The sequence below is a fragment of the Zophobas morio genome, unplaced genomic scaffold (genome assembly GCF_036711695.1).
Source record: "Zophobas morio isolate AGI-343-1 ecotype UQ-CSIRO unplaced genomic scaffold, CSIRO_AGI_Zmor_V1 ptg000006l, whole genome shotgun sequence".
NCBI classification, from domain to species: domain Eukaryota; kingdom Metazoa; phylum Arthropoda; class Insecta; order Coleoptera; family Tenebrionidae; genus Zophobas; species Zophobas morio.
This window is the reverse complement of record NW_026972111.1, coordinates 10,638,052-10,743,886: the sequence shown is the minus strand read 5'-3', so window position 1 is coordinate 10,743,886 and position 105,835 is coordinate 10,638,052. Positions and strand designations below refer to the sequence as shown.

Here is a 105,835-nt window from a genome sequence, read left to right as displayed (position 1 = left end):
TCATGAAATTCACTTAGTCAGGAAAACACCTTGTCGTTTAATTACGAATAGGTTTCTGGATGCATATACGTAAGTGTTACGTTATAATACTTCTAAATTCTTCACACAAGATTGCTAATAGTTCATTAACGGCAGTTAAATTAACAAAATTCATTATATCGCGAACTGGCGGGGGGTTAAAATAATGTCTTCCTTTCGACAGATAGCATCCTTATTAGCGTCGTTATCATCATTACATCATTGAGGTATTTCCTCGCAACGTTAGAAATTGATTACATCACCGAGGTATTTCCTCTCAACGTTAAAGACTGATTACATCACCGAGGCATTTCCTCGCAACGTTAAAGTTTGTTTACATCACCGAAACCTATTCTCCCGCATCGTGGAAAATTACATCACCGAGACGCTTTTTCCTCGCAACGCTGACTGGATATTTTTTTGTTTATTTATTATGTGTTTTGTTGGGGTAACCAATTCACGATAAACTCTCAAAGTTAATTATTTTAGGTAACCAGTCACTTGGATCATGGCATAATGGAACATAATATAAATTCTTTGTTTGAGTCGTTAATGAAGTGTGGCAAATATTAATGTCATGTAATTTTGTTAGCTTTGCAATTTTGTTTATCTCACAATTTTAACTTCAGTTATTGTCTTTATTGTATAATTTAAATTGAACGCCAACTTTAATGCTCTACAGTTTTAACCTCACGTAATATTTTATCTGCATAAGTTTATTTCACACCAAATCTTTGTTTTTATAAATCTTTGCTAGTTATTATTTATTGTTTAATATTTCACAAAATTGTATGGCGAATTTAACTGTTGTTTATTGCTCTTTTTGAAACTTTAATACTTGTTCAGTTGTCATTAATATCAGAGTCATAGAAAGTGAACATTTAAATTGGAATTGAGGTAAATAACACCGAAATACGTGGCAGAAGCGGAGGGCGCGGTTCCTAGTGCCACCTACACAAAAGATGCAGGTTAGAATAGAGTCAGGGGAATGGCATGGATGCCGTGACGCTGTCAGCTTATTTATAGCTGTGATTTCCAACCACGACTTTGCGAGCGTAACGGTACCCTAGCGCGGTACGTCTCTTCATTAAACGGGGTGCTAGGCGGTAGGCTTGCGATAGATAGAATCACCGTTGTTGACTGCCATAATTTTAAATTTGCCACACGTCTGTAATAACTTGTGTATTTGCATCCAGTTACTTTAATTCAGACTTTGCTTTGTTTTTATTAAATTTGTGACATTCAAATATTGTCTTTGCCATTTCTATAGAAAAAAGTTGTAATATTTGTCAGTACTCAAATTTAAGTTGGCTACAATAAATCTTTTAATCAAGCGCCAAATTTGATTGCTGGATTTCCCCTTTAGATGGCAATACCACAGGCAATACTGATACATTGCTTTAGGAATGATTTTGGTAGCAGTAGACTTGGCGTCTTCACTTCAGGAACCCATTTTATTCTTGATACAACATTTTGTTTTGAATTTTGTCCCAAAACATTCATGACGCACATTAATGTCAATTTCTGATAAATTTTATTACACCAAAATTAAATTAATAATGTGTTTTTTCATATTTCTGTGAATTTTCTCAAATAACTTTTTGAATAAAACAATAAATAATAAAATTGTCATAAAAGAACAGTTTTTTTTTTACTTAAACAACTACAGAAAACAACGATAAAATTTTAACCAATAAACAAAGCACTTAAACCAATCTTGATTGAACACGATAATAAAACCGTGAAATCACAAATTTGTTATATTTATACAACAAATTTTCAAAGTGACGACCACCGTTTCTCATACATGCTTCCCCGCATGTCGAATTAAAGATGTCTATCTTCTGTTAATTTATAATTTGTGCAGACACATCTCTAACACTATTGGTAGGAGTTTGGTAGACTAACAGTTTCATGTGACCCTACAAAATAAATCACAAGGATTGAGATCGAGGGAACGAGGTACCCATAATACTGGTCCATTATGCATAGGCTTCGGATCTTAGGTTTTTTTGTCTTTTTATATCTACTTCAGGCATTGCAGCGAAATTTATATATTTATCCGAATTTAAAAAATTCTGTTTATTTAACGCCCATTATTATTACCTAAAATGCCTAAAATACCGTTAGAGACCTAAAATGTTAATTAAACGACCTAATTGTAAATTTTAAAAAGCTTAAAATAGGATTCCACGACCAACGAAGCGGACATGCTTGCACAATAGAGATTTTCGGTGAATGCATTGCTTTGGCTGGCAGATTGTTTAAAAATGGGTTGTAAACAACGCTCTTGAGTTTAATGGTACGGGTTGGCGTCGTCAACTGACAACGCTGGCCTGCATTTCACTTAGATTATATCCGGAAGGAGGTGAATCTCTGAAAAAGCATTTTATCTTAGAAGTTTATTCTTAGTGATACTGATTGTCTTTGCGTGTTAGTGAGTGTGCTGGGGCCGGTTTTGATTTTTGTACATACAGTAAAGAATCCTCAAAATGCCTAAGGTAAAATCATCCATGAAAGATAAAATCAAATTATGGTTAGGGAATAATTTGGCCACTAATTTTCAATTTCCTTCTTGAACCAAAGACAATGAGTTATTCTGCAAAGTGTGTGGAAAAGTTGTAAGTAAACATTTAAACTACTGAAGCTTCAATTATGTTCACATTTTTGTTTCCTAGTTTAAGTGCGAAAAAAATTCACACTTTGAACAACACTGCAGTGGCGATGCACATAAAAAGAACGAGCATAAATCCAGTAAACAGACTTTATTGAACATTAGTTCCGACAATGATTTTACGCAATTTTGCACCGATTTATGTAGGGCATTTACCGCAGCAAATATTCCATGGAATAAAGTTAGTTGTCCTGAGTTTAAAAATTGTATACATAAATATACAGGAAGGCATTTAGTCTCAGAAAGCACTCTGAGAAAAAATTATTTACCAAAAGATTGCGATATGGTGAGCACTAGAATTTTTATTTAAAAACTTTTTAACATAAATTTTATAATTTACAGGTAATTAAACAAATTAGAAATTCTATTGGCAATAATAATATATGGATTAGCGTCGATGAGACGACGGACTAACAGGAAGATACATAGCCCATTTATTAATTGGAAAGTTATCTTCTGAAGAAGCTGGCCGTCCATTTCTACTAGCTTTGAAGCAGCTTGATAAAACTAATAGCAACACAATCTCGAGATTTATAAACGAATCCTTGGGTGTGCTATTGATAATTTTAAGCATTGAAATTATTATAATTTATTTAATTGTTAATTTGTAGCTTTATTGTGGGCAAAAGGAACTGAACACAAGAAAGTTAAATGGTTTGTCTCCGATGGTGCTTCATACATGATCAAAACTGGTACTAATTCGAAGGTGTTTTATGAAAATATAACACACTTAACATGTATGGCACATGGATTACATTTAGTGTCTGAAACAATTAGACTGAATTATCCAGATGTCAATGGGATAATTAGCAATGTTAAGAAAATATTTTTAAAAGCGCTAATAAGAGTAGAGTTTTATAAAAACAGTTTACCAAATACACCTCTCCCACCTGAACCTGTATTAACCAGGTGGGGCACTTGGATTCAAGCAGTATTGTTTTATGCTGAACACTTTGATGTTTTAAAACAAGTCAGTAAATATATAATGGTTTTTTTACTATCATTCTTATATTGAATATTTTTAGGTTGTAATGTCATTTGAAGCCACAGATGCACAAAGCATTAAAAAAGCTCAAAAATTCCTGAATAAAGTAAACGTTAAAAATGAACTCTTGTACATTAAAACTCACTTTAAAATTATTATTGCTGATGCAATAGAACAATTAGAAAATATAGGTTTCAAATTAAACCAAAGTATGGAAATAGTAGAAAAAGTGTATACATCTTTAAAAAACACACCAGGAAAGGTGAGGGAAATGGCGTTCCAAAAATTATGTTCTCTATTAAAAAAGAATCCAGGATACGATTTTATATGTTCAGTAAATAAGGTAATTTGCGGTAATGGAAATGCTACCAACAATACATACATAAATGAAAAGGTAGATTGTTCAGTATTTAATTTTGCACCCATCACTTCTTGTGATGTAGAACGCACGTTTTTAAAACTTAAACGTGTTTTAAGGGATCAAAGGTGTAAATTTACAATCGAAAATTTAGAGAAATATATAGTTTGCTTTTGTAACTCATTTTAAATACCTGAATTAATATTTTATTTTTTGTTAACTGCGACTTGCTTTAATTTGATCACCATTTTTTTGCGATAACTTAGAATTAGTGGACGTAACTATAGATCGTTTATTTATTTAATCATTTTTTTGTTTGTTACACAAAATATTTGTTTCTATAATGTTTTTTTTAAATAGATATTTTTTTAGTGTATGCTTTTTCGTTGAGCAAATATTTTTCCTCCAGATTTTAACCTAAACTAAGATTTTTATAACCTAATTCGTCAATTTTGGGACCTAAAAATGTCTCCTTTTATTCATTTTTTAACGACCCAAAATCCGAAGCCTACTCACTATTCAGTAACAACAGTAATTCATTAACTAATTTCTTGACAAATATTGTGCTAAACTCGTTTTAGAATTTAACTCACTGCTGGGTTAATCTTCTCTTTGTGGGGTATAATAATCCCAGCAGGTTAGGTAAACGATTCGTAGAGAAAAACAAAACAATATTTTTGAGTATTTGGGTTGAAAGTAATTGCAAAGACTAATTGTAAAAGTGCCTCAATTACTCAAAAAAAGCGATTACTCATTATTTGGATAGGAATTGAATAACAGTAATGAATTACTTGTAATTGAATTACTTCCAACCACTGATTTCTTATTATTATAGTCTCTTATACTATAAATTATTAAAAATATATAAAAATGTGAACCTATTGTGGGTGTATGATTTAATTTGACAAAATAATTGTGTATGCAGAAAATCGTGGGAATGAAAGTACCGGAAACGTTCGATTTGTTTTAATAAACTGAAAATACGTTAATTATTTATATCGAATAAATTTTGGATTTTGTGCATTTTTACATACATCAAGAAGGGAAGACGTTTCGATGACATTCAAAACTCGTGGCAGACGCTTTTAAATTTGAAAAAAACTCGTTACGCAAATAAAAATTCTTTCAAAATTTTGTGTAGCAATTTTATTGAAATAAAATAGAAAAGTGAACAAAACCAAAATCACCAAGATCATGGTTACGGGAGGGATGACTCTGATCAGTAGAGAGCGGATTTATAAGCACAAAACAAATTAAGAATAAGCGCTTAAATAAGCACAACATTTTCAATAAAAAAGTTTTATTTTAAGCAAAAATGCATTAAATAAGCATAACACTTTCATTAAAAAAGTTTTATTTTAAGCAAAAAAGCATTAAAAACATAATCATATTACAAATCAAAGAACACTTCTTAGAACTTTGGATAAAATATTATTACAATAATCCTAGACTTTATATTTTACACACGTATTTCAGTTTTCTTTAAAACAATTTATGATTGTAATATGTTCCAAGTTATCCACTGTAAAATTTTTTCGCCGATCATTTACAATGTGTTTAAAATTGGAGAATGTGCGTTCAACATCCACACTTGTTGTTGTTGGCGCAAATTTGAATTTTGCAACTAATCTTGAATCTAACTCAAAATTTTCCACCTTCTGGCCTTGTAAAACACGAGCAACGTCGGAAAGAACATCGAAACCTGCATTTTTATTTAACACTTCGTCAAGTTTTTGAGATACTCTAGTACCAATATCACCCCTTACTGCGTTTGCTTGTTGTTTAAATTCTTTCACTAAGTTTATGGCATCTACCAACAACATGTTGGGTTTTTCTAACTTTTCTATTACCTCACATACGAATTGATAATTGCTTCTTAGAAAAGCTAGATCTTGTCGCAAATCTTTGTTTTCCAAAATATTTATGCAATATTTAATCGATTGAGAAGAATCTTCGCTAAACTCCGTAACTACTTCCTCAAATTCTTTGATATATTTGTAATAATAAAACGTGGCCTGTAACCATGTTCCCCACCTCGTTATAATCGGCTCTGGGGACAATGGTATGTTTGGAAATTTTTCCTTAAAATGTTGCACTTTTAGTGGGGCTTTAACAAAAATCTTTTTACCATTTGCCACTAATTTATTAACAGTAGGAAACTGCAAATGTATTCCTTCAGCCACTCTGTTTAAACCGTGGGCAATGCAAGTAGAGTGAATTAAATTGGGGTACAATATTTTTAGATTATTCCCTGCTTTCAACATATAACGAGCTGCATCCGAGATCATCAATAAAATTTTATTCGCCGGTACGGCATTTGGCAAAAATAGTGACGTAAGACTGTCATTTACAAATCTGGTAATCGTATTGTCATTTGTTTTATCTAACATTTTCAAACTTACTACATACCCTCGACTAGGGAAATTTTCATTTAAGATTCCAAAAATTAAACTTTCCACGTAACTTTCACAACTATCGGTTGTTTCATCGACAGCGAACCATAAATAATTACCTATCTCCAATGCGATGTTTAATTTCGTTGTAAACTTGCTGAAACACTGGGCCTACATAATTTTTTCGGAGAGTACTTTCAACCGGAATATGTCGATTGCAGTGTTTTTCAACGAATTCTTGAACAGCGCCTTTCTCCAATTTTTTTAAAGGTATATCGGACTGGATCATCATTTTACATAAATCGAAATTAAACTGAAAGTGCTCATCTTTTGTGGAAGTAGATGCAACAGATTCACGTATGGTCTGCTGTTTAATTTTAGAAACTTCAAACATTTTCTTCCTTTCTACATGAAGAGTCGTTCTGACATGTTGCGTCACGTTATATTTTTTATCACTTTGAATCTAAAATAACGTACATATACAGGATTAACAAAGGAAAATAGATAAAAAAAAATTAGTGGGCTTACGTTTTTCATACAAGCTCTGCAGAATATTTTGTTGTTTTCTAATTTTAATTCTGGAAAAACTCTTATCCACTCATCCGGCGTCGATTTTACTTTCGGCATTCTTTTAAAATATCAGTAATATTACCAAAAAGAACTCAACATGTAACAAGGGAGAAGCACGTATAACACTGAACTACGACAGATGCGATAGACTGATGGTTGTGAAATAAACGGTTCATTTACTTAAAAGTTTCCATTAGAAAAATTTTAAGGTAGGTAGTTGGGTAGAATAATCCTTTTTTCTAGAAAATCTTCAACGGTCTTGCCGCAAAATGCCGAAAAAGAACATCTGGTTAAAAGCTTTAATTCATTATCAACGGAAGTAAGGATTTAAAGTCATAAAATCTATGGAGTATTTTTCCAATCCTATAATAAAATTTTATTACCCAAACGACGGGAACCTATTCACAGAAAGGGTCTTGAGTAAGTCTACTTCAATGGTCAAGTTCAGGTACAATGCATACGATACGATACGGCTATATAACAAGTATTTGTCATCCCGACAAGGCCGGTATTTGAACAAAATGTGCATTAAAACTCATATTCGTCGAAAAAAGCATTAAATAAGCATATAAGTTTTAATATGCATAAAATTGAAAAAAAAAGCAAATAAGCATTAAAAAAATGTGTCAAATGACTCCAAATTGTATCATAGTTACAGATATAAAAAAGTTTTGAAGTGCTTACATTTTTCACAAAAAGCATTAAACCTAAAAATCCGCTCTCTATTGATCAGTTTTCAGTATAACGTTCTAGTGCGAGATTTACGAGCTCAACATATATTCATCCTTACGGTGCAAGGCTGTTACATAATTGACCGTATCATCCATCACTTGTCTCGTGACCTGCCAGCCCGGAAGATCAACTCGTTTCACGGAGAAGTGGCTATTCCAGGTGAAACAAAATAAAAAGTTTTGTGAGACAAACTTGAGCTAAAATCACCCTGCTAACGTTGCCGCAATTGACCGATGGACTTCAATTGATTCATTTAATCCATTTTTTATTCAAAAGTTCTAAAATTCATTAAGCTGTACTCCTGAAGTTCTGATCGTTAAATCAATTATTGAAACTGCAAAGCTAAGAAATTTGTTATGCTATACTGTATCAAGATCTTGAAACAACAAGGAATTTACATACGGTGTTGAATTATGCATGAATTCAAGTTACTGGTTACGCCAGCAAGTTTATGTAGTGAACCAATTACTTATAAAGTACGTGCGAAAATAAACGCAACAGACAAATATGAAAATGCGGTTCTGGTGCGCATTTCAGCATTAACATCTCCAAATTCAGCTGGTCGAAAAAAAAACATGCACAAATTAGATCCACATCTTTCCAGTTCACGAGATTATTAATATAACAGATGAAATTTTCAAGGTTCTTTGAAAATGGAACAACGTTTAAAATTAAAAATTACCATAAATGAACTATTATTAACAATCTCGAGTGAGTAGTTATGAAATGTGATATAACGTAATAATTTAAACAAAAACATCCAGAAACTTTAACAAACAAAAACTTAAAGCCTGTGTAACTGGATGTCTTTCTCACGGGCTTTATACAAACATTTATAGGAGTATCGTCAAAAAAATTGTTTTGGAATCACGAACAGTTAAGACTCGTAACATGAAGTGTGGATCGATAAACAATAAAAGAAAGTTAACACGTTTTACACATTTCACTATAAATCCATTAATTAGCCGTGTTACGTGTTACATTAAATTATAATGTAATCATTTTTGTTTAAATAATTGTCTCTTTTTGAAATTATAAACTAAATTTAACTTACCCCTATTTTCACCACATGTTTACGCTAGCAGTGTTACCTACTCAAGAAGACCTAACTCGAGTGACTCTAATTTTCTATCAACCTTATAAATATTCTTAAAAGATTCATGATTATTTTCCGCTTCAATAAAATTCCTTTTTTACCTCCCGAACGTAGGTCTCCCTTTTCCGTCCGCCTGTCTGTCTGTCTGTCCGCCGTCCGTGTGAATTTTTGTTAGACAGATAATCTCCGAAACTACCAGGCCGATTGTTGTAAAATTTTAAATCTGTGATGTGAAAAATATGTAGGTAGATAGTAAAACGCTAAATGGGTTTTAAATTGTATAAAACAACATTAGTCCTACACCTGTAGTTGATGAATCCGTGTTGAATTTTTACCGGAAACATCCACGTTTTTGGAGAAAAAGTCAAAATTATGTAACATTTTGCAATATACTTATGAAACCACCTGCTTTGAAATCTTGTAGACGTTTTAAAAATTTTCGTAAGCATGGTAAGTTTTTAATTGAAATATATTTGTTTATAAACTTGGAGGGTTTGGACTTTGGCTCAAAATTTTTCCAAATAAATCTTACCTAAAGTTGAGTTGAGAGCGTAAGCTAAAGAATTATTGTAACCTATGTAATAAAAATCGATATAGATGCGGACAGACGGCAGATTTTTTCGTACTCTAGGGGTCATGCAACGTCGAGATAACATGAAAGTAGCAAGTCGCCCGATGAACTCGATTACAATAGTTCTTTAGCTTACGCTCGGGAGGTAAAAGTAAGTGGGATGTCGTAGACAAAAAAAAGATCAAAAGTTATTTCGACGTAACTTCCCTCGCCCTTGAAGTACAGCCCAAAAAATCCCGGTTTTTCGAAAAATTAAAACAAAATCTTGCGATTTTTGTTTTCTGATAACCTCTACAAAATAAAAATAAGTATAGCGTAAATCACACTTCCGCAGTTTTTTTGACTTGAATTAATTAATTCATCAAATTTTCGTTTTTTCGTTTCTTCAGTTTTTTGATTTTCAATTTTCCAATTTTCGAATTTTTCAAATTTTAGACTTTGCAATTTTTCGATTTTTTTTTTCGCTTCGGTTTTTTATTTTTTCGCTTATTCGATTTTTTTAATTTTTTGTTTATAATTTTTTTGTTTCTTCAATTTTTAGATTTTACAAATTTTCGATTCTATATCTTCAGTTTTCATTTCTACCCAATTTTCAATTTCCAATTCTTAGTTTCGGCTTTTATTTTCTTCATTTTTACAATTGTTCGATGTTCAGATTCTATAATTTTTGGTTTTTTCAATTTCGATTTTTTCAGTTTTTCATTTCTTCAGTTTTAAGACATGCAATTCTTCGAGTTTTCACTTTAAAATTTTTCAGTTTTTCGATTTTCCAACTTTTCATATATTTCAATTTTTTAATTTGCTGTGGGTATCGTTGGTGATTTAAAAGTGACGGTACGGTTTTGAGATTTTATTTCGTTGTTTACTGTCCGAGGGTGCCAGGGAGAAGAAGGAAGGGTGTTTAAAATGGTACACAGGTAAGCTCGGATTTGAAGAGGTGGAAGTAGGTAAAGAAGGGTTTAGAAAGTTCCAGAAGCGAAAAGAGAAAGTATGAAGAAGTGTAGGGCAGGTAAACGAAGGATAGGAAATATTTACATTTATACAAATATTACGAATGCCCTCAGGTAGAACACCTGATTTTGTGGGAACGGTTGTTCCTACATTGCAATTTCAAAATCTAAAAATTGAGAAATTTTACATTGGAAAAAAGACATTTTCTAAAATTTTTTAATGTTTCGATTTTTCATTGTTTCATTTGTTTCATTTTTCGATTGACAGTTTCTCGTTTTGGTTTTTTATTTCCTTTATTTTTTCAATTTTTCGATTTTTTAATGTTCTATAAAATCAAATCAAATTGAAAAAACTGAAAATTGAAAAATGGAACAAATGAAAAATTGAAAAATTAAAATAAGTCTTTTTTTCATTGAAAATTATTCAATTTTTAGATTTTTCAGTTTTTCGATTTTTCGACTTTTCGTTTATTTAATTTTAGTTTGAAATTTTTGTAGTTTCGAAAAAGTGCAAAATTGAAAAAACGAAATTTTGTAAAATCGAATTATATACGTATTGAAAATTAAAGATCGGAAAATCGGATAAATGAGAAATCGAAAAACTTCAAAATTGAATAATTTAAAAATTGGAAAACCGAAAAATTGAAAATTTGAATAAACGAAAAATTGTGATATAAAATCGAGAAAATGAAAATTAAAAAATCGGGAAAATGAAAAATAAAAAATCAAGAACTTGAAAAATTGAGGAAACGAAAAATTAAAAAAAAATCTTTTCTCAATGTGAAATTTCTCAATTTTTCGATTTTTCAATGTTTAGATTTTTTATTGTTCGTTTCTCAATTATAGATTTTTCAATTTTTCGATTTTTCGACTTTCATTTCTTCAATTTTTTATTGGAAATTTTTGTAGCTTTCAATTTGAGTAGGTTATAATTTAAAAATTTTTTCAATTTTTCGATTTTCCAATTTCAGATTTAACCCATTTTTCGATTATTGGATTTTAAAACTTTTTCATGTGTTTCATTTATGAAATGAATATGAAAAAACGAAAAAGTATAAAGTAGAAGCTTTGAAAAATCTAAAAATTGGAAATCAAGAATTTAAAAAATTAAAGAAACAAAAATTAAAAAATCGAAAGATTAAAAAATGAGAGAAACTTAAAAATCGAAAAAGTGCAAAATCGAAAAAACGAAATTTTGTAAAATCGAAATATATATACGTATTGAAAATTAAAGATCGGAAAATCGGATAAATGAGAAATCGAAAAACTTCAAAATTGAATAATTTAAAAATTGGAAAACCGAAAAATTGAAAATTTGAAAATTTGAATAAACGAAAAATTCTGATATAAAATCGAGAAAATGAAAATTAAAAAATCGGGAAAATGAAAAATAAAAAATCAAGAACTTGAAAAATTGAGGAACCGAAAAATAAAAAAATAAAAAAAATCTTTTCTCAATGTGAAATTTCTCAATTTTTCGATTTTTCAATGTTTAGATTTTTTTATTGTTCGTTTCTCAATTATAGATTTTTCAATTTTTCGATTTTTCGACTTTAATTTCTTCAATTTTTTATTGGAAATTTTTGTAGTTTTCATTTTGAATATGTTATAATTTTAAAAATTTTTCAATTTTTCGATTTCCCAGTTTCAGAGTTATTCCATTTTTCGATTATTGGATTTTAAAACTTTTTCATGTATTCCATTTATGAAATGAATATGAAAAAACGAAAAAGCATAAAGTAGAAGCTTTGAAAAATCTAAAAATTGGAAATCAAGAATTTAAAAAATTAAAGAAACAAAAATTAAAAAATCGAAAGATTAAAAAATGAGAGAAACTTAAAAATCGAAAAAGTGCAAAATCGAAAAAACGAAATTTTGTAAAATCGAAATATATATGTATTGAAAATTAAAGATCGGAAAATCGGATAAATGAGAAATCGAAAAACTTCAAAATTGAATAATTTAAAAATTGGAAAACCGAAAAATTGAAAATTTGAAAATTTGAATAAACGAAAAATTGTGATATAAAATCGAGAAAATGAAAATTAAAAAATCAGGAAAATGAAAAATAAAAAATCAAGAACTTGAAAAATTGAGAAAACGAAAAATTAAAAAAAAATCTTTTCTCAATGTGAAATTTCTCAATTTTTCGATTTTTCAATATTTAGATTTTTTATTGTTCGTTTCTCAATTATAGATTTTTCAAATTTTCGATTTTTCGACTTTCATTTCTTCAATTTTTTATTGGAAATTTTTGTAGCTTTCAATTTGAGTATGTTACAATTTTAAAATTTTTTCAATTTTTCGATTTTCCAATTTCAGATTTAACCCATTTTTCGATTATTGGGTTTTAAAACTTTTTCATGTATTCCATTTATGAAATGAATATGAAAAAACGAAAAAGTATAAAGTAGAAGCTTTGAAAAATCTAAAAATTGGAAATCAAGAATTTAAAAAATTAAAGGAACAAAAATTAAAAAATCGAAAGATTAAAAAATGAGAGAAACTTAAAAATCGAAAAAGTGCAAAATCGAAAAAACGAAATTTTGTGAAATCGAAATATATACGTATTGAAAATTAAAGATCGGAAAATCGGATAAATGAGAAATCGAAAAACTTCAAAATTGAATAATTTAAAAATTGGAAAACCGAAAAATTGAAAATTTGAAAATTTGAATAAACGAAAAATTGTGATATGAAATCGAGAAAATGAAAATTAAAAAATCGGGAAAATGAAAAATAAAAAATCAAGAACTTGAAAAATTGAGGAAACGAAAAATTAAAAAAAAAATCTTTTCTCAATGTGAAATTTCTCAATTTTTCGATTTTTCAATGTTTAGATTTTTTTATTGTTCGTTTCTCAATTATAGATTTTTCAATTTTTCGATTTTTCGACTTTCATTTCTTCAATTTTTTATTGGAAATTTTTGTAACTTTCAATTTGAGTATGTTATAATTTAAAAAATTTTTCAATTTTTCGATTTTCCAATTTCAGATTTAACCCATTTTTCGATTATTGGGTTTTAAAACTTTTTCATGTGTTCCATTTATGAAATGAATATGAAAAAACGAAAAAGTATAAAGTAGAAGCTTTGAAAAATCTAAAAATTGGAAATCAAGAATTTAAAAAATTAAAGAAACAAAAATTAAAAAATCGAAAGATTAAAAACTGAAAGAAACTTAAAAATCGAAAAAACGAAATTTTGTAAAATCGAAATATATACGTATTGAAAATTAAAGATCGGAGAATCGGATAAATGAGAAATCGAAAAACTTCAAAATTGAATAATTTAAAAATTGGAAAACCGAAAAATTGAAAATTTGAAAATTTGAATAAACGAAAAATTGTGATATAAAATCGAGAAAATGAAAATTAAAAAATCGGGAAAATGAAAAATAAAAAATCAAGAACTTGAAAAATTGAGGAAACGAAAAATTAAAAAAAAAATCTTTTCTCAATGTGAAATTTCTCAATTTTTCGATTTTTCAGTGTTTAGATTTTTTTATTGTTCGTTTCTCAATTACAGATTTTTCAATTTTTCGATTTTTCGACTTTCATTTCTTCAATTTTTTATTGGAAATTTTTGTAGCTTTCAATTTGAGTATGTTATAATTTAAAAAATTTTCAATTTTTCGATTTTCCAATTTCAGATTTAACCCATTTTTCGATTATTGGGTTTTAAAACTTTTTCATGTGTTCCATTTATGAAATGAATATGAAAAAACGAAAAAGTATAAAGTAGAAGCTTTGAAAAATCTAAAAATTGGAAATCAAGAATTTAAAAAATTAAAGAAACAAAAATTAAAAAATCGAAAGATTAAAAACTGGGAGAAACTTAAAAATCTAAAAAGTGCAAAATCGAAAAAACGAAATTTTGTAAAATCGAAATATATACGTATTGAAAATTAAAGATCGGAAAATCGGATAAATGAGAAATCGAAAAACTTCAAAATTGAATAATTTAAAAATTGGAAAACCGAAAAATTGAAAATTTGAATAAACGAAAAATTGTGATATGAAATCGAGAAAATGAAAATTAAAAAATCGGGAAAATGAAAAATAAAAAATCAAGAACTTGAAAAATTGAGGAAACGAAAAATTAAAAAAAAATCTTTTCTCAATGTGAAATTTCTCAATTTTTCGATTTTTCAATGTTTAGATTTTTTTATTGTTCGTTTCTCTATTATAGATTTTTCAATTTTTCGATTTTTCGACTTTCATTTCTTCAATTTTTAATTGGAAATTTTTGTAGCTTTCAATTTGAGTATGTTATAATTTAAAAATTTTTTCAATTTTTCGATTTTCCAATTTCAGATTTAACCCATTTTTCGATTATTGGGTTTTAAAACTTTTTCATGTGTTCCATTTATGAAATGAATATGAAAAAACGAAAAAGTATAAAGTAGAAGCTTTGAAAAATCTAAAAATTGGAAATAAAGAATTTAAAAAATTAAAGAAACAAAAATTAAAAAATCGAAAGATTAAAAACTGAGAGAAACTTAAAAATCGAAAAAATGCAAAATCGAAAAAACGAAATTTTGTAAAATCGAAACATATACGTATTGAAAATTAAAGATCGGAAAATCGGATAAATGAGAAATCGAAAAACTTCAAAATTGAATAGTTTAAAAATTGGAAAACCGAAAAATTGGAAATTTGAAAATTTGAATAAACGAAAAATTGTGATATGAAATCGAGAAAATGAAAATTAAAAAATCGGGAAAATGAAAAATAAAAAATCAAGAACTTGAAAAATTGAGGAAACGAAAAATAAAAAAAAAATCTTTTCTCAATGTGAAATTTCTCAATTTTTCGATTTTTCAATGTTTAGATTTTTTTATTGTTTGTTTCTCAATTATAGATTTTTCAATTTTTCGATTTTTCGACTTTCATTTCTTCAATTTTTTATTGGAAATTTTTGTAGCTTTCAATTTGAGTATGTTATAATTTAAAAAATTTTCAATTTTTCGATTTTCCAATTTCAGATTTAACCCATTTTTCGATTATTGGGTTTTAAAACTTTTTCATGTGTTCCATTTATGAAATGAATATGAAAAAACGAAAAAGCATAAAGTAGAAGCTTTGAAAAATCTAAAAATTGGAAATCAAGAATTTAAAAAATTAAAGAAACAAAAATTAAAAAATCGAAAGATTAAAAAATGAGAGAAACTTAAAAATCGAAAAAGTGCAAAATCGAAAAAACGAAATTTTGTAAAATCGAAATATATATGTATTGAAAATTAAAGATCGGAAAATCGGATAAATGAGAAATCGAAAAACTTCAAAATTGAATAATTTAAAAATTGGAAAACCGAAAAATTGAAAATTTGAAAATTTGAATAAACGAAAAATTGTGATATAAAATCGAGAAAATGAAAATTAAAAAATCAGGAAAATGAAAAATAAAAAATCAAGAACTTGAAAAATTGAGAAAACGAAAAATTAAAAAAAAATCTTTTCTCAATGTGAAATTTCTCAATTTTTCGATTTTTCAATATTTAGATTTTTTATTGTTCGTTTCTCAATTATAGATTTTTCAAATTTTCGATTTTTCGACTTTCATTTCTTCAATTTTTTATTGGAAATTTTTGTAGCTTTCAATTTGAGTATGTTACAATTTTAAAATTTTTTCAATTTTTCGATTTTCCAATTTCAGATTTAACCCATTTTTCGATTATTGGGTTTTAAAACTTTTTCATGTATTCCATTTATGAAATGAATATGAAAAAACGAAAAAGTATAAAGTAGAAGCTTTGAAAAATCTAAAAATTGGAAATCAAGAATTTAAAAAATTAAAGGAACAAAAATTAAAAAATCGAAAGATTAAAAAATGAGAGAAACTTAAAAATCGAAAAAGTGCAAAATCGGAAAAACGAAATTTTGTGAAATCGAAATATATACGTATTGAAAATTAAAGATCGGAAAATCGGATAAATGAGAAATCGAAAAACTTCAAAATTGAATAATTTAAAAATTGGAAAACCGAAAAATTGAAAATTTGAAAATTTGAATAAACGAAAAATTGTGATATGAAATCGAGAAAATGAAAATTAAAAAATCAAGAACTTGAAAAATTGAGGAAACGAAAAATTAAAAAAAAAATCTTTTCTCAATGTGAAATTTCTCAATTTTTCGATTTTTCAATGTTTAGATTTTTTTATTGTTCGTTTCTCAATTATAGATTTTTCAATTTTTCGATTTTTCGACTTTCATTTCTTCAATTTTTTATTGGAAATTTTTGTAACTTTCAATTTGAGTATGTTATAATTTAAAAAATTTTTCAATTTTTCGATTTTCCAATTTCAGATTTAACCCATTTTTCGATTATTGGGTTTTAAAACTTTTTCATGTGTTCCATTTATGAAATGAATATGAAAAAACGAAAAAGTATAAAGTAGAAGCTTTGAAAAATCTAAAAATTGGAAATCAAGAATTTAAAAAATTAAAGAAACAAAAATTAAAAAATCGAAAGATTAAAAACTGAAAGAAACTTAAAAATCGAAAAAACGAAATTTTGTAAAATCGAAATATATACGTATTGAAAATTAAAGATCGGAAAATCGGATAAATGAGAAATCGAAAAACTTCAAAATTGAATAATTTAAAAATTGGAAAACCGAAAAATTGAAAATTTGAAAATTTGAATAAACGAAAAATTGTGATATAAAATCGAGAAAATGAAAATTAAAAAATCGGGAAAATGAAAAATAAAAAATCAAGAACTTGAAAAATTGAGGAAACGAAAAATTAAAAAAAAAATCTTTTCTCAATGTGAAATTTCTCAATTTTTCGATTTTTCAGTGTTTAGATTTTTTTATTGTTCGTTTCTCAATTACAGATTTTTCAATTTTTCGATTTTTCGACTTTCATTTCTTCAATTTTTTATTGGAAATTTTTGTAGCTTTCAATTTGAGTATGTTATAATTTAAAAAATTTTCAATTTTTCGATTTTCCAATTTCAGATTTAACCCATTTTTCGATTATTGGGTTTTAAAACTTTTTCATGTGTTCCATTTATGAAATGAATATGAAAAAACGAAAAAGTATAAAGTAGAAGCTTTGAAAAATCTAAAAATTGGAAATCAAGAATTTAAAAAATTAAAGAAACAAAAATTAAAAAATCGAAAGATTAAAAACTGGGAGAAACTTAAAAATCTAAAAAGTGCAAAATCGAAAAAACGAAATTTTGTAAAATCGAAATATATACGTATTGAAAATTAAAGATCGGAAAATCGGATAAATGAGAAATCGAAAAACTTCAAAATTGAATAATTTAAAAATTGGAAAACCGAAAAATTGAAAATTTGAATAAACGAAAAATTGTGATATGAAATCGAGAAAATGAAAATTAAAAAATCGGGAAAATGAAAAATAAAAAATCAAGAACTTGAAAATTTGAGGAAACGAAAAATTAAAAAAAAATCTTTTCTCAATGTGAAATTTCTCAATTTTTCGATTTTTCAATGTTTAGATTTTTTTATTGTTTGTTTCTCAATTATAGATTTTTCAATTTTTCGATTTTTCGACTTTCATTTCTTCAATTTTTTATTGGAAATTTTTGTAGCTTTCAATTTGAGTATGTTATAATTTAAAAAATTTTCAATTTTTCGATTTTCCAATTTCAGATTTAACCCATTTTTCGATTATTGGGTTTTAAAACTTTTTCATGTGTTCCATTTATGAAATGAATATGAAAAAACGAAAAAGTATAAAGTAGAAGCTTTGAAAAATCTAAAAATTGGAAATCAAGAATTTAAAAAATTAAAGAAACAAAAATTAAAAAATCGAAAGATTAAAAACTGAAAGAAACTTAAAAATCGAAAAAGTGCAAAATCGAAAAAACGAAATTTTGTAAAATCGAAATATATACGTATTGAAAATTAAAGATGGGAAAATCGGATAAATGAGAAATCGAAAAACTTCAAAATTGAATAATTTAAAAATTGGAAAACCGAAAAATTGAAAATTTGAAAATTTGAATAAACGAAAAATTGTGATATAAAATCGAGAAAATGAAAATTAAAAAATCGGGAAAATGAAAAATAAAAATCAAGAACTTGAAAAATTGAGGAAATGAAAAATTAAAAAATTTTAAAAAATCTTTTCTCAATGTGAAATTTCTCAATTTTTCGATTTTTCAATGTTTAGAGTTTTTTATTGTTCGTTTCTCAATTATAGATTTTTCAATTTTTCGATTTTTCGACTTTCATTTCTTCAATTTTTTATTGGAAATTTTTTGTAGTTTTCATTTTGAATAAGTTATAATTTTAAAAATCTTTCAATTTTTCGATTTTCCAGTTTCAGAGTTATTCCATTTTTCGATTATTGGATTTTAAAACTTTTTCATGTGTTCGATTTTTCAATTTTTGATCTATTACTGTTACAGCTTTTCAACTTTACAGTTTTGACGATGTTATAATTTTTCGATTTTAGAATTTTTGGCTATACGAATTTTTTTCCCGATTTTTAGTTTTTCAGTACTTTAATTTGCAATTTTTCGATTTTGCATACTTTCGTTTTTAAATTTTTCGATTTTCCAACTTCGCGAATAAAAAATATGGAAAAATTGCAAAATTGTAAAATTGAACAAACGAAAAAGTATAAAATGGAAACGTTGTTTTGAGAATTAAAAATCGGAAAATCGGATAATCGAGAAATTCAAAAACTTCAAAATTGAATATTTTAAAAATAGGAAAACCGAGAAATTGAGACTGAGAAACTGAAAAATCCAAAAATGAAAAATTGTGATACCGAGAAATTGCAACGTTGAAAAATTGCAAATCGAAAAATTGAAAAATTTGGAAAGTTAAAGTTGGAAAAATAATAAATTATGAAACCGAAATATTGAAAAATGGAAAATTAAAGAAAATGATAATTTATAAAATTTGACTTTGCGTATTTTATTTTTTTTATGATACTCCTGTAAATAAAAATAAAGTTATGTATATGTCACGTGTCACGTTAAAATAAATGTAACGAAGCGTGTCACGTGTTTGTTTCAGGTGAGTTTTTCGGGAAAATGGAGTGAGTCAAATTGAACACGGATTCATAAAGCACATATAAAGGAGTATCTCATTGTATAAAGTTGAAATAATATCTACACGATGTTTCTGATACACATAAAATTTAACAACAATCGGTCCAGTGGTTTCGGATATATATATATATATATATATATAAAAATAAGTTTTGTACTTCAGAGGCGAGAGAAGTTCTATCGAAATAAACAATCTTGTAAGATTAATACCTGTTTGTGCGATTTATACTAAAATTAATATGAACTGACTCACTTTTAGAAATAAAGAGAAAACGATGTTTAAAACCAATGTGTGACTTTTATTTTACACCATAAAATTCAACATTTAATCACAACTAGATTGCTGCTTCTAAGAATTAAAGCTTGCAAAAGTAATAAATACTTTGTTTTAAAAAATGCAGATTAATTTATAACACGCCTACTATAACCTTCAGCCGGCATACTGCTGCAGAATTTTATTCCATTCCTTCGGATAATTCTTTTGTACGAAAGCAAGCACCTTCTTAATCTGACTCATTTCTTGAGGACTGCATTGGGGACAAGAACCTCGTAAAACCAAAGGAGCCAGACCTAAAATGTTTCCAGCATTAAAACAACACTCTAAAAGATTTGTGTGATTTCAAGGAGTCAAATTAAAGTCGCTTTCTAGTGAAAGCTATAAGTGACATCATTTTATACTGGCTGCAATTAATGTTGTAATGTCGTAGGTTTAATACAAATGCGTGACCTTAACTAACTGTAACTAAGTACTACAACACAAAAATTCAGTAATAAAAACTTACTTTTTAGCCTCCGTCCCACAGGATCACATGGTGCCTCACCGAGAGCACACTTAAGTTGTCTCAACAAATATCTCTTATCATTTAAAGTAGCTTGAATTTGATCGTCTGATATTGGTGTTCTTGTGGTAGGATCTAAAGCAGCATTTACGACGGCCACTATTAAACCGACAAGTAAACAAATCTACAAATTTTAAATTATGAAGCTTAAACTTAAAGAATTCAGTTTACTTACTTGTAAGAAGGAATACATGTTGAATGGGCAGTAAACAGTAAGAGACTGCGAGTGGAAGTCTATAAACATGCAGCACGAAAATTAGCCTCGATATTTGTCCTTATCAACTTATATATACATGGAGCGGGCTCGAGTTTGATGGCGTTCTCGATTGTTTTTGCTGTTTTCATTACTTTCACTGCCAGGAATTACCAAAATTAAAATCTTGACTAAGGTAAGGAGCTGCAGTCTGAAAAACACTTTCGTTTTAGATGATTCAGTGGGAGTTTTATTCGTTGTTTATGTTGATGAGGTGTGAACTTGTTTAAACTCCGGGTTAACTTTATTCGAAAAGTAAAAACATTTGAGAGTTTAAAGTACAAAGGATTTTACGACTTCAAATTTAGCACGGGAGATTTGCTTAACTCCGTGTGGTGACTCATTACACTTTCGAAACTATTATACCTACTGATTTCCCAATATTGTAGAGAATTTTGTTTCAAACCTTTATTTTCTACGTGTAAAATTCTGAATTTCGATTGCGCTAATAATAAATCTAGAAGTGTAGACTCTTAATTAATACTGTACGTCTTTAAGATTTATTCGTTAAAATTTTAAAATGACGTCTTCAATGTTTTATTGGGAAAGGATAAATTGATAAATTTTGATTAACGATTACTATGCACATCTACGATAAACGTAAAAATTTTGCAAGATTTCAGAACACGAAAGAAATATGTCTCCCGTTTCCATCTGTCTGTCTGCTGTCTGCCTGGATTTTTATTAGACAGATAATATCTGGAACTACTAGACTGATCGTTGTCAAATTTTATGTGTGTATTATGTTTATCGTGTAGATGGTAAAACGTTAATTAAAATTTGGCTAACTATCCCCATCAACAATAGAATGACGTCAACTCGAAATTTACACTAGAAAATATTATTTAAATTTTACATTAGACATCGAGATTATTTTGGAAAAAACGAAAATTGCAAAATTTTTGGAATTTTTCGATTCTTTAATTTCTCGATTTGTTTAAATTTTCGATTTCTCGATTTCTCTTTTTTCCGCCAATGTGAGTTTTACAATTTTTCAACTTTTAGATTTTTCGATTTCTCTATTTGATAATTTCTTAATGTTTCTATTTTGGGATTTTTCAGTTTTCGATTCTACAGTTTTTCGATTTATCGATTGATCAAATTTTTGATGTTTATTTTACTTCCCGAGCGTAAGCAAAGGAAGTATTGTAATCGAGTCCGTCGGCCGACTCTCTACTTTTACGTTTTCTCGATCTTTCATGACCCCTAGAAGACGAAGAAATAGGTCTCCCATTTCCGTCTGTCTGTCCGTCTGTCCGTCTGTCCGTCCGTCTGTCCGTCTGTCCGTCTGTCCGTCTGTCCGTCTGTCTGCCGTCCCGGATTTTTATTAGACAGATAATCTCCGAAAGTACTGGACCGATTGTTGTGAAATTTTGTAGTTATATTAGGAATATCATGTAGATGGTAAAACACTAACCAAAATTTGTCTAATCATCCCCACCACTAATGCGATGACGTCATTTCAAAATTGTACATAGTAAATGGATTTTAAATTGTATAAAATAACATAGTCCTACACATGTAGTTTACGACTCCGAGTTGAGTTTTTACCCGAAACGTCCAGTTTTTTGAAAAAAAAAAAATCAAAATTATAAAACACCATTTTGCAATTTAATTTTGAATCTGCTAATCCGAATGCTTTGAAATGTTGGAGATGTTTTAAGGCTATAAAGAGCATCATAAATTTTTAGTCAAAATATATTTGCTTATCCCCTCCAAAAACTTGATGACGTCAGCTCAAAAGTTTGCCGAATAAATCCGATCTAAAATGTACAAAATATGATGAGTCTGTACTTGTGATATATCACTCCATTCATATTTTTTGGATTTGCATATACAGGGTGACTCAAAAAAATTAATGAATGCGTAAATTTATTTTACTGATTTACTCAGGAACTACAAAACCGAATGCTTTGAAATCTTGAAGGTGTTTTAAAGTTATCATAAGCATGGTAAGTTTTTGATCAAAATGTATTTGCTCATCCCCTCTAAAAAATGTATGACGTCACCACAAAATTTTGCCGATTAAATCCTATCTAAAATGTACAAAATATGATGAGTCTTTTCTTGTGATTTATCATTCCATTCATAATTTTTGGATTTGCATATACAGGGTGACCAAAAAAAATTAATGAATGGGTAAATGTATTTTATTGATTTAATCAGGAACTCCACAACCGAATGTTTTGAAATCTTGCAAATGTTTTAAGGTTATAAAGAGCATAATAAATTTTTAGTCAAAATATATTTGGTTATCTTCTACAAAAAACTGATGACGTCAGCTCAAAAGTTTGCCGAATAAATCCTATCTAGAATATACAAAATATGATGAGTCTGTACTTGTAATTTATCATTCCATTCATATTTTTTGAATTTGCATATACCGGGTGATTAAAAAAAAATAATGAAATCTACGGCGAAAAAAAACATAATAGACATGCAGTCGTCACGTTTCCGACAGCGCGGGAAGTACTGTCTAAACTCTTTGGACCAATTTTTTATGTATTAATTTCTTTCTTTTTGATTTTTCAATTTTTCGTTTTGTAAATTTATATTTTTTGACTTTTCGGCTTTTGATTTTGCGATTTCCCAAACTTTTAATTTTTCGATTTCTCGATCTTTTAATTTTTCAATTAGTCGATGTTTCGATTTCTCGGTTTTTCGATTTTTTGACTTTTTGATTTTCCAATGTTCTTATGTTTCGATTTTTCAATTTTTAGTTTTTTTAATTTTTCGTTTTTTTGATGTTTCGATATTTTTTCAATTTATCGATTGATCAATTTTTCAATATTTGAGTTTTGGGATTTTTAAATTATTAGATTCAGTTTATACTTTATTTTTTTTATGTTTTAAATTTTCGATTTTTGGAGTTCGAGATTTCTCCCTTTTTTGATTTTTCAGTTTTTCAATTTTTCACTTTTTTGATTTTTCGTTTTGTAAATGTAAATTTTTCGATTTCGGGTTATTCCGATTTCTCGAAGATTTGGTTTTCCGATGTCTCGATGTTTCAATTTTCCAATTTTTTAATGAGTCGATTTTTCAATTTCTTGTCTTTTCAGTTTTTCGTTTTTTTTTAATTTTACATTTTTAGATTTTACGATTTTTTAATTTTTTAATATTTCGGTTCTACGATTTTTCTAATTTTCTATTTCAACTTCATATTTTTCAATATTTAAAATTTTTCAGTTTTTCGATTTTTCAAGTTTTCGATTTCTCAGGTTATCGATACTTCAAATTTTGTAAATTGTTCTTGTTCATTTGTTGATTTTTTCTATTTTTCGATATTTTAATTTTAGAGTTTTCGGTTTGGCGATTTGTCGACTTCTCGATTTCTCCCTTTTAATGATTCGATTTTTCCTTGGTCTTTTGATGTTTGAAATTCTCTGTTTCAGTTTTGTCGATGTTTGGATTTTTCCGTTTTTTCATTTTTTAAAATTTTTTATTTCGAAATTTTCCGCTTTTCCATTTTTCGATTTTTTTTTTGATATTTGAATTTTTTTAATTTCGAATTCTCGATTTTTTAATTTTTCCACTTTTCGACTTTTCGATTTTTCTATTTTAGAATTTTCGATTTTTCGACTTCTACATTTCAAGAATTGGATTTTTCGATTTCTCGATAATCCCTATTTTCAAATTTTTTGTTCGGTTTTTCAATTTTTCAGTTTTCGAGTTTTCGGTGTTCTAATTTCTCGGGTTTTCGTTTTTCAGAATATTTGATTAATCGGTTTATCGATTTTTTTTATTTTTAGATTTATCGATTGATCAATTTTTCGATATTTGAGTTTTAGGACTTTTCATTTTTTGGTTTTCCGGTTTCTCGATTCTCAATTTTCTGATTTTTCCGGTTTTTGGTTTCTTAATTTTTAGATTTTTTGACTTTTTGATTTCACGATTTTTCAATTTTTCAATGTTTCAGTTTTGTGATTTTTCAGTTTTCGATTCTTCAATTTTTTGATATTGTAATTATTTTATTTCTTAAATTTTAATTTTTTGGACTTCTCGATTTCTCGCTTTTTGATTTTTCGTTTACGCGATTTTTTTTTGTTTTCCACATTTACATATTTCGACTTCTCGAACTTTTCGGCTTTTCTATTTTTTTTTGATTTTCCAATTTTTTGGTATTGCGAATTTTTAATTTTTCGTTTTATCGATTGATCAGTTTTTTGATCTTTCGATATTTGATTTTTCGATATCTAGATATTTCAATTTTCTAATTCGATATTTTGATTTCTCGTTTTTTGATTTTTCAGTTTTTCAGTTTTTTTACTTTTTTGATTTTTCGTTTTGTAAATCTAAATTTTTCAATTTTGGGTTATTCCGATTTCTCGAAGACTTGATTTTCCGATATCTCGATCTTTCAATTTTCCAATTTTTTGATGGTTCGGTTTTTGAATTTTTTAACTTTTCAGTTTTTTATTTCTTCAATTTTTCGATTTTTTTTAATGTTACATTTTTCGATTTTTTATTTTTTTAATATTTCGACTCTACGGTTTTTCGAATTTTCCATTTCGACTTCTCGGTTTTTCAATGTTTAAAATTTTTCAGTTTTTCAATTTTTCAAGTTTTCGATTTCTCAGCTTTTCAACACTTCAAATTTTGGAATTTGTTCTTGTTCATTTGTTGATTTTTCTATTTTTCGATATTTTAATTTTAGAGTTTTCGGTTTGTCGATTTCTCGACTTGTCGACTTTCGTTTTCTCGATTTCTCCCTTTTAATGTTTCGATTTTTCCTTAGTCTTTTGATGTTTGGAATTCTCTATCTTTCAGTTTTTCAACGTTTGGATTTTTCGGTTTTTTGATTTTTCCACTTTTCGATTTTTCGAAATCAATTTTCAATTTTTTTATTTTTCAGTTTTTCGATTTTTTGGTTTTCGAGTTTTCGGTTTTCCAATTTCTCGAATTTTCGTTTTTTCGAATATTTGATTAATCGATTAATCGATTTATCGATTTTTTAATTTTTAGATTTAACGATTGATCAATTTTTTAATATTTAAATTTTTTTATTTGTTAAATTTTAGATTTTTCAATTTTTCGATTTCTAGTTTTTTGATTTTTCAGTTTTTCAATTTTCAATTTTTCGTTTTGTAAATTTAGATTTTTCGATTTTGGGTTATTTCGATTTCTCAAACCATTGATTTTTCAATTTTCCAATTATTCGATCTTTCGATTTTCCGGTTTTGCGATGCTTCGACTTTTCGGTTTTTCGATTTTTTGATTTTCCAATTTGTTGATAATTCGATTTCTCAATTTTTCGATTTCCCCATTTAAGTTTTGAAATTTTTCAATTTCTTGATTTTTCTGTTTTTCATTTCTTCAATTTTTTAATGTTTTTATTTTTTTATTTCTTAAATTTTAACTTTGTGGATTTCCCGATTTCTGGTTTTTCTGATTTTTCAGTTTATCGATTTTTCAATTTTTCGTTTTGTAAATTCACATTTTTCGATTTTGGGTTATTTCGATTTGTCGAACTTTTGATTTTCCTTTCGATCTTTCAATTTTCTAATTATTTGATGTTTTAGTTTCTCAGTTTTTCGACTTTTCGGCTTTTCGATTTTTTGATTTTCCAATTTTTTGATGATTCGATTTCTCAATTTTTCGATTTCCCCAATTTTCTACATTTAAGTTTTGAAATTTTTCAATGTCTTGATTTTTCTGTTTTTCATTTCTTCAGATTTTCGATTTTTCAATATTTCGATTTTTGTTGTTTTGATTTTTCAGTTTTTCCGTTTATTTTTTTTAAATTATACATTTTTCGTTTCTACAATTTTTCGAATTTTCCATTTCTCGACTTTTCGGTTTTTCAGTGTTTAAAATTTTTCAGTTTTTCAATTTGTCAAGTTTTCGATTTCTCAGCTTCTCAATATTTCAAATTTTGGAATTTATTCATTTCTTGAATTTTCTATTTTTCTATTTATCCACAGAATTTTCCATTTTTCGATATTCGAATTTTTAATTTTTTTCCTTTTTGATTACTTGATTTTTCAATTTTTCCACTCTTCAGTTTTTCGACTTCAATTTTTTAACTTTCGATTTAAAATTTTTTTATTTATTCTTCAATTTTTCGATTTTTCAATTTTCGATTTTTTAATTTTTGATTTTTCTTCCCGATTCAAGCTAAGGAAATATTGTAAACGGGTCCATCGGGCGACTGGTTACTTTCATATTTTCTCGATGGGTCATAACCTTTAGAGTACCAAAAAATACGTCTCCGGTTTCAACATTCATATTTTTACTTTCTGTGTAAGGTAAGGTTGTATTGTAATAGGGTCGATCGGACGAATGACCACTTTTAAGTTTTTTTGATGTTTCATGGCCTCTAGAGTACGAAAAAAATGGTGTACCGTTTACGTTAGTCTGATTGTCGTTTGTGTCGATTTTTATTAGACAGATAATCTTCGAAACTACTGGACCAGTTGTCATCACAAAATTTTGTATTGGGAAAACTCATTTTAAACCACGGCACAGCACGCTTCCTTATAGAGATGTTAGTGAAAAAAACAGGTTTGTTTTAATTATTGTAAAACAGCTTTTTTTTTGTTTCAAAACACGAAACGTGTTTTTGTTTTAATAGTGTTTTTTTTTAATTATCCTTTTCAGATGTTTGATGTGACTGGATGTTAGTTTTTGCTAGAAAGAGTAGAAATTTTGAAATTTTAATGCAGTATACAAATAATCAAATTTACATTATTTTTTTTATAAAATTCTTTAATGAATAATTTTGCTAGTTTAAGTTATCATAGCATGTTGGAAGTTTCCGTTGTCGGCCAAGTAGTTCAAATCTAAACCCAAAGTTGACATAACCGCAAATTTTAAATTTTTGAGATTGTTAAGGAAACCTTGATTCATACTATTAAATAACAAATACTTTATAGTTTGCGTAAAAAAATATAAAAACTTATTTAATTAAAACTGCTAAAACAAAAACACATTTTAAAACAAAAAACTCGCAAACGTTTTTTTAACATCTATAAGTCTTCCCTTTACTTTATCGGTACATACATATCTTTATTTTAACTTATAAGAATTATATTAAAAAAAAAGAAATTCTCAAAAAGCATACATTATTCCGTCCTCCGAACTTCTGTACTTCATGGGCGAGGGAAGTTCTGTCGACCAATTTTTTTGAAGTGGTTTTTGCTTGATACCACCTTTTAGTATTCAGTTAGTATTCTAATGAAATGAAAAGTCCACAATTTTACTATTATAGAATTCCATATCGATACTGGAGTAGAAATTTCTTTCAAAAGTAGAATCAACACATCCCCGGCTCCCCTAACACTTGTCCACTTCGCAGTTGGCAGTGTGGTTGGTAGTGTTGACAGGTGGTTGACAGATGACAGTGACAGTATCATGTTTGTGAACCAAAATGTTTATGGTGTTTATACGAAAATATACACATATTTATAAAACAGTATATAAAAAATTTACATAAAATACTGCCCCATTAAAATAAGTCCACAAAAATGAGTCTAAATTCACTAATCAACTCGGCCGTCAATGCCAATTCAGTGACAAAAACCCTAACCCAAAAAGTGCGTCAATTTAGGTTAGGTCACCACAGAAATCTTCACTTTGCCACCCAATGCAGCAACAAACCCGTACTAAAAGACACAAACCCTTCCGAAACCACCTCCGAACCCAACGCAAAACCTCCAGAACGCGATAAATTCCGCAACAGATTGCTAAACGGACCTAACCTCAAAGATTTCTTCAAGAACGAAAATCTCAAAAACCAGGAGAACATACCCGAAGAGGAAGTCGTGCCTTATTTGCAAAACACAAATAGGTCCTTATCAAGCGAAAAATCCCCATCCACTAACCCTATCATTCCAGATATGGACAAAAACGCAAAGTGTACTTTGAAGTCTATGGTTGCCAGATGAACGTCAGCGACACGGAAATAATTTGGTCAATTCTGCAAAAACACAACTACGTGAGGACCGAAAACTTGATGGAAGCCAACGTTGTGTTGATTGTAACGTGCGCAATAAGAGAAGGAGCTGAGTCGAAAATATGGGGTCGCTTGGATTACTTGAAGGGGGTCAACAAGACGAAGTCGTTATTCAGTTCTAAGTTTAAAATCGGGATTTTGGGGTGCATGGCCGAACGTCTTAAACATAAAGTGTTGGAGAAGGATCACTCAGTTGATGTGGTGGCAGGCCCTGATAGTTATCGAGATTTGCCTAGATTGCTAGCGCTTACGGAAAACAGTCAGAAGTCGGTTAATGTTTTATTGTCGTTGGATGAAACCTACGCTGATATCATGCCAGTGAGATTAAATGAAAATTCAGTGTCGGCTTTTGTGTATGTCTTGTAATTTTTTATTCGAACTATGTAACTGAAAAAAAAAATTGTAGGTCCATTATGCGTGGGTGTGATAATATGTGCACTTACTGCATAGTTCCATGGACTCGTGGTAGGGAACGCTCACGCCCTATTGACTCAATTTTAAAAGAAATAGAATTATTATCTCAACAGGGGGTCAAAGAAGTAACGCTTTTGGGACAGAATGTGAACAGTTATAGAGACTTGTCAAATTCAAGCGATTTTTATTTGAGTAGTAATCCAACGAAACTAGCTAAAGGGTTTAAAACAGTCTATAAGTCGAAAATTGGTGGTCGGCGTTTCGCCGATCTTTTGGAAAGAGTGGCAGATGTGGACCCAGAAATGAGAATTAGGTTTACCTCCCCACACCCTAAAGACTTCCCTGATGACGTGCTACATATCATTAAATCACGACCCAATATTTGTAAAAATTTACACATGCCAGCACAGTCGGGGAATTCTAATGTTTTAGAAAGAATGAGGCGAGGTTACACAAGAGAAACCTATTTAGAATTAGTAAACCATATTAGATATTTACTGCCAGAAGTTAGCTTAAGTTCAGATTTTATCTGCGGTTTTTGCGGAGAAACTGAAGAGGAGTTTGAAGACACAATTTCTTTGATGAAAATTGTGAAGTAGGTTTGTACTAGACTAGTTTGAGGGATAAAATAAAAAAAAAACTTCCAGGTATAACACTGCCTACTTATTTCCGTATAGTATGAGGGAAAAAACGGCTGCTCATCGACGATATACTGATGATGTTCCACCAGAAGTAAAGCAGAAACGTCTGGAACGAATGATACAGACATACAGAACGCACACAGAAACACTAAACAAGGCTCAAATTGGACGTTTGCAATTAATATTAATTGAGGGTTATAGTAAAAGGTCGAAAAGTCAGTTGGCTGGCAGAAATGATCAAAATATTAAAGTAGGGTTTTTGTATTTTTTTTTTGTGATGTTTGCGATATGTCATTTTAGGTTATAGTTCCTGCAGGGGAAGTCCCGCAGAAGGATGGCAATAACAACAAACTGTTAGAACCTGGTGACTACGTGGTGGTACAAATTAATGCAGCCAATTCTCAAGTTTTAAAAGGAATCCCTTTATACTGCACAACACTGACTGAATACTACATAGAATCTCCAATCGAATTTTCCGACGACGCGTGTGGTTACTACAACATGATGTAAATAATAGAAATGGTTCAATAAACTAGACAAAAACATTTTATTAATTTTAAAAAATCACTCATTACATTGTATACATACGATTAACAATTTTTGGCATTAACAAGTCTTTCTAACGGGAAGCTTCATCCACAATACTATTCATTATTAAACAAATAATACAAAAAATAAATAATGATTTAAGTCTACTCTGGAAGTACGAGACCCTGTAAAATGCATAACGAAATAAATAAATGTAAATGCGTTTTTCGAATGACTAGAAAATAAAAATCACTATTTGTGTAACAAGCTGTTACTTAAGTGCTCTTAGAGTTGCCAAAAGCTGGTCTAGTTCCACTTTGTATCCAATTAATTGCTTTTGTCTGTCGGCACACTGTTCACAGCTGCGGTTGGTGACGTTTTTTTGTGCTAAGCCGTGCACGATAGCTCTTAATCTGATTTCACGTTCTTCGTATCGTTTCTCTAAAAATGCAATCTAAAAAGTAAGGTCAATTAAGGGTAACTAAAAAGAACGTAAAAAATACAATGTGTATAATCAACTAAGTTTTTTCGTTGAAATAATTTAAACAAGTTTGAGAATTACTATATATTTTTTTCTGACTAATTAAATCGAGTTCAAGTACAAGCTGTTAGGGTTTTGACAAATTTCAACATACCCTACAGAGTGATGATAAAATATAAAATTTAATAAACTTCAAGGGAAAATTGTGAACACCTGCCGCATATTTTACACTCTACCCTCGCAATGTTAAAGATTGATTACATCATCGAGGCTTGTCCTCGCAACGCCAAAAATTGATTACATCATCGAGGCTTGTCCTCACAACGCTATAGATTGATTATGTACTTCATCGAGGCATGTCCTCGCAACGCTAAAATATACATCATCGAGGTATTCCCTCGCAACAATAAAATTACATCAACGAGACGCTTTTTCCTCGCAACGATGATTGGAGGTTTTTGTGTCTGTTTATTATGTGTTTTGTTGGGGTAACCAGTTGGCGGTATTCTAAACTCTCAAAGTAAATTGTTTTTTTTTTAAGTAACCAATCACTTGGATCATGATATAATTTAACATAATGTAAAATCTTTGTTTGAATGGTTGATAAAGTGTGGCAAGTATTAATTTCATGTAAATTCTGCAATTTTTACCTCATACAATATTTCTCAATCTCACAGTGTTAACCTCAGTAAATTTTCTTTGTTGTATAATTTTAATTGTATGTAAATTTCAATGCTTTGCAGTTTTAACCTCACATAATATTTTTATTTGCACAAGTTTATTTCACACCAGATCTTTTGTTTCATAAATCTTTGCTAAGTTTTGTTTTGTAAATATTTTGTTTGATGAATGTTTCCATCGTATAAATTATTTGACGTCCAATTTTAATCTCACGTAAGAATTATTTGTTGTTTGAAATTTCACAAGATTGTATGGCGAATTTAAATGTTAAGTATTTATTGCTTTAATAACAGAGTTATAAAGAATTGAACATTTAAAATAGAATTGAGGTTAAATAACACAGAAAACGCGGCAGAAGCGAAGTGCGATTCCTAGTCGAGCTGGCGAGACCTTATCGCGTCGCCTGCACAAAGGGTACAGGTTTGGATACATTCAAGGGCGGTTGCGATGTTGTAGTGCTCTCGACTTGGCCCAATAGTTGAGACCTAACTGCGGATCTGCGATCGTAATGGCCTAGTTTCGGACGGCATGTTCGTCCTAGAGATGTGTAATGTGCTGTGCGGGTAGGCTTGAGATAGATAGAATCACCGTCGTGGGGGGAGAACAGCCCCGACCGGTAGCCCCAAACTCTGCTTGTGGTAGAACGCCCCAGAGGTACTTTTGTTGTGCTCCTGTTAACTGTCGTAACTTAAAAATCTGCCGCCGCACGCCCGTAATAACTTGTGTATTTGCATCCAGTTACTTTAATTTAGATTTTGCTTTGTTTTTATTAAATTTGTGATATTCAAATATTTGCATTGCTTCCAAACATATGTATACGACTTTGTGTTTGTTCGTTTTTCATATGTGTATGTCTGTCAATTCGCGAGTGTCTTTTCTTTCATATTTTTAAGGTGTTTCATTTGAAATGTAATATGTCCGTGAATATACGATAGGGGTTTTTGGATTAATGCAAGGGAGCAAATCCGTGTCGCCTTCACTCGCAGAGTCTTTCCTCCTGAGAGGCGTGCCATTTTAGCCCCTCCCAAAAATTTTGTCTATTATTTCTTGCGCTCTCTACTCGCACGCAGTGTATGCTCACTTGTATGAAAGAACGTCTTCCCGCCATGTTAAAAAAAAAACAAACACACAACGTAGGTTCCCATTTTGTTAGACGATCCCAGTCAGGCCAAATTTTGAATTTTTCGCGGGCCTTTCAAACTTTTTCATGGTCAATTTAAAGGCGGGAAGTTTGGGTTATCACAATGTTGAAATTCAAGCTGTGAGAAAGTAGTTCGGTTCGTAAGAAAATAATAATACAAACATAAAATACGGTTTCTACTTGGAAACCACGACGATATTAATTTAACTAATAATAATTTTCAAGGTCTTTTCTCTCAAAATGAATCGTTTTTTTTTAAATCTCGAGTGACTGTTTATGTAGTGTGTTCTCAGGTTATCACAGACTCCTAATAATGTAAATAAATCCATCCAAAACTGTGGACATCATTGTTATAAACTTAAACCGGAATAAGTGGGTTTTCTGTCACGTGCTTTATTTGGAGATATATATGGTTGTTAAATTGTATTAGAAGCATGAACAGTTAAAAAACTTAATATGAACTGTGAATTTACAATGAAATAAAAAATTACACATGTTGATAGAATAGTCAAAGTTTTATATATTTCAGATTAGAAAAAATCATTAATTCACTGGTTTTACACTAATTATACTAGTTGAGCGAGACTGTAGTGTCGAATGCGATTCATTTTTATTGAAACAATTGTTGTTTTATGAAATTACAAAGTTCTACGTTAAAATACATGTTTACACTTAAATAATATTCGGTCGTGGGTTCGATGCCGAACTTGGCTTGGCCCTTTCTTTTTTTTGCACTGGCACTGACCACTTTTCTTTTGTGCTGTGACTAGTATTATTCATGTTGATGACGTCATTACAAATTTTTTATTGGTGAAATTAAGAACGAGTCAGCTATCCCATTTTATTCGAAAATGTGAGAATACGCACGTCTATACAGGGTGTCTCAGAAATAAGTACATTAATTTTAACCAGTAACAGAACTCGTGAAACGGAACAACTTTTTTATTTAGCATTTTTTCGAAAACTCAAGTCGAATTTCGAATTTTCCCACCCATATATTCACGAACCGTCTATGTTCACCTTAAATAATAACTTAAATAATAGCAACACTACAACAATGAAGAAGGTACCCTAGCAACCGTTTTGACACTGACAATCATTTTTATGTCAATGTTTTTATTAAACGTTGTCTCTTTAAAGTTTGTTTGGCACAGATTTCTAATTTATAGACGAAATGTGTTGAAATGGCTTTGTTTTCAAATCTTGAATGCACCGATATCGTTTTAACGTACGGTGAAGCTCGGGAAAACGGCACTCGCACCCAACGAATTTTTTCAGAAAACCTCCCAAATCGTCTGCCAAATGTGGGCAGTTTTAAGAACGTTGCAGCATTTTGGAGAGAACGGATCTTTTAAACCTGCACCTCAAGATCGGGGTAAGTTACGTAGTAATAGAATTGCTAATATTAAAGAGGCTGTTTTGAAGAGTGTCGAAGCTCGACCGGGCACTAGCACGTATCACTGTCTAGTGTGATGTATCGGAGAGTAGTATTTGGAGGATACTCAGAGAACAAATGTACCCCTTTCAGGACTAGAAATTTCAGTTATTGAAACTAACAGACTTACCACGTAGGCAAAACTTTTGTGAGTGGGTTAATAGAAAAATAAACGAACAAGCAAATTTTGTATCTCTTGTACCATCAACTGATGAGGTCGGTTACACGAGGGAAGGTGTTCAACACCCATATTTGGGCCGATGAAATTCCGTACGCCATTAGGGAGCAGGATTTTCAATTTCTCTCTAAATGTTTGTCACATTGACAAGATTAGGAAAATACGTATCCTAGTAACTGTTTTTGACCATAAATTATTAATTATAATAATTATTAGTGTCCATGGGTGACTGAGGATCCATGGGCGGGTAACCTTAATTGGGGTATAACTTTAACAATTTTTAACTTGATCATTAAAAAGTTCTTGACAAAACTCTACTAAGAAAAGTTGTTGAGTTCAATGCGCTCTATAACTGATTAAAATTAATGTACTTATTTCTGAGACACCCTGTATAATAATGATCAAATAAGAATTATAATGTTCAGAACATGTTGTTCGATTGTGGTTTAATTAGTAATTTTAGTCATGTATTTTGAGAAGACAAATTCATTCAAATCGAGCTAATTTCTACGTGACATACTTTCGATGTATAAAACATACATAAACACTTGAGCTTCATATTGCTATTATCTAGTGCTGAAGGACATTTTATGCCGTTAGTTTTGTGTTTTAAATATATTTTACATTGTCCGTACGGCGCAGGAACTGCGGTTATCACAAAACGAAAATCGTAAAATGAAGTTTTATATATTTTTTTAAACAGCTGGATTTGTCGGATTATACTAACTTATCTTTATTTAATTACGATCAAATAAGAACATTTTATTCCATTGTGGTTTAATTAATAATTTTAGTCCTCTGTTTTGAGGAGACAACACAAATTCCTACGTGACATTCTTTCGATGTATAAACATAAACAATCGAAGTTAAGCATGTACACTGATAATAATCATTCTTTTCCGTTGGTTATTTGCGCCTCCGCGGCACAGGGGATTCGAGGTGTCATTTACACCACTGGTTTTTAATGTATAAAGGTTATCAGAAAACAACAGATTTTTATAATTTTCAAAGAAGCGGAATTTGTTGGACTGTACTTCAAGAGCGAGAGAAGTTCTGTCGAAGTAACCTTGGACCAATTTTTTTAGATTCCTGTAGTTTGTTTTCGTCAATTCATTTTTTTCGAGAAATTAAAAAATTTGATTTGCAAATTTAATTTAACCTGCATGCAACGCTAGGTATCAAGTTAGTTTTCCATAAAAAACGTGTGATGACGTCATCAACTTTTTGGCAAAACCACATATTAATTTGCACATTTTAGATAAGATTTATTCCGCAAAAGGGGGGGGGGGGAGGGGTGTAAACATAAATTTCGATTAAGTTTGCAATATTTTAGAACATTCGTTTTGTTAGTTTTTAAGGTAAATTGAAAAATGTTATATTTTTTTTTTGAAAAATTTAGATTTAGGATAAAAAAATTATACCGCACTCATAAACCACAAGTATAGAAGCATTGTCTTTATTACTACCTGTTTATTTTGTTTAAAATTGATGTAGCGTGTGATAGCTTTCGTTTGATTGAAAAAGGGTTTTAGTTATAAAATTGTAATTTTGACATTTATGTTTTCTAAAACGTCAATTCTCTGTCAATACGTCTGATGTAGTAAGTATCTAGTTCTATGCTGATGGATTTGTTCGTCTTTACAGATTATGAATATTTATTGTATTGTTACGTTTGGCGGGCAATTTATTCCTTAATAACTCGTACTTACACGATTAACTATTACAACGATTATGTACAAACTATTTTCGGCGCAATTGGGCTCTTCTTAATATTCGCTGGACTCGTGGTTCAACTGACGGTGGCCTCTATTTAAACCTATGCGTGCCTCTCGATGGATGCAGAACGCCGCATCGAGAGTTTTCTAGGCCCGCAATCGAGACTTCCTTTGTGGAGCCGCGTCGACACCGTCAGCAATGATGACTCACCCATCAATGCCGTGCGTACGTCCAGAAAACTCTCGACGGCCATAGGCGTCGTACGGGCGCGGCGTATGGGTTTATTTCGTAACAGTATTTCGCTCAATGCCCAGGAGTCAGAACTCAAGTTTATGCCGAAAAATGAAACTCGAGGCGAACGCAAAGAAAATTTAAGGAACAAATATAAGGAAAAAAATACTTTATTCACTATCAGTATTAATAAATACTCTAAGAACTATCGTGACTGTTAAAATATCTGAGTGTTTTGGACAGTCAGCGGCTCCTAAATCTGATTGTAAATAATAATCTGAACCAGAGTGAGATTCTTGCAGGTTTATTATGAAGGGGGAAATATAGGTAATTGGAAAATTGCAAATTAATTCTTTCACTAAGTGTTATTGTTAAGTACGTAACAAATTGTTAAACAGCACATTTGGGGTCTCTTGAGGACTCAACTAGACAAACAAAGTCATAAAAACTCTTTGATTCCTTTCGGTGAACGGATGAACCAGCGTCACTAGCACCCCCCAATCCCTGCGCCATGGGAACGCAAATTTCAATTATTATTTTATCATCATTAAATATCGCCGAGCGCATTCTCTATTCTCAAGAAAATAGGGGGGACTCATTCTTAATTTGATCAATAAACAATTTTGTGATGATGTGATTAACATAGATAATACTAGTAACAAGACAAAAAATACAAAAATGTAAAAATTGTTTTGATTTGAATGAGTTTGTCGCCTCAAAACAGGGGACTAAAATTATTGATGTAGTCACAATCGAACAGGATGTTCTGAATATTATTATTATAATTTTTATTAAATAAAGATGGGCGTATTCTCACGTTTTCGAAAAAGTGGGGTAATTTTATCAGAAAAAAAGTTGCTATGACCTCATAAATATAGATAATACACAATGCGAGAGAAAAAAAGAAAAGAAAAACGAAAGGCCAAGTTTGAAGTCGAACGCGTGATGTCCGGTCCGTATTTCTCACACTAAACCACTAGACCACCATAGGGATGTTTTACTCCAATTGTGACCTACTATTGTACATGTTTTGATAGTCGTTCTCATTAGCAGACCCATTTATAACGTATGCACTAATCAGGAAGCAATTAAAAATCGAAATTTACCGTTGTACCAATAAATCTGCTTTTTAATGCCACTTTTACTATTTCTCACAGAAATTGCTTTGTTCCAGGCCGAACTCCAGCAGACTAGTATTCTTCTTAATCAAACCAAAGCCGCACTAAGTGCCAAATCGTTATGTACGCCCGAGATAAACGTAGAACTCGAAAAAGTACTGGAAGAATTGAAAGATTCCAAAGAAGTGAACACAGTCTTACAGATGCAACTTGACACAATAAATAAAACGCATTGCCTTTTAAAAAACTCATACGATGATCTCTTAGCTTCTAATAAAAACCTAGAACGTAGAGTAGTAGAATTAGGCACTTCATTGAGCAAGTACAAAACCGAGGTTGTTAATCTACAAAATCAAAAAGACAAACTCTTAGAAAACGAAATTAACTTAAACAAGTTATTAGAAATCGAAAAACTGCAAGCCAAGAGTCTGAAACTGCAAAACGAGAAAGACGCCAAATGCATCCAAGACTTGAACAGACAGATCAAAGAGATGGAACGGATAATAGCTAGAAAGCACCCAGATTCCGTTTCCGCGTTGATAGTAGCAGCGAAGAATGACGCTACAGAATCGAACATGACAGCGAGGAAGATCCTAGAAGATAGAATAAAAATCCTGGAAGAAGAAGCCTCGAATTGTGACACACAATCCTCTAGGATCTTCCTCGACATTCAAGAAAAGTTCAATCAAATGAAACTCAAGTACGAGAGTCATATTGAAGATCTTGAGTTACACGTAACCGACTTGAAGACTCAGCTAAAGAGAAAGATCGATATTTTTGATGTTTACACCCGAACTATGAACGACGAAACGAAGATACCTCAGAAAGACACGATAACCGTTGCTACGCAAACCGATCAACAAAAACCTGCTAAACGTGCCGAGGTTAAAGAAGACGCTCATTTATTGGCTACGATAAGAGGCTTGCAGGCGGATTTGACCAATAAGGGGAAAGAGGAAAACATCAAATCCGATCCAAAAAAGTTGTGGTCGTATGTACAAACAAAAAGGAATAAATCACGTATCCCGAATAGAATAAAAAATTCACTAAACGAAGTATTTGATGGTTCTGCAGCTGTTGTTAATGCTTTTTGTGATTATTTCTCCAGCGTTTATGCTGACTCCAATTTTGATTATAAGGCTTCAGCAACTGATTTTGATTCCAATTTTGTAAATATTACCTCTTTCTCAGAAAAAGATATCTGCGATTCAATAAAAAAAACTGAAAGCAAAAGTTACAGCTGGTACCGACCAAATACCTGCATTTGTTATTAAAGACTGTCGATCAGTTTTTGTCAAGCCACTCTTCATTCTCTTCAATTTGATATTAAAAAAATGCTTATTTCCAGATATATGGAAACAAGCTCGAATATGCCCTGTTTTGAAAAAAGGAGATTCTTCAATTCTAGAAAATTATAGGCCTATTTCTATCTTATCTAACTTTTCAAAAATATTCGAATCAATTCTTTACAAATATATTTACAGCTCCATCAAATATAAAATAACTGACACACAACATGGCTTTATGCAAAATAGAATACTAATTTAGCGTGTTTTAGCCAGTTTCTCCATGAGAGTCTGGATTCTAATACTCAAGTCGATGTGATTTACACCGATTTTGCTAAGGCGTTTGACCGCATCGATCATTATGTTTTATTACACAAACTGCATTTATTTGGATTTAGTGATTCCTTAATTGAATTACTCAAATCATATTTAATCAATCGTGCTCAATCAGTAGAATATAAAAATGTTCATTCTAAATACATAATACTTAAGTCAGGAGTCCCGCAAGGTTCTAACTTGGGTCCTCTGTTGTTTCTCATATTTATTAATGATTTACCTGCAGTTATCAAATCTCAAAAACTTCTTTTCGGGGATGACTTAAAAATTTTTCGGCAAATAAATAACATAGAAGATTCTATTATCTTACAAAATGATTTAATCTCTCTTTATAATTGGTGTAGAGCTAACCTGCTGCATCTAAATATCAACAAGTGCTTGATTATGACCTTTACTAGAAAAACTAACTATATTCTATACACCTATAAGATTAATAATGTCGCACTCACTCGGAAGGAATTGGTGAAAGACCTAGGCGTCCTCTTCGATAAAGAACTGAGTTTCTCTGACATTGATACTGTAGTAAAGTCAGCTTTTCAAATGTTAGGCTTTATATATAGGAACTGTAAACATTTTGGCAGTACAGAATGTGTAAAAATTTTATATACTGCATTCGTTAGATCAAAACTCGAATATGGTTCACTAATTTGGTATCCGATCTATGACGTCCATATTAACCGCATTGAATCAGTACAAAGACACTTCCTGAAGTATTTATTTTTTAAACATAACGAGTTTTATCCACCACGTGGCTATAGTCAAACATTACTTTTGCGTGAATTTAAGTGTTTATCCCTGGAAAATCGACGTGCAATACAAACAATTAAATTTTTATATGATCTACTACATAATTTTATTGACTGTCCAATACTGCTAACGAAAGTGAACATTAATGTTACTAGGCTTAGTGCAAGGCATCTACAAACCTTTTATTTAAACAAACCAAGAACCAACATGCTCAAAAAATCCCCAATTAACATATTATGTAGTAACACAAATTTGTACTGCAGCAATTTCGATGTGTTTTTCGATAGTTTTAGTAGTATTAAACGGCTTCTGTGCAATAACTTCGGTAGCTGACTTATTAAAGTTCTATTATTATTCTATATGTTATAGTTACATTCTATCTAAATTTTAATTGTATAGCATAAAATAAGTAATACCAAGCCTAATTTAAGATAAGTTTACTGCTTGTTCTATCGAATATTTATATCTTTATGTCTGTTGTTTATTCTGTTATTTATGTGTACTTTTATTTACTTAATTTAAATTGTGCCATTTAGTAACATCTAATTTTAGTCTAAAATATTTCTCTATATTTAGCATGTTTATTAACTTTTTCCTGTATTTGGGTTAATCCTGTTGGAAAATAAACTATTATTATTATTATAAAAGAAATTGTGGTAACCGTACAAGAAGTACATAGGTATCAAACAACGCAGAACCAACTAGGTTTCAGATTTTTTTTTTATAAAAAGTTTTTTTCTAGTAAGCGATATCGTGCTTTATCGACTCAATTAACAACCATTTTTTAATTTTTATAAATATAAATATGATATATTTCATCATCACTCCGTATATTAAATTATAAAAATAATCACTTTTTTATCTTAGTTGATTATACATCAGGAAGCGGTTAAAACTACCACTTACCTTTTTTTGTAAGGCATCGATTTCTCTATCGTCACTCTGTCCCCTTGCCTGTTTCTTAGTACCCATCTGCCCCAGCTGCTCGTTCAAATGGTCCCTTTCAACCGTGACGATAACCAACTCCTCTTTAGCAGAACTCAGCTGATTTTGCAGAGTCGACAACGAAACTTGCTGCAACTCGAGCTGCTCTCTAAGAGGGGTAACATTAGCAACGTAGGCAGCAATTTCACGTTCGTGTGCTTCTTGTAAAGCACTCAACTAAAAACAAACAACAAAAACTCTCCTGTCTTAACCAACAAACACCTCCAACTCACATCGTGTAATCTTTTATTTTTCAAAGTTTGATAATCCTCCTCGATTCGACACAGCTGCTGTTTCATTTTATCTCGATCCGATCTCAAAAACTTCAATTCTTCTTCGTCGACGGGAGTTTTCACCTGCGCAGCCAATTTTTCTGGATAACTCCGGAACTCTTTTCTCTCGTTCAAACTCCTCAAGCTCCCTTCACGCTCCTTCTGCAGCTTCCTGTTGGTCTTCTTCAATTCATCTAACTCTCGCTGCAACTTCGAAACCACTTTCTCCTTATTGGTCAAATCCGCCTGCAAACCTCTTATCGTAGCCAATAAATGAGCGTCTTCTTTAACCTCGGTACGTTTAGCAGGTTTTTGTTGATCGGTTTGCGTAGCAACGGTTATCGTATCTTTCTGAGGTATCTTCGTTTCGTCGTTCATAGTTTGGGTGTAAACATCAAAAGTGTCGATCTTTCTCTTTAGCTGAGTCTTCAAGTCGGTTACGTGTAACTCAAGATCTTCAATATGACTCTCGTACTTGAGTTTCATTTGGTTGAACTTTTCTTGAATGTCGAGGAAGATCCTAGAGGATTGTGTGTCACGATTCGAGGCTTCTTCTTCCAGGATCTTTATTCTATCTTCTAGGATCTTCCTCGCTGTCATGTTTGATTCTGTAGCGTCGTTCTTCGCTGCTACTATCAACGCGGAAACGGAATCTGGGTGCTTCCTGGCTATTATCCGTTCCATTTCTTTGATCTGTCTGTTCAAGTCTTGGATGCATTTGGCGTCTTTCTCGTTTTGGAGTTTCAGACTCTTGGCTTGCAGTTTTTCGATTTCTAATAACTTGTTTAAGTTAATTTCGTTTTCTAAGAGTTTGTCTTTTTGATTTTGTAGATTAACAACCTCCGTTTTGTACTTGCTCAATGAAGTGTCTAATTCTACTACTCTACGTTCTAGGTTTTTATTAGAAGCTAAGAGATCATCGTATGAGTTTTTTAAAAGGCAATGCGTTTTATTTATTGTGTCAAGTTGCATCTGTAAGGCTGTGTTCACTTCTTTGGAATCTTTTAATTCTTCCAGTACTTTTTCGAGTTCTACGTTTATCTCGGGCGAACATAACGATTTGGCACTTAGTGCGGCTTTGGTTTGATTAAGAAGGATACTAGTCTGCTGGAGTTCGGCCTGGAACAAAACAATTTCTGTGAGAAATAGTAAAAGTGGCATTAAAAAGCAGATTTATTGGTACAACGGTAAATTTCGATTTTTAATTGCTTCCTGATTAGTGCATACGTTATAAATGGGTCTGCTAATGAGAACGACTATCAAAACATGTACGTTGACACAGGTTAAGGTTACACATAATTACCGCAACGATAACTTATTATTGTTCACCATTGTTTGACAACAATGTAAATGAGGTACCTCCATATACACATTACTCAATTATTCCTTTAATTAATTATTTATGGCTGATTTAAAATTGATTTATTTTGTACAATTACGGATGGTCAAAAATGTGAAAGGTGTTAACTCAAGCTGCTAAATACGTTTCTAGCCCTATTTATCCCGCAATTTCACCCACAAGAGAAACAAACATACTTTTTATCGGTGTAAAGAAAATTTTATTTTTAGGTGTAGTAGTAATCATGTGAAGAACCCATCGTTAAAATGATAGAAGACGACTTAAAACAGGTTTACCTATGGTAGTTTGGTTGAAGGTTTTTCGACAGGACTTTTCTCGTCTCTTAAGTACAGTTCAACAAATTCCCCTTCATTGAAAAATGATATTGATTGTATTAATAATAAGTAATAACAATAATATTGACACAAAGCATCGCTCTACATAAATCTGAATCCAATTGCTATTCATTTTTCTTTGAAATTCTGGCAATTGTTTTGATTCGTGTAGATATTTGAAACACATGAACGCATGTTATCTAAAAAAAAAAAAGTAATTTCAAACAAATACTTCTCTGAAAAATTATAAAATTCGATTTTGCGGAATTTTACTTTTTCGTGATAACAGTAGGGGTCCCGAGAAGGTTTTACATAAAAAAAAGACATTTGGCGCCACCGAGAAGATTCACATTTTTAAAAAAGACATTTGGCGCCCCCGAGAAGGTTTTAGATTTTTAAAAAAGACAATTGGGACCCCCGAGAAGGTTTCAAATACTTAAAAAAATACAGTTGCGGTCCCGAGAAGGTTTCACATTTTTAAAAAAGACCTTTGGCACCCCCGAGAAGGTTTTCCATTTTTAAAAAAGACAATTGAGACCCCCGAGAACGTTTCACATTCTTAAAAATATACAGTTGGGGTCTCGAGAAGGTTTTACATAAAAAAAAACAAATAGGACCTCCGAGAAGGTTCCACATTAAAAAAAAAGATATTTAGCGCCCCCGAAAAGGTTTTACAATGTTAAAAAAAGACATTTAGCGACCCCGAGATGGTTTTACATTTTTAAAAAGACAATTGGAACCCCCGAGAAGGTTTCACATCCTTAAAAAAATACATTTGGGGCCCCGAGAAGGTTTCACATTTTTAAAAAGGTCATTTGTCGCCCCGGAGAATGTTTTACATTTTTAAAAAAGACAATTGAGACCCCCGAGAAGGTTTCACATTCTTAAAAAAATACATTTGGGGCCCTGAGAAAGTTCCACAATAAAAAAAGATATTTAGCGCCCCCGAGAAGGTTTTACAATCTTAAAACAAGACATTTAGCGACCCCGAGATGGTTTTACATTTTTAAAAAGACAATTGGAACCTCCGAGAAGGTTTCACATCCTTAAAAAAATTGGTCTAAAGAGTTTAGACAGTACTTCCCTCGCTGTCGGAAACTTGACGACTGCATGCCTATTGTGTTTTTTTTCTCATTACATTTTTGTAGTGGGAATTTAAAAAAAAATTGCGATGACGTCATCAATATTTTTGCAAGGACACGTATATCAGTTGGGATAGATGTAGTGTAATACTAAGAATAAAATTATTATATTCTCAAATTTTCGGGAAAATGAATTGGGTCGTTTTGAATATTGATTTGTAATAATCAATAAAATAACGAAACAATTTACTCACGTATACGTATCAGAGGCAACTGAAAATCGTGTATGTATAAACATTCTTAATTTAAGATGACAGGCGTAACAGCATACGTGAGAGTCAAATAGAGAAACTGTAAACAAAAGGACCATCGGTTTTATTGCTTCGACTTCCGCTTATTATATAAAACATTGGGTTTTATTTTAATTCTTGACGGTGAAATTCACAATTGGTTGATTATAAACATGTCTATTTCACATTCGCGGAACCAAGTGAGCGCATAAAACAAATGCAGGTCTGTAATGTTAAAGTCGATGTAAATAAGCGTGCTACCCTTATGTTTCAACCGAGTTTTTCCTTTAACAAATTTTGTGTCTACCAAATTGGGTTGGTTGGGGTGTAATACTAATAATAAGTGTTGCCTTTAATTTAATCAATAAAATAAATTGACTTCATTAATTTTTTTGAACTACCTCTTAAGAAAATCTAAAAAATAGGAATGGAATGATAAATCACAAGTACAAACTCATCATATTTTTTGCATTTTAGATAGGATTTATTCAGCAAAATTTAAGGGTGACGTCATCAATTTTTTTAGGAGGATGAACAAATACATATTGAACAAAAGTTTACCATGCTTATAATAACTTTAAAATATTCCCAAGATTTCAAAGCATTCGGTTTTCTAATTCCTGATTAAATCGATAAAATAAATTCACGCCTTCATTAATTTTTTTGAGTCACCCTGCATATGCAAATCCAAAAATATGATTGGAATGATAAATCACAAGTACAGACTCATCATATTTTGTACATTTTAGATACGATTTATTCGGCAAACTTTTGAGCTGACGTCATCAGTTTTTTGTAGAAGATAACCAAATATATTTTGACTAAAAATTTATTATGCTCTTTATAACCTTAAAACATCTGCAAGATTTCAAAGCATTCGGTTTTGTAGTTCCTGATTAAATCAATAAAATAAATTTACGCATTCATTAATTTTTTTGAGTCACCCTGTATATGCAAATCGAAAAAATTTGAATGGAATGATAAATCACAAGAAGACTCACCATATTTTGTACATTTTAGATAGGATTTTTTCAGCAAAATTTTGTGGTGACATCATAAATTTTTTAGGGGGGACGACCAAATACGTTTTGATCAAAAATTTACCATGCTTATGATAATTTTAAAATATCTTCAAGATTTCGAAGCATTCGGTTTTGTAGTTCCTGAGCAAATCAGTAAAATAAATTTACGCTTTCATTTATTTTCTTGAATCACCCTGTATATGCAAATCCAAAAAATATGAATGGAGTGATAGATCACAAGTACAGACTGATCATATTTTGTACATTTTAGATATGATTTATTCGGCAAATTTTCGAGCTGACGTCATCAAGTTTTTGGAGGGGATAAGCAAATATATTTTGACTAAACATCTATTATGCTCTTTATAACCTTAAAACATCTGTAAGATGTCAGAGCATTCCGTTTTGTAGTTCCTGATTAAATCAATAAAATATATTTACGCATTCATTAATTTTTTTGAGTCACTCTGTATATGCAAATCCAAAAAATATGAATGGAGTGATAAATGACAAGTACAGGCTCATCATATTTTGTACATTTTAGATATGATTTATTCGGCAAACTTTCGAGCTGACGTCATCAAGTTTTTGGAGGGGATAAGCAAATATTTTTTGACTAAAGATTTATGATGCTCTTTATAGCCTTAAAACATCTGCAACATTTCAAAGCATTCTGGTTAGCAGATTAAAAATTAAATTTCAAAATGTTGTTTTATAATTTTGATTTTTTTTCCAAAAATCTGGACGTTTCGGGTGAAAAGTCGATTCAGAGTTGTAAACCACATGTGTAGGACTATGTTATTTTATACAATTGAAAACCCATTTACTATGTACAATTTTGAAGTGACGTCATCGCATTAGTGGTGGGGATGATTAGACAAATTTTGGTTAGTGTTTTACCATCTACATGATATTCTTATTATAAGTACAAAATTTCACAACAATCGGTCGAGTACTTTCGGAGATTATCTGTCTAATAAAAATCCGGGACAACAGACGGACAATGGGAGACCTCTTTCTTCGTCTTCTAGGGGTCATGAAAGATCGAGAAAACGTAAAAGTAGAGAGTCGGCCGACGGACTCGATTACAATACTTCCTTTGCTTATGCTCGGGAAGTAAAAATACATTTGGGGCCCCGAGAAGGTTTCACATTTTTAAAAAGGACATTTGTCGCCCCGGAGAATGTTTTACATTTTTAAAAAAGACAACTGAGACCTCCGAGAAGGTTTCACATCCTTAAAAATATGCAGTTGGGGTCCCGAGAAGGTTTTACATAAAAAAAGGCATTTCGCGCCCCCGAGATGGTTTTACATTAAAAAAAGACAGTTGGGACCTCCGAGAAGGTTTCACATTAAAAAAAAGATATTTAACGCCCCCGAGAAGGTTTTACATTTTTAAAAAAGACAGGTAGGACCCCCGAGAAGGTTTTACAGTCTTAAAAAAAGACATTTAGCGCCCCCGAGATGGTTTTACAATTTTAAAAAAGACAATTGGTTCCCCCGAGAAGGTTTCACATTAAAAAAATATATTTACCGCCCCCGAGAAGGTTCCACAATCTTAAAAGAAGACATTTAGCGCCCCTGAGATGGTTTTACATTTTGCAATAAAGAGGAGCGTATTCTCACCTTTTCGAGAAAGTAGGGTAATTTCATCAATAAAAAATTTGTTATGACGTCATAAACACAGAATACATATTGCCAGAGAAAAAGAGAAAAAAAAATCGAAAATTGTTTCAACAGAACTTCCCTCTCTGCTAACGTACAATGAAAAATATCCAGCATTTTCGAATGGGCGCACAATTTTGTGATGACTTCATCAACACTTTTGCAAGGACATGTATATCAGTTTGGATTGGTGCACTGTAATACTAAAAAGAACAGCATTGTATTCCCAAAATTTTCTGGGAAAATGGATTGAGCCGTTCCTGATTTAATCAATAAAATAAATCGGCTCATCCATTAATTTTTTTGAGGCACCTGTTTAAGCAAAGCTAAAAAATTGGTCGAAAGTTATGTCGACGAAGTGTACTGAAACAAATCCCGCTTGTTCGAAAAATTAAAAAAATTGATTTTGCGAATTTGTATTCAATAAAACAAATACAAGAGTATGCTTTATAAAGTTTAACATAAAAATTTTTGAGATGTCATGACACTGATTAGGAGATGGGCAAATTTTGGTTGGCGTTTCACCATTTACACGATATTCTTAACTTCAAAACGTCAAGTATTCAGTTTTGCAATTCTTGATTTAATCAATAAAATAAATTGACTCAGTCATTAATTTTTTCAGACACCCCGTATAAGCAAATCTAAAAAACATTAATGCAGTGATATATCACAAGTAGAGACTCATCATCCTTTGCACATTTAAGATAGGATCTACCTTATTCGGCAAACTTTTGAGCTGACGTCATTAATAAGTATAAGTATAAAGTAAACATATTTTATTAACAAATTATCATGCTTATCATAACTGTAAACCATCTGGAAGATTTCAAAGATTATGTGTTTAGTAAAAATCGGGACGGCAGACGGACAGACGGACAGACGGACAGACGGACAGAAGGACAGACAGACAGACAGACAGACAGACAGACAGACAGACAGACAGACAGACAGAGAAACGCTTACGCTCGGGAAGTAAAAATTATGACAATTCTTTTTTTAATTATTATGCTTTTGATCAATAATTTCATGTTAATTAAATGATGAATACATAGAACTCATTCGTCTTTATTTATAAACTAAACTTCATTAACATACGTTTATAAATAAAAAAGTTATTCGAGGTGTCCCCTTTTAGCTAACTCACCATCTACACACAAAATTTGACAATAATCCCTCTAATAAGACGAAAATTTTTTCGAACTCCAGGGTCATGAAACGTCGAGAAATTCTTTCGCTTACTCTCCGGAAGTAAAAATCGTAGTTTTCATTCAAGATCATATCCTTCCATTTAAATTATTATTATTTTTTACTTCCCGAGCGTAAGCGAAGAATTGTAATCGAGTGCGTCGACCGACTGTCTGCTTTTACGTTTTCTCGATCTTCCATGACCCCTGCACTACGAAGAAATAGCTCTCCCATTTCCGTCTGTCTATCTGCCGTCCCAGATTTTTATTAGACAGATAATCTCCGAAAGTACTGCGCGATTGTCGTCAAATTTTGTATTTATGTTAGAAATATGATGTAGTTGGTAAAACGCTAACCAAAATTTGTCTAATCATCGCCATCAATAATGTGAAGACATCACTTTAAAATTGTACATAGTAAATAGGTTTTAAATTGTATAAAATAAGATAGTCCTACACATGTAGTTTATGACTCCGTGTTAACTTTTTACTTGAAACGTACAAATTTTTGGAAAAAAATTAATTATAGCAAGCATAATACTATTTTAATCAAAATATATTCGCTTATTCCCTCCAAAACATTGATGATGTGATCTCAAAATTTTGCCTAGTAAATACAATATGCAAAATATGATCAGTCTATACTTGTGATTTATCACTGCATTCATATTTTTTAGATTTGCTTCAATAGGGCGACTCTAAAAAATGACTGAGTTGTTAAAAAATAAACAACCAATTAGATTTAGGAATTTAACTCGGTACTATGGAAATCTGCAATGTAACACTTTTAAATTTAACAAGTTTTTACAAGTTTAAAAGCGGCAAAATCAGTTTTATCTTAGCAAGTGCTAGCCCCGCCCACCCGCCCTCTGTTTTCTCCGAGAATATTAGGCCAGTGCCGAAGCCTTTGAAAATGGTAAAAAGTGAAAAAAATTAGAACAGGATGATACCCATTGGAAAAGGAAGAAAATATAACAAAAATAAAAGGAAAAATAATTTACGGGCGATCTGAGGTCGGGCAGTGGAATAGGGGGAGCTTTTAAGGGTAGAAAACGGTTTATCACGATTTCCGGCAAAACTACAAGTCCTATCGCAAAAAGTTAAATGGCAAAGTTGTAGGTAATAAAAAGATCTACAACTTTTGTATTTACACTTTCTTTACATAACCTCAAAATTTATGCGAAAAATGCAAATAACCGAGTTTTTGGTTTTTTATTTTTATCTCCCACAAATTTTTTTTTTCGCGAAATTTCGTGAAAACTTACCTATTTATGTCCCAAACTCATTGTAATTTTTTTGATTCAAAATATTTATTTTTTCGCCTTAATTCGATTTAATATCGAAAAACCACCCCAATTTTCAATCGAAAATTTTCACGTCAAAATATTTGCTTTTTTAAAAAAATCGGTGTGCTTTTTGTTCGCTGAAATCTCTACTTTCTGATGGTGTAAAAAAAAAAATACATTACTATGGCAAATTTTCACAGGAAATGCAAAAAAACGAAGAAACTCGAATTCAAAAAGTTGTTTCTTAATTATAATGTAAAATTTGGAGCCATTTATTAAAATTTACACGTTAATTACTTGAAAAACGTAAGACTCCATGTTACATTGACGAATTAAAAAATTGCAAATCGAAATATACTACTATAATTAACAACCAAATAAGTTAATAAACTTAATATTTTATAAGACATCTACAATATTTTGTTAAAGTTGTTGGATAATTTTTAAGTTATATGCATAGGTGCCTATTTAGTGCCATTTTAAGGTAACTTATATACCTGGAATGGCTTACGGAAAATTTTAGCCCATCAGAAGAATGAACAACATCGTTTATAAAAATACACGTGCAGGCTGAGTTACTTGAAGAGAATCGTGACGAACTGACTTATTTAAAAGAAATTTTTGGAATCTACAGTCACAAGGATTTTCCTGTAAACAAGCAGAACAAGATGTTGATGCTGATATAATTAAGATCTCGATAGAAACTGCCAGAGATACAAATAAAACTGTCACAGTTTGGGTCAAGATATTGATCTTTTGGTCCTTTTGAATCAATTGAAGAAAAACATCGTAAATTCATTGTCTTCTAATATATAAAATTCTCGTGTCACAGTGTGTGTAACCAATCTCCCCCGAAACGGCTTGACTGATTTTTATTAAATTTTCTGTCTATATTCGGTAGGTCTGAGAATAGGTCGAACTAATTTTTTATACCCTTAGGTGATAAGAATGGTCCACCCAAAAAAATTTGGGTGGGCCACTCCACAGCCATCTTGCAATAGGGTTGCAAGATGGTTGTTGAATATAATCATTGTCGTACGATAAATTTTTATGTATAATTTAATTATAATTTATTTTTCTACCGCCCACGTTTTTTGGTTTTCTAATAGAGCTATTAACGCACGCAAATGACGTCACAGCAGTTCGTTAATAGCGGAAAGGCGTTCTTTAATAGATCTGGTGTAATTTAGATCGGTAAGATTGGTAGCAATGACGAGAAATGTCAGGTGAATGTCAGTGGCAAATCTAAACTTAAAATTTCCCATGTTTCCGGACGCGTAACTTCTTCGCAAGACATTTTAACCAATTTTAAATTGCAAAAACTCGAATTGGTTCGAATTACAATTGTTGTTGTGAAAATTCGAACCTCAAATATTTCGTGGTTAGTGTCAGACCGACCCATCACCAACCACGACAAAAGTCCCCAGATTAAAAAAAATGCAAATTTCAATTAAATTTTGGGAAAAAACGTGTGCGGTAGAAAAAATAGTATAAATAACTCGTTCATAAGGTCATTGAGGCACTCATCCTTTATATAACTCGCGGCTTCGCCGCTCGTTCTATTAACTTGGATTCGTGCCTCAATATTTGCCTTATGAAACTCGTTCTTTAATATACTATTATTTATTTTAATTTAATTTTTTATTTAAAAACCAAAATATTCATTAGAAATAATCTATATGGCAAAACAACGTTTGCTGGGTCTGCTAGTTAGACGATAAAAATTTGTCAAATTTGGCCAATATTTTTTATAAAAAACATGCAAACAAAGAAGATATCGCAAAAAATGGATTACAATTAATCAAATATACTTATAAATGTATAAATGGCAATATAACCCTGAATCAATTAAGATTTCGAAAATCAATTAGCAAGAATTAAATCATCTTTCATATTGACAAATCTCCCACCAACAGAAGGCGTATGTTTCATTTTCAATTTTTTGGTTTGTCAATGTAACATGGAATCTTACTTTTTTCGAGTAATTAAAGTGTAAATTTTAATAAATATCTCAAAATTTTACATGATTAAAAAAAATTCGGATTCAAGTTTTTTCCTTTTTTTGGATTTCCTGTGAAAATTTGCCATAGTAATGTATACCTTTTTACAGCATCAGAAACTAGAGATTTTAACGAACAAAAAGCACACGGACTTTTTTAAAAAACCAAACATTTTGACGTGAGAATTTTCGATTGAAAATTAGGGTGGTTTTTCGATATTAAATCAACATAAGGGCGAAAAATAAATATTTTGAATAAAAAAAACACTACAGTGAGTTTGGGACATAAATAGGTAAGTTTTCACCAAATTTCGTGAAAAATTTTTTTTTTGTGGGAGATAAAAATAAAAAACCAAAAACTCGGTTATTTGCATTTTTCGCATAAATTTTGAGGTTATGCAAAAACAGTCTAAATACAAAAGTTGTAGATCCTTTTATTACCTAAAACTTTGCCATTTAACTTTTTTCGATAGGATTTGTAGTTTTGCCGGAAATCGTGATAAACCGTTTTCTACCCTTAAAAGCTCACCCTCTTTCACTTCCCGACCTCAGATCGCCCGTACATTATTTTTCATTCTTTTTTGTTATATTTTCTTTCTTTTGCAATGGGTATCAGCCTGTTCTAAATTTTTTTGTTCTCAAAAATTATCGGCACTGGGCTATATGACATCTGTCAAAATAAGTTTTACCTTAGCAAGTACTAGCCCCGCCCACCTGCCCTCTATTTTCTCAGAGGGTATGTTATTTGCCAAAATAAGTCTTATCTTAGCAAGTACTAGCAAGGTCTACCCTCTGAGAAAATAGGCGGGGCGGGTGGGTGGGCCTAGTACTTGTTAAGATAAAACTGATTTTGCCATTATTAATCTTGTAAAAACTTGTGAAATGTAAAGGTGTTAAATTGCAAATTTCCATAGTAACGAGTTAAATGCTTAAATCTACCGGAAATGTGCAAAATATCATGAGTTTTTACTCGTGAATTATTATCATTGTAGTTATATTTTTTAAATTTGCTTATACAGGTGGCTCAAAAAAATTAATGAATGTATCAATTTATTTTACTGATTAAATTAGCAACGGTCCACTCCATTTTCCCAGAAAATTTTGGGAATACAATCTGTTATTTTCAGTATTACAGTGCACCAATCCAAGTTGATATACGTGTCTTTGCAAAAATGTCGGTGACGTCATCACAAAATTCTGTAAAGTAAAAACTCAACTCAGTACTGTTTCACTGTACTTTAGGTGCGAGGGAAGTTCTGTCGAATTTTTTTAATTTCAAAACTAATTTATTTGGTCCCTCTACTACACTAGTTTTTCGTTTTCTTCAAATTAAAGCAAAAATGCAATTAAGTATGAAATGACATTGTTCTACACCATGGGTCCCATCACAACGGGTGTACTTTTTTTAATTCGAGCCATTTTATTGTGTCAGTGACCTAAAGAATTTAGTACGAATATCTTCAAACAAACAAACTGTGAAATGAATTCGACTGTGAATAATCTCTGCGGTTACTATTACAAGATTATGTTATTATTTTTTAAAGTATTTGACAATTAAAGAGATCCATGATTCAGGAAATTGGTTTCGGTATGGTTTTTCCAGTAATAATACTTCTGTGAAGCATCAATTAAGCACTACGCAATAATTGTTTTCTTAGAAAGAAGAACAATGATAAGAGGTGAACATATTTTTTGAACAGTCACCGTAAACGAAGGAATGACGACATTATTAAAATGTGTAATAAATTTTCATCGAGCTTAACTAGCCAGTGGAAGATTTTATTGGAAAGCGTAATAATTAAAAAAATATTTTAATACATCGAGATATCATATGACGTCATTGACGACCTTAATTGGATGAAGAAATATATTTCAAAAACACTGCTTCGTATTCAAAAAATTCGTATTATTAGTTTTGGATGATTAATTCTTACTGGTAACAAAAAATCATCGACTATGCAAAGTCTTGGAACGACCCGATGCGAACTGGTTTAAAAGTTTTTATTTGCACTGCAACAGATGCAAGAATCTCAGAGCTCGCGACACTAATCAAACTACTGCTAAAGTGCAAATTCCCGTTTATCTTAATATTTAACTTATTTTGTATTCATTTCTTCCATTCCCGGTATATGCAAATTTATGGCATACTCCTGTACTGTTGCCAATTAAAAACCAACGGAACCACGCAACCAGGTCAATACTAATCTATAAAATCAAGAGACATGCACATGCGACAGTCAGTAAAATGAAAAGTTTAGGTGTCATCATTTCCCTGTACCTCATATATCTGGTCACCACCCATCCAACAGAAAAAGTTACTTACAATGGGAACCAACTATGGAAAATTACCAACGACAATAAAACCACATTGAAACTACTAAAAACTCTAGCGAAAGAAAAATGTAAGTACCGGTGATTTACTCTTTATACAAAAACCTCACTTCTTGTAGATTTAACTCTTTGGGCGTTAAACGCTAAAAAAGTCGACGCCATGATCGACCACAAATACGTAACCCAAGTTAAAGAGAAACTCCTCGAAAACAACCAAAAGTACGAGGTTTCAATCGAAGATGTACAAAAAGCTATAGACGAAGCAAATCCCAAACCACAGGAAGATCTTGACGGACGTAAAGGCTACCGTCTCACGTGGAATTACTACCACAACTTGGACGACATTTACGACTATCTGCACTACTTGGAGGCCACTTTTCCTAAATTATGTACCGTCACTACAATTGGAGACTCAGTCGAAGGGCGTCCCATTAAGCTCCTGCGAATTTCGAACAAAAATCCCAACAACAAAGCTGTGTTCGTTGAAGGTGGAATTCACGCTAGAGAGTGGATATCGCCAGCTGCCGTCACTTACATCATAAACCAATTGATTAGCAATTATGACGACGAACCATCTTACATTAAAAATCTGGATTGGTATTTTGTACCAGTTTTGAACCCTGATGGATACACGTATACGTACAATGTGGACAGGTTGTGGAGAAAGAATAGAGCACAAAGTAAGACAAGCGATTGTGTAGGTGTCGATCTTAATAGGAACTGGGGGTACGACTGGGGTAGCAACGGGTCGTCGACTGATCCTTGCAGCAATTCGTACAGGGGGACAAAACCGTTTTCGGAACCTGAAACCGCATCTGTTGCTAAATTTTTTATTAATAATCCAGACATCCAGTGGGTTGGGTATTTAGCAGTGCATTCCTATGGACAGTTTATTGTCTATCCTTGGGGCGATCCGAACAGAATTGTGGAAGATTACGAAGACTTAAATGATGCAGGAATCCAAGCAGCCGAGGTAAGCGAAATGACAGTTTCCCTTTAGTTACTAGAGTTTTTGTTTTTCCCAATACTCACTGAATTTAACTAGTCGCAAGTAAGTTTTAATATATTTGTGACAGAATATACTGAGTGCCGGTGGCGAAACCTATACTGTTGGTCCAGCAGGACTAGTCATCTATAAAGCAACAGGAATTTCAATGGATTGGGCTAAAGGTTCTCAAGCAATTAAATACGTTTTTACAATAGAATTAAGAGATAAGGGAAATTATGGGGTGTTACTTCCAGCAAAATACATTAAAGTTGCTAGTGAAGAAGCTTTAATTGTAGTGAGAACTGTAGCACAAACCATTAATAACCTGTCTGTACGTGAACTATTGAAATAAATTAATATATAAAGAACACAACCTTAATAATTGAATGTTTCTTTTAAAGCAATATTAAATATTTTCCGACGCACCCAAACATATCTAAACCCACATAAAAACTTACCGCATATATTGTTTACAAATTTATTAATATGCCGTTATTTCCATTTACAATTTGCACTTATGACCTGGTAGAAACTGCAGGTACCCTGCGGATTATTTTATTACTGTGTTAATTTACGCTGATTAATTATTTTTGTTTGTTTGTTTTAACAGAGAATCATCCAAGGTGGAGGCGAGCCCTACACAGTTGGTCCTGTGGGAATTGTTCTATATAAAGCGTCTGGAAGTTCAATGGATTGGGCTAAAGGAAGTGCAGCAATTAAATTCAGTTTTACTCTGGAATTGAGAGACAGGGGACAATATGGTTTTATTCTTCCAGCGCAATTCATCAAACCGTCAAGTGAAGAAGCTTTGATTCTTGTTAGGGTTGTTGCTGAAGCTGCCGCAAAAACATTTACAAAAAAATAATAAACAATGGAAAATATATTCGTTGTTTCATTTTGCTATTATCACCGTTGTAGCGTCATTGTAACGGGTGTGTAATATTTATGTATCGTTTTTCTCTGATTACTGTGAACTTTTAAGTGGACTTAATCAGAAAGACAAAAATTACTCCGATCGACAGTGGATTTCTAACTTTTATAAAATATAAAATGGTGGTGGATGAGCGAAAAGGGAGTTTTGAAAGTTTTTCTGAAGAGCGAGAGGAGATTGTAGGAAGGAAATTGGCCTCTGCACATTACTGCTAGGGAGATCAAAGGATTGTGGTTGTTTTAGCCGATAATTTGTTATTTTGGCCCTTATAGCCTGGCAGAGAATAGAGACAGTATATTTTTAACTATTAACAGGAGGGTTATTTATTTCTGTTGCGGCCTTTCACGATATTCATCGGAGATCCGCTTCACTATGGCGTCTATTTTGTCAATAACCGAACCTTGATGTTAAAAAAGTAGATTTATCCAAGATAATTTTTTGATTTTTTCCTTATTTTTTTTTGAGTTTTGTGTCAGTCTTGTATGTACCTATTGTATGTTGAAAAATCACTCAGATTTTGAATATACATACAGGTATACGGTCAACTGAGAGTTGGCGTCCGGTGCGCTCCCTACGACAGTAACAGTTGGGTTAATGGATTCTGCTAACCTCGAAAATTCGTTGGGTAACTAACACTAGTGTAATTTTCTTTAATTAAACAGAGTAAAAGTTCATCTTTTTATCAAAGAGGGTGTGGTTTTGATTGATTAAAGGCGATAATGTTGTCAATTTTGAAAATTTACAAAAAAAGGGGATAAAATGTAGGCACCATCGAAGAGTTCCTAAAAATCATTTATGTATAAGCATTCTTATTATCTGCATCTGCAAACAATACCGATGGTCGCCCAGACTTTTTTTATTGCTTCGCATTCAGCTTATTATATAAAACATTGGATTTGATTTTAATTTTTGATTGTGTAGTTCACAATTGGTTGATTATAACTTGTCTATACTACATTCACGAAACCTAGTCAGCGCAACAAAACAAATGCACGTCTGTAATGTTAAAGTAAATCAAATTGGGTTGGTGCACTGTAATACTAATAATAACAGTGTTGTATCTGCAAATTTTCAGGAGAATGGAGTGTTTTTACATTAAGTTTTGGAAACAACCGAAAATTGGCTGAAATTCTCACTGAAAAATCTTAATTTGAAAAAGTCAACAAAATCGGGGATATCAATTTCGATGTGCTTATCCCAAAAATATAGCGTGATCATCGTTTCGTGGAAAGATTTTAGAAATGTCCGGTTTGAAAATATATTTTTTTTGAAATCCAAAAAATTACAATATGTATTCCATTGGGCTATTCTGGCAAAATGGTATGAGTTATCGAAGAAATGAGGCCGGTAAACCAACTTCTTTAGGTTGAAATCTTTAAGAAAATATCTTTACGTTTCGAAAATGACCGAAAATTGGTCGAAATTTTCAAGTGATAAATCTTGTTTTTAAAAAAATCCCGAATTTTTCTGTAGAATTCGACTCCCAGATTATTTTATGCTTCATTTCTTCGAAAATTGCCACCATTTTTCCAGAATCGTCAATTGAAATTTAAAATTTGCACAAGACAATTTCGTTTTTAAATGTCGTCCAAAAATTAAAAAAAAAATTCACGTGCTGATTCCAAAAATATAGCGTGGAGCAATATTTTCGAAATATTCCGAGTGAAATTTGAAAAATGTATTTAGTTTCGAAAATTGTCGAAAATGGGTCGAAATTTGCGTAAATTTTTTATTCTTATATATTTAAGTACCTATTTACATAGTTGAAAATTTCATTTTTGAAAAAGTCGTCTAAAAATTCTCAAAAAATTCAGGGTTATAGATATTGACGTGCTGATTCGAAAAATGTAGCATGTTTTAGGGTCACGGAGCAATATTTGCGAAATATTCGGAGTGAAATTGAAGTTTTTTGGAAATTTTAAAAATTGCGGCATTTCGAAATTTACAAGAAAATGTATTTAGTTAAATTTCGAAAATCGTCGAAATTTTTATAAGGGGATAACCTCAAAACTGCGAGATTCCGAACCATTTTGGTTTTCCTCTTCCAAACATAAATTATAAAATATTGTACAATCTGGATATCAACTCAACTCGGATTCATAGCGCACATGTACGGGAGCTATTTTATATTCCTAACATTTCAGTAATTTTTCTTGGTGTAGCATTTCGACCAGATCTTTCTACTCTAACAGTTTCTGGACCTCATCTTAGGATGTCTTCTGTCTAGTCAATCTACTTGACGCTCAACATTTTCACTTTTTAATTCTGCTTCGTTGAAGCTTTCGTTTTCAATTGCTTTCCAATTTTGACAGTAATAATAGACAATAATTTCGGAGTTTCAACTCAGGTCCGGTTAGCATTTTTGAAAAAATGCTCTAAAAATTCTCAAAAAATTGTGGGCTATAGATCTCGACGTGAAAATGGGTGGAAACTCGCCCACTCACCCCTCCTTAATTTAATGACTACTCTTTATATTGTTCAGTTCTATTTTAGCAAAGTTTTAGCCCCGCCCACCCTCCCTTCATTTTCTTCAAAGATATGTCATTTACTAAAATCAGTCTTATCTTATCAAGTACTAGCCCCGCCCACTCACCCTTTCTTTATTCCAGTGACTACTCTTAATATTGTTCAGTTCTATTGTAGCAAGTTTTTTCGGGAATATTGTAAAATGACGTCATCACTTTTGAAAAGGGGGCGCAAACAAATAAGTTTTAAATAACGATTTACTATGTTTCTGATTATCTTAACACGTTTGCAAGATTCCAGGGCGCTCGGTTTTGCAATTTCAAAATTAGATTATAAAATGTTGCTATTCAATTTTGATTTTTTTCCAGAAATTGGATGACTAGGGTAAAAACTTCACACGGATTCATAAAACACAAGTACAGGAATATTTAATTTTTTCAAATTTATTTTTTTTATAATTTAATCGGTAAATTTTTGTGATGATCTAATTTTTTTCGAAAATTTTGGTCCGGGACCATAAACGAGCTATATTTTTCAAATCAGTACGTCGAGATAAATATCCCAGAAATTTTTGTGGATTTTTATGGCAATTTTTCAATATGTACTTTATGAAATTTTTGATCAATTTTCGGTCACCTAAAATTATTAGCTAAAGACATTTTTTATACTCGTAATATTCAGAACCAAAAGTTATTTTATGCTTCATTTCTTCAAAAATTCCTACCATTTTTCCAGAATAACCAATTAAAATATGACAATTTTTTTGAGTATTACAAATCTTTATATTTTCCGAATTAGCACCTAGAGATCTACATCCCAGATTTTTTTTTTATTTTTTAGAAACTTTTCCAAAATCTAAATTTTTCAATATTCCACTGTGAAATTTTGTGTCATTTTTCAAACACCTTCAAAAATTAGATAAAAACATTTTTCGTAGATTTAGATTCCCAGAAGTTATTTTATCCTTCATTTTTTCGAAAATTACTACCGTTTTTCCAGAATCGTCAATTGAAATCTTGATGTGCTGATTCCAAAAATATAGCGTGTTTAGGGCCACTGAGCAATATTTTCGAAAAATTCGGAGTGATATTGAATTTTTTTTAAATGGTTAAAAATTGCGATATTTCAATTGGCGATTCTGGAAAACCGACTGGAGTTAAAAATAAAATTAAAATAAATTTGCCCACCCACCCCTTCTTAATATCAGTTCTACCTTAGCAAAGTTTTAGCCCCGCCCACCCTCCCTTCATTTTCTCAAAGGATATGTCATTTACCAAAATCAGTCTTAACAAGTACTATCAATAAAATAAATTGACTCATTCATTAATTTTTTTAGCGACCTGTTAAGCAAATCTAAAAATTATGAATGGAATGATAAATCACAAGTACAGATTCATCATATTTTGTACATTTTAGATAGGACATATTCAGAAAAATTTTGAGGTGACGTAATCAATTTTTTAGGGGGGGATGAGGAAATATATTTGGACTAAAAATTTACCATGCTTATCATAACTGTAAATCATCTGCAAGATTTCAAAGCATTCGGTTTTGTAGGTTCCAAATTAAATTGCAAAATGTTGTTTCATAATTTTGAATTTTTTTCAAAAAATCTGGACGTTTCGGGTAAAAACTCAATTCGGAGTCATAAACTACAGGTGTAGGACCATGTTATTTTATACAATTTAAAACCCATTTACTATGTACAATTTTGAAGTGACGGCATCACATTATTGGTGGGGATGATTAGACAAATTTTGGTTAGCGTTTTACAATCTACCTAATATAAATACAAAATTTGACAACAATCGATCCAGAACTTTCGGAGATTAATCTATCTAGTAAAAATCCGGGACGGTAGACAGACGTACAGACGGACAGACAGATGGAAACCGGAGACCTATTTCTTCGTCTTCTAGGGGTCATGAAAGGTCGAGAAAATGTAAAAATAGAGAGTCGGTCGACAATTACAATACTTCCTTTGTTTACGCTCCGGAAGTAAAAATAATGAACATTTAAAATTTCTGGACAAAATTTCTCAAGACGCTGAAAAAACGATAGAAAAGTCATTTTTCTTATGAAAGTCATTCCAAATTACAGTTGTTAACAATTTTAGGTCCAGGTTTAATACAAAATCCAATTTTTGCCTGTAGTACCACAAGCACAAAATTTATAAAGTTATTATTACTGACATTTAAATGAAACTAGTTTTGAATAACAAAAAAATCTACAAAATACAGATCTTGTTAAAAAAAAAATCAGTAACGAATAAACCCATTAGTAGAAACGTTTTGAAATTATAAATACGGACTTATTCTTCACCGTTCCATGTTCCATTATTTTGTTACTTTTCTTTTGTTCGTTTGTACGAGTAATGTGTTCATATTGTTACGACATAAACCCATACGCCTCCCCAGTACGACGCCTAAGGGTTCTAGTGTATATGGCGACGGGTGTAGTTTGTAAATTTGTGTTATTAAGAAATAAAATGTTGAGTTTAACCCACGCCGATTTTAATCAACCGATCAACGTAATAATATTTTTAGACTTTGTTATTTCAATTATCTTTAATATACCACGTTCTTTTTAATTTTGCAAAAATTCATTATTTTCTCTTGGAATTGATGCATTTTAGTAGCTTTGACATGTTTGAAAAAATTTTTGTTCCGTCCTTCATGATTAATCAAAATGCATGGAGAGATGATGCTAGTAGAATCAATTTCAACAATGAAATTCGACATAAATGTTGTAGGAAGCGCAGTAATTTTTAGATTTTTCAGTTTTTCATTTCTTCAGTTTTTCGACAAAAACGAGAAAGTACAGGTTACTCTACGTGACTTATATTAGGAGTACAGTCCAAAATTATTGAATAATAGATTGGCTTAGTTTTTTTAAAAATATATTTCATATGATAATTTCTTGTACAGAAATGAGGATTTTGCAAACTAAACAAAGCCCTTCAGCTCACGATGAATAAAGCATTCATCACAATTGAGAAGGGGTGGGTGGGCGGGGCTTATATTTTGTTTATTTTCTCTTATTTTACGAAACTTCTTTTCCAAACAAGAAACTGAAAACATGTTTAACTTTCCTGTTGTAAAAAGAAAACAGTATATATAAAAAAAATAACGTTATTATACAGTGCAATTGTTTTTGCGACGATTTGAACGTTAAGCGAAAAAACTGAAAGCGGATTCGTGTACTACAAGTGTGTGGGAGTATTTTTGTATAACATTCAACTCATTTTAAAATACGGTTCTTTGACATGGCATCATCAAATTCTTGGTGGGGATGACTAGTTAAATTTTGGCTAGCATTTGACCATCTGCATGATATTTCTAACATAGATACAACATTTGACAACAATCGGTCCAGACAGACAGACAGACGGATACGGGATACTACTTTTTTCGTACTGTAGAGGTCATGAAACGCCGAGAAAACATAAAAGTGGCAATTCGTCCGAATTAATAAAGACAATCAAAATAAAAGCTGAAGAGGTTGGTAAAGCAGGGTAAGTTTGAAAAACAACGATCGGTGGGTGCAAATTCAAGAATAGGATCCTCACTCGTGTGTTTATTATTGTAAAGTATCAATATTTTTGCCCAATTTCATGAAAAGAATTTATGTAATTTGTCGAGTCACGAGATAAACTCATTCAAATGAAACTAATTTCTACTATTTTTTCGATGTATAAACTTAAATAAACACTTGGGCTTCAGACTGCTGTTATCTAGCGCTGAAGGACAAGGGTGTTATTTATGCCTCTGGTTTCTACTTTACAGCGGTTATCACAAAACTAAAAATCACATTTTATAATTTTTTTGAAGAGCTGGATTGTAGGATTATACTTATAGCCTTCGACCAATTTTTACTTCCCGAGCGTAAGCAAAGGAAGTATTGTAATCGAGTCCGTCGGCCGACTCTCTACTTTTACGTTTTCTCGATCTTTCATGACCCCTAGAAGACGAAGAAATAGGTCTCCCATTTCCGTCTGTCTGTCCGTCTGTCCGTCCGTCCGTCCGTCTGTCCGTCTGTCCGTCCGTCTGTCCGTCTGTCCGTCTGTTGTCCCGGATTTTTATTAGACAGATAATCTCCGAAAGTACTCGACCGATTGTTGTGAAATTTTGTACTTATATTAAGAATATCATGTAGATGGTAAAACGCTAACCAAAATTTGTCTAATCATCCCCACCACTAAAGCGATGACGTCACTTCAAAATTGTACATAGTAAATGGGTTTTCAATTGTATAAAATAACATAGTCCTACACATGTAGTTTACAACTCTGAATCGACTTTTCACCCGAAACGTCCAGATTTTTGGAAAAAAAATCAAAATTATAAAACAACATTTTGAAATTTAATTTTTAATCTGCTAACCAGAATGCTTTGAAATGTTGCAGATGTTTTAAGGCTATAAAGAGCATCATAAATCTTTAGTCAAAAAATATTTGCTTATCCCCTCCAAAAACTTGATGACGTCAGCTCAAAAGTTTGTGGAATAAATCATATCTAAAATGTACAAAATATGATGAGTCTGTACTTGTGATCTATCACTCCATTCATATTTTTTGGATTTGCATATACAGGGTGACTCAAAAAAATTAATGAATGCGTAAATATATTTTATTGATTTAATCAGGAACTACAAAACCGAATGCTCTGAAATCTTGCAGATGTTTTAAGGTCATAAAGAGCATAATAAATGTTTAGTCAAAATATATTTGCTTATCCCCTCCAAAAACTTGATGACGTCAGCTCGAAAGTTTGCCGAATAAATCATATCTAAAATGTACAAAATATGATGAGCCTGTACTTGTCATTTATCACTCCATTCATATTTTTTGGATTTGCATATACAGAGTGACTCAAAAAAATTAATGAATGCGCAAATATATTTTATTGATTTAATTAATCAGGAACTACAAAACGGAATGCTCTGACATCTTGCAGATGTTTTAAGGTTATAAAGAGCATAATAAATGTTTAGTCAAAATATATTTGCTTATCCCCTCCAAAAACTTGATGACGTCAGCTCGAAAGTTTGCCGAATAAATCATATCTAAAATGTACAAAATATGATGAGCCTGTACTTGTCATTTATCACTCCATTCATATTTTTTGGATTTGCATATACAGAGTGACTCAAAAAAATTAATGAATGCGTAAATATATTTTATTGATTTAATCAGGAACTACAAAACGGAATGCTCTGACATCTTGCAGATGTTTTAAGGTTATAAAGAGCATAATAAATGTTTAGTCAAAATATATTTGCTTATCCCTTCCAAAAACTTGATGACGTCAGCTCGAAAATTTGCCGAATAAATCATATCTAAAATGCACAAAATATGATCAGTCTGTACTTGTGATCTATCACTCCATTCATATTTTTTGGATTTGCATATACAGAGTGACTCAAAAAAATTAATGAATGCGTAAATATATTTTATTGATTTAATCAGGAACTACAAAACGGAATGCTCTGACATCTTGCAGATGTTTTAAGGTTATAAAGAGCATAATAAATGTTTAGTCAAAATATATTTGCTTATCCCTTCCAAAAACTTGATGACGTCAGCTCGAAAATTTGCCGAATAAATCATATCTAAAATGCACAAAATATGATCAGTCTGTACTTGTGATCTATCACTCCATTCATATTTTTTGGATTTGCATATACAGGGTGATTCAAGAAAATAAATGAAAGCGTAAATTTATTTTATTGATTTAATCAGAAACTACAAAACCAAATGCTTTGAAATCTTGCAGATGTTTTAAGGTTATAAAGAGCATAATAAATTTTTAGTCAAAATATATTTGGTTATCTTCTACAAAAAACTGATGACGTCAGCTCAAAAGTTTGCCGAATAAATCGTATCTAAATTGTACAAAATATGATGAGTCTGTACTTGTGATTTATCATTCCATTCATATTTTTGGATTTGCATATGCAGGGTGACTCAAAAAAATTAATGAAGGCGTGAATTTATTTTATCGATTTAATCAGGAATTACAAAACCGAATGCTTTGAAATCTTGGGAATATTTTAAAGTTATTATAAGCATGGTAAACTTTTGTTCAAAATGTATTTGTTCATCCCTCCTAAAAAAATTGATGACGTCACCCTTAAATTTTGCTGAATAAATCCTATCTAAAATGCAAAAAATATGATGAGTTTGTACTTGTGATATATCATTCCATTCATATTTTTTAGATTTTCTTAAGAGGTGGTTCAAAAAAAGGCGCCATATACCTGAGTAAATTGTTTCGTTATTTTATTGATTATAAGAAATCAATATTCAAAACGACCCAATTCATTTTCCCGAAAATTTGGGAATACAATAATTTTATTCTTAGTATTACACTACATCTATCCCAACTGATATACGTGTCCTTGCAAAAATGTTGATGACGTCATCACATTTTTTTTTAAATTCCCACTACAAAAATGTAATGAGAAAAAAAAAACACAATAGGCATGCAGTCGTCAAGTTTCCGACAGCGAGGGAAGTACTGTCTAAACTCTTTAGACCAATTTTTTACTGATCAAATTAATAACCTCATTTTTTAGCTTTGCTTATACAGGATACACGGATTTTGGTATGTATTAATAAAAATAGGCACTTTGTTCCAGTGCGTTACTTTTATAATAAACGATTATTGTCAATATCAAATTTATTATTTGATACGTTGATTAGTAAGTCAATTTCTACATTAAGTCGTCTCTTCTTTAACATTTTTTTTTTCACTAGCAGCCATGAAGCATGCAAATGTCAACTCATTTAGGGGTAGCAAATTCAACTTTTGCGACCACGGGTTCAAAAAGAAGATTGAGGTTATGTACGCAATACTTGATGTGATTATTTCTTAAAAAATGAATAAATGCTCCTAACATTACTTGAGTATACGCGTGGTAGTTGTAGAGGGTAGAAGACAAATTGAATAATTCAGCGACAAGTGTAAACGGTTTTCTTTGTGTTAAAGATTTAGATTAAGTTTGATTAGAAATCAAAACAAAATCATGTTGCGTCAAAAAATTGAACGTTTATTTTTTCAATTTGTTGTCTTGTGGTTTCTAATAATGAAAAAAATAGTATATTAACCACTGTTGCAAAGCCACTTGCCTTTGCAATCTTGGCTAATAATATACTATTTTAATACAGTATTAAATTAATTACAATCCGTTCCAACATAACGTGCACAGAAGTTGATTTTGGATAATAAATAAAATCACCCAATCTTGATTTATCTGCAAATGTTGTTTGCTTCGAAACGACCGATGCGATGCTGAGTCGAACTTCCGCTTAACTATAAATTTCCATTTGCCATTTATCTTACTACTTAAATATTTCATTTTTTCCAGTTCTGATTTGTGTAAATTTATGGCGTTTTCCACTGCCAATTAAAAACCAACGGAACCTTGCAATCAGGTCAATATTTATCTATAAAATTAAGAGAAGCGGACATGCGACAGATAGTACAATGACAGGTCCAGTTGTCATCACATGCCTTTACTTGATATATCTAGCCACTAGCCATCCAACAGAAAAAGTTATTTACAATGAGGACCAGTTATGGAAAATCACCAACGACAACAAAACCACTCTTAATCTATTAAAAAGTTTAGAGAAAGAAAAATGTAAGTACCTGTATGATTTATTATTTATAATAAAACCTCTTTGGTTTTTGTAGACTTAACTCTTTGGGCATTAAACGCTAAAAAAATCGACGCCATAATCAACCACAAACACGTAACCCAAGTTAAAGAGAAACTCCTCGAAAACAACCAAAAGTACGAGGTTGCAATCGAAGACGTACAAAAGACTATAGACGAAGCAAATCCCAAACCACAGGAAGATATTGACGGACGTAAAGGCTATCGTCTCACGTGGAATTACTACCACAACTTGGACGACATCTACGACTACTTGCACTACTTGGAGACCAGTTTTCCTAAATTATGTACCGTCACTACAATTGGAGACTCAGTCGAAGGGCGTCCCATTAAGCTCCTGCGAATTTCGAACAGAAATCCCAACAATAAAGCTATATTCGTTGAAGGTGGAATTCACCCTAGAGAGTGGATATCGCCAGCTGCCGTCACTTACATCATAAACCAATTAATTAGCAATTATGACGACGAACCGTCTTATATTAAAAACTTGGATTGGTATTTTGTACCAGTTTTGAACTCTGATGGATACATATATTCGTATAATGTGGACAGATTGTGGAGAAAGAATAGAGCAAAAAGCAAGATAAGCGATTGCATAGGTGTCGATCTTGATAGGAACTGGGGGTATGATTGGGGTAACAACGGGTCGTCGACTGATCCTTGCAACAAAGCGTACAGAGGGAGGAAACCGTTTTCGTGGGTATTTAGCAGTGCATTCCTATGGGCAGTATGGGGTGCTCTCAACAGAATTGTGGAAGATCACGAAGAGTTAACTGATGTAGGGATGCAAGCAGCCAAGGTAATCGAAATGAAAATTTCCAATTTATTACACACTTGTTTAGATAAGAAAAGTAGGTGACATTTAGAAATGAGATATTGTTTTTCACAATACCCGCAGAATTTTAGTATGAGTAAACAAAAGGTTTGATATCTATCCGTTCATATTTTTTTGGTAGAACATACAGAGTGCCGGTGGCGAAACCTATGCTGTTGGTCCAGCAGGACCACTCATCTATGAAGCATCAGGAATTTCATCGGACTGGGCCAGAGGTTCTCAAGCGATTAAATACGCTTTCACGATAGAATTAAGAGACAAAGGAGATCACGGATATACAGGGTGCCGCATCCAAGTCTGGATATAGGGAATTAACATGGGAATTGGTTTTTATTTTATAATATCTCCCCAGATCATTTTAAAGTTATTATTGAGTGATGCCTTTGTGGAGGTCGAAGAGGGCTATCGGCCAGTATTTTTTTCAAATCTTTGCATCGCGCTCATTCACTGTAAAAAGGTTTTAAAAATCGTATTTTGAAATTCGCACCCGATCCGAATTGTCGCGAAGTGTTCCGTCGTACTGTCGAAGTTCGGCGATCGCATCTTTTCATTACCCATGCAAAATTCAAATGTCAAAGTGAAATTAGAAATTATTCTCATCAGAAATCAACGAACAAGTCAAACTGAATTATTTTATACAGTGTGATGATTATTGTAGGACAAATTAAACGGAATAAATGCACAAATTGATCCATTCATTCGTCATAGTGCGCGACCACGTCAAACGAGCCATCTCGAACTACAATCAGACCGTATCCAAAAAGCCCAAGATGAAGACTTCGAGCAGCTGGTCTTCCTCAAAACCCCATCAAAGCTCATCGGCAGCATTGTGACATTTTCTGGGAGCCCTCAAGCTAGGAATGTACTCGGGCTGCCTCACTCAGTAATCACTGAACGACTCAAATTGAATTATTTTATCCAATATGACGATTATTGTAGGTCAATTTAAACGGAATAAATGCACAAACTGCACAAAATATTTTATTAGGTTATGCTATGTTCTACTGCGATTAGATGAAAAAGCGGAGGCCTGCACGTTCTTCAACGGTTAATTTAATTAGTAGGTAATTTGGATAAATTTCACCCTTTTTTTTGGAATCACTAAAGATTGGAAGTCAATTGATTTTACATTCGTTAAGCAAGGATGGATTTTTTGCCTCCAGGAAGCATCTTCATTACAGGAAATTTTTGAGAGAGAAATGTAGAACATTGACTCATCAACATTTTAAAGTATTTTTCTCTATTACAAATGTGTTTTGGGATTTAGAAACTTTTGTATTACTGTTTTATTACAATTAATTCCGTTTCTTTTTGTATTGATGACTTTTTTTAAATTTTTATAGAGGCTGTTTTTTTGAAATACATGTACAAAAAAATTTAAGCAATCTAGTGAGCCCAAGAGGTCTGAAAAATTTTCTTCTAATATTGAAATTAATGTACCAGGTGTAGGTACTTAATGTACATACTTCTAGAAATTTTATCAACCATAAAGCCACAAAATCCCAGTCATTCTCATTTATCTTTTAATACTTGGCTTATTTTATATCCATTTGTTTCATTCCCGATTTTTGTAAATTTACTACACTTCTAGCAATCGAAAACCAAGCCACTCAACAAATTTGTATTCATCTATTAAATCAAGAGACATGCACATGTATTATCCGTTCACGATCTTTATATAGTAGGGTTGGCCATGAAAATCTAGTGAGTCTGTTGGTATTCGATGCAGAAGAATAAAAATTCACTGAACTTTTTTCGTTAGGTTATGTTTTATTAAATTAAAGGTTAAAAAATATGGCAGAAATATAAACATTGTTGCCGGTACTGTCAGTTTTCAGTAGCAATGACCAAGTTAACGGTATCGATTTCTTAGAAAGCATAAAACTTTAAGCTATTTAAAACAGTTATTCGACTTTTTGTAAGTGTTTATTTCATATGCAAGGAACAAACACTAAAATTTCACTTAAACATTGTTTTTATATGATTGGGGATTCTACATACGACTATTGTCGCATGCCACATTTAACATTTCATCTTTAATTCTTAATCATCAGTTCGTTCTCTTCGCCCACTCTTCTTAGAAATGGAAATTTCGACCTTTGTGAACAGCCGATTTCCATATCTTCCAACTTCTTTTTTCACTTTTCTAAGATTACTAAAAGGGTTGGTAAAAGACAACAACCTTGCTCTAGTGCTTTGATGGGTTTAGCTCTTCTGAAACATTTTTCCGGCCTTAAATTGAATGATTTATCTATATAGCTATTACTAATGCTTACGTAAGTGCTCTTTATTTGCTTTTACTAAGTATTTCCAAACGCTTATTAATAAGAACGTTACTGTACCCCTTCTCCAGGTCCATGAAGACTTACAAAAAAAAAAGAAAATGCTTAAAATTTGGTGCAAAGTAACAACGTGGATGATCTAACTAAAATTATACTTATTTTGTTGTACGTCAGGTAGTTTTTCACATACTACCTTGGTAAATTTAGAACGAAAGATGCGTAAAAATATCACCCCCCCGACAAGCTACATTTCACTCCATTTCTATTATTTCGCTATGAAAATCTGTATCATCACCGTCATTTTCAAATTCAGATTCTGAATCAGATTCACCTAGCGAAATAATGAAAGGAGGTATAGATTTGTACGAAAGATTTCCCATATTTTTTCCCAATCTGCCAAAATAAGTTTTTCACAATGTTTACAAAAATGTTGCCACATGCTTGGAGTACATTTAGAAAGCGCCTCAAGCCATAAATTCTCCACCCTATTTTTTAATGAAGGTTGAGAATTTATATGCTTGTTGTAATAGTTCTTACAAAATCCCCACGCCATTCCAATTGGATTATATTGACAATGGTACGGAGGTAATCCAAGAACTTTATGTCCACTTTCTCTTAATGTCTCGTCTACCAAATATCTTTTTTTTCTATTGCTTCTGAAAGGTTTAATTAAATCCCACAACTGTTTCTTCGAACATTTTTTGTCAAATTCATCACTATGTTTAAAGATGTATTCCTGCATTTCACATTTTTTACTAGAAAAAGTGGGTGATTTATCCAACTGAACCGAATGATAATGTCTAAAACCACCACACATTTTTGGTTCAACTTTGCCATAGCAGGAATGAGCGGATTAACCACCCAATTTTGAAAAATTGTCCCGTCCATCGTTTTATGATAGTCTCTATGGTTATTTTTTGAATTTAAAAAATTGGTCTAAAGAGTTTAGACAGTACTTCCCTCGCTGTCGGAAACTTGACGACTGCATGCCTATTGTGTTTTTTTTCTCATTACATTTTAGTAGTGGGAATTTAAAAAAAAATTGCGATGACGTCATCAACATTTTTGCAAGGACACGTATATCAGTTGGGATAGATGTAGTGTAATACTAAGAATAAAATTATTATATTCTCAAATTTTCGGGAAAATGAATTGGGTCGTTTGAATATTGATTTGTAATAATCAATAAAATAACGAAACAATTTACTCACGTATACCTACGTATCAGAGGCAACTGAAAATCGTGTATGTATAAACATTGTTAATTTAAGATGACAGGCGTAACAGCATACGTGAGAGCCAAACACAGAAACTGTAAACAAAACGACCGTCGGTTTTATTGCTTCGACTTCCGCTTATTATATAAAACATTGGGTTTTATTTTAATTCTTGACGGTGAAATTCACAATTGGTTGATTATAAACATGTCTATTTCACATTCGCGGAATCAAGTGAACGCATAAAACAAATGCAGGTCTGTAATGTTAAAGTCGATGTAAATAAGCGTGCTACCCAATGTTTCAACCGAGTTTTTCCTTTAACAAATTTTGTGTCTACCAAATTGGGTTGGTTGGGGTGTAATACTAATAATAAGTGTTGCCTTTAATTTAATCAATAAAATAAATTGACTTCATTAATTTTTTTGAACCACCTCTTAAGAAAATCTAAAAAATTAGAATGGAATGATAAATCACAAGTACAGACTCATCATATTTTGTACATTTTAGATACGATTTATTCGGCAAACTTTTGAGCTGACGTCATCAGTTTTTTGTAGAAGATAACCAAATATATTTTGACTAAAAATTTATTATGCTCTTTATAACCTTAAAACATCTGCAAGATTTCAAAGCATTCGGTTTTGTAGTTCCTGATTAAATCAATAAAATAAATTCACGCCTTCATTAATTTTTTTGAGTCACCCTGCATATGCAAATCCAAAAATATGAATGGAATGATAAATCACAAGTACAGACTCATCATATTTTGTACATTTTAGATACGATTTATTCGGCAAACTTTTGAGCTGACGTCATCAGTTTTTTGTAGAAGATAACCAAATATATTTTGACTAAAAATTTATTATGCTCTTTATAACCTTAAAACATCTGCAAGATTTCAAAGCATTCGGTTTTGTAGTTCCTGATTAAATCAATAAAATAAATTTACGCATTCATTAATTTTTTTGAGTCACTCTGTATATGCAAATCCAAAAAATATGAATGGAGTGATAAATGACAAGTACAGGGTCATCATATTTTGTACATTTTAGATATGATTTATTCGGCAAACTTTCGAGCTGACGTCATCAAGTTTTTGGAGGGGATAAGCAAATATATTTTGACTAAACATTTATTATGCTCTTTATGACCTTAAAACATCTGCAAGATTTCAGAGCATTCGGTTTTGTAGTTCCTGATTAAATCAATAAAATATATTTACGCATTCATTAATTTTTTTGAGTCACCCTGTATATGCAAATCCAAAAAATATTAATGGAGTGATAGTTCACAAGTACAGACTCATCATATTTTGTACATTTTAGATATGATTTATTCCACAAACTTTTGAGCTGACGTCATCAAGTTTTTGGAGGGGATAAGCAAATATTTTTTGACTAAAGATTTATGATGCTCTTTATAGCCTTAAAACATCTGCAACATTTCAAAGCATTCTGGTTAGCAGATTAAAAATTAAATTTCAAAATGTTGTTTTATAATTTTGATTTTTTTTCCAAAAATCTGGACGTTTCGAGTGAAAAGTCGATTCAGAGTTGTAAACTACATGTGTAGGACTATGTTATTTTATACAATTGAAAACCCATTTACTATGTACAATTTTGAAGTGACGTCATCGCTTTAGTGGTGGGGATGATTCGACAAATTTTGGTTAGCGTTTTACCATCTACATGATATTCTTAATATAAGTACAAAATTTCACAACAATCGGTCGAGTACTTTCGGAGATTATCTGTCTAATAAAAATCCGTGACAACAGACGGACAGACGGACAGACGGACGGACAGACGGACAGACGGACAGACAGACGGAAATGGGAGACCTATTTCTTCGTCTTCTAGGGGTCATGAAAGATCGAGAAAACGTAAAAGTAGAGAGTCGGCCGACGGACTCGATTACAATACTTCCTTTGCTTACGCTCGGGAAGTAAAAATTGTTACAACCACCCAAGAACCCCGTTGAACAACCCGTGTGGAGAATAGTAAATCTTGATCCGTCACTTTTAATGTTGGTGGGATTGCTTTTTAGATCAGTATCGTGCACCCAGCGACAAATGGACGAACCATTTTGATAGATCCATGTTTCATCCAAATACACGAAAGTCAAATTTTCACAAGAATTTAGAAACTGTAAATATGTTCTCAAAAAAGTAATTTTGGCTGCAACGACATGTTTTTGTTCACATAGAATTTTGCGACCATTTATTTTCCTGTGTTTATAACCCATTGACTTAAGAATTTTGTATAATGTGGTTGGGCCCCCTTTAAATTCCAAATGGTTCCCTAGAGTATGCCAAAAGAGTATGTACAGTGAAATATTCGGTTTTTTTTTCATTAATTTGCAAATTTGTCGTTGCAGGTCTTTCCGAAACATATAATTTCTAAAAAAATCCGTTGGTTTTCGCTTGCCAGATAGTGATGTTTTAAAATTTTGGTACCCTGTTGATAAAATTTTCGCCACAGTTGATGTTCCCACCTATGAGAAAAAAAAATAAAAAAATATTTTACATTACAGAAAATATGTTCGAGACCCTCATAGTTACTTCTTCGAAAGAAAGATCGGGCCTGTCTTTTCGAAACTGCAAAAAACATCTTTTTATTGCAATTTTTTGTTGCATTAAAACTATTTTAGGCATTTTCTTTTTAAATAATGTCGCAATGATCTGTGAATCTGTCACAATGACAAATTATCTATCCTAACGAAATCAAAACATTTGTCTGCTTGATTAAAAAATTGCGTCTAATAATTCTGATCTAATAAATGAAGTAGAAAAGTGGCAATCCAGCTCAAAGCAAATGTAAATCAGATTACTGAAACAAAAAACTAAATCATCGAATCAGTTTATCCAACTTAAAGAAAAAATATCAAAGCCTACTTTACTATATAAAGATCGTGAATGGATAATAACAGACAATACAATGAAAGGTCCAGCTGTCATCATTTGCCGTCACCTTATATATCTTACCACAAGTCATACAACAGAAAAAGTTACTTACAGTGGGAACCAATTATGGAAAATCACCAACGACAACAAAACCACGTTGAAACTATTAAAAACTTTAGCGAAAGAAAAATGTAAGCATATGTGTGATTTATTATTTATGATGAACCCCCTTTCTTCTTGAAGATTTAACTCTTTGGAAGCTAAACGCTAAAAAAATCGACGCTATGGTCGACCACAAACACCTAAACCATGTGAAAGAGAAACTTCTCGAAAACAACCAGAAGTACGAGGTTTCAGTCGAAGACATCCAAAAAGCTATAGACGAAGCAAATCCCAAACCACAGGAAGATCTTGACGAACGTAAAGGCTACCGTCTCACGTGGAATCACTACCACAACTTGGACGACATTTACGACTATCTGAACTATTTGGAGGTTATTTTCCCTACAATATGTACCGTCAGTACAATTGGAAGCTCAGTTGAAGGGCGTCCCATTAAGCTCCTGCGAATTTCGAACAGAAATCCCAACAATAAAGCGATGTTCGTTGAAGGTGGAATTCACGCTAGAGAGTGGATATCGCCAGCTTCCGTCACTTACATCATAAGTCAATTAACTAGTAATTATGACAACGAAGCATCTTACATTAAAAATCTCGACTGGTATTTTGTACCAGTTTTGAACCCTGATGGATATGAATATTCGCACAATGTGGACAGATTGTGGAGAAAGAATAGAGCAAAAAACAAGATAAGCAACTGTGTAGGAGTTGATCTGAATAGGAACTGGGGGTACGATTGGGGCAAGAGCGGGTCGTCGAGCGATCCTTGTAGTGATACGTACAGGGGGACGAAACCGTTTTCGGAACCTGAAACCGCCAATATTGCTAATTTTTTTATTAATAATCCAAACATTCAGTGGGTTGGATACTTATCGGTGCATTCCTACGGGCAAAATATTGTTTACCCATGGGGTGCTCCCAATGTAATTGTGGAAGATCACCGGGAGCTAAATGATGTAGGGATTCAAGCAGCGAAGGTAAGTGAAATCTAAATTTCCTTTTGGTACGGATGTTTTGATAAGAAGATTTAGAGATTAGACTTTTTGTTCACAATTTTTGTAACAGAATATAGTGAGTGCCGGTGGAGAAAACTACACTGTTGGTCCAGCGGGAACAGTCATCTATGAAGCATCAGGCATTTCAATGGATTGGGCTAGAGGTTCTCAAGCTATTAAATACCCTTATTCGATAGAACTAAGAGATAAGGGAGATCACGGATTTATACTTCCAGCGGAGTTCATTACAGTTACTACCAAGGAAGCATTAATTACAGTTAGAACTATGGCACAAATCATTAATAACTAGCCTGTATTTCAACTATTAAAATAAATTAGTATACAAAACCTATGCTTTTTTTTGAAGAAACATACATTAAATTTTATACAATTTGACATTCCGCACACCAGATTACTACTCTGAATAACTATTTCTAAAATCATTACAAATCGACGACATTGCATTTTCTGACAATAGTAATTATAATCAACAAACCTAGGCGGATGCGACAATCCAGCTGCGATTTTAACATTGCGTGCAGTTTCGAAAAGACAGGTCCGATCTTTCTTTCGAAGAAGTAACTATGAGGGTCTCGAACATATTTTCTATAATGTAAAAATACGCTGTAAAATATTTTTTTATTTTTTTTTTCTCATAGGTGGGAACATCAACTGTGGCGAAAATTTTATCAACAGGGACCAAAATTTAAAAACATCACTATCTGGCAAGCGAAAACCAACGGATTTATTTACCAATTATATGTTTCGGAAAGACCTGCAACGACAAATTTGGCAACTTAATGAAAAAAAACAAACGAATATTTCGCTGTAGATACTCTTTTGGCATATTCTAGGGAACAGTTGGAATTTAAAGGCGAGCGAACCATATTATACAAAATTCTTAAGTCAATGGGTTATAAAAACGGGGAAGTAAATGGTCGCAAAAATTCTATCTGAACAAAAACCTGTCGTTGCAGCCAAAATTACTTTTCTGAGAACATATTTACAGTTTCTAAATTCTTGTGAAAATTTGACTTTCGTGTATTTGGATGAAACATGGATCTATTAAAATGGTTCGTTCATTCGTCGCTGGGTGCACGATACTGATTTAAAAAGCAATCCCACCAAAATTAAAAGTGAAGTATCAAGGTTTACTATTCTCCACGCGGGTTGTTCAACGGGGTTCTTAGATGGTTGTAACAATTTTTTAAATTCAAAAAATAACGATAGAGACTATCATAAAACGATGGACGGGACAATTTTTCAAAATTGGGTGGTTAATCAGCTCATTCCTGCTTTGGCAAAGTTGAACCAAAAATGTGTGGTGGTTTTAGACAATGCACCGTATCATTCGGTTCAGTTGGAGAAACCACCTACTTTTTCTGGTAAAAAAATGTGAGATCCAGGAATGGCTCTTTAAACATAGTGTTGAATTTGACAAAAAAATTTCGAAGATGCAGTTGTGGGATTTAATTAAACCCTTCAGAAGCAATAGAAAAAAAAGATATTTGGTAGACGAGACATTAAGAGAAAGTGGACATGAAGTTCTTAGATTACCTCCGTACCATTGTCAATATAATCCAATTGAAATGGTGTGGGGATTTTGTAAGAACTATTACAACAAGCATATAAATTCTTAACCTTCATTAAAAAACAGGGTGGAGAATTTATGGCTTGAGGCGCTTTCTAAATGTACTCCAAGCATGTGGCAAAATTTTTGTAAACATTGTGAAAAACTTATTTTGGCAGATTGGGAAAAATATGGGAAATCTTTCATACGAATCTATACCTCCTTTCATTATTTCGCCAGCTGAATCTGATTCAGAATCTGAATTTGAAAATGATGGTGATGATACAGATTTTCATAGCGAAATAATGGAAATGGAGTGAATTGTAGCTTGTCGGGGGGTGATATTTTTACGCATCTTTCGTTCTAAATTTACCAAGGTAGTATGTGAAAAACTACCTGACGCACAACAAAATAAGTATAATTTTAGTTAGATCATCCACGTTGTTACTTTGCACCAAATTTTGCATTTGCATTTTCATTTTTTTTTTTTTGTAACTCTTCATGGACCTGGAGAAGACGCATAGTAACGTTCTTATTAATAAGGGTTTGGAAGTACTTAGTAAAAGCAAATAAAGAGCACTTACGTAAGCATTAGTAATAGCTATATAGATAAATCATTCAATTTAAGGCCCGAAAAATGTTTCAGAAGAGCTAGACCCATCAAAGCACTAGAGCAAGGTTGTTGCCTTTTACCAACCCTGTTAGTAATCTTAGAAAAGTGAAAAAAGAAGTTGGAAGATATGGAAATGGGCTGTTCACAAAGCTCGAAATTTCCATTTCTAAGAAGACTAGGCGAGCAGAACGAACTGATGATTGAGAATTGAAGATGAGATGCTAAATGTGGCATGCGACAATAGTCGTATGTAGAACCCCCATTCATATAAAAACAATGTTTAAGTGAAATTTTAGTGTTTGTTCCTTACATATGAAATAAACACTTACAAAAAGCCGAATAACTGTTTTAAGTAGCGTAAAGTTTTATGCTTTATAAGAAATGGAGACCGTTAACTTGGTCATTGCTACTGAAAACTGAAAGCATCGGCAACAATGTTTATATTTCTGACATATTTTTTAACCTTTAATTTAATTAAACATAATCTAACGAAAGAAGTTCAGGGAATTTTTATTCTTCTGCATCGAATACCAACAAACTCACTAGATTTTCATGGTCAACCCTACTATACAGGGTGCCGCATCCAAGTCTGGATATAGGGAATTAACATGGGAATTGGTTTTTATTTTATAATATCTCCCCAGATCACTTTAAAGCTATTATTGAGTGATGCCTTTGTGGAGGTCGAAGAGGGCTATCGGCCAGTATTTTTTTCAAATCGTTGCATCGCGCTCATTCACTGTAAAAAGGTTTTAAAAATCGTATTTTGAAATTCGCGCCCGATCCAAATTGTCGCGAAGTGTTCCGTCGTACTGTCGAAGTTCGGCGATCGCGTCTTTTCATTACCCATGCAAAATTCAAATGTCAAAGTGAAATTAGAAATTATTCTCATCAGAAATCAACGAACAAGTCAAACTGAATTATTTTATCCAGTGTGATGATTTATTGCAGGTCAATTTAAACGGAATAAATGCACAAACTGCACAAAAAATTTTATTAGGTTATGCTATGTTCTACTGCGATTAGATGAAAAAGCGGGGGCCTGCATGTTCTTCAACGGTTAATTTAATTAGTAGGTAATTTGGATAAATTTCACCCTTTTTTTTTGGAATCACTAAAGATTGGAAGTCAATTGATTTTACATTCGTTAAGCAGGGATGGATTTTTTGCCTCCAGGAAGCATCTTCATTACAGGAAATTTTTGAGAGAGAAATGTAGAACATTGACTCATCAACATTTTAAAGTATTTTTCTCTATTACGAATGTGTTTTGGGATTCAGAAACTTTTGTATTACTGTTTTATTTGTTTATTGTGTTAACAACAACAAAAATAAAAATAATATTTCGCAAAAGAAAGTTCCATTTATTTTCAAAGGTGATAAAAATTACATAAAATCAGGTGGGCACGACGTTTTCTAGGGATCTTAAACAGATGAGATAGAAGAATTTCAAAAAGCATCATGACAAAAAATTGAAGCCTGAGGACTACTTCTCACATATAGAGTTTTACGAAGGAACGCTTGAGAGAATCTAGGCTGATGGGAGAGTTTTTGAGGAACATTTGTTTTACTGACGTTCATTTGGTCTTAAGGGAAGTTATAATCGTCAGAACGATCAAATTTGAGCATTACACCACCCTCACGTGGTCCATGACCTTCGTTATCAATGGCGTGCAATTGTCAGTGTATGACTGGGGCTTCTAGGACATCATGTCATTGCACCTTTTTTCGTCGAATCCGGATTGAATGCTCAGAAGTAGGATAATATGCTAGCTCAGCAAATACTTCCTGGGACTCGAAGGGTGCGGCATCTGCAGCAGGTCTTTTACATCCAGGACCAAATCTCCAGCCATACAGCTCGCATAAATGTTGTTTATTTGAACCAGTATTTTCCCGCAATGTTGGAATGGAAAGTTTGCACCGCCCCATTGGCCTGTGCAATCGCCGGATCTAAACCCCTGAGAATTTTTTCTTTGGAGATTTCTTCACGACCATCTGCATTCAGACAAGCTATACAAACAGAGAAGCGCTGAAACAAGCAATCCAGCAATATTGTCTTCAGATTTCAACTAAAATGCTGATCAACACGCGTAGGAGTTTTGAAGATTGGCTTACTTACTGTACAGCTGCTGAGAGCAGTCTTTTTGAGCAATTCTTGAAAATAGTGCAATACTTCTCCAGATTCGTACAATATTTCATTACTTCATTCATCAACAATTGTTAAGTTTTGTTATTTGTAGTTATCTAAATGGTTCATTAAAAGGGCCTCTTCAAAAGCGCCAGCTGTTTTGATGGTAAATCTTATCATCACACAATAAGAAAAGCGGGTCCTCGCTTTTTCATCTAATCGCAGTAGAACATGGCATTTTAATGAGATTTTAGTAATAAAGACTCGATCAGCACCAGCAACATAACCTAATAAAATATTTTGCGCAGTTTGTGCATTTATTCCGTTTAAATTGACCTACAATAATCGTCATATTGGATAAAATAATTCAATTTGAGTCGTTCAGTGATTACTGAGTGAGGCAGCCCGAGTACATTCCTAGCTTGAGAGCTCCCAGAAAATGTCACAATGCTGCCGATGGGCTTTGATGGGGTTTTGAGGAAGACCAGCTGCTCGAAGTCTTCATCTTGGGCTTTTTGGATACGGTCTGATTGTAGTTCGAGATGGCTCGTTTGACGGGGTCACGCACTATGACGAATGAATGGATCAATTTGTGCATTTATTCCGTTTAATTTGTCCTAAAATAATCATCACACTCGATAAAATAATTCAGTTTGACTTGTTCGTTGATTTCTGATGAGAATAATTTCTAATTTCACTTTGACATTTGAATTTTGCATGGGTAATGAAAAGACGCGATCGCCGAACTTCGACAGTACGACGGAACACTTCGCGACAATTCGGATCGGGCGTGAATTTCAAAATACGATTTTTAAAACCTTTTTTGCACTCATGACCTTTTTTGATAGCTTTCGCGCATTCACCAGAGTGCGGGAGGTCGAACTTCCCGCACACGTGCATTTAACTTCCCGTTGCCATGGTAACCTTAAAATACTCGGGTAGTGTCAACATTGTGACGTGTTGACGGCGCTGTCAATGGCGTTGTTTATAAATAACTCACAGTTAATCTCTTCAGTTTAAAGGTTTATTCGTCGCAAAAAATATTGTACACAACACGTTCGTGAGCCTGCTTCCCGCATTCACGCAAATGCGGCACTCCCTTCGGTCGTGCCTCAAACAAGCGTTCATGCGGGAAGCAGGCTATCCCGAACTAGTTGCGTAAATTACTATTTACAGTGAATGAGCGCGATGCAACGATTTGAAAAAAATACTGGCCGATAGCCCTCTTCGACCTCCACAAAGGCATCACTCAATAATAGCTTTAAAGTGATCTGGGGAGATATTATAAAATAAAAACCAATTCCCATGTTAATTCCCTATATCCAGACTTGGATGCGGCACCCTGTATAAAAATCGTGAACTGATAATACAAGTCACTTCCTTTTTTTTTGTGTTTAGTATTAAAGAAAATTGCTTCAAAGATAAAGTGCACAGATGTTTGGTTTAGATAATTAATTCACACTGGCAACAAAAAATCGAGTCTTGACCTATCTGCAAGTGTTATCAACCGCGAGACGATCGTATGCAAACTGGTTTACAAAGTTTTAATTCGCACTGCACCAGATGCAAGAATCTCAGAACGACGCGACACTTGACACCGCTTATCTTAATACTTAATACATTCCTACACTGTTGCGATTTAAAAACCAACGGAATCACGGAACGAGGTCAGTAGTCATCTATAAAATCAAGAGATATGCACATGCGACGGATGATACAATGAAAGGTCCAGTTGTCATCACATGCCTTTACTTCATATATTTGGTTACCAGCCATCCAACAGAAAAAGTTACTTACAATGGGAACCAATTATGGAAAATCACCAACGACAACAAAACCACGCTAGAACTATTAAAAACTTTAGCGAACGAAAAATGTAAGTACCTGTGCGATTTATTCATTATAATAAAACCGCCGATCTTCTTATAGATTTAACTCTTTGGATGCTAACCTCTAAAACAGTCGATGCCATGATCCACCACGAATACTTAAACCAAGTAAAAGAGAAGCTTCTCGAAAATAACCAAACGTACAAGGTTTCAATCGAAGATGTACAAAAAGCTATAGACGAAGTAAATCCCAAACCACCGGAAAATCTTGACGGACATAAAGATTACCGCCTGACCTGGAATTACTACCACAACTTGGCAGACATCTATGACTATCTGCACTATTTGGAGGCCACTTTTCCTAAATTATGTACCGTCATTACAATTGGAAACTCAGTCGAAGCGCGTCCCATTAAGCTCCTGCGAATTTCCAACAGAAATCCCAACAATAAAGCCATGTTCGTTGAAGGTGGAATTCACGCTAGAGAGTGGATATCACCAGCTTCCGTCACTTACATCATACACCAATTGATTAGCAATTATGACAACGAACCTTCCTACATTAAAAATCTAGATTGGTATTTTGTACCAGTTTTGAACCCTGATGGGTACACGTATACGTACAATGTGGACAGATTGTGGAGGAAAAATACAGCAAAAAGTATGACAAGCAATTGTATAGGAGTTGATCTTAATCGAAACTGGGGTTACGACTGGAGTAACAACGGGTCGTCGAACGATCCGTGCAGTAATTTGTACAGTGGAAGGAAACCGTTTTCGGAACCTGAAACCGCATCTGTTGCTAAATTTTTTATTAATAATCCAAATATCCAGTGGGTTGGGTACTTAGCAGTGCATTCCTATGGGCAGTATATTGTCTATCCTTGGGGTTCGCCCGACAGAGTTATCGAAGATCACAAAGAGTTAAATGATCTAGGGAGTCAAGCAGCTAAGGTAAGCGAAATAAATTTACCCCTAATAATGTATACTATGTTTAGGTAAGAAAAGGAGCTCATATTTAGAAAGTTTAGTACAATACAATAACTTCCTTACCAGACATGAAATAACAACTTTAGTAATTGAATGTTTATTTTAAAGCGATATTAAATATTATACGACCCACCCAAACATATCTATACCTGCACGCAAAAACTTCCGTGTACATTAGTTGCAAACTTGTTGAACATCCCGTTATTTTCGTTTACAACTCGCGTTTACGACCTGGCGGAAACTGTGGGAATCCTCGGTATTATTTTATTACATATAATAAGTTTAATAAGCAACGGTGAGTTAAATTAAGTACGTTCATCAATTATTTATTTTTATTTAAATAGATGATCATCGAAGGTGGAGGTGAATCGTATACAGTTGGCCCCATAGGGACTACTGTATATGCAGCATTTGGGAGTTCTACAGATTGGGCTAGAGGAGGTGAAGCGATTAAATTTAGTTTCACAATCGAACTGGGCGACTACGGAAAATACGGTTTTCTTCTTCCAGCTCGGTTTATTAAACCGTCAAGTGATGAAGTTTTGATTCTTGTTAGAATTATTGCTCAGGCTGTTGAAAAAAGTTTGCAAAATAATAATAAATGTTAGAAAATAAGTCTAATGTTTCATTTTACTATTTTGTCGACCTGTTCCTAGAACAAGAAAAAGTAGGTCCTGTTTCTGTCAGTCTGTCGTATGTGGCTACTTTATTTTACGAATGCTTCCAAAATCGGGTGATTTTTTAAAATTCCTGTACTAGTTACCCATGATGTTTACGTCAGTGTTTTCAATTTTACTGCTGTTTCATGGGTAACTAGAGTAGAACATTAAAAAAATCACCAGGTAAAATGATAATCAAAATTTGTGGTTTATCACTGTACTCATAGTTTTTAGAATTACTTATACAAGTGACTCAAAAAATTAATGAATGAGGCAATTTATTGTATTCATTTAATCAAGAACGACTCACTCAATTTTTCGGAAAATTTGGGAATAGAGTATTGTTATTATTAGTATTACACTGCATGTATCTAAATTGATATACGTGTTCTTGGAAAAATGTTGATGGCATTACAAAATTTTGTTATGGAGAAACTCACTTGAAAGAAATGCGTAGCATGTTTCTTTACATTACGTACGTACATATCTTAAACTTATAAAGGTTATCAGAAAAAATAAAATTCGCAAAATCGTTAGTTATAATTTTTCGAAAAATCGGGATTTATTTACCTTCAATGGATTTTTTAGTAACACAATTTCTTCTTTTTCCTTTTTCTCCAGTTTTATGATTTTTTGATATAACAATTGTTCGTTTTTCAATTTTCTTTCATTTTTCAATGTTTAGCTTTCATAATTTTTAGTTTTTTCAACGTTAATTTTTAAATTTTTCGCCAGTACAATTTTTCATTTTTTAATTTTTCAGTTTCTTAGTTTTTATTTTTTCGACTTTCCAATTTTTCGTTCCTTCAATTTTTCAATTTTTGGATTTTACAATTCATATTTCGTTTTCCAGTTTTGCACTTTATTAATTTTTTATATTTTGATCTTTCAATTTTAGTTTTTTCAATATTTCAAGTTCTTGGTTTCCAATTTCTAGATTTTTCAAAGTTTTCATTTTATATAAATTCGTTTTTTCCATTTTGATTTTTTAATTTTGCAATTTTTCTTTTTATTTATTCGAAAAATTGAAAAATCGAAAAACCAAGGTCGGAAAAAATGAATAATCGAAAAACTGAAAAGACGAAAAAATGCAAAATTGCAAATCGAACATTTAAAGAAACGAAAAATTAAAACACCGAAAACTCAAAAATCGAACAAAATTAATGAACTGAATAATTAGAAAAACCAAAAATTGTGAATTCGAAAAATTATGAAATCATTGAAATTCTAATTTTTTGTTTATTCAATTTTCATTTTTTCAATTCCTCGTTTCTTCAGTTTTTCGATTTGAAATTTTTCTTTTCCGCTTTTTTAATTTTACAATTTTTGGATTTTTCAATGTTCTGATTTTATAATTTTTTGTTTTTTCGATTTCAATTTTTGGAATCAAAATTCCTTGAGTTTTCAATTTATTGATTTTTCAATTTGTCGTTCTTTCGATTTGCAATTTTTCGATTTTTTTTCTTCAATATTACGATAATGAACACTTCCGTAAATTTCGATTTTTTCAATGTTTTATATATATTTTTTTGTTTTATCAACTGAGTTTTTTTATTATTCATTTCTTCAATTTTTCTGTTTTTCATTTTTTCTATTTTAGAATGTTTCTATTTTTCTATTATTCGATTTTAAATTTATTTCATTTACTAAATTTTGGATTTGCAGTTTCTCGTTTCAATATTTCTATTTTATAGTTTTTTTTTTGAATTTTTCGATTTGCAATTTTTCTTTTCGATTTTTTTATTTTTCACCATTTTTTTCTTCACTTTTTAGATTTTGAAATTTTTCGATTCAAAATTTCTCGAGTTTTCAATTTTTGATTTTTCAATTTGTCCATTGCAGTGATTTACAATTTCGGTTTTTCCCTTAATTTTTACAATTTTTTGATTTTTCAATGTTCCGAGTTTATATTTTTTTGTTTTTTCGACTTCAATTTTTGATTTAAATTTTTCGATTAGGAATTTTTCAATTTGTCATTTTTTCTTGTTCCTCAAATTTTACGACATGCAACTCCTCCGAGTTTTCATTTTGAAAATTTTCCGTTTTTTTAATTTTCCAACTTTTCAATGTTTTATTTCGATTTTTCGTTTCGGTTTTTTGTTTTCTTTCTTTTTCAGTTATTCGGTTATCCAATATTTAATTTTATAATTTTTCCTTTTTACAATGTGAAATTGTTCATTTTATGAAATTTTCAATGTCTCATTTTCCAATTTTTCGGTTTTCAGTTTTACGATTTTAGAATTTTCCATTTTTCAATTATTGGATTTTTCAACTTTTCCAATTACTTGATTTTTAAATTTTCAAATAAAAAAAAAATGGAAACATTGCAAGATTGAAAAATAAAAAATGAAAAATAAAAAAACAAAGCGAAAATTTTCATAAATCTAAAAATTGGAAATCAAGGACTTGAAAAACCGAAGAAAGGAAAAACTGAAAAATCGAAGGATTAAAAATTATAATTAATATTACATATTTAAAATCAAAATTTAACAAACTGAGAAAACAAAAATTGAAAAATCCAAAAATTGACAAATTTCACATTGAAAAAAATAACGAAAATAAAAAACTGAAACGAAAAATTGCAGATCAAAAATTGAAAAATCGAAAAACTGAAAAATTTATCAATGGAAACTCAAAGAATTACATGTCGTAAAATTGAAGAAACAAAAAATTGTAAAAACAAAGAAAATAAAAAACTGAAACACAAAATTCATGAAATGGAAAACTGAAAAATCGAAAAATTGCAAAATCTAAAAATAGAAAAATTCAAAACTGAAAAATAACCATCGACCAATTTTTTTAATTAACATTCTAAACAAATCAATGGAATCTGTATTAAACAGACCCATCTCGCCGATCTTAAGATTAATCTATTGTTCGTGCAACCCGTACCCAATGTAGGCTGAAAACCGTTCTCAACCAGAAACCCAATAAAATAAATTAAATCTCGTTTCTTCGCCGATCAAAACAAAATGTAAACCAATAAACCGACCCATTAGCGAATGCCTTTCGTAAACGTACTCAAGCAAAAACTCTCGTAAACACCCACACTGTCCGCTCTCCAATCAACCCTTCCATCGACCGATAACAGAGTCGTAATGCGAAGAACACCATTCGGATAAAACACCAATTAACTCCACGCACCTAATTAAAATACAATTAATTTGACAACGACAAGCGCTCAACCCATAAAATCATACAAAAAAGAAATGAAAAAAACACGTCGGTACCGTTCCTCACGAACCGGGTCACGCCTCATCCTCACGTATATAAAACCATCGCCGGCCATCCGATCGCACCTCAATATTGAAATGAAGTGTTTGACGTTCGTTTGTCTGCTTTTGGCGGTCGGCCGGGGGCGGGCGAGGCCGGAAGCTCCGTCCTCGAACGCGACGGACGCGGCGGAAGATCAGGGTGAAGTTCAAGGGCGGGTTTTGTACAACGGGAGCCAACTGTGGAAGACGTTCGATATCACCAAGGAGAAAATTTCGGTTCTGGCGGAGCTGAGAGACGAAAAGGGTAAGAGACCCATTTCAAACAGTGAGCTTGATACAGTAAAGTAGAACTCATTAACGGTGTGAACAAAAAAAAAAAAATGAATATTTTTGTATACATTATATAAATATTTGCAAACAACTAAAAAGTTGTTCTAATAAGGTTGTCAGACCACTTACTGGATTTTTTCCGAGTTTGTGTCGTATTTTTGGATTCAAATGGACATGATTGAAAAGATAAAAGACAGCGTGTTGTTAATTTTGTTAAAGATATTTCCATGTGGGGCGGCAACACCACCTCGATCGATATTTTGGTAAAGGCGGATTCCGTAGATAAGGTGAAGGAAAGGTTAACTGAAAATAACATCCAGTTTGAAGTGGTCATTGATGATCTGCAAAGGGCCATCGATGAAGAAAATCCGACTGATTTGGAGCTTGATGATCGCAGAGGTATGCAATTTTTGTATAATTAATATAATGTAACAACCATCAAATCAAAACCAAAATTATCATATTGTTGTACTTGAATGAATCAGACAAGAGATTTAATTAATAATTATACGTTAAAACCGCGTTGCTGTCATTGTTGACATAACTTTAAACATACAAAAGTTGTGGTTGGTTTTACTGAAAAAAGAATCATACATTATTACAGTAAGTAATCACAGAAATTATTTCTGACGCAGTTCATATTTTTATGTTTCCATTCAGTTATTTACTTTTGTAAATCGAAAATTAATGCGTGTAACAATTCCTCGGAATGTAGAAAAACTCGACTCCGCCACATCACCATACACTGGCTTAAAACCCTACCACTAAGATTCAGAAAGCCATAGACATTTGTGCAAAAAATATAATAATTTAAAATCATTTGAAAATAATCAACTTGGACCAAAATTAAGATAAATATTCGTATTATGGAACGTCATCCTACATTTCAGAAAAAAATTGAAAAGTTTTAGTAGAAATACGCAAATTTTAATCTCAAGTTTATTTTCAGCTGCCTCATTTCATTTTATTTTTTTTTTAAAGCATAACCATCAGTTTTAGTATACGAGGCGTGAAGTCGAGGGACTAATTTGCGAGAGGATGAAATTTATGTACGTAGATTATTTTTTCCTGATTTCGCTTGATTTTTATTTACAGAGATAAATAGCTGATTCTGAAACTTTCTTGAAGAATTCTTATTTACTAGATTTTTTTTATTTCAATGCCGATTTTCCAAGATATCAAAAACAAAGCCACCACTGGATATATTTGAGTTTACTGACGGAATTAAAAGTGTATATACATAGTATTAAAATGTTTGTTGCACTTTAATTTGACTGTAACTAAAATACGGGGAATTCTTTTTTGACAAAAAAAAAAAAAACTAGACTAAATCGCTTACAATATCGTAAACAATTAATAAGCTATAATGAACTAGAATTTGCAAGCAATTTATTGGTGTCAACAATTGCTTAATTTAGTATGACATAATATGCATATACAGGGTGAATCATTAAATTTTTGCTTTTTTTTCTTCCGGTATGTCCATGTGTCTCTTAAAAAAGTGAAAAATCGCAGAAACTATTAAATTTAGATAAAAAAAGGAAATACAAAACAAAATAAGATGCAAAAATAAAATACAGGCCGTTCTATATGAAAAAACTGAAATACTGAGACTTGAAAATTGTAATATATTTTTTTAAAGAGCCTCCTTTTTTTCCAAAATAAATCGAGTATCTTTACTTATCTCTCCAAACAATATTATAACACAAATTTAAAAATAAACCTATTGATTGCATTTTTTTTTGTAAACCATTGCATTGGTAAAAAATTTAAAGAAAATTGAAATAACATGGCAACGTCCCGCCGGAATTTTAAAAATAAACTCTGTTTTAAAGTCTAAGAAGGGGACAATGAGACAAAAAATTGTGTGACATGCAGTAATGAAATACAGAGGTTCTAATTGAAACTGAAATATCAATATTTGAAAATTGTAATGTTTTTGAGTTTTTTTGTTAACACTAGGTATATTAAAATTTAATTTCATTGTACCACAACAAAGCAACATAAATTTAAACAATAATCCGACTTCGACTTTTTGTGAACTCCTGCATTCCCAAAAAAAATATGAAAACTGGAATAACGTGCATAGGAATTTCAAGAATACTGTTATTTTGAAGCCTAGGAAAAGACCAGTTAGACAAAAAAATTGAGTAACATGCAGTAATAAAATACAGGTGTTCCATTTGAAAAAACTGAAATATCGATGTTTGAAAATTGTATTGTTTTTGAATTCTTTATAAACACTCGGTATATTAAAACTTAATTTCATGGTCACCACAACAAACAAGGCACGTACCACTGTCTACATTTACATAAAATATTCTAACCGATTTTAAAAATAATCCGATTCCGATTTTTGCGAACCCCCTGCATTGCCAAAAAATATCAAGAAAGTTGGAACAATGTGGCAACATTGCATAGGAATATCAAAAAGACTATTGTTTTGAAGCCTAAGGAAAAGCCCAATGAAACAAAAAATTCAGTGACATGCCGTAATAAAATACAGGCGTTTCATTTGAAAAAACTGAAATTGCGAATTAGAAAATTGTAATGTTTTTGATTTTTTTATAAACACTTGGTACATTAAAATTAAATTTCATTGATCTTACAACAAAGCACGTGCTATGGTTTACCTCTGCATAAAATACTGTAACATAAATTTTAAAAATAATCCGATTGCGATTTTTTGTGAACTCCCTGCATTGCCAAAAAAATATATAAATGAAAATTGGAATAACGTGGCAACATTGCATAGGAATTTCAAAAATTCTATTGTTTTGAAGCCTAGGAAAAGACCACTTCGACAAAAAAATTGAGTGACATCCAGTAATAAAATACAGGGGTTCCATTTGAAAAAACTGAAATATCGATATTTGAAAATTGTATTGTTTTTGAATTGGTTTATAAACATTCGATATACATATTAAAATTTAATAACAATGATACCACAACAAAGTACGTATCTCTGTTTACATTTCCAAAAAATATTATAACACAGATTTTAAAATTAATCCCACTGCAATTTTTTGTGAAGTACATTTCCAAAATTTTTTTTTTAAATTGGAATAACGTGGAACATCGCTTAGGAATTTCAAAAATAAACTAGTGTTTTGAAGCCTACGGAAACCACAATGAAACAAAAAATTCAGTGACATGCAGTAATAAAATCAAGCGTTCCATTTGAAAAAACTGAAATTGCGATATTAGAAAATTGTAATGTTTTTGAATTTTTTATAAACACTTGGTGTATTAAAATTTAATCTCATTGATACCACAACAAAGCACGTACCATGGTTTACCTCTGCATAAAATACTGTAACGTAAATTTTGAAAATAATCTGATTGCGATTTTTTGTGAACCCAAAAAAATATATGAAAATTGGAATAACGTGACAACATTGCATAGGAATTTCAAAAATTCTACTGTTTTGAAGCCTAGGAAAAGACCACTTCGACAAAAAAATTGAGTGACATCCAGTAATAAAATACAGGGGTTCCATTTGAAAAAACTGAAATATCGATATTTGAAAATTGTATTGTTTTTGAATTGGTTTATAAACATTCGATATACATATTAAAATTTAATAACAATGATACCACAACAAAGTACGTATCTCTGTTTACATTTCCAAAAAATATTATAACACAGATTTTAAAATTAATCCCACTGCAATTTTTTGTGAAGTACATTTCCAAAAATTTTTTTTTAAATTGGAATAACGTGGAACATCGCTTAGGAATTTCAAAAATAAACTAGTGTTTTGAAGCCTACGGAAACCACAATGAAACAAAAAATTCAGTGACATGCAATAATAAAATCAAGCGTTCCATTTGAAAAAACTGAAATTGCGATATTAGAAAATTGTAAAGTTTTTGAATTTTTTATAAATACTTGGTATATTAAAATTTAATTTCATTGATACTACAACAAAGCACGTACCATGGTTTACCTCTGCATAAAATTCTGTAAAATAAATTTTAAAAATAATCCGATTGCGATTTTTTGTGAACCCAAAAAAAAAATATATGAAAATTGGAATAACGTGGCAATATTGCATAGGAATTTCAAAAATACTACTGTTTTGAAACCTAGGAAAAGACCACTTAGACAAAAAAATTGAGTGGCATGCAGTAATAAAATACAGGGGTTCCATTTGAAAAAACTGAAATATCGCTATTTGAAAATTGTATTGTTTTGAAATTTTTTTATAAACATTCGATATACATATTAAAATTTAATAACATTGATACCACAACAAAGTACGTACCTCTGTTTACATTTACAAAAAATATTATAACACAGGTTTTAAAATTAATCCGACTGCAATTTTTTGTGAAGTACATTTCCAAAATTTTTTTTTTAAATTGGAATAACGTGGAACATCGCTTAGGAATTTCAAAAATAAACTACTGTTTTGAAGCCTTCAGAAACCACAATGAAACGAAAAATTCAGTGACATGCAGTAATAAAATCAAGCGTTCCATTTAAAAAAATTGAAATAATGATATTACAATTTGGTGTATTAAAATTTAATTTCATTGATACTACAACAACGTACGTACCATGGTTTACCTCTGCATAAAGTACTGTAACATAAATTTTAAAAATAATCCGATTGCGATTTTTTGTGAATCCCCTGCATTGTCAAAAAATTTTAAGAAAATCGGAATAACATTGCAACATTGCATAGAAATTTCAAAAATACTACTGTTTTGAAGCCTAGGAAAGACAACTTAGACAAAAAAATTGAGTGACATGCAGTAATAAAATTAATTTAAATCCATTTGAAAAAACTGAAATATCGATATTTGAAAATTGTATTGTTTTCGATTTTTTTAATAAACATTCGATATATTAAAATTTAATATCATTGATACCACAACAAAGCACGTATCTCTGTTTACATTTACATAAAACATTATAACATAGATTAAAAAAAAAATAATTCGATTGTGTTTTTTTGTGAATTGCATTTTTACGAATTTTTCAAAAAACTGGAATGATGTGGCAACATCGCACAGAAATTTCAAAAATAAACTAGTGTTTTGAAGCCTAGGAAAAGCCTAATGAGACAAAAAATTCAGTGACATGCAGTAATAAAATACAGGGCGTTCCATTTGAAAAAACTGAAATATCGATATTACAAAATGGTAATGTTTTTGAATTTTTTTATAAAAATTTGGTGTATTAAAATTTATTTTCGTTGATACTACAACAACGCACGTACCATGGTTTACCTGTGCATAAAATACTGCAACATAAATTTTTAAAATAATCCGTTTGCGATTTTTTTGTGAATCCCCTGCATTGTCAAAAAATTTTAAGAAAATTGGAATAACATTGAAACATTGCATATAAATTTCAAAAATACTAATGTTTTGAATGCTAGGGAAAGACCAATTAGACAAAAAAATTAAGTGACATGCAGTAATAAAATACCAGTGTTCCATTTTAAAAAACTGAAATATCGATACATATTTGAAAATTGTATTGTTTTCGATTTTTTTAATAAACATTTGATATATTAAAATTTAATATCACTGATACCACAACAAAGCACGTATCTCTGTTTACATTTACATAAAATATTATAACATAGGTTAAAAAAAAAAATAATTCGATTGCGTTTTTTTTGTGAATTGCATTTTGAATTTTTCAAAAAACTGGAATGATGTGGCAACATCGCACAGAAATTTCAACAATAAACTAGTGTTTTGAAGCCTAGGAAAAGCCTAATGAACAAAAAATTCAGTGACATGCAGTAATAAAATACAGGGCGTTCCATTTGAAAAAACTGAAATATCGATATTACAAAATGGTAATGTTTTTGAATTTTTTTATAAAAATTTAGTATATTAAAATTTAATTTCATTGATACCACACGAAAACACGTATCATGCCTTACCTCTACATAAAATACTGTAACGTAAATTTTAAAAATAATCCGACTGCGATTTTTTGTGAAAAAATGAGGAAAATTGGAATAACGTGGCAACATCGCATAGGAATTTAAAAAATAAACTACTACATAGTTTGAAGCCTAGGAAGGCACAAATGAAACAAAAAATGACACAGTAATAATATACAGAACATCCCATTTGAAAAAACTGAAATATCGCATGAAAATTTCAAAAATAAAGTACAGTTGTAAACGAAGCCAATCTAAGTATGTAAAAATTATAGGGTGTTCTATATAAAAAAACTAAGTTGTGTTGTTTCAAAAACAGAACGCTCTGTACAGTTTAAACTAATTTTAATGTATGATAATCAAAAATCGTAAAACATTTTTTCGATTTTTTATCGAGATATTGAGGAACGTGCGCTTAAGGACACCCCGTATATCTTATCCTTGTTTAATAAAATACACAGTTACCTACACTTAGAACTGAAAAGAAACTAATTCTATTCAATTTCTGCACACTCTGATAATCCGAACCTATACCATGAATTGGTTTAGAAAAACCACAGCTTTAGACAGGATTTTAAATTACAATTCCAGTCACGCTTTAGCCGCAATAGAAATTTTAAAAGTATCAGAAAATAAAGTAGAAAATTTGAAGTCAACCAGGGAAAAAAACTCTTATTACAGAGATAGCGATAAAAAAATTCCCATCAAATTTCGCGAAAAACATTAAAAGATTTTGTCACTAAAAAACGCTCGGAATGCCAAGGTTGTTACATGGATCAAACAAAACAAAACCCAATTAACAGAACCAAGAACCATCAATACGATTGTGAGAATAAATATTCAGGTGATCAGTAAACAAAGCAGCTCTAATCAACTAGTGAATAAACACACATTCGATGTTGACGACGTACAAGTCAGACGAAATAATTTGTCGTGTATAATATTATAGTACGGCATCTATTTTATTTAGTTCAATAATTATGGAACTTGCAAACTTACGAAAGTCCTCTGAAACCACAAATTTTGATATCATTTTAGCACAATATAATGGGCTAGGCTATTAAATATTTGTTATTTTATTGTTTTTCGTTGGTTAGATATTTATAATATTTTTTAGGGTTCATTTGTCAGATAGGAAGATACTGTTAAAGTAAAGCCCACCAAACAGTGAACATTAACTTTTTGTTTATTGGAAATCACCAATAAACCGTTTGGGATTATGGTAACACAGGTTCTATAAATCAGATGTGCATGAACACATTTTACATTGTAATAGTCAAAGACGTAGCTTCCGAGAACGAAACAACAGAGAGTCAATGTTCACGACTTGGCGGACTCTACAACATCCTTAATCCATAAAAAAATATCTTGACCTGATAGAGTTAGAACAAATCTAAAACATAGATCAATTTCGACGCTTCACAAAATATCCTTTCTCAACCGTACGTATTAAAAATACTCCAAACTAAGTATTCTAATTTAACTTAAAAAGTTATGAACATTAGTACTCTCAGAATACCAAATTTCAGCTAGAAAACTCCCCTACAGATACGTACTGGCCTGGAGAGGCCTTACCTCTTTGGGCAACAAACTGGAATATTGGCCATCGGCAAACTGGGGTCCGTAACACATGCATCTACGTATGTAAAGCGCACGACATGCATCTTTATAAGTGCACTGTACACTACTTAGTATGCATCACTAGCCACCACGGCATACTTTCATCTCTTCCAAACACAATTTTCATTGCACTTCCGACACTCAACACAGTCTGCGACACTGACTCATTTTCTCTTTTCGTTTTTAAGGTCACAGACTCACTTGGCAAGCCTACCACCGACTGCCTGACATCCACGGCTATCTAGACTATCTAGCCCAAACGTATCCACAACTGTGTACCGTCCAAACCATCGGTCAGTCCGTCCAAGGGAAAGCCATCAAGCTTTTGCGCATATCGAACGGAAATCCGGGGAATAAAGCCGTTTGGGTTGATGGAGGCATACACGCCAGGGAGTGGATTTCTCCAGCGACAGTCACCTTCATCATCAACCAGTTTGTCTCAAACTTCGAAAATGAACCAGCGGCCGTTCGAAATATCGACTGGTACATCACGCCAGTTTTGAACCCCGATGGTTACGAGTACTCACACACTACGGATAGGTTGTGGAGGAAAAACAGGGGCCGTGGGGGTATCGGTGGAACCTGCGCTGGTGTCGACCTTAACAGAAACTTTGGGTAGGTTCTGCGACAAAATAAAGACTGCGATGAACCTTGTACTGGTTGTAGCTACAAGTGGGGTGGAAGAGGTGCCTCTAGAAACCCATGCACAGAAACCTATGGAGGCAGTGGTCCTTTCTCTGAACCCGAAACTTCAGCGGTGAGGAACTTCATCCAGAGCAACTCAGGCGCCAACTGGAAAGCTTATGTTTCTTTCCATTCATACGGACAGTACATATTGTACCCGTGGGGGTACGACCGAGTCGTTCCGCCAGATTACAAAGACTTGGAAAATGTAGCCAGACGGATAGCATCGGTAAATAGCTCGATTTCACGACAAGGAACGTGTTTAATTCGAATCTTTTTAGGCTATTCAAAGAGCTGGAGGTCCACATTACACAATTGGACCTGCCGCCAACACTCTCTATCCGGCTTCAGGAGGTTCGGATGACTGGGCCAAAGGCATGGCGAAGTTCAAGTATTCCTACACGATTGAACTGAGAGATAATGGGCGATACGGTTTCGTTTTACCTGCGGCTTATATTCAACCGACTGGTACTGAAGCCTTGGAAGCTATCAGGGTCGTTGCGGAAGCTGCTTCTGCTGCGTAATCTTATTTATGTATGTTTTTATACGTAGTTATGCAATATTTAAGGTCATTGATCTTATTCATACAGATGTACTGTGATCGTTCTAATACATAATAAACTTATTAATATACAATATAAAAGACGACGAAATTTAGTCGGGTGGAACCTTATACAGTTATCCAAAGTAGGGAAAGTTAGCACTGTCACTGTGCCGGTTCTCGAGCGGAAGAATTCTAAACGAGCCGATTACAAAATCACCTATAAGTTCCGTTATGAACTTGTAATTAATACCCAGACTAGTTTAAATATGTCACACCGAACCACCCTGAAGCAATTCGTGGGAAGAAATATTGATTGGTAACGGAAAAGTTGTGGATCGTATTTCGGTTATTTATAAACACAGAAATCTTGATAACCTACTTAGAAGAATTTCAAAACACCTTTCTTTCTTAAAAATGTGATTCATTTTCTTCAATCGGATTCCAAAAAATAAAAATCATTTACATTATTTTATATTCACATTGCGGTGTTCTGTGTTTTTTCATTCTTTGAATATTCTGATGATTCTCTTTTGGATAGTTTTCTCGTGCCAGTTCTTGACATTGCGGAGTTGTATATTGTGTTGCCTATATCAAGGTTTTCCATTTTCTTGGGTATTCTTACTTCACTCCTTAAAAAACTTCAGAAACGTTACTTTTTAAGCGTTTTCTTGTGGTTTTAAGCCAATCAGACACCCTACGGGCTCGGAAACAGCAAGGAAACCATCACATTTTATCAAGAAATCATATTTTGGTCGAATTTTATAAGTTCTGAAGTATATTTGGAGTTTGGACATGTTTTTGACGAAGGCGTTTGGGTTAATTTTTCACATTCTGGCGTTTGTAAATTAAAAATGAATACAGTCCGCACAAATGTAAACGGAAGTTAGACAGGGTTTTTATAAATGATTATAGGGTCGAAATAGGTCACGACCACGTGCCGCCTCTCAGTTTCACACGCATCTGTATAACTGACGAAAAATTAAACTAATTTATTACAATAAAAAGAAACAAATTTATTGCGGTTAAACATCAAAGCACATTTTCACTTCTTTTTTAATTTCAAAAATGGTCTTTCATCCATTCATCAATGCCCATTGTTCAATTTCATGTTCCAACAGGAACTCCTGACTGCTGCGGAAATTTTGTCAAAGATGTTTGCGGATTCTGCGCAAGTCGTCTCAAATTATAAACTTCGTCAGATACTGAAGATCTTCCACGAGATTTATTTTTGTTGACACTGCCAGTTCGAATAAATCTGTTGATTACATCTTTAATGTGAGCCTTTAAGGATGTTTCTTGAATGATTAAATCACGGATTTTGAAATCCATGGCCAACTACACCCTTAAAATCATTTATAAAAAACCTGTTGAGCCTTTCAGATAAACTGGGCATTTTATAGCCAAGTATGCATATCCCGATGTGTTAACGAAATGCTCACTCATTCGTGGTGAACACATTTTTTTCCATAAGTAGTAATAAAATATAACAAAGAATTAATGAATAGCAAACATTACTCAAATAATTTCAACCCAATCTTACGGGTTTGGAAAAAAATTTAAAAGCAAAAACTGAAATTTTTTCGTTTATTAGGTACTAAGAACAATTATTAATATGAAAAATATTACTGAAGTAGCCGGCGTCTTTATTCCTGAAGTGGATGCTGCAAAAACTGTGGAAGTCGGTTTGTGGCGGAAAAATCTAAATGACATTACGTTAGAAAAAGCGAGACTTTTTTTAGAGTACGAGGAGTAATAGACTTCTCCGCCTCCTCTGCGCGGCTTTCCATAATCCCACAGCCACTTAGCTAGACTACAGTGAAAAAACACCAACATTTCCTGGCGTGACTATAAATTTTTTTTAATTCGAAACCAGAACTTTTTGAGATAGTATTTTACCCCATACACTAGATTTATTGTTTTGATAAAAATGAATCTGTAATTTTTCAATTTTCAATCTCCCGATTTTATAACTGTTCTTTTAATTCTAATTTTTTCAGTTTTTCGTTTCTTCAATCTTTCGATTTGCATTTTTTCAATTTTCCATTGTTTTTCTTTCTTCAATTTTACGAGTCTTCATTTTTAAATTATTCAGCTTTCCTATTTTCCAAATTTTTGATGTTACAATTTTTAGATTTTTCAGTTTTTCGCTTTTATAATTCTTCGATTTCCGATTTTTCAATTTTTCATTTTTCTTGTTTCTTCAATTTTTAGAGTTTTCAATTTTCCGAGTTAAAATTTTATCGAGTTAGCGATTTTCAATTTTTCAATTTGTAGAATTTTTATTTTTCATTTCCTCAAATTTTTGGCTTGCAATTTTTCGTTTCGGTTTTTTATTTTCTTTAGTTTTACAATTTTTCGAGTTTGCAATTTTTATTTTTGAAGAATTTGTAGGTACTGATTTTTTAATTTTTGATTTCCTCAATTTTTCGATTTGCAATTTTTCGTTTCGGTTTTTTATTTCCACAATTTTTTTGTTTTTCAATGTTCCGATTTTATAATTTTTTATTTCGAATTTTTTCAATTTACTTATTTCCCAACTTTTGGATGTTTCAATTTTACCAAAATTTCCTGGCGTCACTATAAAAAATTTTTAATTCGAAACAAGAACTTTTTGAGACAGTATTTTACCCCATACACTAGATTGATTGTTTTGAAAAAAATGAATCTGTAATTTTTCAATGTTCCGATTTTATAATTGTTTTTTTAATTTCAATTTTTTCAGTTTTTCGTTTCTTCAATCTTGCGATTTGCATTTTTTTAATTTTTAATTTTTTTGTTTCTTCAATTTTACGATTCTTCATTTTTAAATTATTCAGCTTTCCTATTTTCCAAATTTTTGATGTTACAACTTCTAGATTTTTCAGTTTTTCGCTTTTATAATTCTTCGATTTCCGATTTTTCAATGTTTCATTTTTTTTGTTTCTTCAATTTTTAGATTTTTCAATTTTCCGATTTAAATTTATCGAGTTTGCAACTTTCAATTTTTCAATTTGTAGATTCTTTTATTTTTCATTTCCTCAAATTTTTGGCATGCAATTTTTCTTTCGGTTTTTTATTTTCTTTAGTTTTACAATTTTTCGATTTAAAATTTTTCGAGTTTGCAATTTTTATTTTTTAAATTTTTCATTTTCTCAATTTTTCGATTTACAATTTTTCGTTTCGGTTTTTTATTTTCACAATTTTTTTGTTTTTCAATGTTCCGATTTTATAATTTTTTTATTTGGATTTTTTTCTATTTTCGTATTTCCCAACTTTTGGATGTTTCAATTTCACCAAAATTTCCTGGCGTCACTATAAAAAATTTTTAATTCGAAACAAGAACTTTTTGTGATAGTATTTTACCCCATACACTAGATTGATTGTTTTGATAAAAATGAATCTGTAATTTTTCAATTTTCAATGTCCTGATTTTATAAATGTTCTTTTAATTCCAATTTTTTCAGTTTTTCGTTTCTTCAATCTTTCGATTTGCATTTTTTCAATTTTTCGTTTTTTTTTTGTTTCTTCAATTTTACGAGTCTTCATTTTTAATTATTCAGCTTTCCCATTTTCCAAATTTTTGATGTTACAATTTTTAGATTTTTCAGTTTTTCGCTTTTATAATTCTTCGATTTCAGATTTTTCAATTTTTCGTTTTTCTTGTTTCTTCAATTTATAGATTTTTCAATTTTCCGAGTTAAAATTTTATCGAGTTTGCAATTTTCAATTTTTCAATTTGTAGAATTTTTATTTTTCATTTCCTCAAATTTTTGGCTTGCGATTTTTCGTTTCGGTTTTTTATTTTCTTTAGTTTTACAATTTTTCGATTTAAAATTTCTCGAGTTTGCAATTTTTCGTTTCGGTTTTTTATTTTCACAATTTTTTTTGTTTTTCAATGTTACGATTTTATAATTTTTTTATTTTGAATTTTTTCAATTTTCTTATTTCCCAACTTTTGATGTTTCAATTTCACCAAGATTTCCTGGCGTGACTATAAAAAATTTTGAATTTGAAACGAAAACTTTTTGAGATAGTATTTATTTTAAACCATACAATAGATTTTTGAATAAACTCTCGAATGTTGACGATTCAAAAATGGCATAAGAGGAAAGATCGAAATAAAATGAGTAAAAATGAACGTTTGTGTCCATTTAAATGACGAAATATCTGCTCAGTTATTTTATTGTTTTTAATGATCTTTTGCTTCCCGGGTGTTAGGTAAGGAAGTAGTGTATCGGGTGACTGGCTACTTTTATAGTTTTTTCGATGTTTCATGACCCCAAGAGTACGAAAAAATAGGTTCCCGTTTCCATCTGTCTGGAGCCTGTCTGTATCCATTTTTATTAGACAAATAGTCTCCGAAACTACTAAACCGATTGTTGTCAAATTTTATATGTTGTACGTTATAAATATCGTGTAGTTGCTAAAACGCCAACCAAAATATGGCTAATCATTCCCACTTTTTTTTAGAATTGCTTATACAATATAGGTATAAGGTAAGTCAAAAAAAACAAATGAAGTGACTGGATTTTATAATTCTTACAAATATGGAACACATTACAAGTTTTCCAAATATAATATACATAGCCATCTTTTCACAACAAGAAACTTAAAACATGGTTAAAATGGTACTTTTTTGCAAGGAAATATGGATTTTGCAATTATGGTGCGGAGCCTAATTGCAAAATCGATATTTCCTTATACAAATTTTATATTTTAAACATGTTTTAAGTTTCATGTTGTGAAAAGAACTCTACTCGTATTAAAACAAAAAGGAAACATATAGGCCCGCCCACCCGCCCTATCTCAATTGTGATGATTTTTTTTATTCATCGTGAACCAAGGGGCGGAGCTTAACTGAAAAATACTTATTTCTTTACAAAAAAATAAAAACATGTTTTTGAACATCGTTTTGATGATTTTTTTTTCTTAGAAATCCTAAGCACGTTTAAAACGGTAAACTTTCGTAAGGAAATGTGGATTTAGCAATTAGGCTCCGCCCCTAGATCTGCCAAGGAATGAAAACTTCATTACTATTAGATCAGGACAGGTATGGGTGGGGCTTAACCTTAGGCTTTAATTTTTCCTTAATATACCTAGTATTCTTTGCAATTAAATCCGCCCCTTTGGCTTTCGACAATAAAAAAAAAATCATTACAATTGAGACAGGGCGGGTGGGCGGGGCTTATATTTTCCCTTTTTTTTTCTCTTAACATACATAGCCATCTTTTCACAACAAGAAACTTAGAAAATGGTTAAAATGGCCCATTTTGCAAAGAAATATGGATTTTTAAATTATGGGGCGGAGCCTAACTGCAAAATCGATATTTCCTTATTCAAAGTTTCCATTTTAAGGATGTTTTAAGTTTCATGTTGTTAAAAGAAGTCTACACATAATAATAATAATAATAATTTATTACAGCCCAACGAGCAAGCTCATATAGGGCAAAATAGTACATAATAACATTTGAATAATTTCACAATACACAAAAAAAAAACATACAAGTTATTAGTAAGTAGACGTTCATGCTAATTGTGGTGTATAATTGTAACATAGATTTTTACACGTACAACAAAAAAAACGAAAGTTTTCAACAAATACGTCCAAGTGCGCAGCATTAACGTTATATAACCTAGTCATATTTAGTATAGGGGAATGCAAGTGTTGATTGGTACGTGATACCTGATTAGAAAATAGAAGTGGTTGACGATTATTAAGTCTAGGTACACAAAAGTTAATCTGAGAAAGAAGGTTACTGTCCTGAATAATGCCATGTAATAATTTATATAAAAAGGTTAAAGAGAAGTACTTCCGTCGATCTACAAGGGGTATTAAATCGAATTCAGCTAGCAGTTGTTTCTGTGGGTAATTACGGACTGGATATATCCCATGTTTCCTAAAGTATACGTACTTACAAAATCTTCTTTGGATATTTTCTAATGCGGAAATATGTATATTATAATATGGATCCCATACTAACGTACAGTACTCCAAAATAGAGCGAACATAAGCGAAGTACAATAAAAACATGCAATCCGTATTTTTGAAATCTTTTGTAGTGCGTATGACAAAACCTAACATCTTCAGAGCTTTACAGTTAATATTATTAATGTGAGGTACGAACGACAGTCTAGAGTCCATAATGATACCTAAATCTCTAAATTCAGTACATCTCTTAATCTCTACTCCTCCAATATTATAATTATATTCTATAACATTAGTTTTCCTGTTATATGACACAATACAGCACTTGTTAATATTTATGTCTAACTTGTGTATTTGACACCAACGAATTATTGCATCAAGAACTTTCTGCAACTTTTCACAATCCTGAAGATTATCAATTATTTTTGCTAATTTAATGTCATCTGCATACAAAAAAATACGACAATCAAAGTTTAGACATTTTACCACATCATTAATATAAATAATGAATAATAAAGGTCCTAAATTGGATCCTTGACAAACACCAGAATGGCATTCATACACTGGTGACCTATAACCTGAATATTCAACATATTGCTTTTGGCCACTTAATATCGATTTAAAAAGATTAACTAAACTATCGCATAATCCGAAATTATGTAACTTTTTCAATAGAATTGGGTGGTTTACAACATCAAAAGCTTTGGATAGGTCCATGTATACTGTATCTACCTGTTGTGTGCAGTTTAAAGAATCTGAGACAAATTGTGTAAAATTGCATAAATTCGTACATGTTGATTTACCTCGTACAAAACCGTGTTGGTGATCGGTTAACTGCTGTAATATATGGCTATAAACGTTATCAAACAATATGATTTGAAATAACTTTGCAAAGTTTGGAATAATTGCAACAGGTCTGTAGTTTGTTATCTCAAATTTAGAGGCGGATTTGAAGATAGGACATACCCTTGCAATCTTCCAACTTTCTGGGAAGACCTCCGTTTTTAAAATTAAGTTATAAAGATGTTGGAGGGGCGTGATAAGACAAGATATACAATCACGAATAAAAAAAGCCGGAATAGAATCAGCACCCATTGTAAAATTTGCTTTGATTTTCCGCACACATTTAGAAATATCCTTTTCATTTATAACAAAATTGTGTAAAACAGGTACATTTAAATTATTATCACAGATGTTATCACAGTCACATTTCGTATCACATTTCTTATTATCACACTGATTTGAACTTACAGATGAGTTACTATTATATTGTTTAAACACGCTGCTGAATAAAATGGCGAAGTTATTGACAATGTCCTGAGGATTGGCAAGTTTTTTCTCACCATGCGACATGACTCCGGGAATTCTTGACGATTTGTTTTTCTCATTTACAAAAGACCATAGCTGAGAGGGATCGTTTCTAATTTTCTCTTCCGCAGAATTTAAAAAATTCTGGTATTCTTCCCTTGCTGCACTTCTTATTCTTTGATTTAATTGCCGCGCCCGTTCTTTGTGTGACAAAACCTTGTATTTTTTATACATTTTCCAATGATACTTCCTTTGTATTATTGCTCTAACAATGTCGGTATTAAACCATACAGGATAGACGTTTTTTTGTTTGTTTATTCGTTGAGGAACGTATATAGAAAACAATTTAGTAATAACATTAGTTAGATATTCGCAACCCTTATTTATATCTTCAATTAATAACATTTCATTCCAATTTACTTTTGATATAGCTTCATATAATCCTTTGAAATCAGCTTTTCTAAAATTAAATGACTTCTTATCTGTTTGTGCTGGTTCAAATTTGGTTTCATTTATGACGTTGATAAAAAATTTCATTAATAATGAAGGATGGTGACTGTCCTCTTTTACCAGAGGTTCTATATTGTGCTCGATGGAAGAGCTTATAGCGTCCGATGTTACAATTGTATCCAGTATACGGCCATTAGCATTTAGAACGCGATTATGTTGTATTAAGTTGTTAAAAGTTAAAAATGAAACAAACGCATTATACAAATTTGTGGGATTGCGATTATCATATAAGCATGCGTACAGTTCTGGTATGTTAAAATCACCGGCGATGATACAATAATTTGACAAGTCGCAACAGTTTTCAAGATGATCCAGGAGAGCTCCATAGTCTTCAATGGGGGTTGACGGAGGAATGTACAAATTGATTATCAGTACGGGGACATTTTTGATATGCATTTTGACTATTAGTAAATCGACTTGTTCCAATGGTGAGTTCGTGGATATGACTTCGGCTGAATACGTGTGAAAAATGGCTGTTAGTACACCTCGACCCCTTCTTGCATTAGAGGATCTGAAAACATGGTAGTTGTTGCACATTATTTCACTTGACTTTATCGAATCCGTTAGCCATGTTTCCGTTAACATAATAATGTCAAAATTTACAGTTGCAGAATTAATGTAGAAAATATTTAGTTTTGAATTTAAACCTCGAACATTTTGATACACAGCTCTTATTTCAAATTTGCTATTACTTATTCGTTGAGCTGAATCTAGTTTTTTACAATTTTTGGCATTCCATTCGTATACTTTAACTTGATATCATTTTCACCTCCATCCTTTCTTCGTTTAAATTCAGATCTCACCGTATAAGCTAAGTTTCTTTGACGAACAGTAAGGTCTCTATTCACGTATATATTATTCTTGGTTCGATAATTTCTCAGTACATTTGAAACATCTTCCAAGGAATTTAATGTAATCAAAAGAGGTCTAATTTTATTGTCAACTCTTTTTCCTAAACGCATACTCTTAACAATTAACGTTACATTTACCACATCTTTTCCAATAATATCAATGAATTTTTTACTATCCTCATTCCTGTTATCAATCTCATTCGCATTTGCGGATTCTGGTAAATTATATATTATCACATTGTTGGCACGTCTTTGTCGGTCATATATTTCTGATATCACATCTTCTTGATTTAGTTGATTATTAAGTTCATTGGTACCCACAGGCGTTTCTTTGCCCTCGATGTTTTTACCTTTTTTCAACTCAATAATCTCTTTCTTTAATTGAACTACCTCAGTTTTTAACTCGGCGTATGATTCTAATTGTTTCTGCAGTTGATGAATTGTGACTTGAAAATCATTAATTTTCTGGACAATATTGCAGTTATTGCAAAAATAACGCAATCTACGGCGTCCTGATTTTAAACATTCAGCCTCCGCTCGAGAAATATCTGCACAGTTTGTGTGATATACTTGACCACAAATATCGCAAGTTACACCTCCGCCATCATTACACAAGATATCGCACTTGGCACATGGAACAGACATAATTAACTAAAAAAAATGATCACCACTATTAGTAACAATTTAGAGCTCTTAGCTGAAGCGTGCGTCTATAGCGGACGACACCTTCAGTTCATTTTCACATATTAAAACAAAAAGGCAAAATGAACGCATCACTAAAAATGGTCTAAATTTATTTATGCAGAACTTCCCTCATCCTTAAGTACAATCGAACAAATAGTTTTTTCGTACAATTATAAAATTTGATTTTGCAAAATTTTACTTTGATCACCCCTAAAAGTAAAAAATATGTAGGTATCTAATAACAATGTAAAAAAATATTAGACCGATGGAAATGTTGGACAAAAAAATTTGTAAAGTAACTGTGATAAAATTCGCGGCGAATTCATCAACCACGACTACAGAAGTAAAGAATATATTATTTTATAAAATTTAAATAACTTTTACTGCGTAAAATAATAATGGAAGTCATAAAATTGTTGGTGGGGATATTGGACAAATTTTGCTTAGCGTTTTACTACACGATACTGTTAAATCACATAAAAAATTGACAATAATCGGTCCAGTAGTTTCGAAGATTATTTGTCTAATAAAAATCGACACAGACGACAGACAGATAGAAACGCGAGACCTACTTTTTTTATAATTATGAAGTCCTGCTTATAATTTCTGATGTAATAAAAATATTAATAATAGGGAATAAGAAAAATTATAGTTGTTTAATAGAGTGCAGACAACTTACCTGCCTTGGCAACGTTGGCAAATCAATAAAAATAAATCGAATAAAACGTAAATAGGTTAAATTGTTTACTAGGAAAAGATCTATATAAAAACTATGAAGCACTTTGTTATGATGGTAAACACGAAAATGAAATTTTATTAATGTTAGGCCAAAAAGTTTTTAACAAAAGTTGCAGATAATTGTATTATCGACAAAAATGTTTATTTCAGAATAGAGAATTAAACAACGTTAAAAGGCATATTTATTACAGTTGTAAAGCGTTGATTCGATTTTTATTTTCTCCGACTTTACATCTGTATGTCTTATTTATCTTAGCGCACGTCAAATTTTTTCATACTTTTTGGTTTTTTAAACTATTATTAAAATTTGCAGGTTTCTTCAGATATTTTGCAAATTTTGTTATTAAAAAAAAAATAGAAATGTGTGCCTGTGTGATTGTGATTACATATTTATTTATTTTTTTTTAGATTTCGGGGAAGTTCCTAGGTCGAGGATTTGTCGATTTGAAAGTTTAAGCAGTGAATTTCATAATAATGACAAATTTAATTTTGTAATATAATTTCAACATTATTCTTAAATGAAAACATTAAGTTTGTATTGTATTCTCTAAACAATGCTTTGTTTTTGTAAAAATCAGCAAGCTAATCAGAGCGCAGCAAAGTTTCTAATTTCGCTCTAGTACTGCCAACAACGTAAAAATAAACGTAATAAAATAATAAAAACTCACCCTCACAGCACGAATATCTTCCCTCAGCTGTTTATTATCCTCCTCCAGCGTTTTTATTAGTTCTTCCTTTATCTTGATCTCTTCTTCATACTCCTTGATCTCTCTACTGCTAGGAACTGCTTCAATAACCACTTGCTCGACATTTTTATTTACATCTTGATCTTGGGGCTGTTCTTCAAAAGCAACCACCGGCTCCTCTTCCTCCACTTCCCGTGGCTTTTCTCCCGGAGAAGAAACAGACTGCACTTTACTTTCCTCGCTAAAGTCCTCACTGTACGTATCGCTTTCGCTATCATCATTAGGAAGCGGACTCACACTTTTCGGAGTTGGTGTAGACTCTTTCGAATCATTTGAATTCAAATCAGTTATATTCTGTGACGTTTTTGACCTCTGACTTAGTTGTTCAAAACTCTTTGAACTTTCCATGTAAATTCGCTCCGCTTCCCGCATAATGTCGTCGATACTTCGCTCTTCAGTCGATCGCTCGTAGGGTCCCAGAGGACTCTGGGCCGCTACTCTGTTAATTTCTTCAATTATACTTCCCACATCTACTTCTGTGTGGTCTTCGCGGTTGCTGTTTAGAATGTTTTGTTCTTTTTCTAAAAATTCTGCCAAGGAACTTGAAATATCCAAGTCGAGGCGGGGTACGTAGAGGTTATTCGCGTTTTCTTCTTTACTTGTGTCTTTATTTTTATTTTTTAGCCACCAGAATGTCGAGGGGGGTTTCGTTTCCATGATTTTATTGATTACGCAGAAGTGTTAACGATTTGGTTGAGTGTGATGGTGTGAAAACAGCGAAAACGATTAAACAACTTTTTAATTTCGCGTCGAAATCTGTTTACACTGTTTGACAGATGACAGCTGTTTGTTGTTGTTTGAATTTCCAGTTTGGTCAATACCAATCCACGGAACGCAATATCACTAGAGACATTTAAATAGAATATGTCGTGTGGACCACGGCACGAAATGACAGTTTCATTTCAACTTTAAAATATTTTAGGTTATCTGACTGGTTGTCAGAAACACGTATATGTCAAAATTGTTGTCAAATTTATCATGAACGTTCGTCTCAAAGGGTTTTCCAGTTTCCTAAAAAAATTGCAGCAATCCACTTGACTCCACTATTTTCTGAAAATGCACTGCAGTTTAATTAATTGTAATAATATCGCAAATGATGGATATCGTTTATATAATTTTCCCACATGTAAGACGACCATTGCATTTTGGAAGGAAAGTTTGAGGCGTCTAAATTGGAACACTGGTTCTACCTGCATTTTTAGAATTATATTTTAAGGTGGACTTTGATCAATAAGATTTCGTCTGCGACTTAAATTTAAAAGAAAACGTTTTACCTAAATATGTATTTTCAAGTTAAAGATTTTAAAGATAAAACACCATTTAAAATTGTTAATCCGCAACAAACAATTAATGAACAAAATATCAAAATTTAAAATTTAATAGCCACTGAAGAAGAATTATTAGCGCAAATCGAGTGTTTAGCAAAGTACT

The 105,835-nt window shown here is 31.7% G+C and overlaps 8 protein-coding genes and 1 long non-coding RNA gene across 10 annotated transcripts; 7 read left to right on the top strand and 2 right to left on the bottom strand.

Moving 5' to 3' along the window:
- Nucleotides 1-19,663: 19,663 nt before the first annotated feature.
- On the bottom strand, nt 19,664-20,588 carry LOC135123098 (ejaculatory bulb-specific protein 3-like). Its single transcript, XM_064047609.1, has 3 exons — nt 20,400-20,588; nt 20,168-20,348; nt 19,664-19,955 (listed from the first exon to the last, which is right to left on the bottom strand). The coding sequence occupies exons 1-3, from the start codon at nt 20,466-20,468 to the stop codon at nt 19,816-19,818; spliced, it is 390 nt and encodes a 129-aa protein (XP_063903679.1). The 5' UTR covers nt 20,469-20,588; the 3' UTR covers nt 19,664-19,815.
- Nucleotides 20,589-27,814: 7,226 nt separating this feature from the next.
- Nucleotides 27,815-30,028, top strand: LOC135123579 (CDK5RAP1-like protein). Its single transcript, XM_064048360.1, has 5 exons — nt 27,815-28,263; nt 28,311-28,781; nt 28,835-29,437; nt 29,490-29,733; nt 29,784-30,028. The coding sequence occupies exons 1-5, from the start codon at nt 27,941-27,943 to the stop codon at nt 29,991-29,993; spliced, it is 1,851 nt and encodes a 616-aa protein (XP_063904430.1). The 5' UTR covers nt 27,815-27,940; the 3' UTR covers nt 29,994-30,028.
- LOC135123578 (uncharacterized protein) lies at nt 30,007-105,176 on the bottom strand. Of its 2 annotated transcripts, none has more exons than XM_064048358.1 (4): nt 104,327-105,176; nt 40,579-41,736; nt 40,268-40,522; nt 30,007-30,465 (listed from the first exon to the last, which is right to left on the bottom strand). In XM_064048358.1, exons 1-4 carry the CDS (start codon nt 105,059-105,061, stop codon nt 30,283-30,285), a joined length of 2,331 nt encoding a protein of 776 aa, XP_063904428.1. In that variant the 5' UTR covers nt 105,062-105,176; the 3' UTR covers nt 30,007-30,282. The 2 variants fall into 2 exon arrangements, with proteins under 2 accessions (XP_063904428.1, XP_063904429.1); XM_064048359.1 differs by having other exon boundaries at nt 30,251-30,452.
- LOC135123097 (carboxypeptidase B-like) lies at nt 52,896-55,022 on the top strand. The gene is made up of 3 exons (XM_064047608.1): nt 52,896-53,224; nt 53,273-54,126; nt 54,752-55,022. Exons 1-3 carry the CDS (start codon nt 53,068-53,070, stop codon nt 55,004-55,006), a joined length of 1,266 nt encoding a protein of 421 aa, XP_063903678.1. The 5' UTR covers nt 52,896-53,067; the 3' UTR covers nt 55,007-55,022.
- Nucleotides 65,026-66,360, top strand: LOC135123186 (carboxypeptidase B-like). Its single transcript, XM_064047681.1, has 3 exons — nt 65,026-65,182; nt 65,236-66,017; nt 66,175-66,360. Exons 1-3 carry the CDS (start codon nt 65,026-65,028, stop codon nt 66,358-66,360), a joined length of 1,125 nt encoding a protein of 374 aa, XP_063903751.1.
- On the top strand, nt 72,492-73,882 carry LOC135123096 (carboxypeptidase B-like). Its single transcript, XM_064047607.1, has 3 exons — nt 72,492-72,648; nt 72,701-73,554; nt 73,643-73,882. The coding sequence occupies exons 1-3, from the start codon at nt 72,492-72,494 to the stop codon at nt 73,880-73,882; spliced, it is 1,251 nt and encodes a 416-aa protein (XP_063903677.1).
- On the top strand, nt 76,627-77,111 carry LOC135123095 (uncharacterized). Its single transcript, XR_010279540.1, has 2 exons — nt 76,627-76,827; nt 76,911-77,111. It is a non-coding gene; the product is annotated as an uncharacterized LOC135123095 (long non-coding RNA).
- Nucleotides 79,394-81,331, top strand: LOC135123581 (carboxypeptidase B-like). The gene is made up of 3 exons (XM_064048363.1): nt 79,394-79,758; nt 79,812-80,665; nt 81,046-81,331. The coding sequence occupies exons 1-3, from the start codon at nt 79,602-79,604 to the stop codon at nt 81,307-81,309; spliced, it is 1,275 nt and encodes a 424-aa protein (XP_063904433.1). The 5' UTR covers nt 79,394-79,601; the 3' UTR covers nt 81,310-81,331.
- Nucleotides 84,555-93,763, top strand: LOC135123580 (carboxypeptidase B-like). Its single transcript, XM_064048362.1, has 5 exons — nt 84,555-84,879; nt 85,125-85,304; nt 92,623-93,049; nt 93,101-93,347; nt 93,400-93,763. Exons 1-5 carry the CDS (start codon nt 84,570-84,572, stop codon nt 93,640-93,642), a joined length of 1,407 nt encoding a protein of 468 aa, XP_063904432.1. The 5' UTR covers nt 84,555-84,569; the 3' UTR covers nt 93,643-93,763.
- Nucleotides 105,177-105,835: the final 659 nt, after the last annotated feature.

Excerpts from the sequence above, each read along its gene's own strand:
- LOC135123186 (XM_064047681.1), top strand. The coding sequence starts at position 65,026 with ATGACAGGTCCAGTTGTCATCACATGCCTTTACTTGATATATCTAGCC. Across the intron at positions 65,183-65,235 it reads AAGTTTAGAGAAAGAAAAAT|ACTTAACTCTTTGGGCATTA; the intron begins GTAAGTACCTGT and ends TGGTTTTTGTAG. Across the intron at positions 66,018-66,174 it reads TAGGGATGCAAGCAGCCAAG|AACATACAGAGTGCCGGTGG; the intron begins GTAATCGAAATG and ends TTTTTTTGGTAG.
- LOC135123097 (XM_064047608.1), top strand. The coding sequence starts at position 53,068 with ATGAAAAGTTTAGGTGTCATCATTTCCCTGTACCTCATATATCTGGTC. Across the intron at positions 53,225-53,272 it reads AACTCTAGCGAAAGAAAAAT|ATTTAACTCTTTGGGCGTTA; the intron begins GTAAGTACCGGT and ends CACTTCTTGTAG. Across the intron at positions 54,127-54,751 it reads CAGGAATCCAAGCAGCCGAG|AGAATCATCCAAGGTGGAGG; the intron begins GTAAGCGAAATG and ends TTGTTTTAACAG.
- LOC135123096 (XM_064047607.1), top strand. The coding sequence starts at position 72,492 with ATGAAAGGTCCAGCTGTCATCATTTGCCGTCACCTTATATATCTTACC. Across the intron at positions 72,649-72,700 it reads AACTTTAGCGAAAGAAAAAT|ATTTAACTCTTTGGAAGCTA; the intron begins GTAAGCATATGT and ends TTCTTCTTGAAG. Across the intron at positions 73,555-73,642 it reads TAGGGATTCAAGCAGCGAAG|AATATAGTGAGTGCCGGTGG; the intron begins GTAAGTGAAATC and ends TTTTTGTAACAG.
- LOC135123581 (XM_064048363.1), top strand. The coding sequence starts at position 79,602 with ATGAAAGGTCCAGTTGTCATCACATGCCTTTACTTCATATATTTGGTT. Across the intron at positions 79,759-79,811 it reads AACTTTAGCGAACGAAAAAT|ATTTAACTCTTTGGATGCTA; the intron begins GTAAGTACCTGT and ends ATCTTCTTATAG. Across the intron at positions 80,666-81,045 it reads TAGGGAGTCAAGCAGCTAAG|ATGATCATCGAAGGTGGAGG; the intron begins GTAAGCGAAATA and ends TTATTTAAATAG.
- LOC135123578 (XM_064048358.1), bottom strand. The coding sequence starts at position 105,061 with ATGGAAACGAAACCCCCCTCGACATTCTGGTGGCTAAAAAATAAAAAT. Across the intron at positions 40,523-40,578 it reads AAAATAAAAGATTACACGAT|TTGAGTGCTTTACAAGAAGC; the intron begins GTGAGTTGGAGG and ends GTTTGTTTTTAG. Across the intron at positions 30,466-40,267 it reads TCGATGCCTTACAAAAAAAG|ATTGCATTTTTAGAGAAACG; the intron begins GTAAGTGGTAGT and ends CTTACTTTTTAG.
- LOC135123580 (XM_064048362.1), top strand. The coding sequence starts at position 84,570 with ATGAAAAAAACACGTCGGTACCGTTCCTCACGAACCGGGTCACGCCTC. Across the intron at positions 85,305-92,622 it reads GGAGCTTGATGATCGCAGAG|GTCACAGACTCACTTGGCAA; the intron begins GTATGCAATTTT and ends TTCGTTTTTAAG. Across the intron at positions 93,050-93,100 it reads GACCTTAACAGAAACTTTGG|CTACAAGTGGGGTGGAAGAG; the intron begins GTAGGTTCTGCG and ends TACTGGTTGTAG.
- LOC135123098 (XM_064047609.1), bottom strand. The coding sequence starts at position 20,468 with ATGTTTATAGACTTCCACTCGCAGTCTCTTACTGTTTACTGCCCATTC. Across the intron at positions 20,349-20,399 it reads ACATGTATTCCTTCTTACAA|ATTTGTTTACTTGTCGGTTT; the intron begins GTAAGTAAACTG and ends TAAAATTTGTAG. Across the intron at positions 19,956-20,167 it reads TGTGGGACGGAGGCTAAAAA|GTCTGGCTCCTTTGGTTTTA; the intron begins GTAAGTTTTTAT and ends GAAACATTTTAG.
- LOC135123579 (XM_064048360.1), top strand. The coding sequence starts at position 27,941 with ATGAGTCTAAATTCACTAATCAACTCGGCCGTCAATGCCAATTCAGTG. Across the intron at positions 28,782-28,834 it reads AATTCAGTGTCGGCTTTTGT|GTCCATTATGCGTGGGTGTG; the intron begins GTATGTCTTGTA and ends AAAAAATTGTAG. Across the intron at positions 29,438-29,489 it reads TCTTTGATGAAAATTGTGAA|GTATAACACTGCCTACTTAT; the intron begins GTAGGTTTGTAC and ends AAAAACTTCCAG.